Genomic DNA, 144,179 nt, shown 5'->3' on the forward strand with positions numbered 1-144,179 from the left:
TGTAAAATAAACTTTTCATTCTTTTATAGTTTTTTTACTCTGGTATAGTAATTTTAGAATATGCCTAAATATAAAAAAAAAATTTAGTATTTTGTGCGGCTTAAATAAGTTACTTAGTATTAACTACTAAATGTCCAAAATTCGTTATATGAGAGATTATTACAATGCCAGGTTTCAGTTAAGATTTTAGATGGGTAACGTACGGTTCGGATTCAGAAAAATTTCGACCCGCTAATTAACTTGAAAACAACTTTCTGGAAAATAAATAAAATTAGTTTTTTGATACTTAATATTTTGAAATGCGCTTTCAACTTGGGTATCAGTTCACAATAGTATTTCTTAGATCACAATAATACTAAACATTTTATTACAATTTCCCTCCAGTTTTTTTTTTTTTTACGTTATATTTTAAATTATGCAGCCCGCATTTTTATTTTTTAACGAGTTGAAACTAGAAAAGACTTTTTAATTGGTGACTACAAAAGTTGTCCACCACTAACCTAAAAGTTTTATTAGTTTTGAAACAATTCATATTTAAAAAGGATTGATTACAAGTTACTAAAGGTTTTTTAATAATTAAGTATTTTTATATACTTTACTGGGCTTATAAGAAAATAAGTGTAGATTATTTTCTAAAGCCCTGTAAACTACTTTAAACATAGCCCAAAAGTGCGTGAATAAGAAGTACCGGACTGAAGTACATTTCAAACACAATTTTTTTGGCTTAAAAGTTTGTACTCAAGAGAAAAACTACTTTGTAAAATCGTGGGGGGCGATTTTTTTTTCAAATTTCTGAAAAGGGGGCGATTTAGTAAATAAGTTTGGGAAACCCTGCAGTAGACAAACGTTGAGGCGTTCTTTAAAAGAATGCAAACTAAATAGTTAAATCATTTCAATGTTTAATCTGCATAATAATTTATTGCAACCTCATCATAAGTATTACACTTTAAAAAATTCGCGTTTTAATAAAAATAAAACTCATTATTAGTTTTAATTTTTTTTTTAATCTCTCTATGTAAACCAAAACTTCAAATTGTACATGAATATTTCCAAATAAGAGTGTGTCATATTAAACAACTTAAAAACACAATTTCATTGTTTTTAGTTCAACTTTGACTTTTTTCAATTCCTTACCAAGCCCGAGAGAGAAATTTAAAAACAACAATCGAGATTTATGCATTAAAAATTTTTGGAAGTGAAATCCTCTAAATGCCTTTTATGTTTAAATTACATTTAGCTTTCTCACTGAAAAGAAAATGCCTTGAATAGCAAATCAATCAAGAGATTTTTGGTTTCAAGTTTGCAAAAAGTTTTAAATTCTTTAGAACTTGTTGAAAAAATATTTACTAAAAAAAAAAGCATAGAGTTCGTTTGGCGAAGATTTTTTCTTAATTCTGTTTCATGTTTATTTTGCGTAACTGCATGGGATTATGTAAGTTTTTGCAAAGTATGCAAGATATACAAAAGAAAATTTGTTTTTATTTGATTACGATCATTTTTAACCAGATTTTAAAAGTAGAAAATTCAAAACTGAATAAGATTTTTGCTAAAACCTCTGAAATATGATTTTTAAATTTTGTTTTAAAAAGTCTGCCAGAATGAACTTCCAATCAGAATGCTTGTCAGTTTTTTTCTACAAAGAAGGATATCAATGACGAAATTGGTAATAATCTCTGACATAATTTTGAAAATGTTTACACTTTAAAAAAAATAGATCTGTTTACTATCTTTGCAAAGGTTAAAAAACAAAGAAATTAATTTTAAATAAAACTAGTATATGAGTCAAAACTTTTTATAAGAAAAAATGTTAATTGTATAAAATGTTTAATAAAATATCAATGCCTATATTTTGATAAGTCATGATCAATGAATAATATTTTTCGTTATTATTTAATCCATCTATTTTTTTCTTAAAACTAAATGAAATTAATTTAAATTAATAAATTTAACTACAATTTACTACCAATATTACTGTCGTAAAAACTATCAAAAGAACGTCTAACTTCGTAAAAGAATTTTTAAACAATTTGTTATCTAAGGTGACTTTAAATACTTATTGATTATAAAAAGAACTGTAAAAAATGAATTCAGTTTACTGTTTATCGTTTTCTGGATGTCAAAAAATTAACCAAAGCTAACTTTTCAACACTTGAGTTAAACGCTTTTAAATAAAAAGGTTGAAGTAAATAATGTAAATATGAACTATTTACTATTAGTGTTAAAAATTTCTAACAACTTTATTCCAGTACTTTTTTTTACGTTTTTAACTAATAAAAAGCCTTTTTAGGCGCTGCGAGCGACTAAACCGTTTTTTTTTTTTGTATGTCTCTTTTAATTTCGTCAAGTAGACTTGATAAGTTTTACTATGGCGGTAAATAAATGGATAAGCACGTTATATTAGTGTAAAAAATATTAAGATATTTTAATCATTAAGCGGATCTTCTACAAACTTATCAAACAATAAACAACAATATTTTTTTTTTATGACCTCCATTTACAATAGCGAAAAGTGAATATTTTTTTCTTTAATTTAAAAAGTAAAAACGTTAAATTAATATTTATAAAAAATTTATAATTTTATTATACAATGTCATTCTACATATCATCGAAATTTTTAAACAAATGTACGTTTATTACAAATCATAACAAAAAAAAAAGAAAGTAAGTAATAAAAAAACCGTTAGTAACGTAGTAAAAAATTAAAATTCTCTTAAATTGTCACTAAATTAGCATTTTTATCGACTAGAAGTAGAAAAAAAGTTTTTTTTAAGAAAAAAGGTACATATTATCTAAAAGTAAAAACTTTAAAACTATTTCTTTAGGTTTATTGCTACTTTTTTAACTACTTAGAAATACTTTTCTACACTTAAATAAATATAAAATTTACATGTTTAAAACTATAGCTGCCCATATTCTTATAAATACACCGCAACTAATTTACTTAATCTTGAAATTTTTAATCAGAGCAAATAAACGTTTATGTGCTTTATATCATTATTGTTGTCAGAAGTTATGAAAATTTTTGAAGTAACCTCAGCAGTTGCTAAAAACAAAAGGGCCAAAATGTCACAAACGGTGTAGTTGAACAACCATATGCCAAGTTATGGATGCTACGACCCACTTTTAAAGTTTTATAGGTATAACAGGGCAGGAAAAGTTGTGTGTAGGTTCTATTAATCTTTTTGACCATTCACCATTCAGTATGTCATAATAAAAAAGTATTTCATTACAAATAACTACAAGCTTGCTTCCAATAACAACACAATCTGAATAAATACTTAAACGGACTTTGAATGACTCAGGAATTTGCTTCAGCAGTACAAACTTTTCACAAGTTGAATCATAAACTTCCGCTCTTTTGAAATGAGAAATTTCAATTACAAACAGCTTGCTGCTGGTAGCTACTGATTTGTGATATAATCTGCTTTTTACCATACTTGGCATTCTTGACCATGAATCGGTAGTACTATCGTACGCTTCAACCGTTTTTAATATGTTGTCATCATTAGACTCACCACCACACACGACAATTTTTCCTTGAAACACACAACTAGATGCATTACACCTCGCCTCATGCATGCTAGCGACTTTTTTCCACGAACAATTAATAGTGCAAAATTTGTAGCAAGAGGCAAATTTTTCTTGCGTCATTCTAAAAGAGCTGCCACCTAGGATGTATATGCTGTCATTAAAAGAAATGATACAATCACAATATCGCATACTCAGACATTCGGGCAAAAGATCTACATCTTGCCAAGTTTTGTGAGCGGTAGAGTACTTTTGAATGATCATATCATTAATGGTGTATGCTTCGTTTTTTATGCAAAAAGTTTCCGAGCTTCCTCTCCATTCATGTCGTGGTGGCAACATGTTTGCACCAGAAACAAAAGAAGACCTTTTACAGACAAAATTTAAAGTATAAGGTGTTTTGGTATTCTTGCAACCATAAACGTTTGTCTCGAAATTGTATTCCTCGCTGTTTTTGATGGCAGTCCTGTGATTTTTTGAATTTAAATCGTTCTTGTCCTGTGAAATTTCACTAATCATCCTACAACACTCATCACGAACGACAAAGCAATCTTCTTTACCCAACATGTAAGTTAAAGTCGGAACTGACTCGAGTGCACGACAAATTTTAGTCAAAAGGTAACCCGCATACTTGCTACGTTCTTTATGACGTAACCAGTTGTACGCTGCGTTGAATATCTGCACATCTGAATCCACAAACAACTCAGCGCTTGAAATTAGTTTCACAACAGAAACATAACCCAGCTCTTTAAAACTTTCTGACTTGGAAACCGTTAGAAAGCAACGGCCAATTAAACGAGCCGAAGTTTTATTTAAAGCTGAAAGCTTGAAAAGATTTGATGAAACATATGCAGCTACACAGTTCTTCAAATTTAGTTCGGTTGTCATGAAGTTGCTTGTTTTACTTTCTTTAACTCCGTCCAATAGAACACTGCTCCTTTTCATGTATTTTATTACATTGTATTTGTCCATAAGCAGGTTTTCTGTAAGTTCACAATTTTAGAACGCGCTCTTATAAATGATAATTTTAAGATTTAAAAAGCATTATGACGTAATAATTGAGTATTATGCATAACAAAAATTCGGTACAAAAATTAATCTTCTAATTTTTTTTTGTTTTTTTGTATAACTTTTGCATCTCTGTTTACTTACCAAAGTGCTTTTTATTTTAAACTAAACTAGCTGATGATTAAAGCATTTATCTTTATGAAACATATCTTCTAGTATATTTGAAATCGTTATTTTGTAATAAATTGTTTGAATGCCCTTCAAGTAGGCTCTGTAGAAGGTGTTCAAGTTTGAATAGTTACCTTATTTTATATGCATATATATACATATATAAATAAGTTGAATTTAATGAATAAATTAAATCTTTCATGCGTAGCTCACCTATGTGCTGTTTACATCTTAGAATAAACCTTTTTATTTATATTTATGTATATAAATATGTATATAATTTATTGGAAAACACGATTTTAAAAATACTGGCACACATGTTCATATAGCTAAACGCTTTAATCGTTTAGCCATAATCGCCAATTGTATTTAAAATAAAAAGCACTTTATTAACATAGATGCAAAAGTTATACAAAAAAAAACAGTATGACGTAATATTGTGCATTGTAAAAGTTCAGTACAAAAATCGAACTTTTATCTTGATATTAAAACAACTAAAATTCACAAAGCTAACAGTTAAGTAACTTTTAAATACTTCAAAATTTGTTGTATTTTAAGAAGAGCTTTTTCATATGTCTAAAAGACGATATGAATTCACTTCTCTTATTTTAACAACGTTCCATTTTTAACGCACACATAAAGACTCTTGATTCTTTTAAGCACAACCTACAAACAGGGTTATTACTAGTGATGTACCGGACCCACAATTTCGGGTCCGGCCGGACCCGGATCCGGACTTTTTTTTCAAATTAGAATCTGGCCGGAACCGGATCCGGACTTTTTTTTCAAATTAGAGTCCGGCCGGAACCGGATCCGGACTTTTTTTTAAAATTAGAATCCGGCCGGAATCGGATCCGGACTTTTTTTTCAAATTTGAATCCGGCCGGATCCGGATATCAGACAAAAATGGCAACATCCGGCCGGACCCGGATAGTGAGTCCGGTACATCACTAGTATAAAGTAGCCTGAGTCAAAATGAGGTTTTTAAAAACTGAAAAAAAAAGAACTTTAATCTAATAATAAGTAAAACAGCTAGCCACAAGGTTTACAAATTTAGGTGTTATTTACAATTAAAATTCTGAAATCAAGTTCTTGAAGAAAATACACTAGAAAATTACAAAATATTGAAAACTCGATCAGCTCAAAATTATTCAAAATCTAAAAGAAAACTAGCCTGAGTTTTTATAAAAAAATAAACTAGCCTGATAAACTTAGTCCAAATTTTTCTAAAATTCCCAAAAGTTTTCAAACTAGCAGGGTTGCCACTGTTTAAGTCAATAAAACTAGCTAGAGTGAGTATAAACAAGCCTGAGTCAGAATAAGGTTTTTAAAAACTGAAAAAATTACTTTAATCTAATAATCAGTAGAACAGCTAGCAAAGGTTGACAATTTGGTAGTAAAGTTGTGGACCGATTGTGGTACACTTAACTTATTAGTACTACCCATCATAATTAAATCCTACCTTATTTAATTAATATCTAACAAATACTAAATTCTAACTGAGACTACTTTCTATAATCAGATACGACAGTTTTGAGTGATGAATCTTTTATATAAAACACAACAAGAAATACTAGCATATACAAAATTATAAATTACTTTGGTAACACTTTAAAAACTGGAAGCTATTTAAATCTATATCAAAAGACTTAAAACAGTAAACTAAAAATTAAATAAAGCTTTTAGTAAACAAGAAACTGTAAAGTTTTTAATAAACTATTAAACTATAAACCTGGCTTAAATATTTAAACAATTAAAAACCAGTTGAAATATTCACTTTTAAAACAAAACACTACTTACAATAGGCATTCACAAAAAAGTTCAAGATATTTTGTTGCTTCAAGCTGCACACCAAACTAACTAACTGCTTACATATAAACTGCCTGTCATGTTCTGATGTTTTGTTGCATCAGTATTTAGTTTGAAACATTTCGTCATATGATTCTCATCGGCTCGTACATTCAACCGTATTAACTCTAAATATTCTCTGAGCTCAACTTTAAACAAGAAATAATGCAAGTATTCATTCAAAAGTTTTCAATTTTACAACATATGTAAAGAGTTGCATTTCTTAGTTGTTTATTTCATAGTTTAAATGTAAACAAATGTAAATTAGTCACGTGTACAAAATGAGCCAATCACGGTAGGTGTTTAATTTTTACTGACAAAATGACTCTTATTAATTTACACAGGGTTTATTCTGAAAAAATACTTTTCAGTATTCTCTTTTTTACTAACTAGATCCGGGTCCGGACTTTTTTTTCAAATTAGAGTCCGGCCGGAACCGGATCCGGACTTTTTTTACAAATTAGAATCCGGCCTGAACCGGATCCGGACTTTTTTTTCAAATTAGAATCCGGCCGGATCCGGATATCAGACAAAAATGGCAATATCCGGCCGGACCCGGACCCGGATAGTGAGTCCGGTACATCACTAGTTATTACCATCTGCTATTGGCTGCGCTCTTTTTTCACCTCCCAAATTAATTTGAAATCAATTTTTTTACGCTTTAGGCTGCAAACATACTTTGAAAGCTCAGTCTCATTTTTGTATACACCACCTTTAAAAGATTTTTTATGGTTAGCATACCAAAATCTGAACTGAGTGGAGCATAAGCCGATATAGAACTTCTTTTCAAGGTCAGAGTTAACGGTTGCCTTGTAAATATTGTTCTCTGAACGGCAATTGCCCCCTTTCAAATCATATTTACAGCCACGAGCGAAATAACATAGATTTTTGATTAAATTACTTTTGTTTAAAATCCATTGATTGCGTGACTTAATCCATCTATCCAAATTCGCCATACATGAATAACTTATTCGCGTATTATGTTTGTTAAAGATCTTTGATAATGAATTATTTTTGTTGAAATTGTAATTATATTAACATTTCATTTTCTTATTTTAAAGCGGATGTTGTAAACTGTTTTACGCAGATTTCGTGACGTGTTCCCAGTATTGAAAAAACAAAAACTTTTTTTATTGTTAGGAGTTACATTTGTTTCATTTATAAATTAGTTAATGTTAGGAGTTACATTTATAAAACGGAATTTTACTTGCATTTACTTGCAGTAGCAGTATCATTGATGTTTGGTAAAGCTCGAAATGTTGTATTATAAAATGTTTAAGTTTAAGTCTGAAATACTTCGTTTTCGTTAGTTTGAGATACTTTTTGTTACTTGTGTTCAATTGTAGTTTTAGTTAGTGTGTCGTGTGATTATTTTATATTTGTAAATAAACTTTTGTTGACTTTTAAGTATCTTAAATTTATTTATCTTATCTAACCATATATTTCCCCATTTAATTACCCTTAGCAATTTAGATTTGATAATTAGACACCACATCGGGTACTCTTTGGGATAAAATGTTTTTTTACTAGATTTATAAATTCTCACCCAATATTTGTTTTAACTGAAGTACAGAACGGGGATTATACCAAATTATAATTCGCTTTCTTTTAATTTTACTGGTCGTTTTGTTTTTTTTGCTCCGTTGTTTCAAAATTAAGTTTATCATCGAACCGCATTTTTTCATTATTAATTCGTAATCTTGTTTTGTCTTTAAAAAGTTTTTTTCTATGCTTGATCTTTTATTTAAACGTTGACTTATAATTTTCGGTATTTGCTTTATAAAATTTTTTGGGTGGCTAGAACATTTACTTATATACATAATTTTTGCGTTTTGCTTTTTATAAGGTATATAGAAGAGATCAAACAAGTTGAGCTTGACATCCAGGTAGTCAGTCGTCAATATGGGTGATTAAACAGTGACTCGTAACCCCATAGATTTAAAGAAGGCGTGCGTTTGTTTTTTTAGCCTTTCAACTTTAAAGCCAGAAGAATTAGGCAGTACAGCTAGACCATCGTCCCTGTACAACCCAACTCTTTCTAAACCAAAGATATTTGTCAACCCGTCCAACAAAAAAAAGTCCTACTAATTCACATAACTCTGCACCCATGAACGATCCCTGCGCAACATCAAAAAGAGAGCTGGTGTTATTTGCTCTCTTCTTTCGCCACAAGTTTCCTTGTTCATAAAGTACTGACTTACATGCTTTTTTTTATTAGACTTAGGTCTTCAGCAGGTACGCTAGTATAATTACCAGCAAATTTTAGTGGTTTTATTACCAATTCTCCGCTGACAGAAGGATAAAAATCAACCACGTCAAATTTAAAAAAGCTGTACGTTTGTTTTTCCAAACAAGTGAACCAATTTAAGACTTGGTCTGTATCACTCCACTGCATAAGTTTAGATTTTAAACGCACAGCCTTATTTATTTTGTTTATTTTTGTGCATAACTTTTGCATCTATGTTTAGTACATTTATGATATATAACAAATGTTAATATTTGCAAGACATAAACTTAAATTATTTAAATTATTGTGGCGATATATATATACTCACTTAACAAAAACAAATTTTAAGACTAAATTTAATAGAATTAAAATATTTCTTAGGATCAAACACAGATAAGAAACTTTATTATCAACATTCGCTACCAGACATGTTAAAAAGCTCTGCTTTGTTTACTCAAGCGTGAAATTACTAACTTAAAACAAACCAAAAATAAAACACTTCATTGCTGAATTACCATAGTAACTTTTAGCATTTTAACATCTCTGTTCGCTACAACTTGTTTCCAAAAAAAAAAAACTTTCCGAAATTATTCTTACCTTTTTGTACGAAATCAGTTTTCAAAATAATATTTTCTTTGCACAGCTTGCAAATTTTAAAACTTTCAACATGTGTACTAGATGAACTACTTGTTTTAAGGTTGACTTTTTCAAATTGGCTATTCTCACCGTTAATACACGTAGACGAACTAGCAATTGGTGAATCTTTTTTTTCACTTGAAATACTTCTATGCATACTTGTTATAAATCTAAACAGTTTTTGATAAAACTTATAAACATTTTAATACTATAAACATGTCTGAAACTAATGTCTGCTCTACACTACATAACTTTATTTAACTTGTGAGCACTTTAAACTAATTTTGAACATTACAATATGTAATCTATACATAATTATGTGCATTATATTGCTAGTTAGTTTAAGAAAAGTATGTATTTGAACAGTTTAAAAATTAAAGTTATCACTTCACAGTTTACTATTCTAATGATTATAGTATTTTTTTATACCTAAGTACTAAATTAAAAAATTAATTATTAAATCTGTAAATATCTTATAACTATAAATCTTAAAAAAATATATTTGTGTATAATAAGGTCTGTAAAAATGCTTAAAGTGTATCGTAATAAAAAATAATGCAAAATTAGTTATTCTTTAGCTTAATTAGATATTTCTAACAATATAATTAGTTTCTATAATAGACAACTGAAATTTAATAAGAATCTGTTGTGTCTTAGTCTAAGAATTTAGTACTCACAAAAGTATTCAAAAAAAGTTAGGTATAAATTCTAAAAAAAATTAATAGTTTAAAAACAGGTTTTTCAGTTAAGTTCAAGACATTACTAAAATAAAATAGTTAAAAAAGGGCTGATCATACAAATTCGATCCTCAGACCATAAGCTTCGGTAGACCGGTTTCGTCCTGATCAGGACTCATCAGTTTGTCACAACCGTAAAACTTGCAGTCGTAAATCTACAAACGACTCTGTAGAGTGTAGACCGACGGCGTACGAGAGTTAAAGATTCGGCTCTGTAGACTCTCGGCGATACATTTGTGATGTTTTTGGCCAGTCTGCAGAGCCGAAACCTTGACTCTCGTATACCGTGAGTATACATCAAACAAGTTATGAAGTTACAGATTGTACATCAAATCCTATAAAATCAAAATAATTAAAACGGTAATAAGCTTTTACAATAAAACTAGTTTATTTAAAAGTTCAAGATATATTTGGATGAATTTTTTTTTTTAATTTAATTTACACTTTATTTAAACATTTTGATATAAATTAATAGTTTCTTGTAGTTAAATTTAAAAAAATATTAATCAAACTTAATCATGAAAGTTTATTAAAGTGATATTTAATATGTATTCGGATGGTGTAAAGGTCCTAATAATGGTTTTAAAATCTTTCTTGATTAAATATTTTGAAATCTTAACCCCGTGTTCAACACACATACAAAAAAGAACTTAAATAATAAGTTTTAAATATCATCAAACGACAATTATATGCGTTACCTGTTGGTGCAGGGACCTAATGTTGGTTTTATAAGCTCTATAAATTGAAAGTTACAAGATTCAAACCCAGTTGTAGATACATTTATACATGAAAAGACACGAAGTTCATTTGATATTTTAGGAAAATGTAAAGTTTCACTAAATTAATTTCGAGGTCAAATTAGTGACAAGACATAATCAGTTTTCAGTGAGCATATGAATCAAAATTTAAAAAATAATTGTATACGTGTTGAACTTGCAATATTCAAATAAATTTTCAATTGCTATGTAGTTAAAAATGAAATGGTTTGCTCCACAAAAGTTTATTTTTTACAATAAAATAAGTGTAATTAGACCTCAATTTTGAACATTGAACATTTTGAAGTAAAAATTTACTTACTAGTTTATGAGCAATACCTAATAAACATTTATTTACTTTCAATAGCATTTATAATGGAAGTTTTAACGAACATAAAGTTAATTGTAGGCAAATTTATTAATTTTTCAAAAAACATAAAACTTTAATGTCAATTATTTTCCTTATCTTAAAAGCTACCTAAAAACTTTTTTATTTTATTAAAGAGGACGCATCTTTGTCTTTAATTGAAAAAAAAATTGGTTTGGGGTTGGAATTATTTCATGGGGTCCCTTAAAAAATAAAGGTTTTTTTTTTCATTATTATTGCCTTAGAACCAAAAATAAATTTTTTTTTTTATATTTTTTTTCCTTTACTTATCATGTTATTTAGATTCTTAAATGTTTATTTTATAAATAATGTTAATATCTTTTACGATTTGGCCCCAAAGCAAAATGATGTATATTACACTATCATTTGCCTTGGCCATTTCCTAGATAAAAAATTGATAAAAGAAAAAAAAATTAATAAGAATGTGATTTACAACAAATTTAATTAAAATGTTTTAGTTAAATTAAATTTGTTGTAATTCACATTCTTATTAATTTTTTTTTCCTTTTATCAATTTTTTATCTAGGAAATGGCCAAGGCAAATGATAGTGTAATATACATCATTTTCCTTTGGGGCCAAATCGTAAAAGATATTAACATTATTTATAAAATAAACATTTAAGAATCTAAATAACATGATAAGTAAAGGAAAAAAAATATAAAAAAAAAAATTTATTTTTGGTTCTAAGGCAATAATAATGAAAAAAAAAACCTTTATTTTTTAAGGGACCCCATGAAATAATTCCAACCCCAAACCAATTTTTTTTTCAATTAAAGACAAAGATGCGTTCTCTAAAAAAAAATAAAAAAAATTTGAGATAGCTTTTTAGATAAGGAAAATAATTGACATTAAAGCTTTATGTTTTTTGAAAAATTTATAAATTTGCCTATAAGGTTAACTTTATGCTCGTGAAGTTTTAAGCATCTTAGAAAATAGTTCCCCAAATCAAAAGTGAAACTTAAGTACACTATTGTTTGTGGCATCACAATAAAAATTTAATTCTAAATTTAATTCAGCTGGCTTCAAGAGATGCCTAGCTAAATGTGAAATTGTAATCTTTCTATGTAATAAATTCAATATTCATTGTTTAAATATTTAGCAAATAAGTTAAGTCAAATATTTATATAATGCTTTTAATGATTAATATATGTTTTTTTTTTCTTTTTTTAGGGGGTGCACAGGAAACAGGGAACCAGTCAATACAGGTCCATGTTATATACTGTAAAAAAAACTAGAATTAATTAATTTTATTAAATACAAAGTAACAATTTCTTTTTTCATCTCTCATATTATAAATCTTCTAATAAATTGAAGAAAAATAATACTGGCATCTCTAGTTGGTATTTCAACTTAAGTCCAAAAGAATTTCTTATTCTTAAAAGGAGTAGTTTCAAGGTTGGTCTTTTTAAAACTAAAACAAAGTCTGAGTAACCAAGAGCAAGCATGAGCAGAAATCTCTTAACTAAAAAAACTGTTCTGAGTAAATTGTCTTCAAATACTGGAATAATTAAACTACAACAAAAAAATGTTATTTCATGTCTAGAAAAAAATCTTGAATGAGATTTTCAACAAAGTCCCAAAAGTATCTTTAGATTAAAGAAAAGTTCAAATTGTTCATATTTATCTCAAGTGTGGAACACTGCATGAATTACATAAAATTAGCTTATGTTATCTAGAGTTTTAGAACAAAAAAGATAACGAAAAAGCTAAAAAAGTACTTAAGCTAAATAAATACATGTATGTATAAAACTATATAACATTATGATAATTAAATAAATTAAAATCTAAAATAACAAATCATATTTTCAAAAAGTCTAAGAGATAAGTACCCTGAGATTTAACACAAACATCAAAACTAGTCTAGTTTTTGCATAAAAACATACTTGGTCATATTTTATTTTTTTGAAAAGTTAAACTAGGCCAAGTGTGTGGCAACCCTGAATCATACTAAAACCTAGATCTGGATAAAAACAGGTTGCAATTTTTCAGTATAACAGTCTTAGTTAAGATTTTATAAAATCAAGCCTTAGCTACACCAAACTAGTCTTAGTCATTTGTTGTTGAAAAGAATAAACTAAGAAAATCATCTGTAGACAAATTCAAAAACTGGAAAATATGTAGTTTTTTTTTATTGTTAAAACAACAGAAACAAGTAGAAAAATGTTTAAGGAACAAAGTTATAAAAATCAAAAAATAATTAAACCTAACTAGCCTGAGATAAAAAAAAACAAATCAGAAAAATCTAAGCCAGTTTGAAATACTTTAAAAAATTCACACTAGCTTAGTGTGTGGCAACTCTGTATTAATTGAAGATTATATATTGTTTAACTTTTATATGTAGAATTCAAATTCTACATAACTACACTCATAAGTATATAAAAGAAACAATTGTTATTAAACGTGGGTTATTTGAAAATAATATTATCATTAAGAAATGTTATTAAGTATTAATTATCTTCTATTAAAACAGAATTGATACTTTAATTCAACATTTTTACTTTTATTTACATTATTTATTAAAATTTTAATTTAAGTATAAAATTTTAGTAAAACTTTAACCATAACTATTACTGAACTACTTTTGGTAGAATTATAGGAACAGTTTTAAAAAGAAAGAGTGTATGTTGTTTTAATTTTAAAATTTGGAACTTGCTTTACTAAGCATAATATAGTAGTTTGCTAATACTACTTGATGCATAAAGTACTAACCTTTTAAATTTAGTCCTTTAAACTCTTCATCACATTGGTAACTAAATGAAGAAAATTATTATTTTTGTTCACTTTAACTAAGATAATTATACAAGACAGTTTCATGAAAAACTTTACTTAAGATTAAAAGCCAAAATAGTTGTTAGTAAAATAAGTGTGATCAGTTTTCACCGAATTTCCCCTAACTTAAATAGCTAATTGTTTAAATAGTTTTAAAAGCAGGGCTAAAAAGTAAAATAAAGCTTGCAATAGCAAAAAATAACAACCATAAATTTTAAACCACATGAAAATAAGTTATAAATGAATTCATTAGATTCTTTTGTTAGTTTTGAAAAATTTAATGGTATAATTATTTATTAGAATGTTATTTAATGTGTTACAGCAAATGTTTTAATTAGCTACTTATGTTTAGTTTTTTTAGTATAAATGTACTTTAGTATAATGTTATATGTACCTCTATTTTTAAGACGTTTTGAAGTAAAAATGTACTTTTTTAGTATGTTTTTAAATCTAAATAAATTAAATACAAGTCTTTAACAGTGATAATGATCTTACAAATGTAGTGTAAAAATAATTGCAAATAGAAAGTATCAAAATTAAATAATAAAAATAACGATTTACAAATATAAAAACATCGATAACATAACATACGTTATGTAAAATAAGGTGGATTTATTATACTGTGTAAAGCAGATTGCAAATTAGTTAATTAGAGTAGCAGGAAACTTGATAACTTAATTTCTGATAATTAAACAAAAAAAATATTCTGTAAAATATAATTTTTTCAATCAAGCCAAGTTTTAAAGTTTACTATAGTTTAAAAAACAATTAATTTAAAAGAAAGTTAAAATTATTTATTTATAATTAATAAATAAAACCATACATTACCAAGTTTATAAACTTTTTAACCTTAATAATACTTATTTTTACTTAAAATCTATATGTTTATAGTCTGTTTATTGTCTTTTTATAACCTTATCTAAATAAATAAATATTTTTATTATACACAGAGTATATAAATATAAACATTGTTCCTAATAAGTAAATTAAATGTTTAGAAAGAAATTCTTTATGAAATATGTAAAATATCCTAAATTCTAAATATAACAAATTTAAAAGAAAATTATTAAAATTTAATTAAATAGTTTTTTATAAAAACTTTTAAATAAACAAACTTTTTATTAAAAGAATACAAAAAAACTTTGGATCGTCTTAAACAGATGTTTGTAAAACTTAAAAAAAATATTTGAAAATTTGGTTTACGCAGGATAATATAAAATTTGGTAATAAATAAACTTTTAGATAAAAACCTTATACAAACACTTGAAAATATTTTCCGTTTATTAATAAACATTGAATAATAATTAAAAATGTTTATTTTCTAATAAACAAAAGATCTTTTCGAAGTGTTTGTAAAAGACTGTAGACAGTGACTTTTTGATTGCTCTAACCATCTTTTTTTTAAACATAAACAAACAGGTAATATTTTATTCAAAAAACTAATGTAAAATTAAATAAGTGTGTACTAGAATAAAAAGAGTAAATATTGTTAGCTCCAAATAAAACAGATATAAAAATTGTAAGGGACAAAGTTTTTTAGCATTTTGTAAATCTAAGTTAAGATATTAAGCTTATGTTTCGGTATAACAATTCAAATAAAAGGAAATACTATTTATACTTAGATTTTCTATTGGAAAAATCAAGTGTAAGTTGTCTGTTTTGTTTTTATTTTTTGGGATAAAAATAAATGAATAACAAAAAAAGTACGTAATTTACTATGCTATAAAATATTTATAAAATTAACAACTAGGTATGAGGAGTAATGCAAAAATTTATTTAAAGTTGTTTAATTTATTACATATATAAGCGTATAAACTGAAGTATAAACGAGTGAAAATAGCTGAGTGGTTAAGGTGCCACACTATAATGCCACCATTTAACATGATTGATGGCTTAATTCTTGTTATTAGAATATTTTAATAATTTTTTTTTCTTTTCATCCATCTAGTTAAGCTTTTAAAATTTATAAAAATATAAAATACGTTATTAAAATGTATTTTATAAAATTAACTTTCAAAATTAAAAACTTAGCGTTGAATGTTTTCGAGTCAAAAATTTGCTAAAAAGCGCGCTTAGCGCTCAATTTTACAAAAATAATGTAGATTTTCCTAAACAAGTTTTAATCTATCCGAAAAGTTTTGCTGTTAGTGACCTTTGCATAAAGTTGCAAAAAATTCTTAGAAATTGAAATAAGTCTTTTTTTAAACACTAGAAATTTTATAAAACGTAGTTTTTTAAAGTAATTTTTTACACAAATCAAAAAAGTAATAAAAAAAAAGACTTTATATTTTTAGTATTTAATAAACGCCTAAACATTCTGATTTTTAAACTTTTTGAAATATTGTTATTACTAAAATAAGATTGCTCAATTTACTGAAATGTAAAGAAACCTGGTTGAAATACATAGTCACAATTTTTAAGCCACAGAAACCTGGTTGTTTATAAAACATTTGATTTTCACATGTTTGTTTAGACTTTCTGTTAAAAAGTTGTTTAGATTTTCTAAAATCAATAAAAAATATTTTAAGTTAAAACTTAATATTTTTAAGTTAAGTTTTTTATATAAAGTTTACAAAATATTAGCAAAGCATTAGTTTTATTAAAGTTAAATTATTTTTCAACAATATGTTTGGTAGTCTTAAAGAAAACGCACATAAAAAAACTGTATTTTTTTGATTAGAAAAAAATCATTTATCAAATATCTGAATAGTTTAAAATCTACATTTTCACTTGAATATCAAATTGCATCAAAACTTATACTTATTAGAATTAGTTTTACCTCAATTAAAACTATATTATAAAAAGTATTTTATAAGTAAATAACGACTTCCAACACGATAAAAATTAAATCTTTGTTTTTTAGCCTATAGTTGTAAAAATATTGTACTTTTATTTCGTTGTTTAGATGTATCTTTAGTTAATAAAATTTTTATATTATAAGATTCAGTTTTATGAACTTTGAGCTTTGAAGAGCTCAGATTTATTAAAAGATTATTGAAGACGGGTTTTAAACTTATATGTGGACAATAAATTCGTATGTTTTTTTAAACAATCATTTTGATTTTTATAATTATCTTACTTTGAAGATTAAAGCGAATTGACCAAATTGTTAAGTTTTCTTTCTCTTATATTAATTTACAAATTAAAAACAATAACAAACAATAGTACATAATTTCAACCAAATTTAAATTACACAAGTATATGCATTATGCACTTAGTTAATCATAAGTCAATGGTTGATTAGCTTTTAAAAAAAAGATGACTATTCTTCTTAAATCACTGAAATAGATAGCAATTTTAGTAAAACATAGAAAAGCCACAGTAGTGATTAAAAGATATGAAACAACTTTAATCTAAAGTGTTTAATAAGAATTAAATATTTTTGATTAAAAAATTAAAAGATATATTTAAAGTAAATTATAAATGTTTAAGAAATTATTACAAATATAGTTAAAATCAGAATTCAGCAAGTCAAAAATTAACTGTTTTGGTATGCCTAAAAACTATTATAGATTTACTTTTTAGTAATATTTTGAACAAAAAACAATTAGGTGATAGGTTGTCTTTTAGGTAGTGATAGATTAGAAGACAACACTAAAGTCTTATAATATTTATTGAAAACTAAGTAAAAATGTTAGCAATAAAATTAAGTTTTAATGCAGCTCTGGGTCACAGTTGACTGACCCCCACTTTAATTGATAACCCTAGCAATCATAACTGAGCTATAACTACTCATAATATGTTAAAGCAAATACAAAGAAAATTTACAGATATTATTAAAGTATAGTATTATTTACAGTTTTTGTTTTATTTTTATGATTTTTCTTGTTTATATATTCAAAGATGAAGATATGTGTTTATCTTTTGAAGTTTTTTAACAAAATCAGACTGACTCATAACTAAGACTTTTTTCAAATATTTGCAACCCTGATATAATTTAAGTTAGTTTGCATATAAGGTATTAATAATGTCACAACACTTTCCAAATGTTTTAATACAGTCTTATAGATATTACATTGTAGTGTTTATGAAAAATATTACTGACATTAGGCTGTAAACATAAACTACTTACCAAAAGTTGAAATCAGAACAACTTACGATGACCATACTGGTATTGTAGTTTTTACTTTTCCTAAACCTACCTTGCTAAACATTCAACTACTATTAACAAATATTATATTAGGCAAGTTAATAATAAGATCAAAAAAAAATTATTCAAACTTTATTGAAAATTAATTCAAAACATTAAACAATGTTGTTACTCCTGTGGAATTAAAAATATATACGAGTCCAAGTGGATAACTTAAATAACACATTTAGTGTTTGGTAAATTGAAAAAGTTTTTTTTACTATTAGTCCTCTAAAATATTTGACTTATTTTTAAACAACAAAGAAAAGTTTGTAACATACAAAAAAACTTGCTTTATTAAATACTTTATGTTGAAGTTGAAAGAATGGTAACACAACTTTTTTGGGTATGACATTTTAAGTCAAAATAATAAAATGTTTTTTTTTTCTTATTTCTGGAATTCTGGCAACCATGTATAAGGGATGAATTTTTTTTTTACAAAAGTTAGCAAAGAAAGCTATGACTTTATACTAAAAAACATGTAAACTAACCAGATTTTGTCAGTTTAATAAAAAAATTGATAAAATAATATGAAGAAAAACATGTTATTGCTGATTTTCTCAAAATTGAAAGTTTACATTTATTTTCTCTTTCTTAAGATTATATCTCAGTTTGTTTAGGAAGTGTAGCTTGCACTTAAATAAAAATAGTATTGTTAGAATTAAACATTAAATGAAAAAGTTTATTATGATAGGATTTTTTATTGTTAAGATAACATTAGCATGCACAAGTTTGAAAACAAATGTTTAAAAGTTGTAGGATAAAATAGATTTATAATGACATTGCCTTATTTCACCTTATTTGGTTCTTCAGAAAGAAAATGTTTGAACTTTCTAACTTTCTAACCCTTACATCTTAAAAACTAATTTGATTTTTAAGATATGGTAAAAAGCAAATGCTTGCTAAGTTAAAAGATCTTCAAAGTTAAATTTACTTATAAATAAGCGCCTACCTCCTACAGACTAAGTTTATTTATTGTAAAGTATTGTGTGTAGTTAACATGAAGTACTTATATGATATAAACAATCTATCAGTATGGATTTGAATATTTTTTTAAGTATAGCAAACATTTAAAAAAAATGTTAAACAGTAAAATAGTAAAGTTAAATAGTAAACCATTACTTCTTGAATACTAACAAGTAATTAAAAATGGTAAAATAAAAAAAATAGTTATAAGCTAGCTGTTAAATTATCTTTTCACTAATCTTATCTTTCAATAAGTTAAATCCAATGTGTAGTAAATTGAGAAAAAAGTTTTAGCCTTTATATTAGACATTTAAAAATAATTTTACCAAACTTTGAAATAAATTCAAAGTATGTATTTCAAAATGCAATAATTTAAAATCTTCGAAAACTTAAGATCAACTAAGGGTACTTTCATTTCAGCTTAGTTTTATTTGATTTTAAGCCAAGCAAAATTTGTTTTAACATAAAAAAGTCAAAAAGAAAGTGGAAGTATATGGTATTAGGGATGGCAACAAATTATCACTATGAAGGCTGCTACACTAATCACCAGGTATCACAAGCTGATGTGCTTTTATCTGAAGTAAATTGTGTAATAAATAAAACAAAAGTAATACAACTAAAAAAAATAAAACAGTTTTTATTATATTTGTTTAATTTCATTGCATTTACTATTTTACTTTAAATATATTAATTAAACTTGTGTTTTAAATTGATTTTAATTGTTTGACTATTTTATAATATAGTTGTATAATACCATTATGAAAGTTGATTTATCTAATTTTATTTAGCATTTTATATTTTATTATTGTACTTAATGACTTTTTATTTAAAGTTTCAATATAATATGCTACTGATTGTTGATGCTTCATAACTGTTTAGTAGTTATTTTGTAATGACTATTTTATAGTAAGTTTTGTTCTATGGACAATTCATTTTAGTTATACCTTCTTAGTTTCTTTAAGTGTTTTGTATAAATTACTTATTAAAGTTAAGTTCTTAATTTTATAAGATTTAATTGACTTATGACTCAAGTCTTTACTTTAAACTCAAGCTTTTAATTACACAAAAGTTAAATAAAAAAGGCTTATCTACTCAAAAAAATAAAATTAACATACTTAAAATAAACTATAGTAGATTCAAAAATCTTTCAACCTTGTTAAACTTAAGCTAAGCTTGACCTTATAATTGTTTGTTAAATGGTTAATATAACTAAAACTTCTTTATTAACCATCTAATTTTTTAAGCAATTAAAATTTCAAAAGTGTGTTTGTTTTTATAAGAATTAAGGAAGGTTTAAATTTTTTAAACTAAGATTCTTTCATCTCTTAAAACTTTATTTACCTTAAACTAAAATAACTGCTAAAACATATATTTATTATTATAATCTTTCAATACTTGAAAAAATTCATAAAAGTATGTTATAAAAGCAGTATTAAATACTTGAGAAAAGCAATATTAAACATCTATCATTAATTATAAAAAATGTCTATGAGAATTATTACTAAGTATTCATCTAAAATAGTATTAAACTTCTAACAAAACTAATACTAAGTACTTTGCTAAAGTTATGTAAGTACTAAGCATTGCTTTTGTAAGTATCTACCGAAAATGATTTGATTTATTTATCAAAATATCACAATAAAATGTGTATTAAATTTGTTAAACAGCCTGATTACTCCTCCTCAAGTAACCACCACTCCTCTAACAAGCACATTAGAAAGATGAAGACTTTTGATGAAGTCGTCTTTGACCTGCTGAAAGTGCAGCCTGACACAATTGCGGTTAGTTGTTTTCATTCTCTTAAGTTCGCTACATAACAGGTTGAGTTTTGAACTTTTTAGCTGATTTTTATAAGAATAGGCTTCAATGAGTTGTAAGTATAAAAACAAAAAAGTAGCTAAAATAGTTGTAGTAAATTAAGATATTACTAGTCAATTAGTTATGTACTGTTGTTATGTTATGTTGAAAAAAAATGTTGAATTACTTGTATTTTTTACTTTTATATTAAACAACAACTAAATAAAAAAAAAGTAATTTCTAATGGTTTAAAAAAGTTTTGTTTTTACAAAATAACTTTGGCTTCTATTTCAAAGCTTTAAGTACAAACTACAAGCCAGTTTTCATAGGATTCAAAAATATCAATTAAATTTTGAAATAATTTATTTAACAAAAAGTACAAATGTATGAACTGCAAATTTTTTGGGGTCAATTTTCTTAGAAATTTAAAAAACCAATAAAAATCTATCATTTCCTTCATTTTCAATCAATCTTCTTCAAATTTTTAGGAAATGTTCCTTGCATTATATGAAAAAAAGTATTACTTATGAATGTTAATAAATTTAAAAAAAAATCCCAAAATTTAAAAGAAAAAAGTCTTTTTTTTTTATAAAGCATTTTTACTAATTTTTTTTTAATTCTAAAGAAACATTTTTTGTTGATGTATAAAGGTTGACTGTAAAAGTTTGAAGAAGATTGCTCGAAAAATGTAGAAGATAGATTTTAAGCAAAATAATCTTTTTTTGCAGTTATAGTTTTCCCTCCCCATAGGGAAGCTATTATGTGGCCCAACTTTGACCGGTCAAAAAGTAATTTGATTTTTTTTGAAATGGTAAAAAGCAACTTCAAGCTTTGTAAAAACTCTATTAAATAAGATCAGCTTGTAAAAAAACATGGCTTACTCCCCCTATGGCCTTGGTACTAAACTTTGATGTGTTTTTAGGTTATCTACTGCTAATAGACTGCTTTAGGAATAAAAGACTTATACACGGCTGTAAATATATTTCTTTTATGTTTAAAAGTTTAAAGCAGTTTTAAGATTATTACACCTTTTCATTGAAGCTCATATGATAATTTTATTCTCTTATTTTGTAATTTACTAAAATATAAGAAAAATCATAATTACCCTAATTTAAAAAGGTTTTTGATAAAAATAAAATAACAAAAATATTGAATACAAAAGTAAGAGTAAAATTATCTGATTAATGTTAATTTATTAACACTTAATGTGTGATGAAGTTTTAATTTAGTTATTTTTGTCAAAATTTTGCCCACAGCCTTACTTTCACTTATCTTCATTCTTAGCTCAGCTTTAAGGGCATAGGGGGAAAAACACTTAATTCACAATTCGATTTTAGTTTATATTATTTTTACTAAGCTACAAGATGCCTTTTACAAATTTAAAAAATTCATAATAATTTTTGAGATATAGCATGTCAAAGTCGGAGGCAACAGTAAGTTTCTTATGGGAGGTGCAAACTAAAACAGCAAAAATAGACTTTTTCACTCAAAATATGTCTTCTCCTACGTTTTTTGAAATAATTACCTCAAACTTTCAGGAAATTTTCCTTGCAATATTTAGAAAATTTGTTGCAGGGAATTTTTAATTTTTAAAAATTTTGTATGCACTTCATTGTATGTAGAGTTATCAATTTACTTTTAATTTTGCTAAGTTAATAGTGTGAGCATTTGAACATTTTTTAGATTAAATCCTACTACGAAGTTTCTTGAAGATTTAAATAAGTTATTTAAGTGTGAATAAATATTATGGTGATGTTTGTTAAAGTTAAAGAGAGGTTGTATTTTTTATAGCAATTATGATAATTTTGTATTGCAATTGAAGTCTAATAATAAAAAATGAATATTTGTTTGTGACTTATTATACAGCTTAATTAGTTATGAGCTGATCACCTTTACTTTAGAATTCTAAATAACCTATTTAAATATTTTAAAGTTGATGTGCAGTTTGATTCCTTTAGCTGATGGTTTGTGTATTCATTTAGTTTAAGTTTCAGGTTGATCGATGAACTTCTAATTGCTTTATAACCAAGTATTTCTTAAAATAAAATGAAATATCTATCTTTAAATGATTTTTTTTGTATTTTTTACTTGACCCAACAAACATTTTTAACAGGGTTGCCACACTCTGTCCACCAGGCTCGTTCAGAAAAGTTTAATTTTTCCCAAATTTTTACCCATCGCTCAAACTAGTATAATTTTTTTTAACCGAAATTTTTAGGCTAGTATCTAAGACTTCAAAGACAGTTTTTTGTCTTAAATATTGACTTTTTCCCTATCAAGTCCAAATGCGTGTAATGTTTTGTTTAGTTGTTAAAACTTGGTCCACAGTAACTATGCTTTCAGCTTCTTGCTCTTAAAACAAGTACATATTTTCCGCAAACTCGGCTGTGTCGCAGGTTGAGTGTTTTTACTTTAAAGCACGTCAACCCTGTTAAAGTAAGATTACGAAACTAAATTTAAGTTTCATTCAGACAACAATTGTGGTGACAAAAAGGTTTGACCACAGTTGGTCTGCCTGTTTTTAAAGTTTATCTTATTTATTTGTTGAAGTATGTATGTTGTATTCGTATCACAGTATGTTATAGTTACTTTGATCATTTTGTGAGCACAACTTATACTTTTTGTTTCTACTTGTACTTCAAATTATGTTTTAAATACACAATAGTAAAAAAGTCTTGATTTTAAGGTTCTTATTCTTCTAATTAGTTTTTATGTTAAAACATAGTTAAAGCATATTTATTTATTTTTTTCTTTAATCTGTTCTTTAAATTTCTTAAAACTATTTTTCTGAAATTTCACAGACTAAAAATTAGAAACTTTAATTACATTATTTGTACATAAGCGTGTTGTTTTATTATAATGTGAGATATTTATTTAAATTTTAAAGTAAACATTTTCTAACATCTCTTTTTATATATTTTTTTCTTTCCCAAATGATGTCAATAATGATAAAAATATTATAAGATCAAGGAAAATTACTGAAAAATATTTTTTATTATGTTACTTAAAACAAATTAATTGACTTTTTCAATGCCATATATCTAAGTTTATTTAGTTAGAGTTTAAAACTTTATGAATTAGTTAACGAAGAAATTTTCACAAATTGTTTCTTGAGTATAATTTCCTCTCATGGTTCTTAGTTTTTCATATGTTAAATTTTTTTATATATGCAACTTTGATAAACTCTATAATAAAACTATTTTAGAACAAATGATACTTTTTTTTTTTGATTATGTCTTTTGTATGATAACGAAATCTCAGTAAAGGCATGTTTATTTTTTCTAATGCAACTTAAACAGCATACAGTTAAATCAATTCTATTGTCTTATTAAGTTTTGATTATAAATAATAATATTTTCTTCTGATAATTGTTTTTGTATAATAACAAAATATCAGTAAATAATTTTTTCATTCAAAAGTATTGTTTTAAGAAATAATATCAGTAGTTTTACTAATTTTATTATTATTCATAAAATTTTTGATAGTTGTTTTTAAAAAGTACACAATTTTGTATGCACATAGATAAGTATAATTTTCTCTGGTGAATTTTTCACCATGATAACAAAGTCTCAGTAAGTAAATGTTTTATTTTTATAAGATAATTCCAAACAATAGCACACAGTTACATCATTTATATTGTCTTGAGTTTTACTATCTCGGCCTGATCATGTTTTTAGACGTTCGCTAATCCGTGGAATTTGTGTAATTTTTATTATCTGTTACTACAGTTACATAACTTTTTCTTACAAAGTTGTGTTTCAATAGTATATTTTTCAGTAAGCTATGTATTATTTTTTAACTTTTCATAATCTTTCTATTTTAAACAATAGAGCGATACAAGTACATAATAATAAAATTTAATACAAATAATAATAAATGATTTTTAAGTTTTTTTTTTGGTTTTATGTTTAAATATTTTAAAGCCACTGTTTATTTATACGTACAGTATAGATATACAGTATAACTAAATTTTATTATCCACAACAAACAATTACATTTGTATATTAAACAACAATTTTTGTCTATAAGCTCTATTGTTTTGACTTGAATATCCATTTTGTGTACCATAAACCGTTTGTTGTTTGTTGTTAAAACATATAAAAAGTCTGTACAAAAGTTACTTTACAAAGTACTTAAAATTCGTTGTTTTTATAGTTTAGTACGAAACAAAACGGTTATTGTAGTTATTGACATTTATTATAACTTTTTTGTTGCATTTAAAGTTTTTAAACTTCGAAATAGCAATTTTCTCATAAATTCACCTTCAAGCTACAATGTTTATTTTTTCTGATACATCCCGAAATCACCTGAGCACATTTAAACTTTAATTATATTTAGGTAATTCGAATGTTATTGCTGAAAAACAGGTTTTTTATCTTTTTCTTTATCATTTGCACACGTGCTAGTTTAGATTGTTTATCTTAAGCTTAAATGTTTTATTTAGTAAAATCAAATAAACAAATACTATTAGTATATACCTGAATCAATGGCTTATACTTTTTGTTGATAATTTTTTGTGTTTAATAAAAGTATTGTTTTAAACATTTGAGTTGTTAAAGCAAAGCTAAAGCAATAACTACTTAATTTATTTCTGTGATTGTTTTTTTTTTAACAAATGTTTTATAGTTAAAATAGTCAACTCTTATAAAAGACGTTTTTTGAGAGAATAATGACTTGAACTAGTTTTAAATATGTAATCAAGACAATTGCTTTTGTACCAAGTCCTCTTGTTATTTTAGTTAGTTGCGAATTACCAAAATATTTATTTAAAAATTAAAATGTAAATAGTCTTGCTTTTCGTAAGCAGCCTTGAAAAGTGTTTAATTTTGTCAACTTTCAATTTTTTATACCCAATTAGCAAATTACTGCTTTATTGCATGCGCTCATAACCCTTTGTTTCAGCAATTAAGTTTAAGTGGCTCAACATATGCTGAATTGATAGTTTAATTAGCAAACACAAATGTTGAACAAATTAAAAGTATTGATTTTAAATTCAATTTCAAATTAAATTTTGAAGTTTGTCAAAATTTGTAGTTATTTTTTAACAATTAACTAGTTTAAACTAGTTAGTTTGATAAAAAAATAATTTTTTTTTACCATGTTAAAAAAAATAACATTATTAAAGTAGTACGTATATGAATACAAACTTGAATTGAGTTGTGAATTTCAAACAAGTGTGTCAAGGAATTTAAAGAACAACTTTAAAGGTTCCATCGTTTTATAGGCAGTGTCGCAGAAGTTGAAAAACTCTGAAATTATAAAACACTGAAAAAAATTCAAGCACCAAAATCTCGTTATTGCTCGTTACAACTTTGAATTTTATCGATTTTTCGCCTCTCTGCAAAAGCGGCGCTTTAAAAATTTCGCGAAAATTCCCGCAAAGCAACTAATAATACTACTGGTGGCGCAAGTATAACGACGTTCAATTAACAATAAGAACATACAAGAAACCCCCACTTAAACATGTCCGCTTGATAAGCAATACTAGTGGCATTGACTACTAGTTAGCAGAGAAAATTAATCTTTTATTGCTTTATTTACTGAGAAAAATAATCCTGTTTTTGTTTTTTTTGACTAACAATTTTTTTTTAAACTTAAGTTTGTTTTTTAAATTTTATCAAATTTCACTATTCTAACAATAAACAATTAAACTTAATTTTTTTTTTAATTTTTAGACTTTTCAAAACAGTTTAAAGAGCTTAAATAACAAGAAATACTGATAAACAAGCAATACTAAGAGTATTGACTGTTAATTAGCAATTACAAAATGTAATCTTGTTTTTGTTTTTTTGCAAGCACAAGTTGTTTTTTATTTTTATCATTTTTCAGTAGACATAAATCAAAAGAGTATTTTTAAATTAAATAAACTTGTTTAGTTTAGTTGTAGATTAAAACTTATGATGCTTTTAATTTTTTAAGTTAATCAACTTATTTAGTTTTTGATATTATAAAAAAAATTAACAGAAGAAGCTAACTTAAAAAACCAATGAATAAAGCTAAGATTTTTGAAAAAGTTCTAACTAATCTTAGTTATTAAATGATAATCCTTGAAAATTTTTTGAACCATCGAAGTAAAAACATTCGAGTAAAACTTTTGTGTTTTCTAAAGTTTTAACATTTTCTTACATTTATTTATATATATCAACAGAAACCAGTATAACCAATTACAGTTTTGCGTACAATTTAATTTATCTTTTAATAAACTATTTCTAACAGAAAAACTGGCACTTCTTGTTGTGAACAGAGTTTTGAGGTTACAAATACTCAAATGCTTAATACATAATTTCAATATACATTTCATAAACCCTAATTTTTTTGTCAGAAACAATTGAAGCTTCTTGATTTACCTACATTTCTCCGTATTCTTGATACGACACAAATAAATTAAAATTAGAGTATCAATACTATATTCGTTCACATTTTTTGTCATCTTTAACATAAACGTCTGTGAAACTTTAATCCTTACAACATGAATAATTTTGTTTAGAAAAAACTTCTCTTTCCTACAGAAACAACTGGTTTGGTTTGCTCATTCTCCCACATTCTTTATATAATACCAATAAATATTATAAATACTACTATTGTATTCTTAATAATTTGAACTCAAACGACCCATTTTCCTTCGCATCCTTAACATGGCAAAGGTAGTTTAGTACTAACATTATAAGATAGTTCAAAATAGTTTTTAAGTGACTATGTGCAATTTTTGATATTAAAGTTAATAATATTATATTCTTACAAATTTAATATTCAATTCACTCAACAGAAGCAACTGACCCTTCTCGACTTGCCCATATTCCTCCGCACAATTATTATGATACCAATAAACAAATATCAAAATTAAAAATATTGTACTCTTACAAATTTAATATTCAATTCACTCAACAGAAGCAACTCACCCTTCTCGACTTGCCCATATTCCTTCGCATAATTATTATGATGCCAATAAACAAATATCAAAATTAATAATATTGTATTCTTACAAATTTAATATTCAATTTACTCAACAGAAGCAACTCACCCTTCTCGACTTGCCCATATTCCTTCGCATAATTATTATGATGCCAATAAACAAATTCAAAAATTAATAATATTGTATTCTTACAAATTTGATATTCAATTCACTCCACAGAAACAACTCACCCTTCTCGACTTGCCCATATTCCTCCGCACAATTATTATGATACCAATAAACAAATATTAAAATTAATAATATTATATTCTTACAAATTTAATATTCAATTCACTCCACAGAAGCAACTCACCCTTCTCGACTTGCCCATATTCCTCCGCATTCTTCCCAACGAAGTGTCCAGTTGCGGGTGGACGAAGAAGGACAAGAGAAAGATATCTCCCAACGTGGACGACATGACTAAAAGATTCAATCACGTTAGTATCAGTTATTATTAATATTTCATAACTTTTTATTATTATTTTTATGATCATTAATAGTTTTTAAGAAAAGTTTCTCCAAAAGAGAGGACTAAAAGATTTAATCGACCATATTAGATTCACGTTAGTATCAGTTATTATTATTATGAATATATTCTTTACTAAATTTGAAAAATAAGTTGTTGACTAAATAAATTCATTATTTCTCCTCCAGTAGTTGAAATCTCTTCATTTGTTTTCTTACAACCAAAACATATAAAGTTATTATTATTATGATTATGATTGTTACTAACTGTTAAGAAAAGTTTCTCCAAAAGAGAGGACTAAAAAGTTTAATCAACCATATTAGATTAATTAGTTGAAGCGCTACCTTAATTTAAATAGTTTGTTTCTTTAATATAAAGTGAATATATCTTTATTTTTTCTATAAAAAGACTAAAAAGTTAAATCACGTGATATTAGAATGAGTATAATATTAAAATAGTTATAAAAAATATATTTAGATTTAGACAGCGTTTGAGTCACATAGGTCGAATGTTTTGAGTATGAATCATAGCTGTAGTTATTTATCAGCTTGAGTATAGAATCAAGTTTCTTATATATATGTTATAAATGTATTAGTTGCTTGATTATTAACCAATTTAATACAGAAAAAATATTGTTGTTTAAAGTACTTAAGTCTGATTAATAATTAATTACTAACTTATTTAAAGATTGTTGACACAAAGTTTCAAGAAACTTGTTTTTATTTTTCAATTTTTTTTTCAAGTAAAACAACTAAAATATAAAATAACGTTATTATATCCACTATGAAAATAAGGTATTAGTGTATTTTTTCAACAGTTGTATTATCAATTTTAATTAAACTTTATTTTTAAGCATATTAAGCGCAAACTCATTTGTTAATTTTTCAAAGTATGAATCATATTTGTTTCACTATGTTTTCTTCTTTTTGCATCATACTTAAACGTTTATAATTATTTTTATAATTTGCATGTCATTTTTTTATTTGTATTTTTTGTACACTTCACCATAAAGTTTAAAGCTCGTTTTGATTTTATAAAATTACCTACCAAAGTTTATGAGAACAATGAATATGTAAACAGCTGATTACGGTTTTACTACACTAATTAAAGTTTTGTCTTTAGGAGTAATAAAACTTAACACAATGTATTTGGTTTTTTATGTTGGTTGGTTTTTAAACAAAAACCTTTTAGTTTTTTAGTTGTGTAATAAAAAAATTAATCATTATCTGCCAATATCGCTGTTTTTCTAAATGTTTGCAAGTATTTAAGTTTCTATCACATAGGAAAAATGATAAATATTTTATCGAATCACAGTTTCTCCTATCTTGTTTTTGTTTTGCTCATTTCTAGATTAAAATTGTTTATGACGTACTGTTTGTTTTTCTTAAATTTTAAGACAATATAAAAAAGTTTTTATTGTTTCCTGCTTAGAAAAGTACTGTTTTTAAAAAACAAATGAAAGTTGTTCGTGTATAACTTGTTGTACAAGTCTTAATACGATAATTATGTTTACAACGATTCAGACTTTTTTTTTCTATATGCATTTATAAAATAAAAAACTTATACATGTTTATATAAGTTGATTTTATTTTGTTTTAGTTACACCTGTAAATGTGAAACTTGGTATATAAAAAAGGTTAAAGTTTTTTTAGTATTTATTCATTGACAAAACCGGCTTAAGATTTCATAGCCAGCATTTTTATTACACCACTTTGTGATTAAGCAACTGCATATATAGTTTCCTGTTCTATATTATGTGTATACAAACTTTAATAAAGCAATAGCTTGATAATTTTTTAGTACTTTTAATTGTTAGATCGATTTTTGCTTTTAAATTAAAAGTTATTAGAAATTGACTAGGCTTGATTTATAAAATATTAGTATATACGGTGTAAACTTAAAACTTTACAACTTTTTTTTTTTTGTTTTAAATACTTATTTTTTTGACAGTAATACAAATCAATCTTCCCCACCTATTAATTGTTTTTTTTTTATTGAAAATTAAGCTACTATTTTCAATAGCTTTAAATAAAAATTTTTGTTATTATTAATAAAATAAATAACTCAAACATTTAAAGGCATTTTATTGTAGTTGTGTATTTCTTTGTATATGTATTTGACAAAAAACTAAATCCATCTTTGTCAATATAAACTACTATAATTACTAGGGTATTTTATTATGTACTGAATATTTTGAAGTGATGAGTTTTAAAAATGAAAATATGCTTTTAATTACAAGTACTATTGTTGTGTTAAATGTTAACAGTTTGTAGTGTGATTAATCACATTAAAACAAGCTAACTTTATAATAAGCATTTTTAGAAATGAAAACGCAACAACTAACACTTTTTTTTCTTTTACTTTATTAGAATAGATAAGTTATCATCATTTAGTAATACGTACTTTTTGAAAAAAAAAACTGTTTATTTTTTAGCATTAACTTTGTACATCAAATTATAAAGAACTACTGTAAAAGTTTAAAAAGGCAGCGGTTTTAATAAATTCAATTAATTAAATTTAAAGGCTAACATTATCGTATTAAGTTCACTTAAATTGTATTTTGATTGTATTACCTGTTCGTGTTTTGTATAAATTTTATTTTTTACTTTTACAAAAAGTAGTTCATTTGTGTCATTATGTGTTATGTATGTTTTTATATATTAAGTAACCTATTTTTATGTTTTAATAATGTACACAAAACATAAAAATTTGATTTAATAAATTTTAGTAGATACTAATATGGATTTTGAAAAGCTTCTGGAAAATGTTGAATTTTATTAAAAAAAAAATTGAGTAGCTTCATATGCTTATGTAAAAATTACTTTAAGATGTATTTAAATTAAAAATTGAGTGTGCAATCTAACAAACCGTAGACTTGAATATACTTACACAACTTTTTACCTTTTTTTTTCTTTAATTTTTAAAGTTATTTTTTATGTTGGTTTAAATGAATTGAACGTTTAATTTTCTGTTGCTTTTGTAATTTTGTAAATTGAGTATTTACAACATCTGATTGAGCTGAGATAAATTATTATACCTAACAATTTTATTTTAAATGATTTAAAGTGTCACATGATGCAGACCTACAGTCTGATCTGTTTGCTGTTTTTTGCAAAAAAAACTACTTGTAAAAGATATCTTGCGTTTGAAAGTATACTTTTGCAAATTTTTTTTTTATCTATGCGTTGATTAATGTAAAATTGTAATTTCTAAGAAAATTTTAAACACGTTAATTTATTTCACTTCAAAAAGACATAGTTATCATTATTATTGCAAATGACAAAACTTCAAGATTTGTTACTCTTGAGCACCATCTGGTGGTAATTTATTTACAAATAGTCGGAAAAACTTTTACTAGTCTGTAGTTTTTGTAAAAAGAAGTTAAACTAACCAATCAAAAGTTTTAAATATTTATCTGTGAAGACCGTTTAATGTTTTTAACGTTTTATTTCAATTAGTATATTAATTTTCTTAAAAGTTTTATAATATAGTTTATGCTTGTTTCAATATTGTTTTTTTCTTACTTCGTTTCAAACATTTGATGTATCATCAAAACTTTAGATTTTTTTGATCATTCTCCTTGTATATAAGTTGAGAGCTTTGATTGTCATCTTTAAAGTATAAAGTACACAAGATAGTGTTTTAACAGAAACTGTTGTTTATTAAAACAATTAAAATTAATTTAATGATATCGTATTGACGTCACCAACAGTTTATTGCAAATAGAAACTTCAACAAACTTTATATTAATAGGGTAATATTTTTGATTATCGTCGATTCTCTTTTTAATGTCAGTTTATACGGCCTAAACCGGCTGGATTAAATCTTGTGCTACTTGAAGACTAGAGTAAATATTCGGGAAAGATAAAATTTAAGGGCGATTTTTTAACTCAGTGTAGTTGTAATAAAGAGAAAAGTCACACAGAATCCGTATTTTGTTGACAAAGTTGGATAATTGAGTGATATTCGTGAACTTAATGAAATTAAATTGCTCCGGCCCGCCAAGGGCTAAACTTTTCTTCATCTTGCCCGTCGAATAAAAGCGTTGCTAAAAGTTTTTTTGTAGTTACTGAGGAACACTGAACATTTATTGTCTGCAATATTTTCTAACACTTGCTTTGTTCATTAAGTTTGCTTACTTTATATTGTAACGTAAAAAATGGTTGCACCTCTAAAAATTTTATTAAAGTTAAATAAATTTTAAATAGTTTTTCGCAAAAATAACTAAAATTTTTAGTGTTTTTTGTTGAAATTTCGAAACAGACTAAACCAAAACAAACTTTTCCTTTTAAAACTTTTAGATTTGTTTCTGCTTAATTTTAATAGTTTCAAGCATTTGATATACATTGTTATTCGTTACCATTAAGATGAGCACAAGTAAGATATCGCACAGCGTGATATCGTTTTTTTTTAAACATAAAATTTTTAAGGTCTCCTTAACAAAATTTTCTCGATGGTATTTTCAAGAGCAACATAGTTTCGTTTGTAAAAGATTATCCGCACGGTTGCAGCAAGGAGCCGTTACAAATATAAAGGTTTTAATTTAGCGCGTAGCCTGTTGCAATTTTGCAGTAAATTTCTTATATCAAGTTCCACTCAAACACGTGACCTGAAATATTAACCACGTGACTTTTCGTTTCAATCACGTGACAACAATTTATTCAAATAATTTTTTGATAACAGTTGATTAGTTTAATTTGTTCTAATCATTTATTTTATCAACAGACCAGCTTTTGGGTAATCCGGGAAATTTTGAACGCTTCAACGCTGAAAATAAGAGCCGAAGTCATCACGCATTTCATTAAAATCGCTAAGGTTGGTTAGATTGTACCTTTATTTCTTAAGTTGTTAAATTTTGAGTCAATTACCTTAACTTATTATTTTTTTTTTGTTATTACGACTAGTTTTATAAATCTGTTAAGGAAAATAGAAGGTTTAGCTGATCATTATTTGTGAAACGTTTATTTATAATATAACAATAAATATAATGGGTCAAGTATCGGCTATACACACATCGGCTATATAAACAAACTGGCGAGCTGTGCTCAATAATCAAGGGTTTACTAAAACACGTTTTTACTTTTTTAAACTTTGATACCACTACTTGACCTTATTAATTCAAACTACCACAACTTTACAAGAGTTGTTGCTACAAAAAGTTAAAATTTGCATATATTACTTGTAACAACCCAGTGCTTGATAATCCTAAATCTAGTAAAACATGATTTCACTTCCACATTTTAAAGACCGACGCTATGGGAAATTTCGCTTTGAAGTATAACAGCGAGTGTTAAAAGACTAGTAGCTACAAGAGTTATCGAGTTTGCATCACTTATCATACTGTTAGGTATTGTCGGTAATCCAGGATATATGAAATACGTTCTCACTTCAAACTGAGTGTCACGTTGATCAAAGCGCGCTTTGATGTCGTTTGAAATCATTCGAAGCTTAAAAAGATTCGTCTCATGTTTGCTTGAGCTTCAAACTTGCGCAAGTTGAAAGTGTTGTACAAAACTTGAGGGTAGAAACTTGTATATATTTTGTTATACTACTTGGAAGATATAAAATGTTGTTGTAGGGAGTTAAACTAGTTAAAAACTGTAATGCAATCCAATAAAACTTCTAAAGTTTTGGATACAAATTTCACTGTTGCATTACATAAAGAAACTAGTTGTGCTAAATTAAAATAAAGTTCTATTTAAAAAAATTGCAGTTTAACTTTTGCAAGTTAAGCTTGATAATAAATGCTGTCTAGTATTTGTATTAACTTTTGAACAATGCGTGCATTTTAGTTCATAGCTGAGAAAAAATACAAATGTATACTAATTTAATCCTTTGAGTTATTTTAGCTTGTTTTTACTAAAAAAATCAAAACCTCTAAGCAGTTTAATCATGAAGATTATAAAGCTTTAAGCACATAATTTTCTGGCTAATTTGGCCATAATAATTATATTTAATACGATCATTGGTAAACATACAAAAGGATTGAAAGTACAAATCAGTGCAAATTTATTATTTTGCTTGCCAGAATTGTTTGTTTTTGTATAAAATATTAAAGTTTTATGAGGATAAATATTTTAAATGCGTATTTATCTAAGAGATTTAAAGTGATGAGTATCAGATTATATGAGAATTTCTAAATTCTTTATTGTATTTGATTCTGCTCTTTTCATATATTAACGATCTAAAAAGCTTCAAAATAAATAATTGAACATAAGTTATAATATAAAGTTTTGAATACTTATACTTACTACTACTTAATTTATATAGTCTGTACACCATATTTTACACAGTATTATACAAGTATAAAAAACAGTAATTTATAACCCATTAATCATTTTGAATTCAGACAAGTTTTATACACAAACAAATAAAACCACATCAAATTCTTACAAAAGTTTAAAACAATCATGCATTGAATTTAAAAGTCACCTGTTATAAAGCAACTTGAGTTTTGCAGTTCACATAAGTTTAATTTGAATGGCAGCATTCGATACTACTTTGATGTGTGTTCGTTTGTATACTTTCCAAAATGTGGGTTATTCGCTTTGAAAAGTTGTTACTACTAGCAATGCTTATTTTTACACTTTCGAGTAGTTAAGCAGTCTTTTTCCCAACTAAAAATATTTAGGCTCCAGAATGTAGATTATTTGTTATGCGTTAAGAATGGTGAAGCAAATAACATTTCATGTTTTATTTACTTTTTATTTAACTCCCAATCTGTTGGAGTACTTAATTTAAACCAAGCGTTTTAGTTAGCCTTCATAATGTAGAAAGTTTAATATTCAATAAGAAAAATTAATTGATTTTTATTAGAATGAACTAAATAAACAAAATTTAATATTTTATTATCTTGAGTTATAAGTCCCAATAAGTATAATTTTTTATGCGTTTCTATTTTAAATTTTTTTTTGAATCTTTGTGCTTTTCTGACAGTATTTATAGTTAATGCCTTTATGCAAGTATATTTAGGTATTTTAAAACTCGCTGACACACTTCATTTAATTTTTATTAATATATAATCAAACTTTTTTAGTAATCGAATCTACTTGTATCCTTGGTAGTCAAACATGTATATCAATATATACAAATAGTGTATAATGAATATATATATGTATATATATATGTAATGGACCAGTATTAGCCGACAAAAATATTTAAAACTTTTATAAACACAATACTTTACCTGACAGTAAGTATTAACCAAGTTATTTTAACCACATAAATAACAATGAATCTGTTGTAAAATAATTAAAAATGTTTGATTACGTAAAGGAAGTAGTTTGTTGACAGCAAACAAAAAATAACAAAATATTATTAATGCACCTGTTTTATGAAATATCTCAGTTTAAATCTTTTTTCTTTTGTTAAACAAACCAACTCTTAAAACATTATAAAGATTGTGAACTTTATAAACTTATTTTTACAACAACATGAGTTTACCATCAAAATTTAAAATATTTATAAGTAAAATTATTAAACAATCAATTGTTTGTAAACCTCTAGTAACGATTAGTACTATGATACCTTTTTAATTAAAATTCAATGTATTTTTTATCGTGTTTACTTACAAGTTTTGCATTGTTTGGTAAGAAATCTTTTGCTAATATTTAAATAAACAGTATAAACACATGTTTTTAATAAAAAGTATTTACAATGTTTACTACGAGGTTGGGTGGTTTAAATATTTGGTCTTTTTTAAGATTTATTACCTATTTGCTGTTTACCCGCAATTTGAAGAGTAAACTCGTGTTTTTTGGAAATAATTCTTTGATGTCAAAGTAGTTTGTTATCAGTGATTTCTAATGTGACTGTAAGTGTGTGAACATCTGATGATGATAATCACATGTTTTGGAAAACGTTTTGATACATTTGTGGTAGTTATGGTTTTAATAGATTAGTTTGTGTACACAATTACGAATTACTGCTTTTCAGCTTATTATAATACTGATTTAACCTCCGTATATGGCTAGTTATTTGTTTATGCGTTTCGATGTAATATCCAGATTGAAAAAAAGCTAGCTATTGCTTTTATTTGAAGCTAAGGGGATAAAAAACGATAAGTAACATCTATACAATAATTAGAAAAAAACCCTTAAATGCTTAGTTTTGAATATGAATAAACTCCTTCTGTTAAAGTTTCTAATTAAATTAGGTTTATTTTTGTACATATTCTTTTTACAACAGTATTGCCATTTATTGATGGTCTTGAAAAAACATTTATTTTTGGTTAAACCTGGGTTTGAATGATATTTATTAGAATATGATTTATTGTATTCACTTTGATAGTTTATTTATTTAAGGTTAGTTTTTATATGAAGTAACAAACTTTTGAACTAGACATTACTAATATAAAAAAGTATATAAATCTATGTTTATTGTTTGAAAATGAATAAGTTGACTTGTGTAGTTTTTTGAAGAAAAAAAGTTAATATTTTAGTACAAAAGTTTTTTTATATCAAAATTTTTATTTTGAATTAACAAGATTAACCTTTTCAGTTTTCATTGAGTTTATGGATTCCAGAAAATTTACAACTTGTCTTTTATGAGATTGTGGTTAACATTTTCGAATATTTATTTAATTTAGCTTTATATAGCAGTAAATATTTGTTTTATGGGCTGAAATTATGCCCTTTTTACAGTTTAAAAATATCAATTTAGTGCGAGTTTCTCAAAGCAGTGTGACCTCAAGACTTACAAATTTAATGTTAAGGCTAACAAATTTAGCATGCATAAGTTCAACAGGATTAATTTAATACTTTTAAAAAGCCTTTTTACAATTTGAATTTGTCTTTAGTCACGCCACTCTAAAAGTTTCAGTTTAAACAATTTTAATTAAAGTACAATTTTACAGGCCAGATGTGTGTATTGAAAACAATAAGTTTTTTGTTAGTTTTTTAAAAACAGGTTTTCGAAAGCTTTTAATTAAAATCACAGATTTACGGAAGTTATTAAAAGTAAAATTACAGCTAATACATTAACAATAAAATAATTGTCCGTGATAATCTCAACCCTAGCTAAATGCTAGTAATTAACTTGGTATATAATAAAAAATAGATAAAGTTCTATTAATAAAATATGTAATAAATATACTCATTGTGCCTAAAAAATATTTTTTAGAAAATAAAGTATAAAAGATTCTCAATGTTTTACTTTCTAATATTTTTATAAAGTTTCTAGTAGTAATTTTACTATGTTAAAAAATATTAAAAAAATATAAAAAAGTTTCAAAAAAAAAAAAAAATCGAACTATGACTAAAGACTAAAGTTTGCATTTAATGTGTATTTAAGTGAGAATAATATTTTTTCTTCAAATCTCATGTAGAACAAATTAAACGTGAGAAACTTTCTACTGATGTTATTTTTCTAATATACAGCATGTTATTTTAATTAGCTTACACGTTAATTGAAAATATAAATTAAATTTGATTATTGAATAATGAATAACAAAATTATCTAGAATATGTTTTTATTTAGAAGCAATTTGTCTGCATTACAGTAGGTTTTAATATACGTGAGAGATGAAATGCGTTTTAAACTAATAGTTATTTATCAACAATTTTCAATGTTTTATTTTTTTGAAATTACTACTTTTTGAAGATATATTTACATACATATAAAGAGTTGACAGTTGAAGCAATATGTAGCAACTTACTTTTTTTAAATTTGTGATTGATGTGAATGCATCTCAGTATGTTTCAGTAAAAAAAAATCGTTGTAAATTTGTAATCAACATTTTGACATTTGAATGATGGGACAAAACTTGATTTTGCTTGTAAATAACTTGAATAACTCATGCATCTTGATATTACTTGAATATCAAATTTTGATCCATCTAAAAATCATATAACATACAGAAAAATAAAACACAGTAAACAGTAAAATTGGTTTAAAATATTTTATAAAGAAAGTCAATTTGATTACGTAATTAACTTTGCAAGAATGATAATAGAAAAATTACAATGTAACCAGACAAAAGTTCTAAAATAAAATGTAGTTATTCTCTATATAGATATATGTAATAAGCTTTAACCCTGTTTATATATAATTAGTTTTAATGAGGCGAACCTAATATTTTAGTTATTGACCTTGAAAAAATTGGCAACGATTATAAATAACTGTATTTAAAATAGTTTCTTGGTGTTATTGAGTGATACATAATTCAATTTGTGTAATTGTGCAATTAAAATTTGATTGCTTTTTGGCCCATTAATAATTTTTAAAAAGTCTTTAAATGTTTAAAATGATTGCTTCAACTGTTAGCAGAAAATATTATTAGCAAATTGTTGCTGAATAAGTTTACAGAAACATTTGTTCAAAATAATAATTCACTTGTTTTTTTTTTTGTAGTTTTTCAACTAAAAACTGCTGATAATTCAAATGCTTTGAGATTGTAGTTTTTTTTGGAAAACAACTTGTGATCGAGTTAAAAAAAAAAGATAATAATATTTTATCACATAAAGTGATTTATCAGTTGCTTGAAGAAATTTTTCCATAAATGTTTTATGTTTAAAACTATGTAGCTGGTTTAAAATTTTAATATTTTGCACTGGGTTATTGGTGGTGTGTTACCAATGTTGATTGATCATTTAAACTTTAAATAAAAATATTGAAATATTATACATTTATTAGTTTTAAAACTTCCAAATTCAGTGTACTTTATTTATCTTAGTCAAACTGAACATTAAAAAGCTATAATGTTTCAGTACCAACTTAAAAATAAAAGTTTTTGAACTGTAGCTTATATTTATCCTAACTTAGTAAGTATATAAATTATTTTGAACTTTGTTTCTGATAAAATACTGAAAATTTTATCAAAAAATTGCATCTTTGCAAAAAAAAACCTTCAATTACGTTCATTAAAGACGACTTTTCAAGTCCTTTGTAAAATAGAATTCAGTAAAGTCTTTCATAAGAAAATGGTTATACTACTACTTAAAGTTATTTTAACTCTGTAAGTACTTGAATTGTTTTGACTTATGTTTTTTTGATAAAAACATACAATAGGTTGTCAAAAGATTGCATCTACGCAACTAAATAACCTTCAATTACCAACAATTTTATAATATATTGCAAATAAAATGTAGTTGTAAGTGATACTTATACTTTTTATTGTTGTCACGTTGCAAAAGTTCAAAGTCGTATCAACCCACTTCGAATTGAATAAATACGAATCGGAAGTATTTAAAAGTTGCAAAAAAACAAGAAAAGTTGCTAAATTGTTTGAAATTGTATGCAACAATATAATCATCAACTACAGTTCATTTGAGATTGCTCTTTAAGTATTTTTGCACAATAAAATAAGTTAAACTCTTTCATGAGCAATACTATCCCGTTATACTGTTGTCACATTGTTAAATTAAAATTTAAACTTGTAATTAAACTTCAAACTTAATCAAATAAGCACCGGAAGTGTTTAAGAGCAACTGAAAACAGTCAAAAAACTGGCTAATTGGCTTGCAAACAGCGTGTATTAGCTTTTAAACTTGCAAGTTTCTTGCTGCTTCTTGCTATAATGCGTCTTCTCACTTTCAAAATCGCTGCTTCTACTTGCCACTTGTTTGGTTTCCGATATCTGAGGTCGCGATGCAGCTAATCTGTATTATCTCAGATTAAAACTTGACCATTTTACACGCTAAAAAGCTCTGATTTCTCAATTTCAACTTTTTTTTATCTACTCGTTGTATCTGTTACACGGTGACGAATTAGTATTAATTAAGTAAAAAAAAGTTTTTATTTTATTCATAACCAGTGACATTTCGGACATTTGAGTAATTCGATTATGGCTTTCAAGTTTTATTTTGATTTAATCAATTGACTAAGTATGTACTTTAACCTTTTTATAACTGCATAAAGCTACATTAGCATTAATCATCAGGCTTATTTGTGTATAAAAAATGGTTCAGATTTAGTTTATAATGGTTAATAGTAAGCTAAAAATTGAAAATATTTTATTAATAAAGATGGTTAGAAGTACAATAAAGCTAATGATTGTTAGCAGTTATGTTCTATCTTTTGTCCCTTTTAAATAAGGTTAAAATCAATCTCTATTTTGCTTCAAACTTGTAATCTTTAACCTATATGTTTTTAAACTTCTGGATTAAGACTAATTAAGAATGCTAAATAACTTGTGAGTTCAAATAAGTTAATTGTAAGTTGCTAGACATTTAAGCTAGGTGTAGACTATTCAAATGCAAATGTTTGTTTTAATAGTATTTCGTAATTTAATGCACATTTTGTAGCCATTAATTTAACAATATGTCTGTAAATCTTCGCCCCATTGTAAGTCTTTTAATAGAGGTTTAAAACTAACTGAAATTAGTTTTGATTAGTCTAGTAGTAGTTTTTAAAAAGCAAACAAATTGAATGTCAAATATAAAAAAACTTTAGGGTAATATTTTTTTAACCTGTAATTCAGTGAGTGAATTAAAAATTTAAAACATTAATGCTTTAGTCGAGCAAAAAGCTTTAGTTAACTAGTGGACCAAAGCTTTCGTTTATTGTAGTACACATATATTTCGTTTCCTTTTGCTTAAAATTACATATAGCTATTTTATTAATAGATACTGGAGTAATTTTTAGTACTCTCATATTGTCAGTTGTATGAAGTTTTAAAGTACAACAGTACTTTACCAGTGGTTTAGTTCTAGTGTGTAAGCGGTGGTTAAAATGGTAAATTATAACGTAAACATTACAAATGATCTAAAACTATGGATTTAGTACCGTAAGCTGATGAAGTTTAACAATGACGTATCGGGTTTGAAAAAACAAAATTAAATAAGTTTCAGTTGATCATTAACCTGTTTGTATTTTCGATTTTAAGACTAAATTATGACGTTGAATAGCTCATAAGCTCAAATAAGTTAATCATAACTTCCTAGACATTGAAAGTATCTGTGTGTAGACTATTCATTTTTACACATGTTTGTTTTAACAATATTTCGTGATTTAATACATAAATTAGTTAAACTCATTTTAAGGGCATGTGTCTAGAACTGCTTAATCCACGAAATTGCTAAATGAAGTTGAAATTAACCGAAAATTCGTCTCGTATAAAAAATTCTAGGTTGATGCTCATTTCACAGAAACTAATGTACAATATAACTGTTAATTTTATATTTGTTTCAGACACTGAAATTAATTTAAATGCATATTTTTAGTATGTTAAATTTTCAAAAAACGATATGAACATGTTCAAATCTAAATAATAATTTGTTTGTTGTATATTAGTACTGAAATAAAGCTTTTAACAATAATTACTATTTCAATTAATATGAAACGATATGAACTTGTTCAAAACTAGATAATAATTTCACAGAAACTGTTTGAATTGAACAACTTGCACAGCTTGATGGCAGTAGTGAAGTCGCTAACCAGTTCCTCGATTTACCGACTATCGCAAACGTGGGCGGTTAGTTTGTTTATATATTTTTTTTAGCATAAGTTTAGTTAAAACTGTAAAAAACAAGCTTTAATTAGTTTTAATTTTGATAAACTTTTATCGACTAAATTAGGGTAGAAATACTGTTTTTCGCTTTAAAAGTAGTGTGGAAATTCTGCTTTAGGTTTGGATAAATAAAATTTTAAGATCAGAGTATGAAAATAGTCAAAAACTTTTTCTTTAATAAACATTATTTGTTGTTGTACGTGCATACTAAATGAAAGTGTTACAATACAAAATAATTTTTACAAATACAACAAACAGTTCAATAAATCATTATCATGACAGAAATGAGACTAGTGTAAACATTTGCTGACCTTTAATTTCTCTTTTTATCACGACCGGCATTGTTAAAATTTTGTTTGGTTATTAAATCTTTATTACTAAATACACTTGTAAAAATAAACTTTTCATTCGTTCGGAAAAGCTTGTTGAAATTCAGCTATGAAGTTAAAATGATGAATTTATTAATACTGTCAGCATACAGAAAACATCCAAATTTTGTCAGGTATTGTTTCTTAATGAGTGTGTCAGACTTTTCCAAGGAATAGTGCTATGCTAGAATTTCATGAGTGGTACAAAAATCCTAGTATGTTCGTATCGTGACAGTAAAAACCCTATAAAGTATCTGCTGTCTACTCAATGTACTTGTAATACCTGCTTTGTTCAAATTGGTAGAGTGTTAACATCACAGCCAACTGTTGTGCTTAATGTGTTAGAATTAATTACTTTTTTTATAAGTTATATTAAAATTGTTTCTTAACTGATAACTGTAGCAAAATGAACATCTCTTTGGTTTCAAAAAGCGTGCTGAATTTCGGGTATTAGTTTAAAAGAATTATACTGTAAAATTTATCAAAAAAACAGCAAAAATTTGTTTTATATAAAAATAATATTTATTACAAGCGTCAATAAATGTCCAGGTGAAAGTGCTACCAGCCAAATAAACTTTTATAGACGGTACAAGAAACCCAATACATTTTACAGTGACAGAAAAGAGTCTTATAAAAATATTTGCTGCCAAAATATAGCATGATCATCCACAGCCTGCTAGTTATTACAAAAAAGTTCAACTCTTTTCAATTCACATGACCCATCACAAGCTGTTAAAAAGTAATTTAAATAAGTTAAATAAACAAAAAGTAGTTTGAAGACATTTATAATGGGCAGATTTGCTAACAAAAACTTTTGTAATCCCTACTACGTGATACTGGCCGAATTTTCTTGTTTTTATTTCTAATCCCTTTCACTTTCAATTTAATATCACTTTTATTGGGTTTTAATAACTTTTTTCCTGTTTTGTTGGATTTTAATTGTTTTGCAAGTTTCTGTCATCGGTCGCCTAAATGAATTAATTTTTTCATATTAAAAGTTTTATTTAGGAATTGAATCAATTTTCGAAAAAAATTTAATGTGCACTTGACGTCCTTGTTTAACTTTATCTTTTGGCTTTGTAAATTTTCAATGAAGTGTTAGCTGGCTAAAAATGCCAAGACTTGTTTAAACTTTAAAAAATTAAACTCATCGTGATGTCTAGGTTTTAAGGAGAGCTATCAAATTTATTTTAATTGCCTGGAATTCAACAAGAAACTTCATAACAACTTTTCAATACTTGTTGTTCCAGGTAATTTGATGAGTTTTTTACCGTCATTTCTTGTCATATTATTCCTTGTAAAACTTTGACCTTATAAAAATAATTTTAGTAGAAGACAAAAGCATGGAGTATAAAACATTTTATTAGTTTTTTTTATTGATATCAGTACGTGTAAATTGAACTTGCCGATGTTTCGTCTAAACTTAAACATTTACATGCAAGCTTTTATAAGTGTTATGGTTTTGGGTGACTAAAGTTGTTTCAAATACGTAAAGTTCTAGTCATTTTTGAAATAAAATTATATCAACAGTTGACGAGTCTTTAGAAACAAGTTTTCGTCAATAGTTAATTTCTTAATTATGTTTAAAAATTGTATAAAGTAAAACTATAAATATGTTGTTAATTAATTTAAAACTCAGTTGTTTATAAGATAAAATATCAAAAACATGTATAAAGTTATGTTTTCTTAGGTTGTATTTAATATAATGTTGTAAACTACATTCATAAGTTTTTAACAAGTAACTTTATGTCTAGATTTTAGATTTATGAGACAAAAGTTATGTTTTTGTATATAATTTGACGCATGTATTTGAAAACGTTAGATTTTTTAGATAAAAAGTTACATGTTTTTTTTTATCGGTATTTTGAACATTTTAGACACTCATAATACAATTAAAAACTTTTGTTTTGGTAATAAAGTATGCATTGTTATAAAACTATGTAAGTACAAAAACCATACTAAGCTAATTTAAAAGATAAATTGAAAGAAATAAAAATATATAAGTAGTAAACAATATTAATATAATTCAGTTAGTGTCCAAGTCTTAGTTATTAAAAACTACATAATTAAAAAAAATCCATATGTATTTACTCATCTTATTTTAGACTTTTATAGATCTTATTTTTTAGACTTTTCAAGTGAATTTTTTTATTGTAATTAAATAGCATGATATACTCTAGTTGGTACCGAAGGCTTCCCGGCAGACTTTTGAAAGACTGCAGAACTTATGCAATGAGGACGACAACAGGAAAAGACTGCGGGCTCACATGACGAACATAAGGCTGCCCTGCATTCCCTACCTAGGTTAGTTGACCGAATACTTTTACATAAGTTGTATAACAAGTAGTATCTTGTCTGCTGTTCAAGTTGGGAAGTTGATAATTGTTGCATTCCCCACCTTGGTTAGTTGGTTGGTATGTCAGCTATTTAATTCCAAGGTTCAATGTTATAAAACAAGATACTAATTACTAGAAAAAATTTTCTATACAAGGTAGTTGGTTGTTTACAATAATAAAGTAATGTTGTGTGACATTAAGAGTGAAATGTTTTGATTACTCGAACTAGAAGGTAGAAACTAATAAATTGTTTAAGTTAGTTGACCGAAAAGTAAAGTTTTTGTTGCAAGATATCATAGAACACTGGTTGTTCATTACTGGAGTCGAGGAGCAATTGATCTGTTGTTTAGTTTGGTGAATTGTTAATTAAAAGGATTAGGAACAAATGTGTAAACTGTTAACTACCTGTGTCCATTATGTTAGGCTCTGCATTGTGATTCTAGGTTAGTTGATTGCTTACAAGATTAAAGTATTTCTTGCGTGATGTTATAGTACACAAGTTGTTAATTAGTGGAGTCACACGGTAATTAACAATTGATAATTAGTAGGGCTGTACGATGCTGATCTGACATTAAAGTATGTAAAATCGTGAACACTAGAATCATTTGAATCTGATGCTTAAATTAGTAAGTTGTCAAATGCAAGTATCATATAAACCTGGTGTGCATTGTGTTTTGAAAACATTTTGATAATTTAAAAAGGTTGGTCGGGTATCAACGTTTTTTCATAAATTAACATAATTTGAGTGCTAACTATGTTCGTTATTTTTTTCAAGATAAAAATTGTTGAGAAGCTATAAAAGTTCGAAACTAAGCAAAAAAATATTTTACTATTTTTTTTTATTACGGGTGGTAAAAAGTACAAAAACTGTTTCCAGACTCTTATTAACTTTGTATGTACAGTAACCTCTCGCATCTTTACGCACTCGTGGCGTTACGCACTCTTGTTTAGTTACGCATTTTGGAATTCTAAGAATTCAAAAAATAAAAATTTTAGTTTGTTTTAATATTGCACAAGTTAAGTTTATTGTATATTTTTAATTTAAAATATGTTTTTAAATACTAACTCACCTCTCTATATCTTTAGACTTTTTAAAATTATGTTACTTGACTAACTGATAAACATTTAGTTATACCTAAGTATATCAGAAATTTGTTAACAGTATGAGATTAAAATAAAATTCTGAAAAAATATGACTGTGTTAAATAATGAAATAATGAGAGTTTAAAACACAAATAAATAATACAGCACTCTTACCCTATATATGAATAAATATCTAAAAAATAAATCTAATGAAACTTCCTATCAAAAAATAGCAGTGATACTAAACAAATTTAGAGCTTACACTTAACACAAATCTCAGTTGTTTATTATTATTAATAAAATTAGTAAATTTTTTTACAAGTATTATTATTTTATATAAATTTAAGTCTTTTTTTAGTATATGTATAGTTATATATTTTATATTTATAAACAAAGTAAACAAATTTTTAAAAGTGGAAAAGTCTCCAGTCTGCTTATAACTAGAAGCAATATCAAAACACAGCCATTATAGTAAGCATATTTGGTATCTCTCGTATCTTTACGATCTCTCATATCTTTACGCACTTTATCTGTGGACACAATGTGCGTAAATAAGCGAGAGGTTACTGTACTCAAAAATTAATTCCGTTAAATGAAAACCAAATAGTAATAGTGTAAATTTAAACTTAATGTTTTTCAAATAAAAATGCTTAGCTTATTTAATTTTTGTTTATGGTTTTAATTACAATAAACTGCTATTTCATTAAAAAAATGTTTTTAAAATCTTGTATTTTTGGTTGTACTGAAAAAATTACTCATCTATGAAAATTGAGTGTTATTTAATCCTATATTACTAAAACTAAAAAGAGTTAAAAATATGTACTTACATGTTTACTGGAAAAAGAAAAACACTAATTTCTTAATTAGTTGTACATAAATAAATTACATTTGCTAAACAAATACTCGTGGTTGCTGAACAAAAAGGAAACAAAATAACTTACAAACTAATCACGTAATGTTTTATTTGTTTCAAATTTTAAGGGTTTTTGTTAGGGTTTTACTACTTCAAACAAAGTATTTTTTCGTGTTTATGCGTCAAAATATTCTTAATCATAAACAAATACTCGTAAATCCTAAAAAAGGCAAATTAATTAACTTAGACATAAGTTTACTTTGTTTTGAATTGTAAAGTTTTTGTTAAGTTTGTAAAAATTAACAAGGGTAATTTTTCGCATTTTAAAAGTACAAATACATTCTAATCATTACACGCCGCGTTAGGCTTGAAACGTAGCATTTAGCATGTAATAGTCAATAGTTTGATTTAAATAAAAAAATTTGTATATACTTATCTTTTTATAAATGTAACATGTTTAGAGAGTAGTTCATTTGTTTAGGTGTGTAAGAGTAATGGTCTTAATTATTGAAAAAAATTAATTCTTAAGAACAAAATATTTAAAAAAATGGTGCTTTTTAAGATGAAAAACAACGATTTATGTACTGTTCCGTTCTTATAATTATAATCTAATTGTTTGAAGGTGTGAACTTTGCAACGTTTAAAAAACACAAATTTTCAAAGCTGTGTTACGTTGATGCGGTCGTTTTTAATTTGCGGGCTCAGTTTTAATTTTAATTGCTTTTGAGAAACACATGCATTTTGGAAAAGAGCGAATTTTTTAGTAATGTGGCTTCGAAACGCAAACGGATTAGCGATAAACGTCCGGATATACGAGGTTGTTTATACGAAACAGTGTTACAAGTTTTTTGTTTGAACTGACTGTGTTTTGCGCAACAATTTAAGTGTTTTATGAGGTAATCTGAGTTTTATTTCTGTATATATATACATATATATATATATATAAAGAACAAGTTATATTACGAAATAAATTTTAGTCAATGCATTTGCAAAAGGTAATGAGCAAAAAAAGTTTGAGATTTTGTATTCAAGTAAAAGAAAAAATTAACCAGTTATTAACTATACCTAGTTTAGTTGGAAGGTTTTGTTATTTTAAAACAAATTTCTACTTATCAAAACACGCTGATATTTTCATAACACACATATGTGTTTCGTACACACATAAGTGAACACTTAAAAACTATACAGTGTTTTGAGTTTATAAATTTTAAGACTGCATACATTAAACTATAATGGTTCACTTATGAGCTCAATTTAAATGCGTTAAGTTTTTATTCATGCAAACTTGGCAGAATGAAGTTAGTAACAAAAGTTTCAATACTAAAAATTCTAGACTCTTACTTTACAATATTTTTACTGTTCGTTGATAATTTGTTTTTCCTATCAAATAGGCTTTGACGAGCTGTTAAGAATAAAACTCTTATCAGCCGAACTTGCATGAACACAATCTATAAACTTTGTGCATTGATAACATTTATTAAGATAAAACTTCTTCATGTTTGTTTGAACAAAACACAAACACCCTTATCAACTTAAAGTTAGTTGTTATTTTTCTGTTGATGATTGGTAAATCTTATCAACAAAAATTATGTTTGTACAAACACGAAAGCAACGTGTATTAGAACACATTTAAAAATTTAAATACTAGTACATGAATGTTTGTCTTATCGTGAATATTTGCTATCAAGTGTTTTTTAGTTTCAAAAACATTTTTATTTTGTCTCAAACAATTTATTAATAAACACGAAAAATATAAAAAAAGAAACAGTAAAAAAGCAGTACATCAGTAAAAACAAATATCAAAAGCAATTTAATAATTATTCTAGTTATTGGGTCTTATCATCATAACGACACTTTTCAACGAGTAATCAGGTTTCCATGAGTTCCAGTAAATTCCGTTCTTTTTTATATCACTTCTGTAGTTTCCTTCCCTGTTAACGTATATAAGTTGATTTTAATTTGAAATGTTTTTAGTGTGAAAAGTTAATGGTTTTTAACCGCTTTTTAGATGTTTATCAATACTTCTAATTACTTTAATCGTTATCTACAAAGAGCGGCAACAGATTGTCACCACTTTAAAAAGACCACCATGAAATTAGAAAATGTCATTAAGTTTCTTAAGTTAACTCTAGTTTACAGTTCATTTTAGTATTCTACTATTACATATTATTAATGTTTGTTTAAGTAGTAAAAATATTTTAACTTTGTTAAAAACGATTAATGTCTGGATTTAAGATTAGATGACGTTTTTATAATAAACATTTTTTTCTTTATTGTTCATAACGTTGTTTTTTTGTTAATATAATGTCTCAGTTTTGAAAAATATACTCAACTATGCGTATATGGTATCACAGTATGGTTAGTAATTATGTGTTGATTTTTGACATATTTAATTTAGCTAAACATCTTAAAATAACAAATGTTTGGGGTCGACGTCATAACTGAATAGACAATAAGTTTTCAAACCACACAATTACTTCAACAATCTTATTTGTTTGAAGTTTCGATTTTCTTCCTTAAAAATTTCATCACTTTATTTAAACCGTCAAATTACAATTAACACTTTGTACGGAGCTGAAACATTTGTACTCACATGTACAGTTACTACCACATACGGCCTTGTATAGCAAATTGTTTAATATTACAAAGTTGCTATTGTTTCAAATTTTTGGCTACCACAAACTTTTGTCTGCAGATGCAAGCCTTCAGTTTATAGTTGTTAAATAATAAATCTCAAGCTTCTATTTTACACGGTTGTCAGTTGCTGACCAAAAATTTCAAAACGAATTTCACCATGAGTTAATAAATGTCAATTTCACTAGCAGATTAAAAAGGTTTTGTGCAAAACTTGCTTCTTATTATTACTTGCAATTTTGTAGGGGGATTTGTTCATGCCTCTGTCTGAAATCAGCTGTAATTTGATTTTTTTGTTGTGGACGTTTTTTGTTGTGTGGAATTTACAGTTCGTGTGTTGATAAATTAGTAAAGAAGCTTGTAAAATGTATTATACTATAAAAAATTTGGTTTGTTTTATAGAAAGTTTTTAGATTTTCTTTTATCAAGTTTGTGCACACGTTTCAATGAATAGTTTAGTATGTTTAGCAAATTAATAACTTTTATTGTTAAAGCAAGATATAATTTTTATAACTTGAACTAGTTCTTCTTGTAAATACAGAATGAGTCATTATTTACCCCATTTTTTCTATGCCTTTTTCTAAAAAAGCTTTTAACGAAAACCAATACAAAATATCTCAAGAATTTTTTCAACTGTGAAAGATTAAGAGGTCAACTATTTGTATGCTAATTTGTTGTAAATACATTACATTAATTTCATTTGCATTATCACCATAAAAGACTGTAAATAATTAAAACAAAACTTACAAAATAGATTCAAATAATGGCCTTTTAATTATTTAAATAAACTGCATGTAGAACCTGTTTAGAATAATAAGTTAATAAAAATCGTAATTAGAATAAATTTGTTGTATGTAAATAAAACATACTGTCATAGTGAATTTGAAAGTTCAACTAAAAATATATAAATTTAATAAAACTAAAATTTCAAGATCAAACCAATTATTATGCCAACAATATTTACGTTGCACTTTCATTGGAGTTTTGTTCCGAAATAAATGTACATAGAACCAAGTTTGATTGATATATTTTTCACGCAGTAATTAAAAATGCCATTTAAAACATCAAAATACAGTCAGACATCAAATTAATTACAAACAAAAACAATGTCAATTGACTGCAAGCTTTGTTTGATATTTTGTTATGCGTAAACAGTGTACAAAATTGAAGAGTTTCAAAATTCTAACCTTAAGCCAAAAATAATTCAATTACCAGTATGTTTTTGTCTGTGAGCTTCTTTTGAAGTTATTTTTTAATATTTGCTCTCTTTATTATCTTAATCACCTCTCTTTCAGATAAAATTCATCTTGTTTACATTTGAAACAGTAACTTTTTATACACTCCACTGATTATTAGTTCAAATTATCAGCTTTCTAAGCTGCTAAGCTCGCCTGATTAGTAATTGGCTCTACTTTTTTGCATTAAACATTTTCATATTGCAAAATTTTTTGATGTTTATTAGATTTTGTATCTTCAGTGCATATAACTAAGTTGGTTTAATTTGACACTTATTTATTTAACTTATTTAAAAAGGCGTATTAGTTGGGTAAATGAATCTGCGTTGTAGGGTTTATTTATTTTATGGGCCTTAAAAGTCTAAAAATATATTTTTTTTGGCTAAATATTGTACAACAAATATCATTACAAAAACTATTTGAAAAAAGGTTTGTCTCATAGGTTTAAGACTTAGTTAAACGACAAGGACAATATTATTTGTATGTGATATCTCAACAAGGTGTTGAGCTGAAGCTAAGTTTATCCTAAAAATTTGATTGCTTTTTATTTTTTCCCTGCTGCATTAAAGCCTGTCATTCACACATGAGATAATTTGGCTACTAAGACAAAAACTTCTCTGTGTGGTGCTTTAAGAAGTTGGCACAAGTGTCATAAGCTTCAGACAAAACTGAGATAACAAAATATGTGCAGGTGTATAGTAGCTTCTGTGTTGCTTTTAAAAGTGCGACTATTTTCGTTTGTTTTGTTAAAATTAAAGCTTTTAAGGCCGCGTAATTGACTTAAGCTGCTTAAAGTTATATTTGTTATGTGTGAAAATCTTATCACTTAATGTAAATTGACTTTCACAATGGGCTGATTTACGTTTATTGAAATAGGTTGTTGTTATATGAAAATGAAAAATACTGTCATAGTGGATTTGATCACAATAATTTTGCTCTTTATTGAAAAGGTTGCTTGACATTATAAATGACTTTTTATTTATCACTTATAATTTCAAGCGTGAAAACATATACTTTTCACAGATAAACAATCTTTAGCTTGTATATAAAGAATATAGCTTAAATTAAAAAAATCGTAGCATATTATTTTCACTCAGTTATAATATAAAATATTTACTTTTTTTATTAAATAGTATAAACTTTGAGATGATATGTTCATTAGAGGTCTGTAGTGTAAATTTTGTAAGTAAGACAGCATTTAAGGACTTTATGATCTAATGAAAACAACTTATGAAAAAGTAGCAAACAACTTTGTTGAGTGGAATAATTTTTTGGTTTTTAACCTTTGTAAAAGTACACAATAAGCAACAACAAACTTGTGATAAATTCCGTTTACATTTGAGTCACCACACGAATTGAACCACCATCCTGCTTCGTGGACTGCACCGCAATTTGTTTGTCTTGACAGGTCGTTGTCCGAATCCCTCGTACTGAACCTCATGTGGTTGTTTCGAGTCATACTGTCCCCTGCGTTACCACTGTGTAGAAAAATAAGATAAGCAAAGTCGTTGAAATAAAACTTGATTAATTGATTTCCATAATAACTTAGATTGTAGAATGTTCTCAAAAATATTGAGTAAATTTCTGCTTACTACAAAGTCATCTTTTTTTATTTGAGTGTTTTTTTCAAAAAACAGTTATCTAATCAATGAGTTTTTATTGTATAACTAAATAAATGAATGAATATGAAAATAGTTTTTGGCATCATGAAAAAGCTTCTTGCTAAAGTTTATGTCTTTCATAACCAGTATAACAACCAAATATCTTTTAAACATATATTTATAAGAGTACTGACTCTAGAGCAATACATAAATTATACATCACATTCTTGATACCTATAGTGGGCGATGTTTAGTTGATACATTCTGTCTTCACCAAGCACTCTGAATCCTTCGTATTCTGCAAATCTTCTGTTATTATTCCAATCTTCCATCTCTACATGCAGCTTGTATGACAAGTTTGAATTGTTCGTTAGTCTGTGCAGTATGTCCAATCCTGTTGAGTTTTTAACACTTTTGCAACCACTTTTTAATGTTGATTTTACGAAATAAAATTGTAAGTTTCATTATTAAATGCATTAAGAATTATGTGCAATATAATGATGCTAGTTAACATAGTTTGGTTTGTATCACATATGGTTTTAAGTTTAGTTTTAACAGTATTTGTTCTGATAATAAAATAACACTAATAGTTTAACAACGAACCAATCCAGTATTCAGATTTGACCCTTCCAAAACCTTTCTTGTACATTTCCATTCCCCTGTTAAAATCTGTCTTTCCGTCAATTCTTCTCTGTATTATTATCCAACCGCCCGGATCCTACAAATAAAAAGATTTGATAAAAAATAAAACGATTTTTCATTTAACTTGGATGTTTTTAATAAACATCCAAACAAGATAACTAAAAAATTATAGTATCAACTGGAACATCTGCAAAACCTATCGACAACATTTTTTGAAAGTTCAAAATAATAAATAGAAACCAACAAGGTCGAAATCGCACCAGACTTTCACAGATTTTCTTTCACCAGGCAGCTTTATTCTGTAAATTCCACTTTCCTTGTAGCCATGCTGCTGAGCGTGAGTACAATCTATAAAGTGACCTGTGAAAATATAATTATTATTTATAAAGTGTCCTGTGAAAATATGTTAACAGTTTATAAACAAAGCCAGTGAAAATATACATAAAAAAATCTAAATATAATTAGTAGTTATAATATTAAAACTACCAATAACAGACAAACATTATTATATAAGCCCGGCAAAAAGTTATAAAAAATTAAAAGAATATATATGTTTTTAAAAATATTCGAAATTTATCAAACTAACCAGCAAAAAATATTCAAAAATAAATTTGTGAGACTAATTATCGCTATATCAGTCTGTAAATGCAGTTATGCTTCTTTAGTTTCAGACACCGAATTAGTCAGAAAATCAATTTAAGTTTGTTAGTAAACATTAGTTGTTGCTCGCTATATCAGTGTAAAATTACCAGCTATTTTAAGTTTTAGTAAAAAAAAGTTTTGATAACGACTTGATCAAAAGTGAATATTGTTTTCAGACACTCGATAACACAGCAGTTAGCTGTGCAAACATTTTTCATACAAATTGTTATTAAAATATCACATATTGCTGTCAGCAATTGACAGTAATTTTCATCTTAATTTTTTGTAAAAAAATTCTCTTCAAGTCGTTGGCATCGCGTTGGTGAATTGTGGTTAATTAATGCGAAGATAATATGTAGAAAATTTCCAATTTTATTATTATTTGTTATATTTTATAGTATTAACATTTGTGATTGTAAATGATGACTTATAAAAATTGATTTAATGTTTTTGTGTTACTTTGTTCATTTTCTAAACGTTTATTCATACAAATAACGCATTATATTTTACCATAAACAAATGAAATCACTTTATTTTATTTGTTACTGAATTTACCTTAAAAACCTTAGTCATACAGACTTATTTGTTAGTTATTTTTACAAGTCAAATAAGTTTACCATTTACAAATAACTAAAATGGTTTTTGCTTTTTCTTCAAAAGGGTTGTCATACAAATTCTAGTGTATTTACTTATAAAATGTTTATTACAAGTTATAATTACCATGTGCTAATGCACTTGAATGTGTTCTTTTTGAAGATTGAAGTCGAATATGTTCCTCATTCGTATCTCTTCTTTCTAGTTGGCTGTCGCTCGGATCGTACATTGATCTGATTGGCTGCTCCTCGTCTATTTGTAACTCCTTTAAGTTATATTTATTAAGTTAAATTATAAAATAGCTATTTACTTTATCAAAGTTTATAGGTTACAACTAGTAGTTATACGAATTTGTAAACTGAAAAAATGTATGGACATTGTAATAAAAATAAATTTGTTCGAAAATATTTGTAAATTTAGTGATTGAATGTAAAAAATAGCAAATCTCTAAATCATCATTAGATTTGAGAAAATTTATGAATGAAAAAGAGTTTAATCAACTAACAAATCTGTTGTTGACATTGCAAATTTGCTGCAATAATTTAATTTGTTCTTTCATTCTCAATTGTTCACCTTCCATCGATTTTATTTTATTTTCCTGATTCACCATATCAATTGTCATTTCTCTCACTTTATTCTCCATCATCGTCACACTTTCCTAAATTATTATATTCTCTTTATGTTTATATGTTGTTAATATCTTTAATTATCTTTAAGTTTTTATAGTAAAAACTAATAGAATAATGAAAATTCAAAAGAAAAAACTTTTATAAGTATATTTTTGTAAAATTTGCTAACTAAGTTATTATACGTTGGCAAAATTTTAAAACATAAGCTTAGCACTTGGTTCAAATAAAAGTTTCTTCATTTCTTATTAACACTAAAGAAAAAAATTCAGTATTAAAACCTTAAAAACGCCTTAAACTTGATTCGAATTAAAAATTTTAGGTTTATAATTGTTAGTAATTTTGTCATTATTTTGGTAATAATGCAACTCGTCTAATTAAATCGCGTGGCCAGATTATGAATTCGGACCTTAGCTTAAAACTAATCTGTTTTACTTTTGTTTCGATTCTTTAGGCGATTTTTCTAATCTGTTTATTTCTTATCTTATTTCGTAATTAGGGTTAATTTCTAGTTATCTTATTAGATCTAGTAATTGAAGTTTCGCTATTGCAATTTATAATGAGACAACTTATTAGCCAGTCGTTTCGAAACTTCTAAAGAATTTTTGGCGGTAAAAGTGTTTGAACGTTGCGAAATTAAAACTTGATTATCTTAATGTTGGTGTAATTAACAAAATGTAGTTTGTGTTTTTTAAAACTAGGCTAGAGGGCATTATTGAGGTCAAAAGTCTTTAAGTTTTTGGTTTTAATTGTAAAAATAGTTTTTAGTTCTAAAGTTGTAAAATGTTAACTTTCGTAGTCATAAACTCTAGCAGGGTTTACAAAAGTGAGCAATATTTTGACTACCATGAGGCGATAACTAGTAAAGGACAAAAAGTAAATTCGTAGTTAAGTAGTAATTGGTAATAACCTATAAAAAGAGCATTTCCTTTTAAAGTTCTGCTAGGTATGTTATTATAAAAGTAGTGTTTTTTTTCATTCTTACCTGTAATTCATGGTACACTGATTTCTGCTCGAGTATCTTCGTGGTGAGTTTTTCGTAGTCCAGCTGATGATCTCTCTTGTTGATAATTTCGTGCATCAATTGCAAGTAGAGCTGGTTGACTCTTTCGTTTGAATTTGAACTCTCTTGCTTCAACCGTGTGATCTGTGGAAAGTGATAATTTATGCTTTTTTTTGATTTTGAAATTAAACTGTGATCATGTCATTGGTCAGTAAATTGGTTTAAAAATTCAGTAGCTCAATGTTTATCAGTATTTTATTTTAAGTATTCTGTTCTAGTTTGCTCTTAATTACTTTTTCTCTTAGCAGTACAGTTTTTTATATAAACTGAAATCAAAAGTATTTAAGTAAATAAAAAATAATTATTCATGTCAACTTCAGTTAAAATGACCTTAAATGTCAATAGTTCACATTGTATACATATATATATATATATATCGCAACAATGACAATTTACTAAGCTGAAGATTAGAAGTAATCCAATCTGGATTAAAATATTGCTCGCATTCCAAAATAAACATGACCTTTTGCAACCATTTAAAATAGTATCTTACTTTCGAACGGATGCGAAATATGATTTAAGTTAACTATTTTTGAATGCAAGTGTATTGTGACTGAGCACGGTTTAATGCCAATTTATATGGTTAAATGGTTTCTAAGATTGCAGTTAAATTGTGGATTAAAGTAAATAGAGTGTATTTCCGTGCTCAGTCTGTCAAACAAATGTCGTTGTGCAATAGATAGTTTGATAATAGCTCAGGATTTCAAAATAGTTGGTTTTTGGCTTAGTTGTCTCAAACAAAACATCGTTACGTAATACTTTTTTATAATTGTTTGTTAAAGTTGTTTTCTAACAATATACAGGTACATAATATTTACTGTTGAGATAGCTTCTTTAATTTGTTGTACATCCGGGTATCTTTTAAACTGCATCATAATATCTTCCTTGTTGTTTTCAACAATCTTTTTCATTACTTCTATTCCCCCTCTCGCTTCAATTACTGTTGATATTTGTTGTTAATAGTTTATAAAATCTATTTTGTAAATTATATTAATTGTTTATTACTGAAAATTTTGAATTAGAAGTTAAATTTAAAAATAAGCGTTTTACTTCAATGTTTTCCGTGATTCTTATCAGAAATTAAATAAATTTATTTAAGTTATTTTGGGAGTTTATTAAGTATGCAGTATAATTGTTAAATGTTTCAAATATGTTCAAACCATTTGCAATATGCTGCAAATTAGATCATTTATATTCCAATATTTGTTATAAAAATTAATTTATTCTAATATCACAATGAGATACAATTCAAATGATGCCTTGCATTACATCATTTTTAAATTTACATTGAAATTAATCGTATTAAATTATTAATTCTTTTCAAAATCATTTTTTGCTTGAATTCCTCAAAACCACAATAAAAGTATTAATCTTATTAGTGATTGACATAATAGCATATTAATCTTGTTTGTTAGTTTTATTGTAGTTTTATAGGTTCAATTAGTAAAAAATATGTGGAGATTTTTTATAGTAAGCTTAGTTCGGTTTTAATAAACTTAATTTTACATAGAAAAGAGATTGTTTCTTTACTTAAGTCTATTTTTTTCTGATTTTGTATTAGTTTATTACTTATAAAACTAACCGTGATCGTACAATTTTTTCATTTCTTCTTTCTGCATCAATTGCTGCTCATCAATTTCATTTTTACAAGTTGATTGAAAATTTAGTGCTGAAGTTGGAATTTTTATTTGAATTACATCACCACATTCTTCCTCATTTGTTACTGGTAGACCTGGGAAATTAAATTGATTATTTATTTCATATATCCTGTAGTACTAAAGTCCTATTTATTCTTAATAAAACTGTTCAAGTTTGTAAATTTTTATGGACAGAAAAAATATTTAGTAACAACGTTTTACAAAGAAGAATTTGTGTTGATACAAAGCCCTTTATATTACCACCTTGTAAGGCTAAAATAGTTGTTTTTTTTAAGAGAGATTTTCAAACAATAGCTACATTATCACAGCTACTTGTTATATGCCAACGAGTTTTAAGTAAAAAAGTAGAGTTGTTGATAGTTTTAATCTTTTTTAAGTAGAAATAAATTAACAAAGTCATGATGTTTGACACTAAGCTTTTTCAAACAAAAAAGTTGAGAATTTTCTTTTCATGTTTTAATTTTAGTGAGATCATTGTTAACGCTCAGCCAACTTTTAAACAATGTAGCAGATTCTATTGCAAATATTTAATTCTGTGCCAAAATATTTTTCAAAAGAAATTGTTTACTAAAGGATCAGTGTTTAAAACCATGGCAAACATTTAAGTTTCAATCAGAACACGAATTATTAAGCGTTGTTTTTGTTGAAGTTACAGGTAAAGAAAATTTAAAATTTGTTTGAATTGATAGTATTTTTTTATCATCACTCCTATGAAAAGTTTTAAAGTAAACTACAAAGTTTTCTAATAAAATTTGATTTTTTTTTAGTTTTTGTTTAAGGTTAAGTATTTGTTGGTTAATTTAACACCAAAAGCTGTCAAGTATTGGAGTAAATTGATCTAAAACGTGTTTCTAACTGTCAAGCACTTTAATTAGTTCAAAGTTTATTTTGCAAACAAATATTTTGCCGGCTTTTCGACACCGAACAAGAAATTCAAATTAACACAGCTGTGACGTAACATTCAACAATTTGTGACGTCACGTAAACCGACCTCCGTCTTGTTTTGACGTCACAACTTCGTCGAACTCGCTCGATCCTTCTTCTAAATACTGTGACGTCATAGAATAATCATAGCTGATTACGTCATCTAATCGTGACGTGATTTCTTCAAACGGAGCCGAAGTTGTGTTTTGAGGTTTACCAGTCGTCTTTTCCGGTTGCGTCGAATTCACCTGCCGACTGACCGCCGCTTCAGTCGTCGTTTGTTGAGTTTGTTGCGACGACGCTGAGTTTAATACTGTCAAGAAAATGAGGGCATAGGAAAAATTTAAATGAAAAATTTTGGGCAGTGATTTTTTTATCATGATTCGATGTTTGTGCTTGTTTCATTTAAGTTACGTCATTGTATATCTGCAATATAGAATATTTTAGTTAATTATTTTTTGAGCTTAGTATGCATTTCTTGATTTATAGATTTAACAAGTCATGTGTATATGTGTTAAGTAGAAATACTGATGAAACTAAAAAATAGAATTACTTACAACATTTAGATATCTTAACAAAATATTAATAACTTTTCAAAATTTTAGTAAATTAAATTTTTGTTCTCCAAAAACTGTTGACTAAAGTTCATACAGTTTTGTATTTAAAAAGTACTGAAAACCTTGTTCTAATTTTTATTTTCCCATTTACAATCCTACAAACTCGTGGGAATTTTATTTTTGTTTACAACAAATTTGCACTCCTTGTTAACCGTAAAAACAATTGAAATATTTTCACTCAAAAAGAAGGAAATAAGTAAACAAAACAGAAACAAAAGTTTATCTGTCTGCAGGAATTTGCAAAAAAAAAAGTGAACATTTTTTGAAAGTCGTTCATCACCTTAAAACAGTTGCTGTCTGTATTCCTTTGTGAAATTATTTTTAGCAACAAATCGTTGTGAAACACAAGTTTTCAGCAAATTAAGTGCACCCTAAAATTTGCAACTAGTTTGCAATGGTATTTTTCTTTAATGAATACGTAATTCAGTGCTACGAAGAAATTTTTGGCGCCTTCTGAAAAACCACCGTTTCAAAAGTAAATTGACAGTATTTTGTGGTAGTTTTCAGAATTTGGAAAAAACAAATAAAAAAATTGTAAAAAACAACTATTTTGTTGGCTGAAATCAAATAAAGTCATTAGATGATATTAAACTGAGTTATTACACGGGTCGTTTAACTTTTGAAAACTTTTTATTGTAAATTGAATTATGACATCATAATATTTATTGAGTAAATTATGTGGTCTGCCGCATGTTTCACAACAAATACGGGAAAATAATTCCACAAAACTTCCTCTGTATAAGTACAGATAATAACAGCAAAAATAACAAGTACTTCATTTTTTGTTAAAAAAAGATTCACCTATTTCATAAACATATACAATTTTTGTGCATTAATTCTTCCGGCAACTTTTAACTAAATTCTAAAGTAATTGATGTAGCTAATTCCTTTAAAAAATGTCTTGAACTTCAACAAAATCTTTCTAAAGTATATGCTGGAAATAACTATTTTCAATACAAATTTAATTTTATTAAAATCAATCAAGACACTTCAGAAACAAGTAAAATGTTATTCAGTCACTGATGTTCAAATTAAAGTTACTATGAATTACTTCCGTATTTCTTCTTCCACAATTCTCTCTTCTTAACATTTTTTTCCACTTCTCTCTAATTTGTTTACACACTAATAACTCCTTACAAGAATTTTCTTCAATGACAATATCTTCCAAATGACGGTAAAAACTTCGGTTTAATTTTGATTTTCGCTCATTGAAAAAATCTTTAATTATTTAAAAGGGGTTGACCTTTTTTTTTTCCTTCCCAGTGATAACACCTTTTAAATCTGAACCATGTTTCTATAAACTTTAAAATTGAATAAAGTATTATTAAGCAGAGAAAAAGAGACAAATAAAGACAATCGGTTTCCTTAAGACGATTTGAACTTTAAATTGCTTCCTTGATTGAATTAAGTTTGAATCTTTTTATAACTCTTACGACTATATGTGACTGAATAATGAATTATTTTTAGAACTACTCCCTTTATTATACTCAATGATACCCATTTCTACGCATTTTACAGTCATTTCGAAGAACTGATAATTTTTATTTCTTATATGAGGTTTGATATTAAAATAACCACTCTTGTAATTCAAGCAGCTGTTTTATTGTTAAAACTTTAAAATTGCTGGTTATTACCAACATACCCGACATATTTCCTTGAAAACTCTTGCCACCCATGAAATTATTATTCATTGTTTTGTTACTCTTGTGAAAATTATGGGTCTGAGTATCTGTTTTAGCTTGTTTAAAGATTTAAGGCTCTGTTAAATTTGTTGGCGACCTTGAGACTTATAATTTGCTTTTTCGTTAAAGTTATCTGCCATTTAAGCCAAGAAAAATATTAGTGTGTTTTATTGTGATAGACAAAATTCGAGTTTGCATTACCTGGTACCAAAAATTAAACATTTCCATCAACAACCCCTTAAATCAGTTTAAATAGTTTGTTAGGTGCCAAATTACTTTTTGTCTGATTTTTTAAACTATCTCTTTTTTTTTTTTCCTTAGCTGCTTTTTTTTACAACTGTGTTTTTTTGGAAGAACTTAAAAATATTACTTGTAAAACTTGAAAATAACAACAACGACCAATTTATTCATGCTTGAAGCAACCGTTATTGTTGTCGTTTTACGACAGTTTTCAACCTTGCAGCAATTGTGTGAGTCTTTACATAAATGATTTATGATGTCATAATGGTCAACGGTCGGTGCTCAATGATGCCTGACGTAACGACATTTTAATTTTCGATTTTAAAGTAAACAACGGTTTTGTTGTAATAACTTAAACTTTGCAGAGTAATTTGCATAAATGTTTTTTTTTTGGTGAGATTAAAGAAGCTTACGGTATAAACTTTGGTATCGACAAAAGTTTCATGATTTTTGCAAATTACTGATTAAAATCTTCTTAACTATCTTAAATAACTGATTACAATTTCTATCTTGTCTTATTACTTTGTCTTATCACTGTCACTTATTACTTATTTTTAAACTCTTTATTTAACTATCAATGTGCAAGTAAAATATTGTTACAAAATGTTGCTAAAATACAAAACTAACTGCTCAAAAAGTATAGCTGAAACTAATATATTTATGCACTAAATTACACCCAAATTAATGAAACCTGTCAGACGTTTCGAAATTATATATAAGGAGCTTAAACGCACTAATTCGTTCTTTAATTCCTCTATGACGTCATAAGAACGGTTGAAAGTGTGGAAAATTAATAAGTGTCTGAAAACTTTATACGAGTTTCCTTTTAGCTGACTGACATTTATCAGATAAGCGAAAAAATACTCTTTGATTTGGTCACTTTAAATGAGAACGTTTCTCTGAATTTTCTTTTAGCCTAAAAAGCTTTACAAACCAGCAAGACTATAACTGAATTTATCAAAATTATTGTAATCATAGTATTATGACAACTAATTAACACACACACCAAACTTGTTTAAAAAACTACAAGTATCCTTTAGCCTTGCTTAATTTGTTAAAAAGTTGCCTTAATTTGATTACTTGCAATTAAAAGTGAGCTTGATCCAGAAATTTTTAACAAGTAATGTTGTTTGAATTAGTTCAGTTTTGTTTGCTTTAAGGTTTATGGTTATAAAACTTCCTGTTTAACGCGAATAAACGTTGATGTATGATGAAATATTTTTAAATAGCCGACTTTGTGTTAATATCCTTGCTAAATTAATGGAGCATGATATCTTAAAATTAACTGTAGTTGAAAGTTTAATGTTTTCCTCATAATATCTTGCAATTTTTAATTTAGTTATAAAAACAATTTGTCTTAGTCTTCTGTTAATTGAAATGTTTGAGAAATTAACATTAGAAAACGTTTAAGGTTATTTTTTTGGCTGATGTTGTTTTTTGGTTGGAGCGCAATGTTTTTGATTTTTTTCTTACACCTAACCTTTTACTTTCAAAGTGAGTAAAAATAAGCATTTGATAATTTTTCGATGTAGTAGTAATTATTGCATACGATTATATAATTATTGTATGTTATACCTAGCAACAAAAACAACAATGTCATTATTCAAACTTCCTCATCGAGAACAATTAAACATAACTACTAAATTTAGCCTAAGTTCACAGCTTCAATATACAAGATATTTTTGTAGAAAAAAACGAATAATTTACAACTGAACATTATCCTAATAACATATAATACTGTTTAACATTGAAAAAATTGTATGCTCTATAAACCTCTTAAGCTTGCAAGTAAACATTAACAATATTTATACAGGAATGTATCTGGCAGATGTAATGTATGTGAACAGTGCGCATCCTGATACTGGAGGCTTAGAAAGTAGAGACAGAACATTTAAAATGAACAACATTCTCCGCACTATATCTGAATATCAGCAGTCTGATTACAGTTTGTTTTGGTTTTTATGAATTAAAATTCAACTAATTGAAAAAAAACAAGTTTAGGTAAATAATCTTTTTGTTTCTTAAATTTTTATTTATTTGTTTCTTTTTCAATTTATTCAACTAAATATTTAAGTTTTTTATAATAAACTTTAATGATTTTTTTTAGTTGTTTTTGATTAAAAAAAATTAATACTAGTTACTCCTCTTTTAGTTTTTTTATTGTTAAAACAATTTAGTACTGCTTTTAGTTTAAAATTCTAGAAGAGAACTAAAGTTTTTATTATAAATAATAAGTTTCAATGCTATAATAAAACTATGTATGTCGTTGATTTTTATAGACTATCAATACTTTTTATAGATAAAATTTATTTTGTTTATATTTTAATTTTTTGTAGGTAATTTAGAAGAAGCCCCTCACATTCTTCATTATTTAAGTTCAATTGATTATATTGAAGAATTACAACGTTTTAAAGAAACAGAAAACTACAAGTTTGTTTAATAAATATTTTCCATAAGCCTTCTTATTAATCAATAATTTAATTTAGTTTTTTTTGTTTACAGAAGAAAAGTTTAATCCTGATAAATAATACGTAACTTACTAATCAATTATCGTATTCATAAGAAAATCAAGTTACTGTAGTATTAACTACACCCATTTTTATTAAAACAAGTTCTTACTACTTTTTATTTATTTTTTACAGCAAGTCATTGAAAATTGAACCAGTATCGTCTCCTCATACTGAAGGCTCGCAAAACAAACCAGAATTTACAAGTTTGTTTTTGATTATTTATGTTGTATATTTGTAAATTGTTTTAAAATATGTTATGGGCAATAATTTTGTTTTAGTTGAAGTACGTGAATTAATTTACATTTTGAAAGTAAAAAAACTATTTATATGATACTTTATGTTATAGAAATATGTGAAAATTTTCTATTTTAAAAGCTACATTTTATTGGTTTAAAGCTTCTTGATAATAAATTCTATTTTTACTCTTTAAATTCATAACACTGCTTGTTTTATGATGGAAAAACTTTTAACAAAAGTTTAGTGTTGAACAAAAATAACTTTTTTATTAAATTAATCTTTTATCAGCATCGCTAGACGTAAATTAGCAATAAACTACTTAAAATAGGGTAATATCTTAGCTGTTTGGAAGTTAATTTTGTTATAGACGATAAAATAACTATATTTAACGGCTATTTACAAATTTGTTTTTATTGTCTGCTTTTTTATTAAAAACAAATTGTATTTATAAATTAACAAAGTGTTTGCTACGCGCAATTTTCGATTAACGACAAAAATTTAAATTGGGGGAAAATTGTGGACATTTTTAAGTATTTTGCTTTTTATTAAAAAAAGTTTGTATAAGTGTGTATATATAGAAAATATATCAGCGGGTCAACAGCCTTTTATGAGCCACATTAAAAGTCCTTTACGAGCTGTTAATTTTTTTAAGTTTTACTTAATAGTTTTAAAATATACATACGAGAGATGATATGTGATGAAAACAGACATCACAGTTTACTCTCACATAAAATTGATCGTTCTTGTAATCTTGAATTATATAAAGAACTAATTCTGACTTTTTTTATTAAATGTTTCTTAGCTAATAAGAACTTCGCGTTTCTTTTTTTGTGGGTCGCAGATTTTTTAGCTCATTTATGGATAAATAGTGTTAAAAACAAATTCAAATGGTTTGAAGTTTTCAAACACAAATTTTAAGCTGTTTTGTTTTTTTCTCGATGAAGTTGTAATGATATTAACATCTCATTTTCGTATTTTAAAGCGAATGTTGTGGAGTGTTTTGCGCAGATATTTGTGACGTGCTTCTAGTATTAAAAAAACAAACATACTTTTATAAAAAAACAAACATTTTTATTATTTCAAGGAGTTAATTTCATTCCGACTCGTATATATCGGCGTTTTGTCTTTCAAATACGCGTTAAAGTTAGTTGTTTTACTTACTGAAAGACGTTTCATTAACTTGTTTCGAGAAAACGTCTACATCGCGGAGTTGATGTTAGTATTTATGTAACTTTGTTGATACTTTTTATAGATTTTATTTGTGTCGTGATTTAATAGTTTCTTTCTTCAGAACTAAGAATTATTATTGAAAATAAAGTAAATTGCATTTATTCAAAGTGTGTTTTATTTATAACTTAGGAATAAGTTTGTAACTATATTAAACTAGCTCGTAAGATATCCTTTGGTTAAAGTGGAAACCACGCAGTGTCTTTTAAGAACCTTGTTTCTTCTGGTAGGAATCTTTAAGCAGTCAACAGAATAAATGCACACAAACAACAATGACGATATCAATCTTAATAATTCTCATCAAGCAGAGATGATGAATGATAATGCTGAATTTTATCTGTCAAACAGCATTCAACAACAATTTAGAAAATCAAGCGAAGTTAAGCAGCTAACAAATGAAGAAGAGTTAAAAGTTTTGCAAATGCAAATAAAAAAACTAAATGATAGATTGAAGCAGTCTAGATCACCACATTACGAACGTGCGATGCTAGAAAAACGCGAACCTTTTTACAATGATTACAAAAATAGTAATCGAAATAATTTTAAAAACTTTAGCGACACATTTAAGGCGCAAAGACTAAGTAAAAAGTTTAAAAGGTTAGACTTTGTAAGAAACCCTCGTGATATTATTAGTTTTTTCGAGGAGGAAATGTTAAATGAAAATATTTCTAGTAATACAGAAAAGTATAAATTTTTAACTGGGTTTTGGCCGAGAGAAGAGTTGTCAGACTATTATAAAATGACAGAACGAGGTGAAAGAAATTACAGTTCTTTAAGAAACTTTTTTACTAATAGGGACAATCAGTTAGCTGAAATTTTAGATAAAATTTCAATTTGGAATGAGTAACAATTTTAATAAAATATTTGCTACAGCCGTAAGTTGGGCCAAATGTCGAGAACAGGACAGAATTAAGTTTTTTCTTGCATACTTAATGCCCTTTTCGATTAAAGATAAGATTAGGGATTATTTTGATGAAAGCTTAGAAGTTTTTAAAAGAAAAGGACAAGCCATATGGAATGCTTATAAAGAAAACGCATTAATACCTAAGCAAGTTAATTACAATAGACTACAGCAGTATGAGCAAAGTCAGCATAGGGCTAAAATAAATTACCATAAGCGAGTTCGTCCCAGTTATCAACAAAATTTTCATTTTAGAGATAATGGTATTAATCATAATTACAATTATCGTCAACATAACCAAGATAGAGATAGTTTTAAACCAAGAAAATCATACAATGGGAATAGTAGTAATAATGTTAACATAGCACAGTGTTTGTCTTGTCATCAACACTTACCTACAAAAACATCTAATACAAGCAAAGAGTTTCAAACAACCAAAGAAAAAGCTCAGGTAAACAAAAACACTATAGCAGTTGGAGTAACTGGTCAAGTAGTATGGTTTAATGTTCGCAAAGGTTTCGGTTTTATTCAACGTGATGATCAGAACAGCGATGTTTTTGTTTATTATACAGCTATCGCCAAAAACAACCCTAACAAATTCTTAAGGTCTCTTGCACAAGGAGAAAAAGTCCAGTTTGATATTGTTGTAGGTAAAAATAACATGTCAGAAGCCGCAAACGTGACAGGTCCTAATGGTAAAACAGTTCAAGGGTCTAAGTATGCTGTAGACAAGAGTTCAAACTACAACCAAAAATTTAAACAAAAAATATTTGACGCAAACCATCATTCTAGTGACTTCCAACAGCAGAAAATAAAAGCTAATAGAGCTTATAAGCAAGCTTTTGCTTTAAAAGCAAAACAAGGTAAACTTATCAAAGAAAAACATCAGAAACAACAGCAGAAAAATATCAGTTACAATAAAAAATATGATAGCAAGCCAAGATATCAAGTGCCAACAGTGCAGCTTAAAAGTTATAAACAAGATTCAGGTTATTACAATTCTTCAAAAACAAAATCAGAAACTAGTGTATCAAGCAACATATTAGCTAAAGAGAAAATCAATTTGACGGTACTTAATTCCTTTGACAAAAAAGAAATTATAACACAGAATAAAAAAGAGTCAGAATTACTAATAGCAGGTCTAAAACTTTTACCATTTATCATAAAGCCCTTTTGAAGATAAAATATAAATATTTTCACAAAACTAACAAAACAGACTTTAATAAAGGTAAAAATTGTAATTTTTTAATTAACATGAAAATCTATTTAGATATTTTCTAAACTCAGGTAATTTTTTTAAGAAGTTAAAATGAAAGAAACTATTACGTGTATTTATTTTGTATTCTTTTCTGATAAAGTTTCTGAATTGTAAAGTTTATAGCTTTTTTACTTTTAATGATGTGTTATGAAGATTTTTATATTATAAATTACAGCTTGGTACTAATCAATTAAAAGCTAAGACATAACAATTATATTATAAAAAAGTTTTATAAGCCTATTTTTATATTGAGATTTTAGTAACTACATTTTTACTCTAACTTTAAAACAAAACTGATTTATCAGATTTTTTGCTCGTAAAATAATCAAGTTCAAGTTTAAAGCTTTCAAATTCGACTCGTGATAAATTTTTCCTATAAATTTTGAATTTAAAAGTACTTTCAACTCCCATTTAGTTTTGACTGTTAACGATCGAAAAAAGCACTCCTAAATTTTTCTCTTTTTAAATTTCTATAATGCTTAAGTTTTTTGTTGCTTTAATAGAAATATTTTATACTTGAATCCTTTAAAAGTTTGTGCATGAAAATACTACTTATTGTTTTGTAAAATATTTTCAAGAAAATGTTTTCTGTTTTGTTTATTAAAGTTTGCGAGTTAAATATTAAGAACGTATGTTTTTCTAAGTTAAAAACAAAATTAAAGTTTTTCATGTTTTTTAAACTATTAACTTTCTTTTAATGCATCTTTAAATGCTTAATTTTTGTTTTGTTTTGTATAAAAAAATGGGTTTGAAAGTAAATACTGACAGTTTCGTTATTGTCTTCTGGCATAATAACATAGTAGTTTTTATTAAACTTTCTTGAAAGAATATCTCAACTTTTTTTTTTTTGAGCCGCGTATTTTTGAAATGAATACTACAATGATGGCCAATGAAAAGATGAATTTTTTCTATGTCAAAAAGTGATTTCGATGAATTTTTGAATTTGAAGTTTAGAGAAAAACAAGCGAATTAAAACAATTCGTTCCTGCTAAATAAACCACCGTAGAAGAAGAAATCGGAAGAGAAACGCCGGAATAGAAGATGCCCGAGGACAACAGGCACAAGGACAAGAACCCCAAGGATAAGAAGCCTGAGGACAACTAAATGACTATCATTGTTACTTACTTTGTCTTTATGTTGTGTTTTGTCTAAGTTTTTGTAAATTATGTAACTTTTGAGATAATAAGTTATACAGTTTCTTTTTCTTACTTTTTTCTTACCCGCGCTTAAAACACTTATAAAAAAGCTTTAAGTTAAGTAGGATTTTAAGATTTATATTATTTAAAACCAGGCTTTAAACGTTAAAATTGAAAATTTAAAAAGAAACAATGTAATGATATTAACATCTCATTTTCGTATTTTAAAGCGAATGTTGTGGAGTGTTTTGCGCAGATATTTGTGACGTGCTTCTAGTATTAAAAAAACAAACATACTTTTATAAAAAAACAAACATTTTTATTATTTCAAGGAGTTAATTTCATTCCGACGAGTATATATCGGCGTTTTGTCTTTCAAATACGCGTTAAAGTTAGTTGTTTTACTTACTGAAAGACGTTTCATTAACTTGTTTCGAGAAAACGTCTACATCGCGGAGTTGATGTTAGTATTTATGTAACTTTGTTGATACTTTTTATAGATTTTATTTGTGTCGTGATTTAATAGTTTCTTTCTTCAGAACTAAGAATTATTATTGAAAATAAAGTAAATTGCATTTATTCAAAGTGTGTTTTATTTATAACTTAGGAAATAGTTTTGTAACTTATACTGTTTGTATATTATTTACTTCTCGTAAGTATAGCAGTCAGTAAGTTACTGGAGACCACGTAGTTAAGACATAAAACATAAAAACCAATAAAATAACCCAATTGGTTAAAAAGTAAGCAGCAGAAACGTAAATTTACTAAGTTTAAGTTTCAGGTCACTATCTTTTTGAGAACTATGACTTAATATTTTTTAGTTTATTATGTTCCTAATATCTTAGTTTTTTTGTTTTTTTATAAAAAAGTATAAATATTGAAACAGAAAACACACATCGCCACAAATTTGTGCCGGGCCACAGAAAATCTCAATCATTAGGTAAAGATTTTCTCACAACCCACAATAAAATGAGGGCAGCAGAAAACAGAATACAAAAGAGGTGTTTATTTATTTATTAAATATTTAAATATTATAGAGTTTAAAAAAAAATAAAATGTAAGATTCTAGAATGCTATAAGGGTTTTTCATATGATATAAAGTTAATATTCAAGTTATTTTAGAATTATTATTTTCTTTTTTCAAATTGAATTCTAATTAAAATACAAATTAAGTTTAGATAATTAAGTTGCACAACGTTTTTATAAAGTTGTTTTACATTTTAAACGGATGAAAAAAATTATATTTAATAAAATATAAAGTATATATAAATTTTGTATAAATATAAATTGCATGTTTGTTTGCTACTTTGTATTGCACGTTGTTTTTGAATAGTTCTGCTTGAATTTATGTTTTGTGTTTGATTTTTTTTTAAAAACCTTATAGAGTAATAACATTTTATTATCGAATATGTTGTTATTATATTTGATTTATCCTCATAGAGTCAAAAGATGGTTACGGAAAGTCAAGAAGTTCAGTTGTTTTAATTGTTTTGTTGCTCAGAATTCCTGTTATAAAACTTTGCGTAATTTTGGTGTATAACGTTTTTACATATTTTATTGAAGTTAGACGTTAAATAAATTTTATCAAAATGTTTTTTATAATAAGAATAAAACTTTGTCTACTTGCATGAAGTAGAATCTATTAAAACGACGTTTTTACTTCTAATTAAATTTAATTATGTCAATAAAATTGAAAGTACTCCAAACAACTTGTTTTGATGTTGTTTTTGTCTAACACTTTAGTTTTATCCATAATAACAGTTTTTAGATTAGTTCATTGTCTGTAAAAAATCTCAGTAATATATAGAGAATATTTCATAATTGAAATCTTTTTTTTTAGAAGATGTACTTTAATGGTATTGTAAATGTTTTACTTTTAAGTACCAAATGAAATGAATAGTAGGAAAATATGAATTTATAAGTATTTGGTATATACTATCGATGAATTTAACTCTGTTTGTATCTGAGCTTTTAGGTTTATAAATACTTATTTTTTTATACGACCAAAACTAAATATTAGATAAAAAGTCGGTAAATTGTGCTTCGTGATGTACAAATAAAAAATAATATAAGTTAGGCGTCTAATTTAAAGATTAGTTATTACCAGTTCTTTATTGCAAGTAGTTTGTGTATAACAAATTTTAAAATAATATTGGTAATTTAAAGTGACTTCGGTCTTCTGAAGGCATTTTTTCACACAATGCGGTCCGTAAGACATTTTTTTAATAAAAATTTGCCGGTTTCTTTTAAAAGGCTGTACACCAGGTATACTTTGATACATCTGCAGTATGTAATTGTTTTAAGATTTTTTCTGACTTCTTGTGATCTAAAATAATAGCTAATTGAATTACAAGGAGAATAGTAGTTGCTGATTTCTTTAATTTTTGATAAACAAAACTTGAAAACATTTGATTAAACCTTTTGATTTAATAAGCATTGTGCAGGATTGCCACGAAGTCAGGAAATGTCAAAAAAAAAAAAAAAAGTTCATAAGTCAGGAAAAAATGTGAGTTTTTGAAAAAAGTCAGAAAACTTGACATAAACATGTTTTTATATAGAAAGTTTGTCATTCTTAAAAATTGCATTTTGCTTATACTATTTTCCAAAATATTTTGCTTTTACAAAAATATGTTGCTTTAACCTGTATAAAAACAAAATTCAAACCTTTACCTGATTTCAAGTTTTTTATTTTGATTTAGAACAGTCAGTAATTTTTTATCAGCTCGAACTATAAAAAAACAATGATATATTTTTTATTGAAACTCCCATGGTTTTAAATACAAACTTTGTTTTGTATTTAATTATTTAAGTTGATTATGACAGCTCTAGTAATAAACTCGTATTTTTATTGTAATGATTAAAAAGTTTTGTAAATTTTTTTTATACTCTATGATAAAATAAAAGTCATTTAATGGAAAATTAAACGTCTAACATTATTTTTTTTTTTTTTAAATCCAAATATATATCAAAAGTCTTGATTTATCAGTAATATAGAACATATTGTTTTTTACAACTGTCAAAAAATCTGAGAAATTATTTTTTATGTATTTCATTTTCGGTGGTACTATCGATTCAGCTGTAGAAATCACTCAAACAATGACTTTATATTAAACATTGTCAAAACCAACACTTTAATTTAAACTCAAGTTGTAAAACAAAACTTATCTGTGAAGCCTTTATCAAAATGAACATGGGTGTTTAGTGGTGTTTAGTTTTCAGCGTAGTAAAAAAAATCGCTTGTTGTAATGAATGTTTGTAATTTTTAAATCTGAAAAATGATTTTAGGCGTACCGAATCTCAAGCGGTGATTTTGCATTTCGATTACTTTAACACTTTACAAAACTCAGGCAGTCTCTTGGAGCGAAGGAAAAGAAACTAAAACACCAGTGGTCGCCGAAACATCATAATAATAACCTTAAACTGCAACAAAACAACCTAAATCATGTTGCAAGGTACTAAAATAAATTAAAACTAATTAGAAATATTCAGCGCGTCTAAACAACAAGTTTAATAACTAAAACATTATTTTTAGCAAATAAGTAATACTCGTAGATGTAATAGTACTTAACTTTAAAAAACAAACTAATTTTACACTGAATAAAAGAATACTTGCTGATTTGAATGTTTTGTTAAAACTATTAAATGTATCTCGTATAAAATATCAAGTACAATGTAAACTAAATTATAATGCAGATCAGGAATTAAAGTTTTTAACAATTTTTTTTTGCTTGCCACCGTTTTGTTATTTACACAAAAATTAGCATGTAGTTTTCTAAAAGTTAGTTAAGTTATTTTCGTTTATTTCTTTAATTTAATTACAGAAAAAAACCTTTTCTGCAAACTAAATAATTTTGTTAAATCAAAATTTGTTACTTTAAACAGGTTTTGTTTAATATGGAACTAAATTTTTTTAAGCTTTTTTTTGCTTCTAAAATATTAAATAATATGAAGTAATGAAAATATGAAAAAAAAACCTACACTTGTTAAAAAGTCTTATAAGGTTATAGCTACAATCACAAATTTTAATTTTTAAGATATTTAATATAAATAGTTCATAAAAATTATTTTCTTTTCGATAAAAATAAAGTTTGTATTAATGTTGTTTTTTATGTTTTTTGCAACATTAAAAGTTTTAATATTCTTTCAATTTAGTTAATCTGAGAAATACACAAACTAAAATAAATACGATTTATAAAATAAACACTTTGATATACCTTTCAGTGAGACTTTGGTATGAATACATATTTTTTATGTTTTCTGCAATATTTAAAATCTTTATAATTTTTTTAAATTTTAAGTATTTTTGAAAGTGTATACACGATTAAAAGTACATTTGATAAACTAAAGAAGTTTAATTTAATTTTTTTCCGCAGTGAAAGTCTTCCGAGGGAGGCGTCTCGTAATCACCGTGGTTACGAAAATTCCGTGTCGTTGCTTGACGACAGCATACTCGATAATGACGTCGCACAAGCAACCACGTCACACCAACCCATCAGTGACGTCATAACTGTTACGTCACAGAGCAGCAACTCGACGATTTCGAATCTCCATGACGACCAAGTCACCTGCATCACCAGTCACAGGTTGAAATTATATCTTTTTTAATTAAAAGTTTATTTAGATTTTTATTTGAGAATAAATTTAAGCACAGTTTAAAATTTTTGTAGATAAAGTTTTGTTTTAAGTTTTTGAAAACAGAACAGCTAAGGTTTTTTGTTAGTTGTTAGTTCAAGCATTTATTATACGGTATTGCTTCAGTTAGTATACTTTTTATAAAGACACGTACATTCTTATGAAAAGTATCTGTTAGCTTGTGAACTTTTTTTTTAATTTACAGCATACCTGGTTTAACATTGTAAAAATTTCGTTATTTTTTTGTGTTATTTTTTTTGATAATAAGTTATTTGTATGAAAAATTTTCTAAATAGTTTTTTATTTTAAAAGTTGTACTTATAAGGAGATTTAAAATTTCAATAAGTATCATGCTTGGTTTTAAAACTGACTAAGCCTTTAATGGTATGCTTTTTTTTGAGCTCTGAGTATTTTCGTAATAGCTGATATATACCAGTTTGTTTTTGTTCAAAATTTTTTTACCAAAAGAGTTTTCATATAGAGTATTTTAACCTCAAAGATTTTATTAAAATAAAAACAGACCATGGCAGATTTTAATGAGAAAATCAAATAGAAACTACAAACATAGAGCTTATTACAAATCAACAAGACATAAGTGAGATAACTATTTGTTTAAATTAGTTTAAACTTTTTTTACTATTTTTTTTAAGTAGTTACTTAAAAATATCGTTATATTTACAAATATGTTTTCTCAACAGAGGACTTCAAGTGGCAAGGAAGAGCGCTGCGCAACAAAGAGTTCCTATGACGTCATCGCTCAATCAACAACACGTTGATGATTGTTTGGAAGGAGTTGTTAGGAGAAAGTGCGTCAAAAAGAGGGGGAGGAGAAATAGCGTTGGTATCTTTATAAAAAGAGTTTTTATATTTTGTTTAGTTTTTTAAAATAAAATAATTTTGATGATTATTTTGTTTTTCTTATTTCAATACTTAGTAAACTTTAATTAATAGTTTCTAAAAAGCTCCCAGTGTATTTTTTTAACCATCTTTCAACTTATACTAATTTATTTTATATTACAGATTTGCTCATGGAAAAAGTATTGGGCCCGACTAACAATTGGAAACCTTCAATTATATTCCTGTAAAACATTATCATCTGGAACTAATAGAAATCATGTAAATTTATATTTATGCATAATTAAATAGTTTATTATTAACAATTGGTAATCTTCAATTATAAACATGTAAATCATTATTATCAGAAACTCACTGAAATCGTGTAAAAAAGTTTTATATTAGTATTTATTTATAAATAAACTCAGTTTTAATTACATACGTTTTGCTCTGATTAGTATCAAACTTATGTTTCGCATCATGATTTCTCAGTAAATATACCTAATTGTCATTTCATGTTTTACTTGTTTTAATAGGAGCATTTAAAAGCGAAATATTTTGAAATAAACATACTTATTTTAATAAATACCTTCTATTTCAATACATATATTACCGGCTGATTGTTGTTTGATATCTTGATCGTTATTTTATTTTCATTTCACAGTTCAAAACTCAACCCAGCAAGCAAATGTTTATTTCCAACTGGATGGTGATAGCGCCCACTACCGGTGATAATTTTAACCACTCAACCAGCAGTAGGGAGTTTCAGCTGTGCCACGCCGAATCGGGAACTGTTTACAAGTTTCAAGTTGGGGGAAAACACCCGAACTGCAACCGATGGGTGGAATATTTTCACATGGCCGTAAAACCCAATACTGCTGTTAGTTAGGAGTTTTTTTTGATAAATAAGTTTTATAAACTCTTCTTTTAAATTCTAAGATTTGAAGATTCTAAGATTGAGACACAGTTTTGTCAAAAAAAATATTAATCTTATACTGCTGTTAGTTTTGGAATTTGTTTAAAATATATTTATAAAGTTTACCATATTTTAAAAGTTTGTAAATAAAAGTTAATCTAGAATTAAAAGACAGAGATGAAATATTTTTTTAATAAATAAGAAGTGATATAAATAAAATCAAAATTTAAATTAGTTTTTTTTTTACAAACTTAAAAAGTATTGGCCTAGTTATTTATGAATTTATTTAAGTAAATTGTTAAAATTTACCTCTTTTTTTTTCAGCCTGAAAAGGATCTGATAGACTTGAACGAGGAAGTAAGATGATAATCTGTTTATTTATTATCAAAAAAAAAAGTTTAATTATCGGGTGAAAATTTGATGCAACAAATTCCACTTGTTATAATTATGCCAACATTTAAAAAGTTTTTATTTATTTCAAGCAATGCTACTGCCAACAGTTTAATTTTAAGATTTTTTTTTAATTTTTCAGCAGCTAGCTTTTTTTTATGCTTTAATCAAGTATAACGTGCTTCTAATATTTTTTAATTTAAATTACAAAGTTTATAATATTTTTCCGCTGTTTGTTTTAAATTTATTATTTAAAATTTTCTCTTTTACTTTTTAAGCAGACTTTAAGAAGCATTATTTATACTTGTGCATAATTTCATCGAATAAACACTGTAATATTCATACTAGTTAAATACAGATACAGAATGTATTTGTGATTTATTTTAACAAAATAAACTTAGTGATTTATTATGATAAATTTTCTCAACTCCTTGAGTCTCAGTTAAAATGTTTTTTTTTCAATTATTGTAAAAAAAAGTATTTAAATATTTTAAAAATATCTATACAATAGTATTTTATAATACTATGTACAAAGATTACCCATGTTGTTTTAATTATCGCCCACCATATTTTCTAACCATATTGGTAAAAGTTATGTGATCGCCCTCTTTATTAGATATGGCCCCTTTACTAGTTATTGGCTTCTTAAAGCAAAGTGAAGTCCTGCTCGTTTCTAAGTGTAGTGTGAATGTCTATTCGAAATCATTATTATTTATTTTTATAACAACATAAGCAATTTGACTTGTAGCTATAACTTTTGAAAGCTTAACCGTTTACAGTTTAACAATAAAGCTGTTTATGAAATTATGAATTTAGCTATTTAAACAGAATTGAACTTAAGGATTGTAAAAGTTTTTATAATGGTTTTTCATGAACTTTATTTAAAGTGATCATAAAGTGTTTTATTTTTTTAGACAGATAAGTTTTCTTGTTCTAGTTGAGTACTTTTCCAAAATTTTAACAAATGAATTACTTGCTATTGGTAACAAAATGCTAAGCATTTAATCAGTATAAGCTTAATAGCAGTGATAAATTTAAAGTTCAGAAAATTTTTTATAAGTCAAACATATTTCAATTTTATCTCAAAGCTAATTATTACTTTTATAGTTGCTTGTTAAAAAGAATTTGCAAAATCTTGTATGTCTAAATAAAACCATATCTAACAACCAAAAATGTTTGTAAGTTTTGTTTGATTGAGACCATTGTTTTACAGTAGTGCTAAAATTTTATAGAATATGTTAGCAACTATTAAAATTTATTCCTATAATTTCAGTGTACACAAAATAAATTGAAAACGAAAATACATTTTAAGAGCGGTAGACTCTTTGTGTTCAATAGTTTCTAATAAACTATTAAAGGTTGTATATTTTCAAATGCAATAAAAACTGCTTAGTTCTTCTGAACATTTTATCAAGGTTAAAGCTGACCATATAAATAAGTTACTGACTCTGTCTTTGATTATTTCCCTTCTAAATCCTTAGCTTTATAATTATATTTTTGAAAGGATTTTTTTTCTACATACTTTTTTCTCCATATCATAAGTCAACTGCTGTAATATCATTTCACTGTATATATAAAACGATTACTATTAAATTATTTAACATAAAGATTTTTAAAGACTATTCTGATATACGAACTTTTTCTGCTTAAATAATTTAGGCCTTATATATTAAATGCATACGGCTTCCGTATATGATATAATAGTATATATATGTAAATATGATGGATAAGAGAAATCTTCTGAAAAAATATTTATTATATTCTGCTAACTTTCAATTAAAACTAGTGATGTACCAGACCCGGATCCGGACTTTTTTTTCAAATTAGGATCTGGACTTTGTTTTCAAATTAAGATCCGGCCGGACTCGGATATTTTTTTTAAATTAACGTCCGGCCGGAACCGGATTCTTAATACTCTAAGTTATTTGTAATGTAAGTAGTAAAAAAACTACTATGTACAATAATGCAATATTATATAACTAACTACTAACTAAGTATAATTGTGTGAATTTTATCTTTTATGTGTTATATCTAGTGATGTACCGGACTCACTATCCGGGTCCGGCCGGATATTGCCATTTTTGTCTGATATCCGGATCTGGCCGGATTCTAATTTGAAAAAAAAATCTGGTTCCGGCCGGATTCTAGTTTGAAAAAAAATCCGGATCCGGCCGGTTTATAATTTGAAAAAAAAGTCTGGATCCGGGTCCGGCCGGACCTGAAATTGTGGGTCCGGTACATCACTCGTTATATCTAACTATATATTTTGAATTTTGAAAAATCATAGTTTAAAAAAAGTTTAGACTAAAAAATATCAATGTGCTGCTAAAATAGTTAAATAATAAGTAAGTTTATGATATGTTATTAAGGTCTAGTTAAGATTAACAGTTAAATATAGTAGATGATATGTTTGCTAATTTTCTGAACAATATTTACATTAAAATTTTAATAAAATTGAAAGAACAAAAGAAAAACCTGAAATTGAAAGAACAGTAAAAAAAACTTCAAATTGAAAGAACAATAAAAAACACTAAAATATCTTTTTTGTTAAACTTTTAAACTTTCTATGATTTTTGACAACCAGAATATCACCTAATTTTAGCTAATATCAGGGTTGCCACTCTTTGATTTAAAAACACTAACCTGAGTGATTATAAACTTTACTGAGTCAGAATAAGGTTTTGGAAAACCAAAAAAATAACTACTTAAAGCTAATAATCAGTAGAACAGCTAGCCACAAGGTTGAACATTTTAAGTAATGTTTACAACTAAATCTATAGGGGTGTTAAACACTTTTATTACAAGTTGATCTTATTTAATAGAATACTATCTTAGCTACCAGATGCTTTTTATAATTTTACAAAATTCAAAGTAGGTTTTGAGATATAAGCAGTCAAAGCCGGAGAGTTCCATAGGGACCTAATGGAAGGCGCAAGCTAAATACGCGGAAATATCCATTTCACTAAAAATCTATTTCCTCCAAGGTTTTTTAAGCTAGATACCAAAAATTTTCAAAAAAAATATTCCTTAGACAGTTTAAAAGATTTTGAGTGTTGGAATTTCAAATAATTGAAATTTACAAATTTAAGGTCTAAAATTAAAAAAAAACACTTTTTTTGAAAAAAGGGGACTTTTTCTCAAAATAAAAAAATTTCCTACACTTATATGATTTGAAATTTAGTAAAAAGTAAACTGTGAAATTGTAGGAGGAGATAGATTTTTAATGATATGGTTTTTTTCGTCTTTTTAGTTTGCACCTTCTATTAGGAAGCTATTGAGCTGGCCGGCTTTGACCCCTTGTATCTCGAAAACTTCTTTGAATTTTGTTAAGCTTTAAAAAGTATCTGGTAGCTAAGATGAAAAACTACCAAATAAGATCAACTTGTAAAAATCAAGGTGGACCTCCCTATAGCCTTACCAATCTTAAACTAATTAAAATCAAGTTCTTGAATAAAACTAACAAGAAAATCACAAAATATTGAAAACTGGATCATCTCAAACTCATTCAAAATCTAAAAAAAACAAGCCTGAGTTTTTCAAAAAATCTTAAAACTAGCTTGAGTTGTTATAAAAAACTAATCTAGCCTGAGGCAGCCTTAGATTTTCAAAAGTTCCCAAAAATTTTCAAACTAGCAGGGTTGCCACTGTTTAAGTCAAAAGAAAACTAGCTAAAGTGAGTATAAACTAGCCCGAGTCTAAAATTACTTTAATCTAATAATAAGTAGAACAGCTAGCCATAAGGTTGATAATTTGGTAGTAAAGCTTTTAATTTTACAACATATGTAAAGAGTTGCATTTCTGAAATGTTTGTTTCATAGTTTAAATGTAAACAAATGTAAATTAGTCACGTGTACAAAATGAGCCAATCACGGTAGGTGTTTAATTTTCGAACGTATTTTCTGACGAAAATGACTCTTTTTAATTTACACAGGCTTGTTTTTGAAAAAATACTTTTCTGTATGCTCTTTTTTACTAACTAGATCCGAATCGGCCGGATCTCTGTTAGGATCCGGCCGGACCCGGATCCAGACTTTTTTTTCAAATTAGAATCCGGCCGGAACCGGATCTGGATTTTTTTTTATATCAAGGTCCGGCTGGATCCGGATATCAGACAAAAATGGCAATATCCGACCGGATCCGGACCCGGATAGTGAGTCCGGTACATCACTAATTAAAACTGATTTTATCAAGTATATTTCAATTATATATTGAACAAGTTTTTTTTAATTGTTTTTTTTTGTTACCTTTTTATGTTCAAAGTAGGCCGCAAGAAATACTTTGATTTAGAAAAAAAGTGTATTTTTTTTCTAACAAAGTACAAATCTAAATATACAAATACGTATATGATACTACCAATTGTTATATAAAAATAGTTTCTACCATACCTTAAATTAAATCCTAAAAATTTCAAGGAAATTAATATCTATGAAAAAATAATTACATTAAAACTTTAACACGAGTATAACTGTTCCAAACGTAAAAGGGGCTAAATTGCACGAGGTTACTAAATTGCACGAGGACAAAATTTTACAAAGTCAAATTTGCACGAGGGAAAAAAATTGCTCGTAAACGATTTTGCACCAAGGGTCGATTTTGCACGAGAGTAAATAAATACAAAAAAAGTTACTGACCGGTTAGGGGTAACAGTAATAGTGAAAAAAATAAAAATAACTAATAGAAAATATTATTGAAAAAAGAAAAAAAATTACCGACCGAGGGTAAAGGCTAGGGGTAACAGTGATAGTAAAAAATATTTAAAGAATAAAAATAACAGCTAAAAATAATAATAACTTACCGACCTAGGGTAAGGGTTAAAGGTAACAGTGATAGTAAATGAGAAACTAAACTAAAATAACTAAATTAATAAAAAAATTAAAAACTAGATTAAAAAAAAATTAACCCGTGCAAAATTATCTCCGTGCAAAATTGTCTGCTCGTGCAAAATAAAACTTCGTGCAAAAATGTCTTTGTGCAACTTTGTGCCCTCGTGTAAATTAGTCTTCTTGCAAAAGTATCTTCGAGCAATTTTGTGCACTTGTGTAATTTTGTACGCTCGTGCAAGTTTGACAGCTACCCGTATAAGTGAGTTTCTAAGGTAAAGTATTTTAAAATAGTTGTCGTCAAAGTGTGCATTAATGTACACAAAAATTTTTTTGGGTTGCATTAAGTTGTTAGGGTACACCAAAAAAAAAATAAGGTTTTTTTTTGACGTTTGTTTATTTCAAGCGAAATATTTAAAACCAGCCCTGGTGTTTGATTTGACTTTTATTTGTTGGCCATTTTACTCACAACTATTTTGGCTTTTAATCTTAAGTACAGTTCTTTAAGAAACGAACTTGTTTAGTTATCTCAGTTAAAAAAAATGAAAATAATAATTTTGTACATTAAGCTGCCAATGTGATGAATAGTTTAAAGGACTAAACTTAAAAGGTTAGTACTTTATGGATCAAGTAGTATTAGCAAACTACTATATTATGCTTAATAAAGCAAGTTTCCTTTTTTAAAATTAAAACAACATACACTCTTCATTTTTTAAACTGTTCCTATAATTCTACCAAAAGTTGTTCAGTAATAGTTAAGGTTTAAAGCTAAGTTTTATAATTAAATTAAAATTTTAATAAATAATGTAAATAAAGTTAAAAATGTTGAATTCAAGTATCAATTCTGTTTTAATAGAAAATAATTAGTACTTAATAATATTAAATAATTTCTTTGTTGAATTTGAATTCTACATATAAAAGTTAAACAATATACTAGCTTAAATTAATACAGAGTTGCCACAAACTAAGCTAGTGTGAGTTTTTTAAAGTACTTCAAACTGGCTCAGATTTTTCTGATTTGTTTTTTTTTTATCTCAGACCAGTTAGGTTGATTTATTTTTAGATTTTTATAACTTTGTTCTTTAAAATTATTTTCTACTTGTTTCTGTTGTTTTAACAAAAAAAAAAACTACATATTTTCCAGTTTTTGAATTTGTCTACTGATGATTTTCTTAGTTTATTCTTTTCAACAACTCATGACTAAGACTAGTTTGGTGTAGCTAAGGCCTGATTTTATTAAATCTTAACTAAGACTGTTATACTGAAAAATTGCAACCTGTTTTTATCCAGATCTAGGTTTTAGTATGATTCAGGGTTGCCACACACTTAACCTAGCTTAACTTTTCATAAAAATAAAAAATGACCAAGTATGTTTTTATGCAAAAACTAGACTAGTTTTGATATTTGTGTTAAACCTCAGGGTACTTATCTCTAAGACTTTTTATAAATATGATTTGTTATTTTAGATTTTAATTCATTTGATTATCATAATGTTATATAGTTTTATATATGTATATATTTATTTAGCTTAAGTACTTTCTTAGCTTTTTCTTTCTCTTTTTTGTTCTAAAACTCTAGATAACATAAGCTAATTTTATGTAATTCATGCAGTGTTCCACACTTAAGATAAATAAGAACAATTTGAATTTTTCATTAATCCAAAGATACTTTAGGGACTTTGTTGAAAATCTCATTGTAGATTTTTTTCTAGATATAAAATTACATTTTTTTGTTGTAGTTTAATTATTCCAATATTTGAAGACCATTTACTCAGGACAGTTTTTCTTTACTTGAGAGATTTCTGCTCATGCTTGCTCTTGGTTACTCAGGCTGACTTTGTTTTAGTTTTAAAAAGACAAACCTTGAAACTACTTCTTTTAAAAATAAGAAATTCTTTTGGACTTAAGTTAAAATACCAACTAGAGATGCCAGTATTATGTTTCTTTAATTTTTTAGAAGATTTATAATATGAGAGTTGAAAAAAGTAATTGTTACTTTGTATTTTATAAAAATAATAAATTCTTTTTTTTTTACATTATATAACTGGGACCTGTATTGACTGGTTCCCTGTTTCCTGTGCACCCTCTAAAAATAGAAAAAAAAATTACTAATCATTAGAAGCATTGTATAAATATTTGACTTAACTAATTTGCTAAATATTTAAACAATGAATATTGAATTTATTTATTTATGAAAGATTACAATTTCACATTTAGCTAGGCATCTCTTAAAGCCAGCTGAATTAAATTTAGAATTAAATTTTTATTGTGATGCCGCAACAATAGTGTACTTAAGTTTCACTTTTGATCTGGGGAACTATTTTCTAAGATTCTTTAAACTTCACGAGCATAAAGTTAATTTTATAGGCAAACTTATAAATTTAAAAAAACGTAAAAATTTAATGTCAATTATTACCCTTATCTTAAAAGCTATCTAAAAATAGTTTTATTTTATTTTAGAGACGCACCTTTGTCTTTAATTTAAAGAAAAATTGGTTTTGAGTTGGAATTATTTCATGGGGTCCCTCCGAAAATAAAAGTTTTTTTTTTCATTATTATTGTCTTAGAACCAAAAATAAATATTTTTTTTTCCCTTGGTTTGCATGTTATTTAAATTTTTAAATGTTTATTTTATAAATAATGTTAATATATTTTACGATTTGGCCCCAAAGCGAAATGATGTATATTACACTATCATTTGCCTTGGCCATTTCCTAGATAAAAAATTGATAAAAGGAAAAAAAATATTAAGAATGTGAATTACAACAAATTTAATTAAAATGTTTTGTTATTCACATTCTTATTGATTTTTTTTTCTTTTTATCAATTTTTTATCTAGGAAATGGCCAAGGCAAATGATAGTGTAATATACATCATTTTGCTTTAAGGCCAATCGTAAAAGATATTAACACTATTTATAAAATAAACATTTAAGAATTTAAATAACATTCAAACTAAAGAAAAAAAAAATATTTTATAAATTTAAAATAATTTTGGTTCTAAGGCAATAATAATGAAAAAAAAACCTTTACTTTTTGAGGGACCCCATGAAATAATTCCACCCCAAAACATTTTTTTAATTAAAGACAAAGATGCGTTCTATAAAATAAAAAAAATTTTAGATAACTTTTGAGATAAGGTAAATAATTGACATTAAAGTTTTATGTTTTTTTAGAAATTAATAAATTTGCCTATAAAATTAACTTTATGTTCGTTAAAACTTACATTATAAATGCTATTAAAAGTAAATGAATGTTTATTAGGCATTGCTCATAGACTAGTAAGTAAATTATTACTTCAAAAATGTTCAATGTTCAAAATTGAGGTCTAATTACACTTATTTTATTGTAAAAAACAATCTTTTGTGAAGCAAACCATTTCATTTTTAACTACATAGCAATTGAAAGTTTATTTGAATATTGCAAGTTCAACACGTATACAATTATTTTTAAAATTTTAATTCATATGCTCACTGAAAACTGACTATGTCATTTCAGCAATTTGACCACGACATTAATTTAGTGAAACTTTAACATTTTCTTTGAATATTCATTTAACTTCGTGTCTTTTCATGTATAAATGTATCTACAACTGGGTTTGAATCTTGTAATTTTCATTTTATAGAGTTTACAGGGTTGCCACACACTCAGGGAACTCAGGGAATCTCAGGGAATTTTCAAACTGTAGAAAATCTCAGGGAAACTCAGGGAATCTCAGGGAAACTCAGGGAATTTTGGCATTTTTCTTTTAACTCAGGGAAACTCAGGGAAGTTTTGATTTTTTCTCTAAATTTCAGGGAAGTTTTTGAAAATCTCAGGGAAATTTTTTTCTATATCTAGAATGAGGTTTAGTTAATCCAGTTTCAATATTTTGTTCAAAAGTAGTAATTTTTATTATTTAAGTGGTTATTTAGAATTTTTTTAGCCTTGCGGCTAGTTCTTCAATATTCTCAGTATTAACATTGTAGTTTTTTTAAGTTTTAAATTTATATTTACTTAAGTAAAATTAAACAGTTTAGAGAAATGAAAGTTGTTGTTAACTATTTATTGAAAAGTTCTACTAAAATTTTTATTTTTAGTTACTTATGTAGTTTAAAAAACACTATGTTGTACTATTAGTTCTTATTTTTTAAATAATAAAGTTATTTGTTATTTGTTTACAACTACTTGTTTTCAGTAAAAAAAATTAAAAATTCATGTGAAATTATTATTATAGTATAATTAAATTTTGTCAATTAAAATGTCAAACTAATTAAACTTTATTCTTTTATGTAGAAAGTTAACTAACAAGTTTACACAAAGTTGTGCAAAAATTTAGTTTTTAATTTTTAATTGGTTTAAACCTTTTAAGATTGAGTTTTTGAAAACAGTTTTTTTCATAAATTTAATGCAGAAGCATACACATACAACCTTCCTTTTATTATTAAAGAGCAAAAATGAGAATGAGGTATTAATGAGGTTAGAAGAGAAAATTTTTTTTTTAAGATTTGAAAAATACTCAGGGAAACTCAGGGAAATTTAAGGTTACTCAGGGAAATTTTTGGTCACTCAGGGAAGATTTTTTGGCTCAAAGAGTGGCAACCCTGAGTTTATAAAACCAACATTAGGTCCCACACCAACAGGTAAAACATGTAATTGTCATTTGATGATATATAAAACTTATTATTCAAGTTCTTTTTTGTATGTGCTTTGACCACGGGGTTTAGATTTCAAAATATTTAATCAAGAAAGATTTTAAAACCATTATTAGGACTTTTACACCATCCGGATACAAATTTTAATATCATTTAAATAAACTTTCATGATTAAGTTAAATTAATATTTTTTTAAAATTAGACTACAAGAAATTATTAATTTATATCAAAAGATATAAATAAAGTGTAAATTAAATTAAAAAAAAAATCATCCAAATATATCTTGAACTTTTAAATAAACTAGTTTTTTTTTGTAAATGCTTATTACCGTTTTAATTATTTTGATTTTATTCGATTTGATGCAAAATCTATAACTTCATAACTTTTTTATGTATATTCACGGCATACGAGAGTCAAGGTTTCGGCTCTGTAGACTCGCCAAAAATATCACAAATGTATCGCCGAGAGTCTACAGAGCCGAATCTTTAACTCTCGTACGCCGTCGGTCTACACTCTACAGAGTCGTTTGTAGGTTGACGACTGCAAGTTTTTCGGTTGTGACTAAGTGATGAGTCCTGATCAGGACGAAACCGGTCTACCGAAGCTTGTGGTCTGATGCTCGAATTTGTATGATCAGCCCTTTTTTAACTATTTTATTTTAGTAATGTCTTGAACTTAACTGAAAAACGTGTTTTTAAACTATTAATTTTTTTAAAGTTTTTATGCCTAACTTTTTTTAAATACTTTTGTGAGTACTAAATTCTTAGACTAAGACATAACAGATTCTTATTAAATTTCAGTTGTCTATTATAGAAACTAATTATATTGTTATAAATATCTAATTAAGCTAAAGAATAACAAGTTTTGCACCATTTTTTATTACGATTTATTTTAAGCATTTTTACAGACCTTATAATACACAAATATATTTTTTTAAGATTTATAGTTATAAGATATTTACAGATTTAAATAATTAATTTTTTAATTTAGTACTTAGTTATAAAAAAATACTATAATCATTCCAATAGTAAACTATGTAGTGATAACTTTAATTTTTAAACTGTTCAAATACATACTTTTGTTGAACTAATTAGCAATATGATGCACATAATTATGTATAGATTACATATTGTAATGTTCAAAATTAGTTTAAAGTGCTCACAAATAAAATAAAATTATGTAGTGTAGAGCAGTCATTAGTTTCAAACATGTTAATAGTTTTAAAATGTTTATAAGTTTTATCAAAAACTGTTTAGATTTATAACAAGTATGCATAGAAGTATTTCAAGTGAAAAAAAAGATTCACCAGTTGCTAGTTCGTCTACGTGTATTAACGGTGAGAATAGCCAATTTGAAAAAGTCTACCTTAAAACAAGTAGTTCATCTAGTACACATGTTGAAAGTTTTAAAATTTGCAAGCTGTGCAAAGAAAATATTATTTTGAAAACTGAATTCGTAAAAAAAGGTAAGAATAATTTCTGAAAGTTTATGTTTTTGTTTTGGAAACAAGTTGCAGCGAATGTTGATAATAAAGTTTCTTATCTGTGTTTGATCCTAAAAAATATTTTACTTTTATTAAATTTAGTCATAAAAGTTGTTAAGTGAGTATATATATATATATATATCCACAATAAATTAGTCAATTTAAGTTTATGTCTTGCAACTATTAACATTTGTTATATATCATAACTGTACTAAACATAGATGCAAAAGGTATGCAAAAACAAACATAATTAATAAGGCTGTGCGTTTAAAATCTAAACTTATGCAGAGGACTGATACAGACCAAGTCTTAAATTGGTTCACTGGTTTGGAAAAACAAACGTACAGCTTTTTTAAATTTGACGTGGTTGATTTTTATCCTTCTGTCAGCGGAGAATTGGTAATATAACCACTTAAATTTGCTGGTAATTATACTAGCGTACCTGCTGAAGACTTAAGTCTAATAAAAAAAGCATGTAAGTCAGTACTTTATAAACAAGGAAACTTGTGGCGAAAGAAGAGAGCAAATAACACCAGCTCTCTTTTTGATGTTGCGCAGGGATCGTTCAAGGATGCAGAGTTATGTGAACTAGTAGGACTTTTTTTTGTTGGACGGGTAGACAAATATCTTTGGTTTAGAAAGAGTTGGGTTGTACAGGGACGATAGTCTAGCTGTATTGCCTAATTCTTCTGGCTTTAAAGTTGAAGGGCTAAAAAAACAAACGCACGCTTTCTTTAAATCTTTGAGGTTACGAGTCACTGTTTAATCACCGATATTGACGACTGACTACCTGGATGTTATCCTCAACTTGTATGATCTCTTCTATATACCTTATAAAAAGCAAAACGCAAAAATTATGTATATAAGTAAATGTTCTAGCCACCCAAAAAAATTTATAAAGCAAATACCAAAAATTATAAGTCAACGTTTATGTAAAAGATCAAACGACGAAGAAAACTTTTTAAAGACAAAGCAAGATTACGAATTAAAAATGAAAAAATGCGGTTTGATGATAAACTTAATTTTGAAACAACGGAGCAAAAAAAACAAATCGACCAATAAAAATAAAAGAAAGCGAATTATAGTTTGGTATAATCCCCGTTCTGTACTTCAGTTAAAACAAATATTGGCTGAGAATTTATAAACCTAGTAAAAAAGCAATTCAATAAAAATAACCCATTATTAAAGATTTTTAACAAAACATAATACGCGATTAAGTTATTCATGTATGACGAATTTGAATAGATTAATTAAGTCACGCAATCAAAGGATATTAAACAAAAGTAATTTAATCAAAAATCTATGTTATTGCGCTCGTGGCTGTAAATATGATTTGAAAGGGGGCAATTGCCGTTCAAAGAACAATATTTACAAGGCAACCGTTAACTCTGATCTTAAAAAGAAGTTCTATATCGGCTTATGCTCCACTCAGTTCAGATTTCGGTATGCTAACCATAAAAAATCTTTTGAAGGTGGTGTATACAAAAATGAGACTGAGTTTTCAAAGTATGTTTGCAGCCTAAAGCGCAAAAACATTGATTTTAAATTAACTTGGGAGGTGAAAAAAGAGCGCAGCCAATAGCAGATGGTAATAACCCTGTTTGTAGGTTGTGCTTAAAAGAATCAACAGCCTTTATGTGTGCGTTAAAAATGGAAGGTTGTTTAAATAAGAGGAGTGAATTCATATCGTCTTTTAGACATATGAAAAAGCTCCTCTTAAGATACAACAAATTTTAAAGTATTTTATAGTTACTTAACTGTTAGCTTTGTGAATTTTAGTTGTTTTAATATTTAGATGAAAGCTTGATTTTTGTACTGAATTTTTATAATGCACAATATTACGTCATACTGTTTTTTTTTTGTATAACTTTTGCATCTATGTTAATAAAGTGCTTTTTATTTCAAATACAACAGACGATTATGGCTAAACGATTAAAGCGTTTAGCTATATGAACATGTGTGCCGTATTTTAAAAATCGTGTTTTCCAATAAATTATATATATATTTATATACATATATATAAATAAAAAGGTTTATTCTAAGATGTAAAAAGCACATAGAAGAGCTACGCATGAAAGTTTTAATTTATTCAGTTAATTCAACTTATTTTTATATATATGCATATAAAATAAGGTGACTATTCAAACTTGAACACCTTCTACAGAGCCTACTTGAACGGCTTTCAAACAATTTATTAGAAAATAACGATTTTAAATATACTAGAAGATATGTTTCATAAAGCTAAATGCTTTAATCATCAGCTAGTTATTTAAAATAAAAAGCACTTTGGTAAGTAAACAGAGATGCAAAAGTTATACAAAAATAGAAAAAAAAAATTGGAAGATCAATTTTTGTACCGAATTTTTGTTATGCATAATACTCAATTATTACGTCATTGTGCTTTTTAAATCTTAAAATTATCATTTATAAGAGCGCGTTCTAAAATTGTGAACTTACAGAAAACCTGCTTATGGACAAATACAATGTAATAAAATACATGAAAAGGAGCAGTGTTCTATTGGACGAACTTAAAGAAAGTAAAACAAGCAACTCCATGACAACCGAACTAAATTTGAAGAACTGTGTAGCTGCATATGTTTTATCAAATCTTTTCAAGCTTTCAGCTTTAAATAAAACTTCGGCTTGTTTAATTGGCCGTTGCTTTCTAACGGTTTCCGAGTCAGAAAGTTTTAAAGAGTTGGGTTATGTTTCTGTTGTGAAACTTATTTCAAGCGCTGAGTTGTTTGTGGATTCAGATGTGCAGATATTCAACGCAGCGTACAACTGGTTACGTCATAAAGAACGTAGCAAGTATGCGGGTTACCTTTTGACTAAAATTTGTCGTGCACTTGAGTCAGTTCCGACTTTAACTTACATGTTGGGTAAAGAAGATTGCTTTGTCGTTCGTGATGAGTGTTGTAGGATGATTAGTGAAATTTCACAGGACAAGAACGATTTAAATTCAAAAAATCACAGGACTGCCATCAAAAACAGCGAGGAATACAATTTTGAGACAAACGTTTATGGTTGCAAGAATACCAAAACACCTTATACTTTAAATTTTGTCTGTAAAAGGTCTTCTTTTGTTTCTGGTGCAAACATGTTGCCACCACGAGATGAATGGAGAGGAAGCTCGGAAACTTTTTGCATAAAAAACGAAGCATACACCATTGATGATATGATCATTCAAAAGTATTCAACCGCTCACAAAACTTGGCAAGATGTAGATCTTTTGCCCGAATGTCTGAGTATGCGATATTGTGATTGTATTATTTCTTTTAATGACAGCATATACATCCTAGGTGGCAGCTCTTTTAGTATGACGCAAGAAAAATTTGCCTCTTGCTACAAATTTTGCACTATTAATTGTTCGTGGAAAAAAGTCGCTAGCATGCATGAGGCGAGGTGTAATGCTACTAGTTCTGTGTTTCAAGGAAAAATTGTCGTGTGTGGTGGTCAGTCTAATGATGACAACATGTTAAAAACGGTTGAAGCGTACGATAGTACTACCGATTCATGGTCAAGAATGCCAAGTATGGTAAAAAGCAGATTATATCACAAATCAGTGGCTACCAGCAGCAAGCTGTTTGTAATTGAAATTTCTCAATTCAAAAGAGCGGAAGTTTATGATTCAACTTGTGAAAAGTTTGTACTGCTGAAGCAAATTCCTGAGTCATTCAAAGTCCGTTTAAGTATTCCTTCAGATTGTGTTGTTATTGGAAGCAAGCTTGTAGTTATTTGTAATGAAATACTTTTTTATTATGACATACTGAATGGTGAATGGTCAAAAAGATTAACAGAACCTACACACAACTTTTCCTGCCCTGTTATACCTATAAAACTTTTTTAAGTGGGTCGTAGCACCCATAACTTGGCATTATGGTTGTTCAACTACACCGTTTGTGACATTTTGGCTCTTTTGTTTTTAGCAACTGCTGAGGTTACTTCAAAAATTTTCATAACTTCTGACAACAATAATGATATAAAGCACATAAACGTTTATTTGCTCTGATTAAAAATTTCAAGATTAAGTAAATTAGTTGCGGTGTATCCATAAGAATATGGGCAGCTATAGTTTTAAACATGTAAACTTTATATTTATTTAAGTGTAGAAAAGTATTTCTTAGAAGTTAAAAAAGTAGCAATAAACCTAAAGAAATAGTTTTAAAGTTTTTATTTTTAAGTAATATGTACCTTTTTTCTTAAAAAAAGTTATTTTTTCTACTTCTAATAAATATAAATGCTAATTTAGTGACAATTTAAAAAGAATTTTCATTTTTTATATTTTATTATAATTTTTTTCTAAATATTATTTTAACGTCTCACTTTTTTAATTTAAGAAAAAAATGTTCACTTTTCGCTATTGTAAATGGAGGTCATAAAAAAATAAAAATATTGTTGTTTATTGTTTGATAAGTTTGTAGAAGAACCACTAATTGATTAAAATATCTTAATATTTTTTACACTAGTTTAACGTGCTTATCCATTTATTTACCGCCAAAGTAAAACTTATCAAGTTTACTTACAAAATTAAAAGAGACATACAAAAAAAAAAAAAAACAATTTAGTTGCTCGCAGCGCCTAAATAGGCTTTCTATTAGTTTAAAAACGTAAAAAAAGGTACTGGAATAAAGGTTTTAGAGAAAAATAGTTATATTTATCTAACACTAATAGTAAATAGCAGGGGCGTAGCGTGGGGAGGGACGCTGGCGCATGCGCATCACCCAAAAAAAAAGAAGTAAAAAAAAAATGCAATATCTTTATCCTTTATTGTTTATTTAGTCTGCTGAATTTGTCTTTTTTCAACTATGTTTTTCTAGTATTCGAAAAGTAAAACGAAATTTCGATTACAAATTAGTAACAAGTTAGGGAAATTACCCAGTATACTGATTCGGTGCGTAATTGCAAATGCGCACCGATGTTGATGAAAAACTCCATAAGGAAAAACTTTATAACTTCTTTAACTTCATAAGAATTTAGACTCAAACAGTACGCAACTAGTTAGTGCACCGCAGTAGTATAACCTTATGACAGTCTTTTTTACAAGCACGCATGCTAACATTTTGTTAACAAACCATAAAACTAAACCTGTTTTAAAGTAATAAAGATTTAAGAATAAACAAATTATAGTAAAAAAATCAATAAACAACTGCTAAAAAAATAAAAATACATTGATAATAAGAATAAAAAATATTAACAACATAATTTAAAAGATAAATAACAAAAAACAGAAAAAAATAAAATAATAAATTAAAACAAATAATAAACAAACAATTCATACTGTGATTACAGTTCTAATTTCACTATACAAAAAGTATTGTTTAAATTATCTAAACTTAAAATTTTGATTAAAAGTAGTTTCGTTTTTTATTAAGATATCAAACAAATCAAACTTTGTTATTCTATCAGCCATAAAGTTTAAAAATTAATCAACTTTTGTAGCAAGTTATTTTAAAGTTTCTTTAGTCACATCATGAATAAATTTATAGCAACTTGTAACACAGAATTTTTACAATCAATTTTTATTCTAAAAGACATAATTGATTAATTTTAAATTTAAACTTATTTAGTTTTAAATCAAATTTTAAATTGTTTTTAAAAAAATTTTCGTTCTACCAACTGTTTTTAGTGTTTAAAATATGCTATTCCCTAAAGATCTTAGAATAACTGATTTTAAGATAAGTGAAAAGTTATATTTTTTGTGAATTTTTATAAGCATTGAAAAAGTTGACCTTAAAAAAATATCTTTTAAACATTTTGTTTTGTATCAGTAAAATGTAGTAAAATCTTTCCACACACTCAGGATAACTCAAGACTTTATGAAACTTTGGAAAACTTTAGTATGACTCAGTAAAAATCAGGATAACTCAGAATCTTTTAAGTATTTTTAAGCTCAGGCTGACAAAAGGATAGATTTGTTTTTTTTTTTTTAACTCAGGGTAGATTTAGTGGTTTTAAAACGTTTGTTATAAAGCCTAGTATCTATTAGTTTAAAAACAATAAAAAATTTATTAAAAAAATTTAAAATGCTTATGATGACACATGAAATTTTTAAACTAACTCAGGACAGTTATTTTGACTCAAAGAGTGGCAAGGCAATCCTGATATCTTCAAAGTTAATTGTTCAAATTCAAATTTTTTTTTTGTAAAATATGTTTTATAATACTAAAGAAAAAGTAAACATTTGTTTTCATTAATTTTTAGATTATTATTTAAAAAATATGCAAAGTAATATTGTATGTAATGTTGCAAGTCTAAAAATATGTCAGATAGGAAAATTATTTGAAGTTCAAAAGCTTGAATTGAAAAATAGCAGACCAACACCAGATACTAATATTACTTAAGACTGCAGTTCAAGTGGTATGAAAATTTTGTTTTTAATTTCTTTTATATTTCAGATTTTTTCATTTGTTAAGATTTGTTTTTACAGTTTTATATTACAAAATAAGTAAAAATAAAGAAGTTCTATCTCTTTAGATTTCTTCTACAAAAATTAAAAACTTTTAATTTTAATACTGAAAATTTAACATTTTTATATAAAAGATAAAGATAGTTTACTAAAAGCTGCAACGAACTAAAAACATGAGTTATTTTGAGTTTAATACAATACTTTTTTGTTAACATAAAATAGATATTGAACACTATTTAGAAATTGCACAGAGAAAAATGTTTTGAGGTAGTTGATATACTTAGTTGACTATTTATTTGTAGTTTAAGGCCATAGGAGGGAAACATTTTTCAAGCAATCATCTTCAAACTTTAACAGTTTAATCTTTTTACAATAACAAAAAACATTACTTGTGAATTTATAAATTTGTAGTAAAAATAATTATTTTGAAAAAAAAAAGACTTTTTATATTATTTTTTTATAAAATTTTTATTCATTTTATTTATCTAAATTCATAAGTAAGTTTTTTTTCTGTAATGTAAGGAACATTTTTTAAAATTTGAAGAAGATTGCTTGAAAAATCGGGTAGGAGATAGATTTTTTTTAATTTCCAACAAAATTGACCCCGAAAAATTTGCGGCCCAAAAGTTTTAATTTAGGAGATTTTTTGAAAAAAAAATTGCGCATCCCCTGACCAAAATACCACGCTACGCCACTGGAAAATAGTTAATATTTACATTATTTACTTCAACCTTTTTATTTAAAAGCGTTTAACTCAAACTACATTAAAGTTAGCTTTAATTAATTTTTTGTTATCTAGAAAACGATAATCTGTAAACTGAATTCATTTTTTACAGTTCTTTTAATAATCAATAAGTATTTAAAGTCACCTTAGCTAAGAAATTGTTTAAAAATTCTTTTACAAAGTTAAACGCTCTTTTAATAGTTTTTACGACAGTAACTTACGAAGAAGGATATTGGTGTTAAACTGTAGTTAAATATATTAATTTAAATTAATTTCATTTATTTTTAGGAAAGAAATAAATGGATTAAATAATAACGAAAAATATTAGTCATCAATCATGACTTATCAAAATATAGACATTGATATTTTATTAAAAATTTGATACAATTATTATTTTTTCTTAGTAGAAAGTTTTGACTCATAAACTAGTTTTATTTAAATTTAATTTCTTAGTTTTTTAACCTTTGTAAAGATAGTAAACAGATCTTTTTTTTTTTAAAGTGTAAACATTTTCAAAATTATGTCAGAGATTATTACCAATTTCGTCATTGATATCCTTCTTTGTAGAAAAAAACTGACAAGCATTCTGATAGAAAGTTCATTCTGTCAGACTTTTCACAACTAAATTTGAAAATCATATTTCAGAGGTTTTAGCAAAAACTTAATTCAATTTTAAATTCTCTACTTTTAAAATCTGGTAAAAAATGGTCGTAATCAAATAAAAATAAATTTTCTTTTATATATCTTGCATAATTTGCAAAAGCCTTCATAATCCCATGCAGTTACGCAAAATAAACATGAAACAGAATTAAGAGAAAAATCCTCGCCAAACAAACTCTATGCTTTCTTTTTAGTTAATATTTTTACAACAAGTTCAAAAGAAGTTTAAAACTTTTGATTGGTTTGCTATTTAAGGCATTTTCTTTTCAGTGAGAAAACTAAATGTAATTTAAACATAAAAGGCATTTAGAGGATTTCACTTCCAAAAGTTTTTAATGCATAAATTAAGTTGGATCGTTAAAAACAGTTGTTTGTAAAACTTAAATAAAAATAAAATATAAGGATTAAAAAAAATCTGGTAATAAGTAAACTTTTAGATAGAAAGCTTTTACAAACACTTTGAAAATATCTTTCGTTCATTGAAAAATATTTGAATAAGAACTGATAATGTTTGTTTTCTACTAAACAAAAGATGTTTTCGAAGTGTTTGTAAAAGACTGTAGACAGTGACTTTTTTGATTGCTCTAACCATATTTTATTTTTGTATAAAAAGAAACAGAAAATAAATTTATTATTTCAAAAATCTAATGTGATATTAAATAAGTGTTTACTAAAAAAAAGGTGTAAGTTTTGTTAGATCCAAATAAAGTACATATAAAGATTGTAAGGAACAAAGTTTTTTAGAACTTTTTAAGTCTAACTTAAAATTTTAAGCTTATGTTTCGGTATAACAATTCAAATAAAAGGAAATACTATTTATACTTAGATATCCTATTGAAAAAATCAAATGTAAGTTGTCTTGTTTGTTTTTATTTTTCGGGATCAAAATAAATAACAAAAAAAGTAAGTAATAAACTGTATTATAAGATATTTATTAAATTACCAACTAGGAATAAGGAGTAATGCAAAAACTTTTTTAAAGTTGTTCAATTTTTACACATATAAGCGCAAAAACTGAGTATGAATGTATTAAATATAGCCTAGCGGTTAAGGCGGAAACGTCTTATGATAGTCAAAAACATGGTCAGTGGTTAGAATCTTGTCATCAGCATATTTTATTAATTATATATTTTTTTTATAAACATCCATCAAGCTAAACACTTAAAACTTATAAAATAATAAGATAGGTTATTAAAATATATTTTATAAAATTAGCTCTAAACTCATATTTACTGTAATTCAAATTTATTTGAAAATTTTTAAAAACAACTTGAAAAAAAAATATAGATCTTTTCTTAAAGAAAAGTATATTACATGTACCACCAGGGGTTGGTAAATTTAACTTAAACAGCAGAAAACTTTTACTTAATTCTATAATTTTTCTTTAGTTATTAAGATAAGAGGGTAAAAAGATGAATGTTCAATGGGTTCTTTATAAAACTTCTAAATAAAAAACAATCTTTATAGATTTTTTTTGTTTTAAATAAAAAGTTATAATTTATCAGCGTTTATATGCTTAAACTATTTTAGATAGTGTTAATTTTACATTTATCAATTAAACAATTACTTTTTGAAACTTAGTCTTATTTTTACATAATTAGATAAGCTCCTTGTTACTTTTTACTGCTTGCTAAAACTCAAAGCCACGTTTTAGATATAAGCGATCAAAGTAAGAGCATTCAATAGGTTCCTTATAGAAGGCCTAAACTAAAAGGGCAAAAATAGACGATTTCACTAAAATTCTACCTACTCCTTTAATTTTTGAGCAATTGTTCTGAAAATTTTTCAGAGTAGTCTTAATTAAATTTTAAACAACTTTTTCTAAACAGAATTTAAAATTTTTGTAAAAAAAAATCTGAAAAAAATAAACAAAACAATTTTTATTATTATTTTAGTCATATTTTTTTATGTTTATTTAATTAGATCTGCTTCCTACCAACTGTTTATAATATTGAACAATACATTTTCTGAAAACTTGAACTATATTGCTTTAAAAATAAAGGAGAAGAAATACTTTTAGTAAGTTTTTTAAAGTTTGAGATTATAGGTGTTGAAAAATTTCAAAATTTAGAAATTTATTTTTTGTAAAAAAAACTGTTAGACTCCCCTATGCTCTTAAACATTGTAAGTTGATAACATTCTAAGTAAAGTTAGTAAAACTTTATGAAAAATAAGACTACTAAAATTTACAACATTAAACATTTTTCAAAAAAAAAAAAGAAAAAAATAAAAGATATTTTATACAAACATAAAATAAATGTTGAAATCTTTATATAAGGTGAAGTTTCTATCAGAAAAGTATTTAATTTTTAAAATTATCGATAACTTTATGAAGTAATTTAAATTGTTATATGATTTAAAAATGAAAAGGAAAGTTGGTATTTTTTCAAAAAAAGTATGTTTAAGAATTTAGACTCTACAATAGAATATAAGGTTAATAGATCCAATTTTTTATGTAATGATCTCAGTAATCAATAAGAATTACAAGAAGTTAACTTCCAATTAGATAGATCAACATTTTTGATTGTATAATGTGAATTCAAAAGAACTTGAAAATTTGAAATATTAGCAAAAAAATATATTTTACACATATAATATTTTGCTATTACCTTCATCTTTATTTTTTCGTTATAAATAAACAGATCTGTGGTAAAACAGAATAGTGATTGTTCTAACATTGTTTTAGATATAAAACAAAATTATAAAAACTATCAGCAACCTGGGTTACCTAGTGATCTAAGATGTGATTCGGATCTTTTTTTTTTAATTTAAGATCCGGCCCAAACCGGATGATTTTTTTTCAAATTAAGATCCAGCAGGAACCGGATCCGGATATTTTTTTGTAAATTGAGATCTGACCGGATCCTAAAATTTTATGTTTCATATAACTTTAACAGAGAAAATAAATTATAAAACTTAATTATAATAGTTCTTATTTATAAATATTATCTTTTAGTGAATATTTTAAACTTTCAAAGAAGAGTCAATGTTATAGTTTGTAAAAAAAATCAGACTCTCTATGGCCTTAAAAAAATAAAATAAATTGGTTAGTAATAGATAGTTTGGTCATAAGCTTCTAAATATTTTTCAAACAGTTAAAATAGGATATTTTCTTCTAATGTATGAATCACTTCCTGAAAATATGAGGTCACATTATTAAATCATTAGATAAAAAAGTGGACCTATTAACCTTTTATTCTATTGTAGAGTCTAAATTCTTAAACATTCTTTTTTTTGAAAAACTTCAAATATTATTTTTTTTTTGTTTTCTTTTTTAAATCATAAAACAATTAAAATTCCTTTATAATTTTTTTATAAATTTTAAAATTAAATATATTTGTCATAGAAACTTCAACTTATAACGTAGACTTCAACATATATTTTATGTGTGTATATTGTTAGATAAATGTGTGTATAAAATATTTTTTATTTTTTTTGATATTTTTTTTTAGAAAAATATTTAATGTTGTAAATTTTAATAGTCTCATTTTTTATAGAGTTTTACTTACTTTACTTACAGTTTTATCAACTTACAATGTTTAAGGACATAGGGGAGTCCAACAGTCTTTTTTACAAAAAATTAAATTTTCTAAATTTTTCAACACCTATAATCTCAAACTTTAAAAAACTTACTAAAAGTATTTCTTCTCCTTTATTTTTAAAGCAATATAGTTCAAATTTTCATGAAAATGTATTGTTCAATATTATAAACAGTTTGTAGGAAGCAGATTTAATTAAATAAACATAAAAAATTATGAATAAAATTAATAATAAAAATTGTTTTGTTTATTTTTTATGAAATAATTTTTTTTGACAGAAAGTTTAAAATCTTTTCAGAAAAAGTTGTTTAAAATTTAATTAAGACTACTCTGAAAAACTATTAAAACAATTGCTTAAAAATTGAAGGAGTAGGTAGAATTTTAGTAAAATAGTCTATTTTTGCTCTTTTAGTTTGGGCCTCCCATAAGTAACTTACTGAATGCTCTTACTTTGATCGCTTATATCTAAAACGTTGCTTTGAGTTTTAAGAAGCAGTAAAAAATAAGAAGGAGCTTATCTAATTATGTAAAAAATGATATAAAAAAGTTTCAAAAAAAAATTTTTCCCTTCCCACACCCCCCTATGCCTTTAATATTTTAATTGATAAACCAAAATTATTTAATTGATAAATGTTAAAATAACACTATTTATAATATTTTAAGCATATAAACGCTGATAAATTATAACTTTTTATTTAAAACAAAATAATCTATAAAGATTGTTTTTTATTAAGTCCTTCTATAAAGAACCCATTGAACTTTCATATTTTTACCCTCTTATCTGAATAAATGAGAAAAAATTTGAAAATAAAATAAACATTTTCAGCTGTTTAAGTAAAATTTCCCAACCCCTGGTTATACATGTAATATACTTTTCTTTAAGAAAAGATCTATGTCTTTTTCAAGTTGTTTTTAAAATTTCAAATAAGTTTGAATTACATTAAAAATGAGCTTGAAGTTAATTTTATAAAATGTATTTTAATAACGTATTTTATATTTTCATAAATTTTAAGGGCTTATCTTGATGGATAAAAAGAAAAAAATATTATTAAAATATGCTAATAACAAGATTCGAGCCATTAATCATGTTAAATGGTAGCATACAGGTGTGGCGCATTAACCACTCGGCTATTTTTGCTTATATATGTAATAAATTGAACAATTTTAAACAAATTTTTGCATTACTCCTTATTCCTAGTTGTTAATTTAATAAATATTTTATAGCATAGTATATTACGTACTTTTTTTGTTATTTATTTATTTTTATCCCAAAAAATTAAAACAAACAAGACAACTTACACTTGATTTTTCCAATAGGAAATCTAAGTATAAATAATATTTCATTTTTTTGAATTGTTATACCGAAACATAAGCTTGTTATCTTAACTTAGATTAACTTGAAAAATGCTAAAAAACTTTGTCCCTTACCATCTTTATATCTATTTTATTTGGAGCAAACAAAATTTACTCTTTTTTTTTCTAGTACACACTTATTTAATTTTACATAAGTTTTTTGAACAAAATATTTCCTGTTTGTTTATAAAAAAAAATAAAGATGATTAGAGCAATCAAAAAGTCACTGTCTACTCTACAGTCTTTTACAAACACTTCTAAAACATCTTTTGTTTATTAGAAAATAAACATTTTCAATTTTTATTCAAATGTTTACTAAAAAACGGAAAATATATTCGAAGTGTTTGTATAAGGTTTTTATCTAAAAGTTTACTTACTACCTGATCTTATATTTTCCTGCGTAACTTACATTTTCAAATATTTTTTTTAAGTTTTACAAACATCTGTTTAAGACGATCCAAAGTTTTTTTGTATTCTTTTACTAAAAAGTTTGTTTATTTTAAGGTTTTTAAAAAAAACTATTTAATTTAATTTAATAATTTTTATTTAAATTTGTTATATTTAGAATTTAGGATATTTTAAATATTTCATAAAGAATTTCTTTCTAAACATTTAATTTACTTTTTAGGAACAATGTTTATATTTATATACTCTGTGTATAATAAAAACATTTATTTATTTATTTAGATGAGGTTATAAAAAGACAATAAACAGACTATAAACATTTAGATTTTAAGTAAAAATAAGTATAACCAAGGTTAAAAAAGTTTATAAACTCGGTAATATTAGGGGTAGGGAGTACTTGGGTGATGTTTGCTTGACTTTTTTTTCTTTTTGATTTAGATGTGTTTTAGCATTGTTAAGAAGAATTTGATATTAAAAAAAAAAATTCCGAACCCAAAAATTGATTTTGACCCCAAAAATCACTTATTTTCATGATTTTTGACTTAAATAGTAATAAAATCACTTATACATGTCCTATACTTATAATTTTTATCTTAAATTAAAGTTTACAGTTATAGGAAAACATTTAAAGATATTTTAACTGTTTTTGTAACATTATGACGTCATAATCACACAAAATATGGAAATTTTGACTGTAAGGGTACATTTTATTAAAAAGAGCTAATTTATTCTGCTGTTGTGCTTTTACATTAGTGTAAAGAACTAATGCTTGCATCATTCATTGTTGAACTCAAGAGAATATTTAGAGCTTGTTGCAGTTATGAGAAATGAAGTTTAAAATCAATGATGCAACTTTTTATCAGTTTTATTTTATCAGTGCAGTAAAACTGGCTAGTGCAACAAATCATCAATATATTAATTTTGAGTTTTAGATAAAAAGTTAAAGTTAAATTATATGTTATCTGCTTTAATTTAATTATTTTAAAAGTTTAATAGTTATTAAATTTTTTAAAGTTTTATTACACACTAGATAGAAATTTATTTAATTTTTAGTTTATTGTTTAAATGGTTTGAAAAGTATTAGATATCTACAAGATCTTGAAGTGTTTTATAGTTTACTCAAAAAAATTTGATTACTTGCTCAAACTACTGCTTGACTCAGAATTTATTGTTACCGAGCTTGAGGCACTTTCTTACTTTACTCACAAGGTAACACTTTCTTTTTTACACTTTGTTGAGGTTAGCTCTCAAGAAAACCTTCTACAAGTATTTCTTGAGCTGTATAAAGATCTTAACAGTGGAAAAATGAACACTCTGGATGCCTATGTGGTACATTATCCACACAATAAGGTGTTAAAGCCAACTTCTGATCTGTGTTTAAAAATTCCTAACAAGATGTGTCTCCATGCCGCCCAAGTTTTTGATCGCCAAACAGGCAGAGAATATGGATTTGGAAACTTTCGTTTGTCAAATCCATCACGTGCGACTGAGCTCCATTTTTTAACTAACGAAGAACTGGCAGGACTCCCGACCAATAACTTAGAATGTGAAAGACATCTTGCTGGATTTGGAAAGCGTGCAGCAGTGGCAAAATTTAGGAACAAACGCTTTACAGCAAAAGGAATAAGAAATGATTGTACACTACTTATTTCTGATGCTTTTGAAACTAAAAATGAAAAAAAGTTTAACAAAGTTGTAAAATTTTTGAATGAGATGGAGCTAAAGTGGGTAGCTGAACAAAAAAAATTAAAGCTCAAGCAAATAAAAGAAAAAATTGAAAAGGGGAAGAAAAGGGATCAGTATGTGCAGAAGCGTCTCAAACTGTGTAAAAGCTGGGGTGGGCCTGTGGTGAGCGTTGAAGAGTTGCATACTATCTTAAACTCTCATCCTGATCAAAATGAAGTGATTGTTCGTAATGAGTTAATTTACTTTAGAGAGTCACACAAGTCTGAAGTGTTGTGCAATCCAGAACTTTTTAAAGTAAATGGTAATACCCATGAAGAAAGACTCCTAAATTTATGTGCTCTTATTGCAGAAGATGAGGAGTGCTCTCAGTCTCTGTGTTCATTACTAACTAATGCTGATGCAGCACTAGTTGTAGGGGCTTCTTCCTTCAATATGCAAAAGGAGAAAAATGCAGACATTGAGGTAGGGCATTTTTATGCCACGTTAATTAAAGAAGGGTTGTTAGACACATGGTACATTGCAACATGTGAAGGTAGAAATGGTGATGGAACTTATAAGATGGACCACCTTATGAGAGTTCAAGATGGAAGCAATTTAAAGTTGAAACGCCCAACTAAACCTGAATTGCTTAATTTGCATTCAGAATCTATACTAGACTATGAAATTGATGGTGAATGGAATGTTTCAAATAAAAGATCAATTACTTTTTCACTGAGAAACCATAATCATATGGAACTTTTAGTACAACAGATGTCTTTTAAAAAAAGTTAAATGATAGTTTTTGTGTCTTCAACAGCATTATGTCTACCTAACTTTTTTTTTAAATATTCCATAAGATTTTATCATCATGTGACAGTTTTTTTAAATTATTTTTTTAAGTATCAGTCATTTTCCAGTAAAGTCAAGTATTATAACTAAATGATACAGTTCATTGTTCGTTTATTTTGCAATATTCTTTATTTCTTTATAATAATATAATCATTATTTGCAATCATTAACTTAATGATGCCATAAAAAATTATCTTGCCTATAATACATTATAAATTTTTAATGTTTGGTTATTTATTTTGTTGTTATACTAATTGAATAATTATCTAAGAGTTTTTTAAACACTTATGACTAAATGAATTATGACATCAAACATCACGCTAATATACATACCAGTACCACATCATTTAAATCTTTAAAGGTAAGTAAGAAGTTTGTTTAAAATGTTAAAGTAACTGTTACTTTTGGAATAAAAAATTTTAAATAGAGCTATGCTTATTAAATTTTTAAAAAGTACTATTTTATCGAAAACATTTACATATTTTGTGTGATTATGACATCATAATGTAACAAAAACAGTTGAAATGTCTTTAAATATTTGCCTATAACTGTAAACTTTAATTTAAGATAAAAACTATAAGTATAGGACATGTATAAGTGACTTTATTACTATTTAAGTCAAAAATAATGAAAATAAGTGATTTTTGGGGTCAAAATCAATTTTTGGGTTCGGAATTTTTTTTTTTGGCAATTTTTTTTTTAATATCAAATTCTTCTTAATGATGCTAAAACACATCTAAATCAAAAAGAAAAATATAAATTTTACAACATGACCAAAAAAATGTGGTGTACTCCCTACCCCTAGTAATAGATGTTTTTTTTTATTAATTATAAATAAATATTCTTACTTATTATTATTCATTAAACTATAGTAAACTTTAAAACTTGGCTTGCTTGACAAAATTATATTATACAGAATATTATTTATATTTATTTATAAGAAATTAAGTTATCATGTTTCCTGCTACTCTAATTAACTAATTTGCAATCTGCTTTACACAATATAATAAATCCACCTTATTTTACATAACGTATGTTATGTTATCAATGTTTTTATATTTGGAAATCGTTATTTTTTATTATTTAATTTTGATACTTTCTTTTTGCAATTATTTTTACACTACATTTGTAAGATTATTATCACTATTAAAGACTTGTATTTAATCTATTTAGATTTTATACATACTAAAAAAGTAAATTTTTAATTCAAAACGCCTTAAAAATAGAGGTACATATAACATTATGATTTATACTAAAAAAATAAACATAAGTAGCTAATAAAAACATTTGCTGTAACACATTAAATAACATTCTAATAAATAATTATACCATAAAATTTTTCAAAACTAACAAAAGAATCTAATGAATTCATTTATAACTTATTTTCATGTGGATTAAAATCTTATGGTTATTATTTTTTGCTATTGCAAGCTTTATTTTACTTTTTAGCCCTGCTTTTAAAACTATTTAAAAAAAATAGCTATTTTAATTAGGGGAAATTCGGTGAAAACTGATCACTATCATTTTACTAACAACTATAAATACCTTATAAAAAGCAAAACGCAAAAATTATGTATATAAGTAAATGTTATAGCCACCCAAAAAATTTTATAAAGCAAATACCGAAAATTATAAGTCAACGTTTAAATAAAAGATCAAGCATATAAGAAAACTTTTTAAAGACAAAACAAGATTACGAATTAATAATGAAAAAATGCGGTTCGATGATAAACTTAATTTTGAAACAACGGAGCAAAAAAAACAAAATGACCAGTAAAATCAAAAGAAAGCGAATTATAATTTGGTATAATCCCCGTTCTGTACTTCAGTTAAAACAAATATTGGGTGAGAATTTATAAACCTAGTAAAAAAACATTTTATCCCAAAGAGTACCCGATGTGGTGTCTAATTATCAAATCTAAATTGCTAAGGGTAATTAAATGGGGATAGATATGGTAAGATAAGATAAATAAATTTAAGATACTTAAAAGTCAACAAAAGTTTATTTACAAATATAAAATAATCACACGACACACTAACTAAAACTACAATTGAACACAAGTAACAAAAAGTATCTCAAACTAACAAAAACGAAGTATTTTAGACTTAAACTTAAACATCTTATAATACAACATTTTGAGCTTTACCAAACATCAATGATACTGCTACTGCAAGTAAATGCAAGTAAAATTCCGTTTTATAAATGTAACTCCTAACATTAACTAATTTATAAATGAAACAAATGTAACTCCTAACAATAAAAAAAGTTTTTGTTTTTTCAATACTGGGAACACGTCACGAAATCTGCGTAAAACAGTTTACAACATCCGCTTTAAAATAAGAAAATGAAATGTTAATATAAATACAATTTCAACAAAAATAACCCATTATAAAAGATCTTTAACAAACATAATACGCGAATAAGTTATTCATGTATGGCGAATTTGGATAGATTAATTAAGTCACGCAATCAAAGGATTTTAAACAAAAGTAATTTAATCAAAAATCTATGTTATTTCGCTCGTGGCTGTAAATATGATTTGAAAGGGGGCAATTGCCGTTCAGAGAACAATATTTACAAAGCAACCCTTAACTCTGACCTTGAAAAGAAGTTCTATATTGGCTTATGCTCCACTCAGTTCAGATTTTGGTATGCTAACCATAAAAAATCTTTTAAAGGTGGTGTATACAAAAATGAGACTGAGCTTTCAAAGTATGTTTGCAGCCTAAAGCGTAAAAAAATTGATTTCAAATTAATTTGGGAGGTGAAAAAAGAGCGCAGCCAATAGCAGATGGTAATAACCCTGTTTGTAGGTTGTGCTTAAAAGAATCAACAGCCTTTATGTGTGCGTTAAAAATGGAAGGTTGTTTAAATAAGAGGAGTGAATTCATATCGTCTTTTAGACATATGAAAAAGCTCTTCTTAAAATACAACAAATTTTGAAGTATTTTAAAGTAACTTAACTGTTAGCTTTGTGAATTTTAGTTGTTTTAATATCAAGATAAAAGTTCGATTTTTGTACTGAACTTTTACAATGCACAATATTACGTCATACTGTTTTTTTTGTATAACTTTTGCATCTATGTTAATAAAGTGCTTTTTATTTTAAATACAACTGACGATTATGGCTAAACGATTAAAGCGTTTAGCTATATGAACATGTGTGCCAGTATTTTTAAAATCGTGTTTTCCAATAAATTATATACATATTCATATACATATATATAAATAAAAAGGTTTATTCTAAGATGTAAACAGCACATAGGTGAGCTACGCATGAAAGATTCAATTTATTCAGTTAATTCAACTTTTATATATATATATATATGCATATAAAATAAGGTGACTCAACAAACTTGAACACCTTCTACAGAGCCTACTTGAACGGCTTTCAAACAATTTATTAGAAAATAACGATTTCAAATATACTAGAAGATATGTTTCATAAAGCTAAATGCTTTAACCATCAGCTAGTTCAATTTAAAATAAAATGCACTTTGGTAAACAGAGATGCAAAAGTTATACAAAAAAACAAAAAAAAAAATTTTAAGATTAATTTTTGTACCGAATTTTTGTTATGCATAATACTCAATTATTACGTCATACTGCTTTTTAAATCCTAAAACTATGATTTATAAGAGCGCGTTCTAAAATTGTGAACTTACAGAAAACCTGTTTATGGACAAATACAATGTAATAAAATACATGAAAAGGAGCAGTGTTCTATTTGACGGAATTAAAGAAAGTAAAACAAGCAATTTCATGACAACCGAACTAAATTTGAAGAACTGTGTAGCTGCATATGTTTCATCAAATCTTTTCAAGCTTTCAGCTTTGAATAAAACTTCGGTTCGTTTAATTGGCCGTTGCTTTCTAACGGTTTCCAAGTCAGAAAGTTTTAAAGAGTTGGGTTATGTTTCTGTTGTGAAACTAATTTCAAGCGCTGAGTTGTTTGTGGATTCAGATGTGCAGATATTCAACGCAGCGTACAACTGGTTACGTCATAAAGAACGTAGCAAGTATGCGGGTTACTTTTTGTCTAACATTTGTCGTGCACTTGAGTCAGTTCCGACTTTAACTTACATGTTTGGTAAAGAAGATTGCTTTGTCGTTCGTGATGAGTGTTGTAGGATGATTAGTGAAATTTCACAGGACAAGAACGATTTAAATTCAAAAAATTACAGGACTGCCATCAAAAACAGCGAGGAATACAATTTCAAGACAAACGTTTATGGTTGCAAGAATACCAAAACACCTTATACTTTAAATTTTGTCTGTAAAAGGTCTTCTTTTGTTTCTGGTGCAAACATGTTGCCACCACGAGATGAATGGAGAGGAAGCTCGGAAACTTTTTGCATAAAAAACGAAGCATAAACCATTGATGATATGATCATTCAAAAGTACTCTACCGCTCACAAAACTTGGCAAGATGTAGATCTTTTGCCCGAATGTCTGAGTATGCGATATTGTGATTGTATTATTTCTTTTAATGACAGCATATACATCCTAGGTGGCAGCTCTTTTAGTATGACGCAAGAAATGTTTGCTTCTTGCTACAAATTTTGCACTTTTAATTGCTCGTGGAAAAAAGTCGCTAGCATGCATGAGGCGAGGTGTAGTGCTACTAGTTCAGTGTTTCAAGGAAAAATTGTCGTGTGTGGTGGTGAGTCTAATGATGACAACATATTAAATACAGCTGTAGCGTACGATAGTACTACCGATTCATGGTTAAGAATGCCAAGTATGGTAGAAAGCAGACGTTTTCACAGGTCAGTGGCTACCAGCAGCAAGCTGTTTGTGATTGAAATTTCTCCTTTCAAAAGAGCGGAAGTTTATGATTCAACTTGTGAAAAGTTTGTTCTGCTGAAGCAAATTCCTGAGTCATTCAAATTCCATTCATCTGGTTATCATTTAGATTGTGTTGTTGTTGGAAGCAAGCTTGTAGTTATTTGTAATGAAATACTTTTTTATTATGACATACTGAATGGTGAATGGTCAAAAAGATTAACAGAACCTACACACAACTTTTCCTGCCCTGTTATACCTATAAAACTTTAAAAGTGGGTCGTAGCATCCATAACTTGGCATTATGGTTGTTCAACTACACCGTTTGTGACATTTTGGCCCTTTTGTTTTTAGCAACTGCTAAGGTTATTTCAAAAATTTTCATAACTTCTGACAACAACAATGATATAAAGCACATAAACGTTTATTTGCTCTGATTAAAAATTTCAAGATTAAGTAAATTAGTTGCGGTGTATTTATAACAATATGGGCAGCTATAGTTTTAAAAATGTAAACTTTATATTTATTTAAGTGTAGAAAAGTATTTCTAAGCAGTTAAAAAAGTAGCAATAAACCTAAAGAAATAGTTTTAAAGTTTTTATTTTTAGGTAATATGTACCTTTTTTCTTAAAAAAAAAGCTTTTTTTTCTACTTCTAGTAGATAAAAATGCTAATTTAGTGACAATTTAAGAGAATTTAAATTTTTTACTACGTTACTAACGGTTTTTTTATTACTTACCTTCTTTTTTTTTTTGTTAGGATTTGTAATAAACGTACATTTGTTTAAAAATTTCGATGATATGTAGAATGACATTGTATAATAAAATTATAAATTTTTTATAAATATTAATTTAACGTTTTTACTTTTTAAATTATAGAAAAAAATGTTCACTTTTCGCTATTGTAAATGGAGGTCATAAAAAAATAAAATCATGTTGTTTATTGTTTGATAAGTTTGTAGAAGATCCGCTAAATGATTAAAATATCTTAATATTTTTTACACTAATATAACGTGCTTATCCATTTATTTACCGCCATAGTAAAACTTATCAAGTCTATTTGACGAAATTAAAAGAGACATACAAAAAAAAAAAACGGTTTAGTCGCTCGCAGCGCCTAAAAAGGCTTTCTTTTAGTTAAAAACGTAAAAAAAAGTACTGGAATAAAGTTGTTAGAAATTTTTAACACTAATAGTAAATAGTTCATATTTACATTATTTACTTCAACCTTTTTATTTAAAAGCGTTGAACTCAAGTGTTAAAAAGTTAGCTTTGTTTAATTTTTTCGACATCCAGAAAACGATAAGCAGTAAACTGAATTCATTTTTTACAGTTCTTTTAATAAACAATAAGTATTTAAAGTCACCGTAGATAATGAATTGTTTAAAAATGCTTTTACAAAGTTAAACGTTCTTTTGATAGTTTTTACGAAGGATATTGGTGGTAAATTGTAGTTAAATTTATTAATTTAAATTAATTTCATTTAGTTTTAGGAAAAAAATAGATGGATTTAATAATAACGACAAATATTAGTCATTGATCATGACTTATCAAAATATAGGCATTGATATTTTATTATAAATTTTATACCATTAACATTTTTTTTTATTAAAAAGTTTTGACTCATAAACTAGTTTTATTTAAAATTAATTTTTTAGTTTTTCAACCTCTGCAAAGATAGTAAACAGATCTATTATTTTTAAATTGTAAACATTTGCAAAAATATGTCAGAGATTATTACCAATTTCGTCATTGATATCCTTCTTTGTAGAAAAAACTGACAAGCATTCTGATTGGAAGTTCATTCTGGCAGACTTTTCTAAACAAAATTTGAAAATCATATTTCAGAGGTTTTACCAAAAATCTAATCCAGTTTTAAATTCTCTACTTTTAAAATCTAGTAAAAAATGATCGTAATCAAATAAAAATAAATTTTCTTTTGTATATCTTGCATACTTTGCAAAAACTTTCATAATCCCATGCAGTTACGCAAAATAAACATGAAACAGAATTAAGAGAAAAATCCTCGCCAAACAAACTCTATGCTTTTTTTTAGTAAATATTTTTACAAAAAGTTCTAAAGAATTTAAAACTTTTTGCAAACTTGAAACCAAAAATCTCTTCATTGATTTGCTATTCAAGGCATTTTCTTTTCAGTGAGAAAACTAAATGTAATATAAACATAAAAGGCATTTAGAAGATTTCACTTCAAAAATTTTTAATGCATGAATCTCGACTGTTGTTTTTAAATTTATTTCTCGGGCTTGGTAAGGAATTGAAAAGTTGAGCTAAAAACAATAAAATTGTGTTTTTAAGTTGTTTAATATGACACACTCTTATTTGGAAATATTCATGTACAATTTGAAGTTTTCGTTTACATAGATAGATTAAAAAAAAAATTAAAACTAGAAATGAGTTTTATTTTTATTAAAACGTGAATTTTTTAAAGTGTAATACTTATGATGAGGTTGCAAAAAATTATTATGCAGATTAAACATTGAAATGATTAAACTATTTAATTTGCATTCTTTTAAAGAACGCCTCAACGTTTGTCTACTGTTTTACTTAAACAAATGTAAACCAACTGATTTTAAAACTGGTATGGTGCTTTTTTTTTTTTTTTTTTGCTATTTTTGATCAATCTCCATAATTTAAATTTCACTCTAATTACTGATTGAGAACCTTGTTCAAAGTCAAAAATATTAGAGATCAAAACCAGATTGTGTTTACATTAGTAGTTGCACTAAAACAACATCATTTTTTGTTTACAAAAGAACTGCAGCAACATGTTACGTAATAATAAGATGTTAGATAATCAGTTAAGTTATATTTTGCTAATACCTTAGAGTCAACAGATGTAAAAATATAGCTAAGATTGTTTACACATTGACAACAAATTATCTTTTTTATAAAACAAAATATAACTTTCTATAAAGTTTTTAATAAGCAATTAATAAAACTATTAAATAGTCTAAATTCAAGTGATAAAACATATTTTAACTTTTATTACAACAAAAGTTGGGTTTTCGATAATGGAAAATTTTAAAAATTATTTAAGAAAGTATTTTTACAAGTTACGTTAAAGAATACATTCTATAAAGTTACGTAATAATTTAAATCAAACTAGTTTTATTTTGTCACAACATGACAATGCAATAGTTTAGAATTTTATATCATATTTTCATATATCATAATTTAGCAATTTATAATCTTGTGTATATTACATACTAAAATGACACAATAACAAATACTTAAGACGAGTAAAACTATAATGCATCAAAATTATTTGTTTTTATAACCAGGTTCTATTTCTGTTCATTGCTTTTTTGATTTTCATTCTTCCTCATCACTCACTTCAACCTTAAATTCCAATCGCTTGTTCAAAACTTCATCATCTTCAAAAGCGTACCATCCCTGCGAACAAAAGTACAACACTTGAGCGCAACCCCACAAGTCTACGTCTCTTCCGAAGTAATCCGATCTCTCAACTTGCTGGGGAGTCTGAAGACCTTCCGTGCCGCAAAAGAAGTCTATCCTCGGATTCTTTTCTGCAGCATTATGGATTGAGTGGCCAAAGTCTAACAACTTTAGCTCCTGATTATTTGGATCATAAAGGATATTGCTCGGCTTGATATCCAGATGGTACACACCATTATCGTTTAATGCGGTTATTAATTCAAAAACCAGCTTGAAAATGGTTTTGCAAACTTCCTCAGAGAAATGTTCATTGACTTGCTTAGTAGTGCATGAAAACAAATCTGATTTAAATTCTTCTTCGTATTCGGTCACTATGACGTAATAATTCTCGTAAACGTACCAATCATAAGCTTCCAAAACTCTTACTTTATTTTTTTTAAATGGATATTTTGGGCTTTGTTTTGCTCGTGATATTCTATTGGAGTTCCGTCTTCGGTAAGATATTGTCGAAAATGGACTTCGGGTTAAAACCTTTTTTTTGCCCTTTTGAATCCAGGTTCATTTTCCACACCATGAAAAACAACAGTGTTTTCATTCTCAAAAAAGTCTGTGGTTGTTCTGTACTTGTCATGAAAGCTGTCTGTACTTCCTCGTTGCAAATTTCTGTCGTCTATTACAATAGTTTTTCCTTTTTTAGTTATATAACTGCAACAGGGAACATTGTTTACATTGAGATTTTCAACTGCAGTACAAAGATCGTCTTCAGAACAACTTGGTGTTTCATTCATAGGTGATTGTTTCGAAAGCTTTCCATCGGTACTAATCTTTGTTGAAGAATCATCTGTGTTTAGATGGTCAATTTGTTGCCGACAGTTTTTTTCTGTTTTGTTTTGTTTTATCAAGATTTTTAGAGCTTTTTTATTGGCTTTAGACATTTTCGAACTTAAAAATAACCTGTTTATAGAATTATCAGTTAAACAGGTATTTAATAACTAATTGTGTGTATATAAAAAACAACAAGTTTAATGTTTAAAGAAATAATAGTTGTATAATAATTAGTTTAGAGATTGTAATACTAGTAACTGTAATTTTGACAAATAATGTTTTAAACAAAACTTCCAAAATAATTCTATTAAAGAATATAAATTACTTACTTTTATAAATCAATTAAAGTGTGTACAAATAATCAAGAATTAAGTCTAATTGAGACAATTTGCTGTTTAATGACTGCTATTTAACAGCCAAAATTAAGCAAATTTCAAAGCTGAGTTTTAAAACTTATAGTTTTTCACTTACCTTATCCGAAACTAGATATGTGATGATGTTAGTGTTAATAACCTTATTTTTAAAACAACTATAATTACAAAATATAAACGTAAATTTTACAAAAACTATTATTGTGAAAATTGTTGCTAGCTTTAAATTAGTCAGTATTATAATATTAGTGTATTTAATTGAGAATTATTTGTAAAAACCACGTAAGTATATAAATATACTGTTCGTTAAGTAACTTATTTTTTAATGTATATATATAACTTAACATAACAACAGTAAACAAGTATATGTACCATACGTTTTTTTAAATACATATATATTATTGCTATGTTTTTGTAAGTATATAGCTTTTACTTAGTTTGAAATTTAACTATTTTCAAAATATTTTAAGCTGAATAAATAAATAAAAACACGAAAAATTGCAATTATCAAACCTAGCAACTAGAAAGACTTTTTGTCCTTGAGCTAAGCAGGAATAAATTATTTTTAGATTTTTGTACTTAAAGTTGTTTTATAATTTTTTTTTTACCTTAATGCTTGAATTTCCAGTATTTTTGTGAAGATACTGTTTGTATTAAATTTGATGAAAAATTATAGATAATATTAACAACATAATGTTAACAAAGAATTTTTTTATTAATCTACAATTCTACATGCTAAAATCTACAATTAAATTTGCTTAAATGTTATTTTTATAAATACTAAGTTATTTCAAAATTCTATGTAAAAAACATTCAATTTTACTTATAATACAACCTGTGATGACTTTTTTTTCTTAAATTTTTCCTAGTTTCGATAACAAACTTGTTAAGTTTAAAGTAATAGAGTACTTTTATTAATAAATGTAAGTAAAACTGTAAATCATCCATTAAAGTAAACTGCCTTTTTCCTTATTAACAGGTTTAAAAAAGAATCATCAGCTTTGTAAAAAAAAAGTAAAGTTTTAAATCAAGGAAGCTTGTTAGCTATTTTAAACATATCGTTTTAATTTTTTTAAATTTACTGCTGATAAAGTTGATGCTTGTTTCTTTGACTTAGAGATTTTTAGTGAAATTGAAACTTTTGAAAAACTTTACATACTATATTTTATTGTTGACTAAGTTTGTACAAAACAATAAAGTTCTAAACAACTTTTTTAAGTTATCTTGAACTTTTAAACCCTGTTATTGTTATTAGTTAACAAATAAATTTTTTCCTCTTATTTGACTGTTTACAAAGCAACACTACTTTCTACAAAGGATTCAAAGAGTTATACTGGATCAACAGGAAACACTTTTTTAAAGTTGACGGTACAGTCATATTTATAGGTTTAAAACTTTTAAAGACAACGTAATCGTATTAGCTAAATATATTTGATATCTAAAAACAAATATATCAGCTTTCTCTATTAAATGGAGTACACTCCACTACATAGGGGAAATAAAAAGCTTTTACAAGATCTGCAAGACCTGTGTTATAGAAAAAATGGAGATATCCAAAGCAAATTAAAAGATTAACTTAAATAAAAGGCACGAGCTATTTACAAACGGTACCCATTTCCAAAAACTCTGTTTTAAAACTTAAAATATCATTAGTTATTTATAAAATTAAGTTATTTGTAATCGTAGAATGTTATTTGTACTTCTAGAAGCTCGTTTTATAGTAAAAACACGATTTAAACTTACAAACTTTGGTTATATAAAACTTATTCAATATGGCAGTTTAGCAAAAAATTAAAAATATTAGGCATAACAAATTACAATGTTTTTAACCACACCATATTTATGTCATGAAGCAAGTTGCAAGGTTTTATTTTAATTTTTGTTCAAATTAAGCAAAGTTTTTAATTATTTAGTTATAACATTTTTTAAATTTATTAATTTTGCAACTGCAATCCATGTGAGTTCAGTTTATTTTTCTATTTAAGTTATTTTTTAATTTTTATTTGAAAAAAAATATATTTATAAAAAAAAAATAATTATTATTAGCAAAAAAGCAATAAGTTACCGACCGAAGGTAGGGGTAACAGTTATAGTAAAAAATACTAAAAAAAAATTATAACTAATAAAAAAAAAAAAAATCAACTCACACAAAAATGTCTCCGTGCAAAAAAGTCTTCGTGCAATTTTATATCCTCCTGCAAAAGTGTCTTCGTGCAATTTTGTCCCCTCTTGCAATTTTGTAGGCTCGTGCAAATTTTATAGCTACCCCTTTAACAAAATATAAATATATTTTTTAATAAAAACCAACTCTCTTGATAGTAAATAGTTGTTAGACAAAGTATATTTTTTCAATAAAAAGCGTAAATAATTTCAAAAACATTTTATAACTGGATAAATACATTATTTACATTATAAATAGAAAATAACCTCAACAAGAAAATAAGTAAATCCAAACAAGTTAACAAAATTTTAGTGTGAGTAGCAAACATTTTGCATAATTGCTTGCGAAGTGCGTTTTTTTGCTAATTTCTAAGGAACAAATAAAAGTGAAGATATTTAAGAATTTTTTTTCAAATGTTTAACATATTTTTTTGAGAAAAAAGATTAAATAATTGAAGCTTTTCAAGATGCAAAATTTGGCTTCTGTTGTTTTTAGCATGTATAAAATTAATAACTAATTGCTAGCATCTTTAAAAGTTTTGTTATTATTTTGCACCTTTCGTAGAAAGCAAAGTAAAAATTATACTTCTAAGAAATTTTAAAAACTCTTGAAAAAGTTATGTTACGTCATCAACTGAATTGATGTAAATTTGATTACTGACGTAACATACACCTTGAAGCACTCTCATGTCTATCGCCTTACGAAGTTTAGCCCACTGACTGAAGTGGTTTACCGGGTATTGCCACTTGGAGGCATTCGTAAGACTTAAATGTTTAGACGAGGAACAGTTAACTCAAACCACTCAAGCTAAGCCCAAGTGCAGCCGTTTGAGTTAAAAGCTAAAACCTCTGTCTAAACATTTCAAATACCCTTTTTTTTTTTTTTTTTTTTTTTTTTATTATAAATGGAAAAAGCAAAGGGAAAAACACAAAGATAGATTTTATAAACAAAACTTATACAGTAAGAAACAAAAACTTTTTTAGCCATAATAATAAATAAAGCTCATTGCACTTTAAAAAAAAACTGCACTTTTATAAAAGCATAACACTTTTGATAAACATACTCTGGCATTAAAAAAGTGTATAAAACAAAGTTTATACCAATATTTTATAAAACAAACTTATATAATACAAGTAACTTCTTAACTTATAATAACAAAGCGAAGTGAAAAGGAATTTTTCAAAATAACTTCAGCGGGAATAAGAACTAATGTTCATATAAAGCATAGATACTAAATTGATAAATTTTAGCGAAAATTTTTATAAAAAAAACTACAACAAGCTGTTGCTTGAATTTGGAAATTTTTTCGTCAGGAACTTGGCAAATTTCATATTAATTGCAAAGATATTGCCTTTTCTTGGTCTTCTGTCTTCGTCATGGTCAAACAAGTCCAGGCCCCTTCCTAAGGGGCAACTTATGAGTGGTGGATGCTGTTCAGACTGGTAAAAGCTGTTCAAAATACTAAAAAATTACATTTTTAATTTTCAAATAAATTTTTTTTAATTAAATAAACATATATGAAACTAATTAATTAACTAATATTAGACTTTTTGTGACAAAGTTTAAGTTGTTTATAAATACATGTATATGTACATACTAAATATAGCTGAAAACAAAATGAAATAACAAATTGAAAATGAATAAACACACCAGATTGATCTGTCATGGGAAGTGGTAATCAAGTTTTTCTTCTTGTAGTCTCGCTGCTTACTAATAATGCTGATTTCTATTTTCCCGAATTGATTGTTATCTTCACCTGTTTAGATTATTGTAAAATAACCATCTAAGTTTCAAAAACAAAGTTATCTCGTTTTAATGGCTAGTTAGAAATAATACGGATAATTTTTTTGTATTTACTTTTTAGTTTTGACTCTATCGCTTCTAGTTTTTTTATTTTGTTTTGTATTCCACTGGCATATTCTTTCGTCAGTAGTTGGATTTTATTAAAATTTTTGAATACTTGTTTTGAAGCTCTGACAATTTCTTCGAAGTTTTCTACCTTAGGTTACAATAAAAAGGTTATTGTATTTATTGTTTTACTTTCTAAATTAAATTTAAAACAGTCCTAGCTGGCTCGTAAGAACTAAAAGTTTATAGAGTAGATTTTTAGAATTTTAAAAGTTCCTAAGTTTTTTTAGAGAAAATATTGTTTATACAATACTAAAAAATTTTACTTGTGTATCTTCCAGAAAATAGACGTCTCGTATCACTATGAATGTTATCTTTGAACATGTTAATTCATCACAAAAATTTGAAAGAATGTTCGGAAATTGGAAATTCTTGGTATTTTCTGTGGCGCTTATAATCTTTACAGCCTTTAAAAATATACAAGTTTTAAGGTTTTTAATGTGGTCTTTGATTAATTTAAAGAATAACTTAAATGAGGTTTAAAAGATATAACTTTGAAAATTAAAATGCTCAAGAAAGAAACAAGCCAAAAATTTATGCTAAAAAGACATAGCTTCAAAAATACCCACTTCGCTTGACTCTTCTAATAAATTATTTAGAATTTTTCTTGTGTCTTCATGTTTTCTTGTTCTTTCTTTTAATTGTTTTTCGAGATATTTACAATCTTTTATAGAATCATCAAGTGTTTTCTGTAACTTTTCATTAGTTGTCTTCAATATATCTTTTTCGTTGTTACTACGCTGTAGCCTGTTTGTTTGGTTTACAAATTTTTTTTTTTCATCGTTTAATATTTGTTCTTTTTTTTCTAAATCATCCTTCGCTTCATGACTTGCTAATTTTAATGCTGTTATTTGATCTTCTAAACATAGTTTTTCAGTTTCAAATTCTTTTTCTTTGTTTCTTAACTCGTCTTTCATACTATTGATATCTTTTTTAAAATGAGAAACTTCAACTTTTAGTTTATTGAGCTCAGTATTTAGATTATCGTTTTTTTCAAGTAGTTTTTTTTTTTCACAATTGCTTTCTTCAAGTTTTCTTTCTACATTCATATATTTTTCTTCACTTTCAATGAATTTTTTCTGTTCATTTTTAAAACATTCATCTGCCTTTTCGAGTGAATTTTTTAGATCCTCTATTTCCTTTTTCAGGGTCATTATAAGACTTTGATCTTCAAACGTTTTCTCAATTACTTTATCTTTATCGTTTTTTAGTTCTGAATTTTCTGTTTCTAAAGACTTCTTCGGTTGATCTTGAACTTTTTCTTGCATTTTTGCATTTTTTTGAACCAAGTTATTCATATCATCTTTTAGATCTTTATTTGAAATTTCTACACAGATCTCTTTTCCAACTGAGTTTTCTTCGACATTTTCATCTCGACTGTTTTCTTTTACAGGTTTTACATCTTTCTTCAAAATATCGAGTTTTTTTTCATCAATAACAGGCGTGCCAGATTCTAATTTATCTTTTTCTTTTTCTTGTATCATCATTTTTGCGTTTAGATTACTGGTTAAAATGAAAATTCCTAAATAAAAAAATTTATTTTATTTTATATAAACACCGAACAGTAAATATTGTTTTAAAAGATAATATGGACTACTTTTTTACTTGCTTTTTTTTGTTGCTAAACTTAAGGCTTTTTATCATTTTTATATACTAATTTTTTTAATGTTTTTTGTTGTATAGCTTAACTCCTTTTATTTTTAAACATTTTATTTAAGTTGTAAATACAGTATCCTCTTTCCTTTATGATTATAAATACACATTAGCTTTTATATTTGTCATTTTAACCGCAGTTTTACATTAATATTATTAATGTCATTGACTCAGTTACTAAGTTTTTTATCTCATATGAAACAATGGTTTAACTTCTAACTATATATAGAGATTTTTCCACTATTGATTCTTAGCTGCTTCATCAGCATTCTAAAGTTATTACAAATTTGAATGTAAAACATCAAAGTAAACTCAACTCACACGAGGTAGTCTGCAGCTGTCCAACCAGAAACAAAGTTCAAGATAAACCATGCAAGCTTCAATTCAAGGCAACAAGTGAAAATGCTCTAGTATAGTACCTACCAAACGGAGTGATAGTGTTGTGAGATACCTATCACTTGCTCTCGTAGGAACTCTATGTGCCTGTTCCAAGCATCTGTTACAGTCTTGAATGTCACTGAAAATCTGCGTGCCAACTTAAACGGAATTTCTGATAAACATGTATCTCTGTTCTAATACTTGTTAAGAGGTAAAATATTTACAGTTTTTCTAGGTGACCCATCTTGTTTTCTTGTGATAACCACACGATGTCACTAGATACAGGTTCACCAAACGGGACACGTTCCAAAACACCTAACTCTCATCCCTGATAAGATCCGTTTTAACCTGCTTTTGGCAACGTGTTGATAAGTGTGCTGGAGTATGAAACACACGAGGTTAAGCATTATCTTCTAAATGAATTTCAAGTTGGGGCCCATCATTTGATTGAGTGGTTTATGGGGACATATATTAAACGTAAAAGCTGCATACATTTGTAGAAGCAACTCACGCATATTACTCGCATTTTCGCTGTAGCCTTAAAATGAAAGCTTGCATGATTTATCTGGAACTTTGTTTCTGGTTGGGCAACTGCAGGTAACCTCGTGTGAGTTGAGTTTACTTTGATCTTTCACATTCAAATTTGTAATAACTTTAAATTGCTGATGAGGCAGCTGAGAACCAATAGTGGGAAAGTCTCTATTTATAATTAGAAGTTGAACCACTTTTTCATGCGAGAGAAAAGACTCAGTCACTGAGTCACTGACATAAATGATACTATTGCAGCTGATCACCTCAAGGCTTTGTTTCGTCTGGTGATGGTTACAATCGTCGTTTAAAGCTATTTTATCTGATTTTGATAGAAAGAAAGATGTGTAGATTATGATGTGTTTTGTAATTCTGAATTAGAGTATCACTGGTGGATAACAATAGATTTTTGTCAAAGTTTGAAAAGCAGGCATAATCCTTAATCCAAAGAAGTTCCAATTCTGTCAGAAGTCAGTTGAATATGCAGGTTTTAGAATTTCAAATGAACGCATAGAACCTTTACCAAAGTACTTAAAAACAATTCAGAAATTTCCAACACCAAAGTCTGCCACTGATATATAGAGCGGATTTGGCTTAATAAATCAAGTATGCCAAACTTCGTAAATTTATGGCACCTTTTAAATAATGAAATAATATTGAACGTTTAGCAAATTATTTATGAATCAAAACAAATGATTGTTGATGCAATAAGTAGCGATGTACAATTTTTTGATCTTGGAAAGTTGACAAATCTAAGACCTGACTGGTCGAAGCAAGACTTAGGCTACTTTCTCATGCAGAAAAACTGCAACTACAACTGCGGATAACTGACTGCTGCACCACTAATTGGAAGGTGACATTTGCAGGTTCAGAGTTGTCAAGTAGAACAGAAAAGAACTATGCTGCCCTTGAAGGAGAGTCGCTTGCCATTGCTTGGTCGTTAGAGCAGACAAAGTGTTTAACAAAGGGCTGCAAAGATCTTACGGTTGTTACTGATCAGAAGCCACTAGTAAAGATTTTTGGTAATCTTGCTTTAAACGAAATTCAGAACACACGAATATTTAGACTGAAACGGCGAACACTACCATGGCTTTTTAAAGTATCCATCACGTTATCCAACCTTGTCAAGTGAAATGAATTCGCATGATGGTGACTCGACTAATGAATCAGTTTTGACGGCTTAATTAAATAATGAAGTACACCGTTCGATTGCAATCACTTGGGAAGAAGTTGTAGAAAAAACGTTAAATGACAAACTACTTTCAAGAGTTTTTAGGTGTATCGAAGGTCTAAGTTTAAAACATGATGAACTTTTGTCAGCGTTTTTTAGATAGGATGGTGCGTTGATCGTGAGTGATGGATTTATATTTTCCAAGGACAGAGTAGTGGTGCCTTTTAGCTTACGACCTCGTGTTCTCAATAAGTTACATTCAGCGCACCAAGACATCAATGCATGCTCGTGCCCAACAGGTTGTCTTCTGGCCTGGGATGACACAGAAAATTGAATTAATTCAAGAAAGGTGTCGAAGCTGCAACTAAAACTTTCCTTCTCAATTATCTTTACCACAAGAGTTATCTGATCCTCCTACAAGTCCGTTCGAATAGACATTTGAAGATTTTTTCTAGTTTGCTGGAAACAATTTTCTAGTAGTAGGGGACAGATTGTCAGGTTTGACAGTAATATTTTCAACAAAATTTTTCAAGCGGAACATCTCGAGCAGTTTCGCGTGGTTTGATTAATTGCCTACGAGACTTATTTTCTAGATTTGAAGTACCTGAGGAGATGCCAAGCGATGGTAGACCAGAATTTTCGTCTAGTTCTACAAAGGAATTGTTTAAAACCTGGAATGTTACACATCGAGTAGCTTCAGCATACTATCCAAGTTCAAGTGGAAGAGCAGAAGAAGATGTATTGCAACCAAAAAGACTTCTTAGGTCTAATGTTACTGAAAAAGGTGGCCTAGATAGCAATAGATGAAATTATGCGTGGATGACAGCTGCGAGATGGTTTTGCTCATTTAAACAAGCTGGACAAATTTTCTAATCCTGCGGCCCGGCCTGTGTAAAGAGAAGCATGGAATTTAAAATAAGAGGCAATGTGTACAAGATTCGTCGAAAATTCTGAAGCTATCAACCACAAAGCTGAGCAGTTGCGACCTTTATACTTTGGCAGCAGGTGTCTACTGCAGAACCAGAGCGGCAACTATTTACGTAAATGGGGTAGGAGTTGAGTTGTAATAGAGGTACTTCCACATGATCAATTTTTGGTGAGAACTGATGGCTAGCGGAGACTGACGCGAAGGAATAGAAGATTTTTGAGGTTGTACAACCCTATATCAACTAGTATTTACGCAAATGAATTTTATGGTTTGCGTCGAGATCAACCTAGCTCACAAGAGGACAATGTAAGTCATCGATCTCCTAATTTGTCTTTAATGTTTTCAAATGATTTAAACGAAGCCAGAACTGATAAGACAAATAAAGCTGATGGGATCATATAAATGTTTAGGAAGAGCACACTTCTGCTTCTATGATTCCCGTAAAAAGAAGGTACTACCAGCTCTGCGTAGATTTGAAGACTTCAATGCCGCAAATCCAAATTGGTGATATTAACAAAGCAAGAATAAATTAACGTTAAGTTGAATATGTTGAGTTGTGTAGGGCTTAATTGTAATGTTTTTCTTGTTGTATTACAGTTATATTATTTATTTGTCTTTAATAAAACATTTTTTTTAAAGCGTTTTCTTTGGTGAAAGCCAGTTGAACATTTTTAGTATAACTAATTTATTTCAATTTGTTATAAAATCTTTTTGTTACTTATCTAGATTCCCTCATTTGAGCTTTGTTTTACCTTAAATTATCTGAAAATGAACATACAAGTATTAGGCTTAAGCTCATTTTAGTTCATATATTTATCATTGTTTCGGATATTTTCTAAGACCCCCTGGTAGTTAAAATCACCACAAAGCGGTCTAAATGGACCACCTTTGAAAACCCTGTTTTAGACTAATACTATCATTTGTTTGTACTTCAGAAACTACTTTAGAATTATAACATTCTTTTTCCTAGATTTATAATTTATTAAACTGTTTTAGTTCATCACTACGTTTAACTTTTAACAATTCATTGAAACTGTTTTGTGTTTTTTTAGTAAACAGCTTTCTAATTTAATTGTTTTTTGCAGAATTATAACGATTAGTAAAACCTTTAATTACATTATAAGTTTTCTAAAAATTTATAATCAGTTGTTTTATAAACTTAGTTCACTTTACGTAGTAGGGTGAGTAGCATGCTAATCGCCACCATGTGATGTTGGTTAGAAATAACGATGTAAGAAATAAAAAGTAACTTTTATCTAAAATTATTAGTCAGCACCAGGGGCATCCCGTGGGGTTGAACGCTGTAGCTCCACCTAAAAAAAAATAATGCCTTTTTTTTTGATTTTAGAGTTTAAGACTTTAAACACGCTGCTTTTAATGGGCCTCTGCTTCAGCTGTACAACCCCAAACTACGTCAAAGTAACTTTTTTTTAAAGCTGAGAAATTAAAACTTAAAATTTTAAAGCAGTTTTTATATTAGCTTAAAAATTAGAAAGTTAAGTTATTATGAAGTTGTACAAATATACAGCCAAATGTATACTGTACATAAACTTCGTTAATTTCCCTGCTAAATTAGTTTTTATTTTTATTTTTTATATTTTATTATCATAATGTTCGTAAAGTTGGAGTTGCAAGCTCAATCTGTGTCAGCTGCATCTTAAATGTTTATAACTTTTTAAAACAAAAATGTTGAAAAGCTGCATGAACTTTCAGCACCATGTTAATTAAATCATGATCTTTGTTTAAGATTTACTACAACATGAGAACAATAAGACAAATTGAACTCGAGGAGGGAATACTCAAGCAGAGGCAACTTGAGTAGGGGCAACTAGAGCAGGGGCACCTCGAAAAGGGAGAACTCGAGCAGGAAAAAATCGAGCAGGGAATAATCGAACAGATAAACTCGAGCAGCGAAAACTCGAGCAGGGGCAACTCGAACAGGAAAAACTCGAGCACTAGCAACTCGAGCACGAGCAACTCCAGCACGAGCAACTCCAGCAGGGAAAACTCGAGCAGGGGCACCTCGAGCAGGGGCAACTCGAGCAAGGGAACCTTAAATAGGGAAAACTCGAGCAGGAAAAATCGAGAACTTAAAACTCGAGCAAGAGCAACTCGAGCAGGAAAAATGCGAGCAGGGAAAATCGAGCAGAGGAAACTCGAGCAGGAACAACTAGAGCACGAGCAACTCGAGCAAGGGTAACTTTAGCAGGAGCAACTCGATTAGGGGTACTTGAGCATGAACAACTCGAGCATGAACAACTCGAGCAGGGGTAATTTGAGCAGGAAAACTCGAGCGGGAAAAACTCGAGCAGGGAAAATTCAAGCAGGAAAAACTCGAGCAGGGAAAACTCGAGCAGGAGCAATTCGAGCAGAGGCAACTCGAACAGGGAAACTCGAGTAGGGTAAACTCGAGTAAGAGCAACTCGAGCAGGGAAAACTTGAGCAGTAGCAACTCGAGCAGGGGCAACTCGAACAGGGAAACTCGAGTAGGGAAAACTCAAGTAGGAAAAAATTCAAGCAGGGAAAATTCGAGCAGGGGCAACTCGAGCAGGAATAACTGGAGCACAAGCAACTCAAGCAGGGGTAACTTTAGCAGGAGCAACTCGAGCAGAGGCAACTCGATTAGGGGAACCTTGAGCAGGGGTAACTTGAGCATGAACAAATCGAGCAGGGGCAACTCGAGCATGAACAACTCGAGCAGGGGCAATTCGAGCAGGGAAAACTCGAGCAGAAAAAACTGGAGCAGGAAAAACTCGAGCAGGGGCAAATTGAGTATGAAAAGTTTGAGTAGGGAAACTTGTTGGACAAGTCATAAAATTAAGTTAGTAAATATGTAATAGAGAAAAAACAAAAACATATTTAACATAAATAAAAATAAAAGTGCGTATAGTTGTTAATGAACGGTGATGATATACAGAGGTATGAAACACGTGTTTTTTTAATGTTTATTTTTATATTTTATTATTATTTATTAAAAAATTAATTGAACTTTTTCTCAAAAATTCGCTATTTTACATACTATTTTTATGTTTTTAATCTAAACGTTTTAAACTGAGGCATTTTCTAGATTGTCAATAACAATCTGCTGCACTCCCTAACAAAAAGACCACACGACGCCACTGGTCAATACGTCAATATTTTTTTTCCATAGATGTCGTTCAAAAAAAAGTCTCATTGATTAAGAGATTGCTATACTTATTTTCGCCTTGTTTATTAAAATTATCACATGTTTTTGCATGACTTTGCTTTATTTCACCATTTTTTTATTTTTAATGCCATCATATAAACTTCTTTTTTTCATTTTGTTTTAAATTTCTGTCAGTAAACCCTTTTTTTTATAGACATTTTGAAAAAAAGTACTATAACTGCATTTTCTTTTTTCTTTATAGTTATTTGATAAACGAAAGGAATTGTAAATTAAGTATTAATTTGTTCATAAAAACAGAATAGTTAAATTTTGTTATAATTTGTTTTTTTTTAACTTTTAATTTATTTCAAAAATTTAACGTTGACGAACATTAAAAAAAATTTATTAAAATATTCTAAATATTTTCATGCTAAAAAACTAATTGTGTAACCTAACTTAAAACTTTGATTTGTAATATTATTAGATTTATTTTTAACAAAGCTAAATTTTGCTACTTTCAATGACACTATGTTTGAAACGATGTGTATAAAACAATTAATATAAAATTCATCGAATAAAATTAGCTGTGAAGCTTTCAAGGTTTTCATAACATTTACACCACATAATAGAAACCCTTATAAATGTTCTTTGTCCTTTGAATTTTTAATTTCAGGTAAGAAAAAGTTGTCATGACAATTTTTCTCTAAATGTTAAAAATAAAATAAAAGTGATTGTGATTTAAACCGAAAAACTTAAAGGTTTTTTAGCATATATATTAACAAAATCTAGACAGCAGTGATACTATATAACTTGTTCAAACGAAAAATTTTCATAATGAAATAAATTTTTTAATTTTCATCTTTTTTTTAAATTAAATCTCAAACTAATCGACAAACAAAAATAAAAGTACTTTTGCTATAAGAAACATACAAAAATTTGTAGTTTTGATAAATTCTAAAAAAACTTAAGGTTTAGTAGTTTAGTTATTATCAGTTTACAAATGACAAAAGCTACAGCTAGTTTTTTACAATAAGTTTTATCTAATTGTGTTTTTTTAGATTATAAACTATATATTACATTACTATTACATTAATATTAAATTCTTACTTTAAACATAAAATATACTTATTTTAAAATATTAATCTACTATATTATACTTAAATTTTATACTTCTAAATTTGAAAACACAGAGAAGCTTTATATTCATACTTACATATGGCTTTGGTGTCGATTTCGGTTTTATAAAAAATTCTACCTAGTATACAAAAACATTTTTTTATAGTGTCGTTATGTTATAACAAAGAATAGTTTATTAAAGTTTTTCTAAAACTGTAGATATAAAGCTTATTTAATATACGGTAAAAAAATATAAGTGACCTGAAAAATATTCTAAACATTTTACTCTACAATAAAACAAGATTTAAAATACTTTCTGATATTTGAAAGTAATTAATTCATATGAAAATATAATTATAAGTAAACTTTTAAATAATTTTTGTTTAGTAAGTTAAATGTTTTTGCGATTTTTTTCATATATAATAGCATATAATTAAATCAGTGATCAAAAGTTAAACAAGCTCCTTTAACAAGTTTAAACATAAAAAATGAAAAAAAAAATTAGTTAACTAAATAAAAAAAAAACAAGCAAAAGTTACTGCCACGATAAGTTCTAATAAAATATAATGATTCTGAATTTTTTTTTTTCTATATATAAAACGTACTATAATTGGAGAAGTTAGATACTAGACTTAAACAGTATTTTTTTTTGAAAATATAGCTGGAAAGGATAAAAATTAAAAGTTACAGTTTTCCTCAACTAAAATACTTTGTTAATTTTTAGAACTATCTATACTAACTTATATGACACCGCATGATGAAAAATATCATCATGAACAAAAATTTTGTCAGCAACTATTTACAACCACCTAGGACGGCTAGAACAACCACTTCGTATGCTCTAATTTATCTAAAAGAACTTTTTTAAGGAAAAACTATTTTAAGCTGTAAGTAAAAAAGATTATTATGCTATGTATTGCTTAAATATTCAGAAACAACGATTCAATATTTTGTTTTCAAGTTATTAAATTAAAATTTACTGATAATTCAAAATGTATTGAGATTGTAGTTTTTTTTTGGAAAAAAAATTGTGATCCAGTTTTAAAAAAGATAATGGTATTTTATCACATAAATTAATTAGTTAGTTTTTCAAAGAAAATTTTCCATAAACTTAGTTTAAGTTTTTAAAAGTTTTGCACTTGAATATTGGTATGCTACCGGTGTTGATTCACCTTTAAAAATTTTAACAAAAACATTGTAATGTTATATTTTTATTAGTTTTGAAACTTAGTTTTAAAATATTTTCTATATCATCAATAACCAAAAGTTATTCGTGCACTAGGTCCTAAGATAAAATATTTTAAGCGTCTTTTTGTCGTTCAATAAATTTATAATTTCTACTTACTTCATTGCATGTCCATTCATAAACACATTTATAATTGATATAATTGCTTGATAAAGCAATACGTTACAATACCATTCTATTTTGACCAATTATTAGTACTTATTCATATAAGAGTGTAATTCAGCTTAAAAAGTAATTGCGAATTAAAAAATTTAACTTCTGAATGATGTGACAAAATTTGGTTTGTAAACAACTTTAATAAATCATATATTTACTTGATACATGTCAATATCGTATAACATACTAAAAAAAAATTATAGTAAAAACTTAAATTGATTTAAAATATTTAAGAAAAAAGTCAATTTGAACACGTAATGCAAATTGCAAGAAGCATAAAAACTTTTAGAAAAAATTGAAATCAAACAAAATATTTAAAATACAACAAATTAGTTTTTATATTTTTTGTGATATGCTTTTACCTTATTTATGTACAATTACTTATAATGAAACGAGCCCAAAATTTTAATTATTGATTTTAAAAAAAGTTGGCAATGATTAGAAATAACTTTATTTCCAATAATTACTTAGTGTTATTAGTTGATAATTAATTCAGTTTGTGTAGTTTTACGATTCAGGTATGATTACTTTCTGGTCCATTAACAATGTTTAAAAGTTTTGAAATGTCAATATACATTTTTTTAAAGAAGTAGAAATTATTATCGTGACAGGTATCGCTTAAATTGAAAAATAAATTTGTTCAAAATAACAATTCATTGTTTTCTTTTGAAGTTTTTAAATTTGAAATTAGTGAAGATTCAAAAATTTTTTTATTGTATCATTTTAAAAACAGCTTGTGATCAAATTTAATACAGATAATAATATTTTATCACATAAAGTGATTTATCAATTGCTTGAATATATTTTTCCATAAACTTTTTATGTTTAAAGTTATGTAGCTGATTTAATTTGAATATTTTGCATTGGGTTATTGGTGTGTTACCAATGTTGATTGATCGTATAAAATGTTATTATAAAAATGAAAGAGATTAGATTACTAGATTATTCTTTAAGATTGCTATTTGGAATTAAGTTCAGAATTCTTACAAACTTTTGGTTTTCAAGCATTCCAAACTACAAAAAAGTTATAGATGTATATACTTTATCAGTAAATTGAGTATTTAAAAAGTAAGCTGAGATCACTGTTTCAAGCAAACTTATGTTGAAAAATCTCTTTTTCTGATATTATCAGAATTTTTTTTTTAATTGTTACAAATATTTTTTGCCATGTAGTATTACAATTTTAGACTTAGACAAATGTCCAAAATATATTAAAGTATATTTTAAAACAGAAGGACATATGTTGTTATTAATATTACTAATGTTTTTTTTTTGTTTTCTTATTATAAGCATACATTTAGCATTACTTGTCTTTTTATTTTCATTTATAAAAGTTAAGTTCAGTGTTCACTTCTTTAAAGTTATTAGTTTATTTATCTATTCGAATGTGAAATTATTTTACTTTTCAATCAAAATTGTTAAATTAAATTTAAAATAACATTCTTATCACAAAATCCTGAAAGAATAGAACGTAAAGATATTTTAGCGAATTACATTTTTATTTTCTTTAAAGGGCTTGTAATCTATCATTTAAGTATTCAATTGTTTTCTACAAGTATTTTTTATATCTTTTTTTAAGTTTATTCAAATCTATATCTATTTTTTTAGTTCTTATGTAACTAAACAAATTTTTGAGTACCTTTTTATACACAAAATTCACTCTATTTTCGTTTAGTTTTTTTTTTCTTTGATTTTGTCTAACTTATTGTTTTATTACTAAAGGTTTAAATATTTAAATGGTAAAAATTTAATCTTATAGCTCGTAAGAAATTTTATAAGCATGTGGTGTACGACTCGATAACCGAAAGTTTCCTTTGTACACCAGGTCCTTAGACCAAACTTTATGAGCGCTTTTTTTATCGTTCAATAATTAAATTCTATACCATTACTAGTTTTAAAACTGCCAAATTTAGTGAAGTTTTTTTATCTTAGTCAAACGGAAAATTGTGTCAGGGCCAATTCTATAAGCACTGAAAAAATATCAAAAAATTGCATCTTTGCAGAAAAATAACCTTCAATTACACCTTATTAAAGACTACTATCCAAGTCTTTATCGTAATAAAATTCAGTGAAGTCTTTAATAAAAAAATCATTCTATTACTTTTTAACTTAGTAAGTGCATAAATTATTTCAACTAAAGTTTTTGATAAGAACGCTCTGTAGGTTATCAAAAAGTTGCATTTGCGCAACAGTATAACCTTTAATTAATTTTTGTTCTTTCAAGTACTTTGAATAACAAAATGTTGCAAAAAATCTAATACCATTAATTTTATTGTCGTCACATTACAAAAGTTAAAACTTGTAATTAAATAAAATACTTAAGTAATCTGAAGTATCTAAAAAAAAGTTACCAGAAAAAAGTTGCAAAATTTTGTGAAATTGCATTTGTTTAATTTTTAACTTGCTACTTCATCCAATTTAGCGCAGTAGGCTTATATATTGTTTTAACACAAGTATTTTTGATAAAAGTTTCCTTTAATTACAGTTTACAAAACAATACATTTCAATTATTTTGCAAATAAAAGCTTAATACTATCTTTCTTTTTATGTTGAAAATTAGTAAATCTTAAGTTTTTAAAAGTGGCAATTCAACTTTAAACCAATAAACTCCTGTATAAAAGTAAAAAAAAACAAGCAAAACTTTAAATAATTGACCTGCAAACAACGTGGATTTACATTTTGAACTTGAAATTTCTTGTTACTTACCAAGAGTACTTTAATGCATCTTCTTACTTTAAAAATCGCTACTTTTTTTTACCACTTGCTTGGTTTCTGATATTAGTTGTCGCGATGCAGCTAATCAGTATTATCTCAGATTAAAGCTTGACCATTTTACACGCTAAAATTTTTACTGATTTCTCAAATTCCAATTTTTTTATCTTATCACTGCATCTGTTACACGGTGACGAATTAGTATTAATTAAATTTAGAAAAAGAATATTAACCAGTGGCATTTCGGAATTCAATTAATTCGATTATGGCCTTTAAGTTTTGTTTTGATTTTAATCAATTGACTAAGTATGTACTCTAACCTTTTTATAACTGCATAAATATACATTACCATTAATCATTAGACTTATTAGTTTATAAAAGAAGGTTTAAATTTAGATTTTAATGGTTAATAATTCTTTGAAGATTACAAATAGTTCGATAATAAAAGTATATTGAATTACAACAATGCTAATGAATATTAACAGCTATGTACTTGCTATTGCCGTTTAAAAACATATAAATTAATCTACTATTTTGCTTAAAGTTTGTAATCTTAAACTTCATGTTATTTAAACTCTCAATTAAGACTTATTAAGAATGCTAGATAGCTTGTGAGTTCAAATAAGTTGACCGTAAGTTATTAGACATTTAAGCTAGGTGTAGACTGTTTAAATGGAAATGTTTTTAGAATAATTTATTTCACATTTTGTAGCAGTTGTAGCAAAATAGTGTTATTTTTCAACTCTACCTGTAATTTTTAACAAACGAAATTGTATATACGACTAGCATAAAAGAGCATAAAAGCAGTAAATTTTGTTCGATATACTTCATTTGTTGTTTTACGTGCCAACTGAATTAATTATTAAAATGCAAAACAACTTTTAAAAATACAACAAACAGTCCAATAAATCATTATAATGACATAAATAACATTTGTATAAATATTTGCTGAACTTTAATTTCTCCCTTTACCACGACCGGTTTTGTTCGAATTGTATTTGGTTATTAAATCTTAATTAACAACCAGGGACGTCGCGTGGGGTGGAACGCTGAAGCTGTTGCTCAACCTGAAAAAAAAAACAAATAGTGAAAAAAATTTCAGCTTTAAGTATAAGATTTTAAGAATCCTGCTTTAAATGGGGCCCTGCTTCAACTGTACAATCCCAAACTACATTAACATAAGTTTATCTTAACGCTTAGGAATTAAGCTTTGAAATCATTTAATTTTGTTATGTTAGCTTAATAAATAAGAAAGTTCATCATTATGAAGTTGCACACGAAATAAAGCCAAATGTGTACATTAACGTCGTTAATTTCCCTGCTAAATTAGTTTTTTTAATTTTTTTTGATTCAAAATGTTCATAAAGTTGGAGCTGCAAGCTCAATCTGTGTCAGCTGCATCTTAACGTTGCAGCATTTAGTGTAGTATTCGCAAAGTATTCGTGCTATCTTGTTTGTAAGATCTTATCACATAAAGAGTCGAAAATAGTCTTTAAAAAAGCTGTTGTTGCCTTTCTCAAGGTCTGTAGTTTTGCAAATCAGTTTTTGATTTTTAATTTTTGGAATATTTTGTTCAAAAATGACGTCACAAAAAAAGTCATTTTTGGCCATAAAGAAATAGTTTCGGAGAATTCTCCTACAAAGAGTCAAAAATGGTTTTTAAAATGGTATAGGCGTCTTTTCCAAGGTCTTTTGTTTTGCAAATACGTCTTCGAGTGTTAATTTTTGACGTATGTTGTTATAAAGTGACGTCCCAAAAAAATAAATTTTTGCCGTAAAAATATACTTTTGGAGAGTTCTCATATAGAGAGTCAAAAATAATTTTTAAAATGGTATGGGCGTCTTTCCCAAGGTCTTTAGTTTTACAAATAAGTCTTCAAGTTTTATTTTTTGACGTATGTTGTTAAAAAATGACGTCCCAAAAAAATTAAATTTTTGCCTAAAAAAATAGTTTCGGAGAGCTCTCATATAGAGAGTCAAAAATAATTTTTAAAATGGTATGGGCGTCTTTCCCAAGGTCTGTAGTTTTGCAAATCTGTTTTTGATTTTTAAATTTTAACTAACAAAAAAAATCATTTTTCGCCGTAAGTATAGTTTAGAGAATTTCGTCAAGATTTTAATTTTTGAAATTTGATATTTAATTGTCTATTTAGTTTTTTAGTTAAGTCATAAAAATATTTTTTTTTAAGATTTTTATATAACGGTCTAGTTTATAATAATATCCTTTATTAATTAAATTAACTGGTATGCAAACATTACAGTAAAATATTTAGTTGAAACTACACCAAAACTGGTGATATACATGACCATATATTTTATTATACAAAAAATTAAGCAAGTAATTATAGTCGTAATTATTGATTAACACAAAGTTATACTTATTTTACGTCTTTTTTTATTAACAATATTTTACAATTGTGCACTTTTATTCAACTGACTTTTCTTGTTCTAAGAAATTCTTTCCGTAATATGGTTATCCATTTTCCAAATGTATTCAGCCTGTTTCAAATTTTATCTAAATTCTAAAGAAGAATAGTTTAAAACGATAAACAAGTTTACAAGTACTAGTTCTTCGGGTTGTAGAGCTGTATACTTGTCCTACTTTAAACTTGTGAAGTATTTTAGATATAATTATACGGAGGTATAAGTTATGTGACTTACATTTGAGTACGGCTTTTTGTTAATGAGCCAACAATTACATCATCTTCTGCAATTTCATCAAACTTTTCATTTGGTTTACTTCTACTTGAGCGTTTTAAACTAGTCGAAGCCTGTCACTAAACAGTTTTGATAATTATTTAATAAATTAAGTTTTTCCTGGAACTTCAGCCGGTTTTTCGATCACACTCCCTGTTGCGTCAAAAAAAATGTTCGTTTTTACTTGTGTTTTTTAATTTTTTTACTAATATTTCTAGTATATATAACAAAAAATCGTTTGAATTTACGAATAAATTCAAATATACAGTTTAATGTTTATTACCCTATCTCGGTACACATATACACAACAAACTTGCCTATATTTAGCTGTTGAATATGGCCTTTTATTTCTCTACTTTTTGTGTCTTTTACCTTCCCGATTTTTATTGTTTCCAGTTCATCGAACCAATTGTATCTCGTTTGGCTGTGATTATAGGTTATAAAAAAAAATAGGTTAATAGGTATGGATAAAAGCAATTTGTATTTTGTAAAATCTGATTTGCCTAGCTGAAACATTTCTATTTTCAAACTGCTGTTTATTTTTTCAAACTTTCTTCATTAATTACTTTGCATTTTCTTTATTGTCAATATTTTTTTATTACCTCTTCTCTGTGACCAAATGCAAGACGTCTTTTCCTTTGTTCATGTTCTTTATGTATGATGTTTCCGTTACGACTATATTTTTAAACCCCACTAACTGGATTACTTTCTAAACTCTTCAATCTAAGTTTATAGACTTACCTAGAAAATTTACAAAAATAAATTACACTAAATATATTTTGAAAAATGCTTCGTTTCACACAAATAATAAGTGCTATAAGCTTTTGAAACAAAGTGCGCAGAGTTTTTTATTCTAGAATCGACTTTCTTAAACCATTTTCTGTCAAATTTCAGTACACAGTAGGTATTAATTTAAAAAAGTACTTGTTCACTATCAGGTTAGTGCACCCTAATATTACTGTTTTCTGATTCCACTTAAAAAGTGATGTTATTTCTGCTACTAACAAGTCCCATGAAAAATGATTAATAACTTCAATCAAACTTTTAAATTATCTAAAAAGAATTTGTTAAACTTTAAAGTAAAAAACTCTGTAAACTGCACATGCTTTGATGCGTTTTTATTTTTTTACTTTTGAATATCAATCTGTTTTTGTTTACAAATTATAACAGTTAAAATCTTAAAATAAACTATAAAGTGTACCTTTACTTGCTTATCCAAAGTATCACTAGACAAACATTCTCTGTCATAATATTTCACCTGTTTGTAAATTTATAAAATGTCTTAAAATAGCTTCGTTTTACTAAATTAACATAAAAAAGGTATAAACAATAAAATTATATACTCTTAAAAATTGAAAAAATATTGCTGTGGAAACCAAAAACCGTAAAGTTATTGATTTAAAAACTATATGTTTGTATTTTGAGCAGAAATGTAAATGTTTTGACAATTTAACACTGTTAATGTAATATGACATTAAAAAAACATTTATAACTTATCGCTGATTAATTAGACAACGTAGTTATAAATTAATGCTCAAAAACATCAAAAAAAAATTAATTATATAGCGTCGTTAGTAAAAATATTTCTTACATACTAGTTTTTATTCTCTACCGTTTTCAGTGAACAACAAAAAAAGGAAAACTATACTTCTTGCTTTTATGGAGCATAAAAAAAACCATGATAGTCAAAAACTTATTTACAAAACAATCTAATTACTAAAAGTTTCAAAACAAATTACACCACAATTTATCTTTTCAAACGGCTATTAGTAATTAGCTAACGTTTTTCTTTATTTACAAAAGTAAATTAACTTGTTTTAGTTAACTTCAAACTAAATTGATTATTTTAGTCAGTTACTCTATTGAATGTACTTTAAATTTTTTAAAATAATTTCGAATTTTACTAATTATTGTACTAGTGTTTTAAAACACTATTTTAACTTAGACATATACATATTTCGTTCATTTGTTTTTATAACTAGTTTAATGTTTTTTTTGTGTGCTGTATCTACTTTTTTTTAACTCTTTGTACTTAAACTTTATTTCATTGAATATAGTTAGTTAATATTGTTAAAAATTATATAAACAGTTAAGACTTTGACTAGTGTAAAAAACAGAAAATAAGGCTTTTTTGAAATTGTTATTTAAGCATTAAAAATTATTCAATTTAAAAAACTTTACGAGTTTACTTTATATCAGATTGGTTAAAAGATTATATATATAATATAATTAGGTTTAACAAGTTAATTTAAAATTTGAAAAGTATTTTGTAAACTAAAGAACTAAAGAAGGCTAACTTTTTAAAACAATCAGAAACTGATTAGCAAAAATACAATACTTGATAAAGATTCTTATATTTTTTTTATCAGTTAATCCTCGTTATGCGAAAATACACTAAAGATATATTTAAAAAACGATTATTATTCTATGACTTAAATTCTAAAATATTGATAACCAATACTTAAATCAAAAAAAAATCTTGAAGAAGACGCCAATACTATTTTAGATAATCAATTTTACCTCTTTACAGAATAATTCTCCGACACTATTTCTTAATGGCGAAAAATTGTATTTTTTAGTGACTTCTTTTTGAAAAAAAGACGTCAAAAATCAAAAATCAAAGACTGGTTTGCAAAACTAAAGACTTTGAGAAAGACGCCCATACCATTTTTAACGACCATCTTTGACTCTTTATAAGAGAATTCTCCAAAACTAGATTTTTTAGGGTGTCATAAATAGAAAAAATTAATATTATCGTGACGTAATTTAAAGTAAGTAAAAAATTGTATATTTGAAAATAAAAACTGTTTTTTCAAACTTCAGACCTTTTAGAACAAAAAAGTACATTTTTTTTGGTTTACACTTAACTTTAATATGGTAAATTATGTTTTGAAAAAAACTTCAAATACTTGGCGCAAACTCTAAACATTCTCTTATGAATCAGAGTTCAACAATGAATAATGAAAGTAGTTGCAATAGTAAATTGCAAAATAATTAAAGTTTTATTGTTAACGGATTTTTTTATTTTAAGAACGTTGTTTTTAAAATAAATATTAAAATGTTTGAAGTTATAATATATACCATAAATTAAAATTATTAGGTAAATAAATAATAAAATATTAACAAAATGTATTTAAATAAAAGTATTCAAGCATCTGCTTTAACTTAACATATTTAAGTAGCATTTTTTTTCCTAGTTTAAAAAATGCAGCAGTTCATACAACGAGCAAACATAAAAAAACTAAACATATGATGAATAAACAAGAGCGGTTATCAAAAAGCTGAGATTAAACATCTTAACTGTTTACTTAATTTTATTTGAGAGTCCAGCAAAAATAGCATATCATAGTTTTTATACAATTAATAAAACTCTAAATCAAAATAGATAATCCTTTTATAAGTAAGAAAGCCAATTTTTTTCTCCATTGAAGCATGAAATCATTAACTAGTTTTACATTTTATTGAACTTTTGACAAACAATTAAGTAAAATTTAAAAAGTTCAAAGTGGTCTACCGAGTCCAAAAATTCGGATTTGACCAAATCCGAGTTTTATTTCGAAATTTAGGATTCGGCCGAATCCAAGTCCGAATTTTGTATTCGGTAGATCACTAATTAAAACAAATGACTTACTTATTTATTGATTTTTTTTTGTCATTTTAGACGAGCTTTTATTTTGTATTTTTTATAAAGCGCTTATTTCTCAAATTATTTTTTCAAAATGAGTACAATACAAATCTGTATAAGTGGGGAACGGGTCAAAATTGCACGAGTGCACAAAATTGCACGAAAACAAACTTGCACAAGGTCACAAAATTGCACGAAGACTATTTTGCACCAAGGATTTAATTTTGAAGATACTTTTGCAGGAAGACACTTTTGCACGAGGGGACAAAGTTGCACGACGATAAAATTGCACGAACATACTTTTGCACGAGCAAACAATTTTGCACGGAGGGTCATTTTTGCACGAGAGTAAACAAAAAAACAGAAATAATTTATGTAAAAAAAACAGAAAAAAAAATTACTGAACGAGGGTAAAGGTTAGGGGTAACAGTGATAGTGAAAAAAAAAATAATTAATAAAAAAAAATAAGATAAGTTACGGACCGTGGGTAAGGGTTAGGGGTAATAGTGACAGTAAAAAAAAAACCAAATTAAAAAAAAAATAAAACTTTATAAAAAATAAAAAGTTAAAAAGTAATTCTACCTGTGCAAAATTGTCTGCTCTTGCAAAAGTATGTTCGTGCAATTTTGTCTTCGTCAACTTTGTCCCCTTATTTAAAATTGTCTTCGTGCAAAAGTATCTTTGTTTAAAATTGTGCCCTCGTGCAATATTGTACGCTCGTGCAAGTTTGACAGCTACCCGTATAAGTAAATTTCTATAGTAAAGTATTTTTAAACAGTGGTCGTCAAAGTGTGCATTAATGTACACGAAAATTTTTTTGGGTTGCATGAAGTTGTTAGGGTACACCAAAAAAAAATATTTAAGTTTTTCTTTTGATATTTGTTTATTTCAAGCGATGTAGTTAAAATCAGCCCTGGTGTTTGATTTGACTTTTATTTATTGGCCATTTTACTTACAACTATAACAAGAAACGATTTTGTATAGTTATCTTAGTTAAAAAAATGAAAATAACAATTTTGTACAATTAGCTGCCAATGTGATGAAGAGTTTAAAAGACTAAATTTAAGAGGTTAGTACTTTATGGATCAAGTAGTATTAGCAAACTACTATATTATGCTTAATAAAGCAAGTTTCCTATTTTAAAATTAAAACAGCATACACTCTTCATTTTTTTTTAAACTGTTCCTACAATTCTACCAAAAGTAGTTCAGTAATATTTATGGTTAAAAGCTAAGTTTTATATTTTTTGGAATAGTTCTTTGATGTCACTATAGTTTATTACTATTTGCTAATAGTATGACTGTAAGTTTGTGAACATCTGACGATAATCACATGTTTTGGAAAACTTTGTGATACATTGTGATAGTTATGGTTTTAATAGATTAATTTGTGTGAAATATACAAACTACTGCTTTTATTTTAAACCTTAGTATATAAAAAGCTTGTTTTTGTGTTACAATATAATACCCAAAATTGAAAAATCGCTAGATTTTGCTTATATTTATGACTAAGGGACTAAAAAAAATATACCATAATTAAAACAAAAAACTTAATGATAAGTTTGACAATAAATAAAACTTTTCTGATGAAGTTACTAAACAGACTAGGTTTATTGTTATATTCATTTTCTACAACAGTGTTGCAATATGTTGTTGATGTGTAAATTAAAAACTTTGATTTTTAGTTAATCCTGGGTTTGAGTGATATTTATTAGAATATGATATATTGTATTTGCGTTACAAACTTATTTGTTTAAATTTAATATTTGTATGAAGTAACAAAAAATAGCTCATATACTAAAAGTTATTAACCTTTATTGTGTTTTAAATAAGTTGACCTGAAATTATGTCTAGATTACACAAAATATAAATTTTTTAGTTTAAAAAAACTTAAGATTAAAATTTTTAACGTGAGTTAACCAAAATTATTTTTCCTAATTTTCTGTAAATTTATAGATTTCGATTATAATACTTTTTCTTAATGAGATTAGGTGAATATTTTCGAATATTTATATAATTTAGCTCGTATAGCAGTAAATACTTATTTTATAAGCTGAAACTATGCCCTTTTACAGTTTAAAAATATCAATTTAGTGCGAATTTCTCAAAGCAGTTGTGTCCCGAAGACTTACAAATTTAATGTTAAGGCTAACATTTAGTCTGCATAAGTTCAACAGGATTAAATTAATATTTTTAAAAGTCTTTTTACGACTTGATTATTTTTAGTCACGCCAATCAATGTAAAGGTTTCGGTTTTTTTATTACTAAAGTTTTCTTTTAGGGAGATGTAAGTACTAAAAACGGTATACTATCAAAATCCTTCTGAGTACAAAATCCACCCGGTTTTTTTATGTTTTCTTTATTTATTAACTTATTTAATATATTTTATTTATTAATAATTTTTTTTGTTTTTTTTATTATTTATTTTTAACTATCACTGTTACCCCTTCCCTTACCCTCGATCAGTAAGCGGTTCTCGAATTTGTCCCTTAAACGTGTCCCTTAAAAACGTGTCCCTTAAAAACGTGTCCCTTAAAAACAATCAAGTTTTTGATGACACTTTAAACTATTATATAAAAAACTTTTAATTAGCTTAAATTTTAATTAAAGGTTTACGGAAGTTTTATTAGAAATAGAGTTTTAAAATTACAACTAATACGTGAAAAACAAAATAGTTGTTTGCGATAGTTTTAATTGATGTTTTTAAGGCAAGTAATTGACTTAATATGTTTAAGAAACGGAAAATGACTAAATAAACAAAATAGAAAATATACACATTGTAAAAATACTTGATACTAAGTAAAGTTTAAATGTTTCCAGTTTTTTACAATCAAATGTTTTTATCAAATTTGTAGTCAAAAAAATTGAGTTTTGGAATTTTAAGTACCAACCTATGCACTAACTAAAGACTAAAGTTAGCATTAATGTGTATCTAAGTGAGAATAAATAATAATTCATGTACTTCATATCTCATGTAGAACAAGTTAAACGTGAGAAACTTTCTACTGATGTTATTTTTCTAATGAACAGCATGTTATTTTAATTAGCTTACACGTTAATTGAACATATAATTTAAATTTGTGTAATGTAGCTTTAATATAATAATTTAGTTTTTAATGCACAACAATTTTTATCTTTTAATTTTTTATTTATTAGAAAGCAATTAATGCATTGCAGTAAGTTTTAAAATACGGAAAAGTATGAATATATTTTAAAATTGTAATTTTTCTTTAAACTTTTTAAGTAAAGTTGTTTTTTCTTAAAAGTTTTAACTTCTAATTTTTTAATAAAAATGTGACAGTTAAAACAATATATTACAATGTTTTTTACGTAGTTGATGTGAATACATCTCAGTATATTTACCAGTTCTAAAAAAAATCATTTAAAGTTAACACATAACTTTATGATTTTGGAGTGATGTACATTAGTTTTACCTGTAAACAACTTAGATAAGTTATAATTTCTACTTGATAGATTTTGATATCGTATATTATGCTAAAAATGAAATGTAATAAATTTTTCAGTTAATTTAACAAAATAAAAAAAATTAGACATAAATACGTAATAAACATTGCGAAAACGACAAGCTGATAAAAATTTTTGCAACGAAACAAAAGATTAAAAAGAAAAGTTTCGTTTATAAATTTTAATTTAATATGCTTCTACCCTGTTTATATATAATTAGTTAAATAATAAAGCAAATCTAATACTTTAGTGATTGACCTTGGAAAAAAATTTGTTAAAATAGGAATAACTTTGTTTAAATAATTCCTTGGTATTTCAAGCATTAATAATTCAGTTTGTGTAATTGTGCAATTAAACTAGAATAATTTTTCAGTCCATTAACAATGTTTAAAAGTCTTTAAATGTTTAAAATATTTGTCGGCTGTAAGTTTGAAGTATAATTATATCAATAGCTTAAATTTTTAGATAATTTTATTGGAAACAAGAACTTACTATGTTATAAAGTTTTTAAAACAAGTATTGCTGTCAATTCAAAGTGCGTTGATATTGTAGTATTAATTTTTTTAACAACAACTTGTGATAAAAATATAATGAAAATTTGCCACATAAGGTGATTTATCAGTTAATCAGTGAAAATTTCCATACACTTTATTTTTATTTTTTAATTTAAGCAGAGTTTGATTTTTTTACTAAATATTTTATTTTTTGCACTGGAATATTGGTGGTGTGTTACCAATGTTGATTAATCTTTTAAAGTTATAATAAAAATATTGAAATATTAAACTTTTATTAGTTTTAAATCTGCCAAATTCAGTTGAGTTTATTTATCCAAGTCAAACTGAACATTAAAAAGCTATAATGTTTCAGTATAGTGATGTACCGGACCACTATCCGGGTCCGGGTCCGGCCGGATATTGCCATTTTTGTCTGATATCCGGATCCGGCCGGATTCTAATTTGAAAAAAAAGTCCGGATCTGGTTCCAGCCGGACTCTAATTTGAAAAAAAAGTCCGGATCCGGTTCCGGCCGGATTATAATTTGAAAAAAAAGTTCGGATCCGGGTCCGGCCGGATCCTAACAGAGATCCGGCCGGACCCGGATCTAGTTAGTAAAAAAGAGCATACTGAAAAGTATTTTTTCAAAAACAAACCCTGTGTAAATTAATAAGAGTCATTTTCGTCAGTAGAAATTAAACACCTACCGTGATCGGCTCATTTTGGACACGTGACTAATTTACATTTGTTTACATTTAAACTATGAAAAAAAAAATTCATGAAATAAAACTCTTTACATATGTTGTAAAATTGAAAACTTTGGAATGAATACTTGCATAATTTATTGTTTAAAGTTGAGCTCAGAGAATATTTAGAGTTAAAACGGTTGAATGTACGAGCCAATGAGAATCATATGACAAAATGTTTCAAACTAAATACTGATGCAACAAAACATCAAAACATGACAGGCAGTTTATATGTAAGCAGTTAGTTAGTTTGGTGTGTAGCTTGAAGCAACAAAATATCTTGAACGTTTTTGTGAATGCTTATTGTAAGTAGTGTTTTGTTTTTAAAAATGCTATTTCAACAGGTGTTTAATTGTTTAAAAATTTAATCCAGGTTTATAGTTTAATAGTTTATTAAAAATTTCACAGTTTGTTGTTTACTAAAAGTTTTATTTAATTTTTAGTTTTTTGTTTTAAGTCTTTTGATATAGATTTAAATAGCTTCCAGTTTTTAAAGTGTTACCTAAGTAATTAATAATTTTGTATATGCTAGTATTTCTTGATGTGTTTTATATAAAAGATTCATCACTCAAAGCTGTCGTGTCTGATTATAGAAAGTAGTCTCAGTTAGAGTTTAGTATTTGTTAGATATGAATTAAATAAGGTAGGATTTAATTATGATGGGTAGTACTAATAAGTTAAGTGTACCACAACTTTACTACCAAATTGTCAACCTTTGCTAGCTGTTCTACTGATTATTAGATTAAAGTATTTTTTTCAGTTTTTAAAAACCTCATTCTGACTCAGGCTTGTTTATACTTACTTTAGCTAGTTTTATTGACTTAAACAGTGGAAACCCTGCTAGTTTGAAAATTTTTTAGAATTTTAGAAAATCTTGGACTGCCTCAGGCTAGTTTAATTTATATAAAAACTCTGATCCAGTTTTCAATATTTTGTAATTTTCTAGTGTATTTTGTTCAAGAACTTGATTTCAGATTTTGAATTGTAAATAACACCTAAATTTGTAAACCTTGTGGCTAGCTGTTCTACTTATTATTAGATTAAAGTTTTTTTTTTTTAAGTTTTTAAAAACCTCATTCTGACTCAGGCTAGTTTATTCTAGTGATGTACCGGATTCACTATCCGGGTCCGGGTCCGGCCGGATATTGCAATTTTTGTCTGATATCCGGATCCGGCCGGATTCTAGTTTGAAAAAAAAGTCCGGATCCGGTTCCGGCCGGACTCTAATTTGAAAAAAAAGTCCGGGTCCGGTTCCGGCCGGATTCTAATTTGAAAAAAAAGTCCGGATCCGGTTCCGGCCGGATTCTAATTTGAAAAAAAAGTCCGGATCCGGGTCCGGTACATCACTAGATCAGTACCAACTTAAAAATAAAAATTTTTGAACTGTAGCTTATATTTATCCTAACTTTGTAAGTATATAAATTATTTTGAACTTTGTTTCTGATAGCGTTTGTTTAGAAAGTGTTTAAAATATTTTAAACTCTTTTTTTTGATAAAACATATGAAAAGTCTATCAAAATGTTACATGTTAGCAGAAAAATAACATTCAATTACAGTTCGTTAATAATGACTTTTCAATCTTTTGAACAACAAAATTCAGTAAAGTCTTTCATGATAATAACGATGATACTAATATTTAAAGTTTACAATTCTAATAGCTGTTCTAACCCAAAAAATACATAAATTGTTTTATCTTGAGAAAATGAACAATAAAAGAAAATGAAAAGTTTATCAAAAAATTGCATGTGCGCGACAGTATAACTTTCAATTACATTTATTAAATACGACTTTTCAAGTTCTTTGTACAATAAAGTTCAGTGAAGTCTTTCATAAACTTTGTTTCAACTTAAGTTTTTTGATAAGAACGCTCTGTAGGTTGTCAAAAAGTTGTATCTGCGCAAAAGTATAACCTTCAATTACATTTCATTAAATTGTTACGTCTTTTGCACAACAAAATGCAGTGAAGTTTTTTGTAAGCATTTATATTCATTCATATTGTTGTCACATTGTAGAATTAAACTTTAAACTTGTAGTTCAACTTCAAACCAACAAAAAGCGGAAGTATTTAAAAGAACAAAAAAAAAAGACACAGAAAGAAGTTGCAAATTTGTCTGATGTTGCATTAACCTGAATTTTCAATTCGCTGCTTTATTCGATTTAGCCAAGCAGGAATATAAATTGTTTTGAAATTAGTATTTTTGATTTTCAGTTTTAATTAACTTTCAGTAAAAGTTAATAAATTGCTGCTGTTTCAGTTTTAGTACAAGTGAAAGCTCTAATACTATTTGATTACTGTTCTTGCACTAAAGTTTTAAAAAGTTGCGACTCAACTTCAATTTAAATCAAAGTACTAAGAACCGGAAGCATTTAAGAGTAACAAAAACAAGCAAAAAAACTGGCTAATTGATCTGCAAACAGCGTGTATTAAAATTTTAAACTTGCAAATTTTTTGTTATTTCCTGCTGGCTCATTAATTATTATTCTTACTTCTAAACTGGCTTTTTTCTTGCCACCTTGTTTGGTTTCCGATATCTGAGGTCGCGATGCAGCTAATCTGTATTATCTCAGATTAAAACTTGACCATTTTACACGCTAAAAAGCTATGATTTCTCAATTTCAACTTTTTTATCTACTCGTTGCATCTGTTACACGGTGACGAATTAGTATTAATTAAGTAAAATAAAGTTTTTATTTTATTCATAACCAGTGACATTTCGGACATTTGAGTAATTCGATTATGGCTTTCAAGTTTTATTTTGATTTAATCAATTGACTACGTATGTACTTTAACATTTTTATATCTTTGTAAAGACACATTATCATTATTCATTAGGCTTATTAGTAAATAAAATATGGTTTAAATGTGGTTTATAATGGCTGTTAACAAACTTAACATAACAAATAATTTACACATCAAGATAGTTAGAAATACAATAAAGCTTTTTTTTAAAACATATAAAACAATCACTGTTTTGCTTCAAATTTGTAATCATTCACATAAATGTTTTTAAACTTCTGGATTAAGACTAGTTAAGAATGTTAAATACCTTGTGAGTTAAAATAAGTTAATTTTAAGTTGCTAGACATTTAAGCTAGGTGTAGACTATTTAAATGAAGTTGTTTGTTCTAACAGTATTACGTAGTTTAATGCATGTTTTGCTGCAGCCTGTTTAACAATATGTCTGTAAATGTTTTATTTGATAAAAATTTTTTTTTCTTCATACGAATGCTTTTTTTTTTAATTTTGATCTTACTTAATTTAAGTAACAATGCCAGTTTGATAACCATTATTTATGTTTGATAAACGAATTCAAAGATGCGGTCTGAGCATACAAACAGCCAAAACTATTTTCAATAAACACTACTTGCTGTTCTACTTGCCTGATAAATAAATTAATTCTTAATAATAGAAAGGTTATATTTAAGTAAATTAATATGTCTGAATTGGAAATAAAAAGTATCATTGAAAACTGCAAAGTTAGTAAAGCAACAAAGGAAAGTTTGCTACAACTAGGAAGAAAGAATGATGCAAAATTTCAGTCAATGGAAAAAGAAATCCATAACTTGAAAAGTCAGTATGAAACAAAAATCAAGGAACTTGAAATCAGTATCCAAAATACACAAAAAACTCATGAGGAGGTCTACAAGAAACAAACTACAAAAAAGTCTCTTGATCACAAAATCAGTTCACTAAATGAAAGTTTTATGAAATTTAAAACAGAGTTCTGCAAAAAGTTTGATAATTTTGAAAAGAAACTTTCAATGTATGCAGAAGCATCAACAAACTCCTTTCAAAAACAACCAGACTTTATTAGTAACATTGACAGTAAATTGTCACTAGTAACACATCAAATAAATGCTGAAACTGAGAGGAAATTAAAAGAAAAAAAATCTTTAAATGTAATAGTATTTAATATTCCAGAAAACATTAGCAATATATCAGTTTATACGGTAGAAAATGCAAAAAATGACCTGAATAAAATACAAAGTTCTCTAGGTTCCAACAAGATAGCTGAAACTGAATTAGATACAATATACCGTATCGGTAAATACAACGGCAATAAAACGAGACCAATAATTTTGAAGCTACTGACACAATCTAGCAGAAAACGACTGTTGAGTCTAAAAAACCTTAAAATACAGCATCTGGGAAAACAAATTAGTATCTACATTAATATTGATCGAACAAAATCAGAGTTGGAACATTTTAGAAAATTGAGATTTGAACTAAAACAAAAACAAGCAGAAGCTGAAAGTAAAAATTTGAACATAAGATACGTTATAAAACAAAACAAAATAGTTGAAAGTACTCAACTGCCCTTTCGGTTTAACGCCCAGGATCTCTGGGCCTAATAAGTCTAGCTTAAACACTGACATGCATCTTAAGTCATCTAGTTTAATCTTTAATTGTTCTAATACTAAGGCCTCAGGCACTGTTTTTTCTAATAGTTTAACCTCTAGTAGAGATTTATTTTTAAATGTTTCATATACTAATATAAGATCTATTTTAAACAAAATAAGCTTCATTGAGTGTTATATGTGTACACAAAATTTAGATTTATTTTTTTTTACTGAAACATGGTTAAATTCAAATGTTATTGATTCAAATTTTTGTCCTCTAGGGTATAATATAATCCGTAATGACAGAATAGGCAGGGGAGGAGGCGTTGCTGTTATATTTAAAAACTTTTTAAAATTAATTGAAGTAAAAACTAATTTTGTTTCATCTGATGGTTTTGAATTTTTGTGTTTTGATTTGATTCTTAAAGGACTCAGATTGAGATTTTTATGTGTCTACATCCCTCCAAATTCCTCTAAATCTCTAGCTGTTGTTTCAAACATGATCGACTTAATCAGAAACCTTATTCCAAAACAGTCTCCTTTTTACATTTTAGGTGACTTTAATTTGCCAAATATAGACTGGAATATCCCAAGCACAACTTACAATGACTGTCACAAATGTTTTATTAAATTTTGTTCAGATAATCTCCTTACACAACTTATTGACTCACCTACCCATAAGAACGGTAATATCCTCGATTTACTGCTTTGTAATTATATGGCATTACATAGAGTTAAGTTTCATTTGGTTGATTCACCTTTAACAAATATAAATTATCACAATGTTATTTTGTTTGGGATAAGTGTTCAAAAAAGTAAAAAACCATCTCCTAAATCACTCTATCCAGATTTTCGTAGAGCAAATTTTGAGAATATTAATAAATTTTTATCAGATATAAACTGGAAAGTTCTTTTTAACAACTCAAAAAATCTACAAATGTTTTATGATAAATTTATCAAAACAATAAACTTTTCAATCAAACAATTTGTGCCTTTGATTAAACAAGACAGAAAAATAAAACATATCCTTCTGATATAAAAAAGTTGTTAAGAGAAAAACTAAAACTCTACAAACAATGTAAGTTAGATAAGCAGATGATAGAAAAATACAAAACTGTATCAAAAAAATA

The 144,179-nt window shown here is 26.6% G+C and overlaps 4 protein-coding genes across 4 annotated transcripts; 2 read left to right on the forward strand and 2 right to left on the reverse strand.

Annotated features, from left to right (window-relative positions):
* Window positions 1-3,123: 3,123 nt before the first annotated feature.
* LOC145836876 (kelch-like protein 25) lies at window positions 3,124-4,473 on the reverse strand. The gene has a single exon (XM_082944649.1). It carries the CDS (start codon window positions 4,471-4,473, stop codon window positions 3,124-3,126), a length of 1,350 nt encoding a protein of 449 aa, XP_082800775.1.
* A 15,117-nt stretch (window positions 4,474-19,590) lies between these two features.
* On the forward strand, window positions 19,591-74,887 carry LOC145835895 (ras-specific guanine nucleotide-releasing factor RalGPS2-like). The gene is made up of 16 exons (XM_082943649.1): window positions 19,591-19,710; window positions 20,828-20,941; window positions 28,212-28,346; window positions 33,101-33,190; window positions 41,694-41,786; window positions 44,371-44,494; window positions 62,434-62,565; window positions 62,957-63,050; window positions 63,263-63,333; window positions 68,776-68,890; window positions 71,237-71,341; window positions 72,263-72,472; window positions 73,220-73,358; window positions 73,542-73,637; window positions 74,020-74,235; window positions 74,596-74,887. The coding sequence occupies exons 1-16, from the start codon at window positions 19,654-19,656 to the stop codon at window positions 74,635-74,637; spliced, it is 1,833 nt and encodes a 610-aa protein (XP_082799775.1). The 5' UTR covers window positions 19,591-19,653; the 3' UTR covers window positions 74,638-74,887.
* LOC145835849 (angiopoietin-related protein 1-like) lies at window positions 48,181-58,503 on the reverse strand. Its single transcript, XM_082943587.1, has 11 exons — window positions 58,149-58,503; window positions 57,082-57,231; window positions 56,318-56,439; window positions 55,422-55,583; window positions 54,316-54,468; window positions 53,937-54,075; window positions 52,819-52,934; window positions 52,536-52,650; window positions 52,167-52,326; window positions 51,648-51,809; window positions 48,181-48,393 (listed from the first exon to the last, which is right to left on the reverse strand). The coding sequence occupies exons 1-11, from the start codon at window positions 58,459-58,461 to the stop codon at window positions 48,285-48,287; spliced, it is 1,701 nt and encodes a 566-aa protein (XP_082799713.1). The 5' UTR covers window positions 58,462-58,503; the 3' UTR covers window positions 48,181-48,284.
* A 13,206-nt stretch (window positions 74,888-88,093) lies between the features above and the next one.
* Window positions 88,094-89,446, forward strand: LOC145836877 (kelch-like protein 26). The gene has a single exon (XM_082944650.1). The coding sequence runs from the start codon at window positions 88,094-88,096 to the stop codon at window positions 89,444-89,446; it is 1,353 nt and encodes a 450-aa protein (XP_082800776.1).
* Window positions 89,447-144,179: the final 54,733 nt, after the last annotated feature.

Source organism: Thalia democratica, chromosome 5 (assembly GCF_965202585.1).
Source record: "Thalia democratica chromosome 5, ktThaDemo2.hap1.1, whole genome shotgun sequence".
NCBI classification, from domain to species: Eukaryota; Metazoa; Chordata; class Thaliacea; order Salpida; family Salpidae; genus Thalia; species Thalia democratica.

Coding starts and splice junctions, on each gene's coding strand:
- LOC145835895 (XM_082943649.1), top strand. CDS start 19,654: ATGGTATTAGGGATGGCAACAAATTATCACTATGAAGGCTGCTACACT. Junction 44,495..62,433: donor GCCCTGCATTCCCTACCTAG/GTTAGTTGACCG, acceptor ATATTTATACAG/GAATGTATCTGGCAGATGTA. Junction 68,891..71,236: donor GAAAACAGAATACAAAAGAG/GTGTTTATTTAT, acceptor TACAAAACTCAG/GCAGTCTCTTGGAGCGAAGG.
- LOC145836876 (XM_082944649.1), bottom strand. CDS start 4,473: ATGAAAAGGAGCAGTGTTCTATTGGACGGAGTTAAAGAAAGTAAAACA.
- LOC145836877 (XM_082944650.1), top strand. CDS start 88,094: ATGAAAAGGAGCAGTGTTCTATTGGACGAACTTAAAGAAAGTAAAACA.
- LOC145835849 (XM_082943587.1), bottom strand. CDS start 58,461: ATGATAAAAAAATCACTGCCCAAAATTTTTCATTTAAATTTTTCCTAT. Junction 56,440..57,081: donor GAAAAAATTGTACGATCACG/GTTAGTTTTATA, acceptor AAATATCAACAG/TAATTGAAGCGAGAGGGGGA. Junction 52,651..52,818: donor TCTGGTGCGATTTCGACCTT/GTTGGTTTCTAT, acceptor TTTTATTTGTAG/GATCCGGGCGGTTGGATAAT.